The sequence below is a fragment of the Rana temporaria genome, chromosome 1 (assembly GCF_905171775.1).
Source record: "Rana temporaria chromosome 1, aRanTem1.1, whole genome shotgun sequence".
Taxonomy (NCBI): Eukaryota; Metazoa; Chordata; class Amphibia; order Anura; family Ranidae; genus Rana; species Rana temporaria.
Genome location: NC_053489.1, coordinates 225,805,893 through 225,950,071, shown reverse-complemented (window position 1 = coordinate 225,950,071; position 144,179 = coordinate 225,805,893). Strand labels below are relative to the sequence as shown.

Sequence of the window (144,179 nt, the reverse complement as noted above, 5' to 3'; positions counted from 1 at the left end):
TAATCTTGTAGATATTGCACACTGTTAGCACAGTTTTTTAGCAGGCCGGGTATACACTAGCATAGTCTTGTACACTTCTCGTCTCAGAACGGTTGGATGCCAAGAATGTCAGTTTAAGGAAACAAACGGCTAAACATGAATATGGTTTCCCCTCAATGCTGATGGGGGTAAAGTCAAGCTCACTGTTTGACGTCTTTGGGGTAGATTCAGGTATCTCCGCCTAAAGTTACGGCGGCGCAGCGTAGTGTATTTACGCTACGCCTCCGCAACTTTCAATCACGTCAGGTCATCACATAATAACATAAAACATGCCCCCCTTCCCCATTTGAATTACGCGCGCTTACGCCGGCCCCATTTACGCTATGCCGCCGCGACTTACGGAGCAAGTGCTTTGTGAATACAGCACTTGCTCCTGTGAGCAAGTGCTGTAATCACAAAGCACTTGCTCCATAAGTCGCGGCGGCGTAGCGTAAATGGGGCCGGCGTAAGCCGCGTAATTCAAATGGGGAAGGGGGGCGTGTTTTATGTCAATATGTGATGACCTGACGTGATTGACGTGATTTACGAACAACGCATGCGCCGTCCGTGTACATATCCCAGTGTGCATTGCTTCCAAGTACGGCGCAACGACGTATTGGTTTCGACGTGAACGTAATTTACGTCCAGCCCTATTCGCGAACGACTTACACAAACGACGTAAAAAATTCAAATTTTGAAGCGGGAACGACGTCCATACTTAACATTGGCTGCGCCTCCTAATAGCAGGAACAACGTTACGCCGGAAAAGACTTAACGCAAACGACGTAAAAAAACAAACGCCGGGCGCGCGTACGTTTGTGAATCGGCGTAAGTAGGCAATTTGCATACTCTACGCTGAAAACTACGGGAGCGCCACCTAGCGGCCAGCGTCAGAATGCACCCTAAGATACGACGGCGTAAGAGACTTATGCCAGTCGTATCTTAGGCTAAAGTCGGCGTATCTAGCTTTCTGAATACAGAAAGTAGATACGCGGGCGCAACTTAGCAATTACGCGGCGTATCTATGGATACGCCGGCGTAATTGCTCTCTGAATCTACCCCTTTGTTCAGTATAATCATTCAAATAGAAGGCAATTCCATACCATTCATAATAGTAAAGAGTGAGTGTCCACTGGCCGGACTGTATCAAGTGCCAATGTATGTACTGTTTGAATATAGCGGTGTCTCAGCAGGCAGACGTTCCGTAGAGATTGTGCAGCGTCTAGTGCAGCGTGGTACAGCATGGTGTAGGATGTCTTAGGGTGTCTTACTGACGCTATTGGAGAGTTGGATCAGGAGGATCATGGGATTAGTAAGGCTGAATAGGTGAAGCATCCATGCCCTCACTACAGCCAGCATAATAGTGTTATGCTGACGGTGTTTCGCTTGTTTCCAAGCTTCATCAGAGCATGTGCAGAAGCCCGGTATGTGTCCTTTAGTATCCCCAGTGTTTCACAATCAATTACCAACACCTGTAGGTTCACAAGGGCATTCATACCGGATTACACAGACTTAGCCTATAGGACAGACTTAGCAGGAGGGTGATACTGCAATGCAAGAGTGCAGCACCCGTTCCATGTTAGTCAAACAAGTCCCTATCATATAAAGATACATATTGATAAACACATGGGGTGGACTTAAAGGGAGAACAGTGAGGAATGATTTTTAGATATTCAGATCCAGATAAAAAGCAAAGGCAAAAACGGAACCAAAAGCAAAAACAGAAGCAAAACCAATCTAGACAGATACAGGGGTTGAATTAAGAGTTAAGGGGTTCAGGGACGTTATTACCCAAGATTAGTGCCTCGGACAAAATATGCCAGTGGTGGCCAAGAATATTTTAAACTTGGTCCCAATGTGTCCCATATTTAGTGATTATCCGGATTGGGGATTCTTGTTGTGTCTTTAAATGTACTGTTCCCTTGCTAACCAGGAGATCTTTCCTATTGGTTTGGAGAGCTTTTTTTTCGCCTTGCATATACATCCATCCTCTCTCGAAACCTGCCATATAGTTCTTGTGCCTCAGTCTTGAAGTCATCCTCATTCGAGCAGTTCCTACTAGTTTGGAGGAACTGCCCTACCGGGATCCCCCAGATGAGTGACCTCGGATGGTGGCTGGTGGCGAGTAGTAGGTTGTTCGCAGCAGTTTCCTTCCTAAATGTTTTTGTCAAGAGTTTATTTCTTTCACATATATCATCAAGTTGAGGAAGGAGAGGGTTTCTGAGTGGCAGGAGTAGGTAAGTTTAATGTTTCTACTTTTCTGATTGAGTTGCTCAATAAAAAGAATAAAGTCCTGGGGTGACCCCCCCCTCCCAGATCATGATCATGTCATCAATTTACCTCAGCCACAGAAGACTGTGGCTGAGGTACCGTGACAAGGTGTACACAACCTCATGCTCCCACAGCCCAAGATGTAAACAAGTGTATGAGGGAGCCCAGGGGCCACCCATTGATGTGCCCCTGATTTGTTGGTAGTTGACACCAAGGAATTGGAAACAGTTATGCTTCAACATAAATCCCAGGGTGTCCACAATGAATTCATTCTGGGCACAGAGTAAGGGAAATTTTTGAAAGAGGAAATGGTGAACAGCTTTGAGCCTCCATTCATAGGGGATCGACGTGTATAGAGATTCTACGTCGATCCCCACTAGTAGGGCTCCTGGAGGTAACAAACAGTCTCAAGTTGACGCAAAACGTCACGTGTATCCTGATTAAAGGAGGGGAGTTCGCACACCAATTCTTTTATCAGTGCATCCACAAATTTCCCCACTCTCTAGGGAACACTTTATAGCTGACACAATGTGACTGATTTACGATTTTTTTTTGCCTTTAATGGCGCATCGGCGTGCGCAACGGCCGTTCCGGTATTTACGAAATGAATGTGCCGGTAGCGCAGCGCTAATCCCTAGGTACTATTGTGCTCATAGCGCACGGGAGGAGGCGCACAGTGCGCCACTATGGACATGGCACACAGCATCTACAAATTGTAATTAAAAGAAGCTGGAAGTGAGAATATTATGGGGTGGATGTGGGATGATGTGAGGAAGTGTAGTGACAACTGTCCGTGTAACATATATGGCCTGAATAGAAAGTAAAAGTAACGTTTTTATAAACCAGCCACTGTGCCTGCAAGCACGTTTAAACCTGATTTTTTTTTTTTACGCTGATCATGAAGGGAAACTCCGTGCCAAATACAAAAAAACAGCATGGGTTCCCCTTCAGGAGCATACCAGGCCCTTAGGTCTGGTATGGATTTTAAGGGGAACACCTATGCCGAAAAAACAGCATGGGGTTCCCCCAAAATCCATACCAAACCCTTATCCGAGCATGCCGGTCAGGAATGGGGGTGGGGACGAGCGAGCGCCCTCCCTCCTGAACTGTACCAGGCCGCATGCCCTCAACATGGGGGGGGGGGGGTGGGGGCACCTTGTCCCCATGTCGATAGGGACAAGGGCCTCTTCCCGACAACCCTGGCTGTTGATTGTCGGGGTCTGCGGGCGGGGGGCTAATCAGATTCCAGGAGACACCTTTAATAAGGGGGCTCCCAGATACCGGCCCCCACCCTATTTGAATGAGTATGGGGTATAACGTACCCCTACCCCTTCACCTGGGGGAAAAATTATAATTAAAAAAAAACACACTACACAGGTTTTTAAAGTAATTTATTAGTCAGCTCCAGGGGGTCTTCTTCCGACTTCTCCGCTCTTTCGGGGGGCGTTCTGCCAGGCCCCCCGCTTTCTTCTTTAAGCTCTTTTACTAGGGGGGGCCCGGTCTTTTTTGGCATCTTCTCTGTTCTCTCTTCTGCCAGGTGGGGGCTTGGTCTTCACCGCCATCTTGTTCTGTTCTGCTGGGGCCCCCCCCCCGCTTTCTTCTTCACGTCTTCTCTGTTCTTTCTTCTGCCGGGCTCCACCATGGGGGCCCGGTCTTCTCCGCCGTCTTGTTCCCTCTCATCTTCTAGTGATGTTGACACGACGACCTCTCCCGCTGTAATGCCGTGTGCGTGTTGCGCAATGACTTATATAGGCATGGGGTGTGGTCACCTGGTGATGTCACCCGGAGACCCCGCCCCCTCATGACGTCACATTGCCATCATGACCTGGGCGTGTGATGTAATAAGGGGTGGACTCGCCGGGTGACACCACCCGGTGACCACGCCCCATGCCTATAAGTCATTGCGCAACGCGCACACGGCATTACAGCGGGAAAGGTCCTCCTGTCAACATCGCTAGAAGAGAAGAGGGAACAAGACGGCGGAGAAGACCAGGCCCCCGCGGTGGAGCACGGCAGAAGAGAGAACAGAGAAGACCGGGCCCCCCGCTTGTAAAAGAGCTTAAAGAAGAAAGCGTGGGGCGTCGGCAGAACAGAACAAGATGGTGGTGAAGACCGGGCCCCACGCCTGGCAGAAGAGAGAACAGAGAAGATGGCGAAGAAGACCGGGCCCCCGCTAGTAAAAGAGCTTAAAGAAGAAAGCGGGGGACTCCCGCAGAACAGAACAACACGGCGGTGAAGACCGGGCCCCCCACCCAGCAGAAGAGAGAACAGAGAAGACTGCGAAGAAGACCCCCCCCCCCCCCCCTAGTAAAAGAGCTTAAAGAAGAAAGTGTGAGTACTGCAACAGTATGGGAAACCCACAAGCCGTATATCAGGGGCAAGTTAATTTTCATTGGGGCGGGGAAAAAGAAGAGAAGTGAATATTAAAAATATAACAAAGGAGTTATATGAACTTGAGCAAAAACATAAAGAACAAAGAGAAAGGGATATACATCAGAAAATAGTGATAAAGAGGGCCCAGCTTAGAGACTTGATGGAATTCGAAACTAGAAACATTTTCAAGAATGTTGTAAAAGAAAGATATAAGTGGGGGAATAAACCAGGGAAATATCTGGCTAGAGTATCTAAGGAAAAAAAAAACATAAATTATGTTGACAAAATCAGGCAGGACAGATGAAGTATAAAACTTCTGAAATTGCAGAGGCCTTTCAGACTTTTTATAGCACACTATACTCTATCAGAACCAAGGAGATTCAAAAGCAGGAAGAAATTATAAAAATAAAAATTAAGGAATATCTAGAAGCAGTAAACCTACCAAAGATATCTCAAGAGAATGCTGAATTCCTAGAAGATCCAATTACTCAGGAGGAAATTTACAAAGCCTTTTAGGAAACGTCAGGGGGTAAGAGTCCAGGCCCAGATGGATTACCCATTAAATACTATAAAAAATTTAAAGAACTTTTGGTCCCAGAGCTGTGTAATTATTTTAATAGAATAGGAGAAGAGGAAGAAATAAGAAAATAATCTCTTCTTGCAAATATTACTATTATTCCTAAAACCGGAAAAGATGGAACCCTATCCTCCAATTATCGTCCAATAGCATTGCTGAATGCTGATATAAAAGTATATGCAAAAATATTGGCAACTAGGATAAAAACATTAATGCCTGATCTAATAAACATAGATCAGGCGGGATTTGTAACAGGAAGGGAAGGGAGAGATAATAGCTTAAGAAATATATTATTACTACAGCAGGACAAAAAGAAGAAACCCCCAGTCGTACTCATGTCAATAGATGCGGAAAAAGCATTTGACAGAGTCGACTGGGGGTTTATGATAGATACCTTGCGGAGCATAGGCATGGGACCCAGATTTATGAAATGGGTAAAAAACCTGTATAATCATCCGTCGGCCAGGGTGAAGGTCAATGGGAGTGTGTCGTCTGTATTTGAGATGATGAATGGAACCAGACAGGGTTGCCCGCTCTCACCCCTCCTGTATGTAATATCACTGGAACCACTACTAACTAAAATCCGAAATAACCCGGATATAGGGGGGGGGGGGTGAGAGTGGAGGGCGCAGAACATAAGGTGGCGGCATATGCACACGACATACTCCTATATTTGACCAGACCCAGACTTTCATTGCCCATCGTAATAAAATAAATAAAAGAGTACGGTGAACTATCCAATTTTAAAATAAATCCTATAAAAACAGTAATCTTAAATTTGGGTATAGATAAAAAAGAAGAAGAAGAAGCACTACAGAAAGAATTTCCATTTACTTGGGAGAAAAAAACTTTGACATATTTAGGAATAAAGATTACACCCACAGTGGAAAAACTCTATCTGGCTAACTATGTTCCTTTAATTAATGAAATTAAACAAGACATGAAAAACTTAGCAAGGAAACCTATCTCTTGGATAGGTAGGATTAACGGATTTAAAATTATGATAGTACCGAAAATAATCTATAAATTTCAAATGCTTCCCATAAGAATACCACAAAGCTTCTTTAAGATACCGTATTTATCGGGGTAAAGCGCGCACCACCGTATAGCGCGCACCCCCAACCTAGAAGGGAAATTTGAGGAAAAAATAAAATACTTTATAGTTTGAATGCCCCTCGTCGGTGTCTTGCCCGGCGTCCATCGGCGGCCTTGTCGTTCGTCTGTGGCCTCGGTGGTGTCCACCCTGCTTCTCCCGCACTGTTTCTGAGCCGATCCCCGCTTCCCGCGCTGTGTTTGAACGCTGCCGCCGACATATACCGAGCGCAGTACACTCGGCCACGCTTGTCTCCTCTCGCATAGGAGGCGGCACAGGGCGTGACCGCGAGGGAAGCTGAGCCTGGCCGAGTGTACTGCGCTCGGTATATGTCGGCGGCAAGGTTTAAACACAGCGCAGGAAGCGGGTATTGGCGTATATCGCGCATTCACGATTTTCCCCTTATTTTAAGGGGAAAAAAGTGCGCGGTATACGCCGATAAATACGGTAATTAAAACAATAATTCTGAAATATATTTGGCAGGGCAAAAAGGCCAGAGTAAATTATACACTCCTCAGTCGTAAAAAAAAAACAAGCGTGGCCGAGTGTACTGCGCTCGGTATATGTCGGCGGCAGCGTTCAAACACAGCGCGGGAAGCGGGGATCGGCTCAGAAACAGCGCGGGAGAAGCAGGGTGGACACCACCGAAATAGAGCTTTCTTTTGGTGGTATTTGATCACCTCTGCGGTTTTTATTTTTTGCGCTATAAACAAAAATAGAGCGACAATTTTGAAAAAAATTCAATATTTTTTACTTTTTTGCTATAATAAATATCCCCCAAAAACATATATAATTTTTTTTTTCTTCAGTTTAGGCCGATACGTTTTCTTCTACCTATTTTTGGTAAAAAAAAAAAATCGCAATAGGCGTTTATCGATTGGTTTGCGCAACATTTATAGCGTTTACAAAATAGGGGATAGTTTTATTGCATTTTTATTATTTTTTTTTTTTTTTACTACTAATGGCGGCGATCAGCGATTTTTTTCGTGACTGCGACATTATGGCGGACACTTCGGACAATTTTGACATATTTTTGGGACCATTGTCATTTTCACAGCAAAAAATGCATTTAAATTGCATTGTTTATTGTGAAAATGACAGTTGCAGTTTGGGAGTTAACCACAGGGGGCGCTGTAGGAGTTAGTGTTCACTTAGTGTGTGTTTACAACTGTAGGGGGGTGTGGCTGTAGGACTGACGTCATCGATCGAGTCTTCCTATATAAGGGATCACTCGATCGATGCAGCGCCATAGTGAAGCACGGGGAAGCTGTGTTTACATTCGGCTCTCCCCGTTCTTCAGCTCCGGGGTGCGATCGCGACGGAGCGGCTATAAACGAATAGCCGCGCCGTCGTCCCGGATCGCTCCCCGAGGGAATCCGACCGCCGCATGTAGCGGGGGGGGTCCCGATCGGACCCCCCACCCGCTAGAAGGCAAGGACGTACCTGTACGCCCATCTGCCTGTACGTGCCATTCTGTGGACGTACATATACATGCGGCGGTCGGGAAGTGGTTAAATAAGAATGTTTGGATACCACCGAAAGTTAGAAAATTGGGCACGGACACTCACAGTATAACGAAGAATGTATTTAAAATATGGGACACAGTATATAGGCGGGAAAAATGGGAATATAACTTCCCATTAATTCCATTAGCTGGCACAATTTTTTCCACCAGGTAATAAGACACGGATGGGAAAGCAATTTTGAGATATTGTCACACAAGGGAAAATAAGGTTAAGGCAAGATTTAAAAACAGAAGAGGGGGAGCAATATTTGAGTGAATGGGAGTATTTTCAGTAAAAGCACTTTGTGAGCACTTTACCACAGCCGATTAGGGATGATAAAACATTAAACACAATAGAAAAGCTATGTACCATTGAAAAGCCATTAAAACATGGAATATCGGTAATATACGGGATACTAACGGATTTAGAGACACAGGGAGCACTGACATGTGTAGAAAGGTGGGGACATGATATAGGTAAAAAGCTAGATGACTCACAAATAAGCAGCAGTGTTCAATTTCGCCTCTGATATTGCCACAATCAAAGCAAACTACAAGTGTATGGTACGTTGGCACCTGACCCCAGAGAGAATGAGTAAAATACATTCAAATAATTCTGAGTTGTGTTGGAGGAATTGTAAGCAAAAAGGAACGACGATGCATATCTGGTGGGATTGCCCGAGAATACTGGGAAGAAGTTTTAGAATATATAGAAGAAATAACAGGGGAGAAGATCCTGCGAAATCCCTTGACTTGTTTATTTCATGGCACAAATAAAACAAAAAAACAGTATGGAATAATGTTGGCCCCGGTGCTGCTAAATGCAGCAAAGGGCCTAATTCCAAAAAATTGGTTACACACCATCACTTTATGTGATGAAAAAAAAACGACGTTTTTAAAAACGTCAATTTAAATGACCGTGTGTGGGGGAAAACGTTGTTTTATGTCTTGTGAAAAACGAAAAAAAAAAATTGAAGCATGCTTCAATTTTTTTGTGTCGTTTTTCAAAACGTCGTTTTTTGTTTCACAAAAAATCACCGTGTGTAGCAAAAAACTACGTTTAAAACAACGTTTTTAAACCCGCGCATGCCCAGAAGCTAGTTATGAAGCGAGCTTCAATGGAAAAGAGTGGTGAACGTAACCTCGCTTTGCTAGAGCATTGTGAAAAAAACGATGGTGTGTAGGCAACGTCGTTTTTGAAAATTGAAGTTTCAAAAATGTCGTTTTTTACTTCACAGAAAATGTTGTTTTTTTCCATCACATAAAGTGATGGTGTGTACGCGGCAATAGAGTAATATGGGAGAAATGGAGAGCTTTTAAAACATCAGAAAAATTTGCGTAAGGAATGATAGAATCAGACAGGTGAAAAAATAAACAAACAAGTTAAACTGAGATTGACAGATCCGGGGGGGAATGGGGGGATGAGGGGGGAGGGGGGGGGGGATTAAGAGATGGGGCAAAATAAAATGTAAGAGGTAGGTTAACATTTTAGCCGTACTCTGCCCTGAGTGAAAGGAGGTTTTCTGTTATTGTTGGTTGTGCAATAATGAATGATTTTCTAAGAAAGAAAAAAAAAAATATATATATATATATATATATATATATATATATATATATATATATATATATATATATAAAAAAAGAGGGGGTAGCAAATGAGAAAAAAAACACACATGATGCAAAACCATACAAGAGACCTTATGGGCAAGTGAAATATGAGCAAGTCTCGTTGTCCTTTTTGGTGGAGTCTGAAGTGGAAAAAAAAAAAAAAAATTTGTCTCTGAGCCTTCACCAGAATATTTTTGTATGAGTGTGAGGCATCGCCGTGATCGAGAGTATATATTATAGGGCAGATCCTCGTACAGCGGCGCATTTATCTGCCGGGCGTACTTTTTTTTTCAAATCCACAAAGAATCCGCGCCGTAAGTTACAGCGGCGTAGTGTATCTTTGGCGGTGTAATGGCGCGCCATTCAAATCTCTATAATGGAGGCGTGTTTTATGTAAATACATTGTGACCCAACGTAAACAACGGTTTTTTTTTAAATGCGCATGCGCCGTCGGTGGGGGTATCCCAGTGCGCATGCTCGAAATTAAACCAGAACCAGCCAATGCTTACGATGGTGACGTCATTCTACGCAAATTCCTATTCGCGAACGACTTACGCAAGCAACGTAAAAAATTCAAAATTGTACGCGGGAACGACGGCCATACTTAACATTGAGTACGCCTCATAACAGTAGCTTTAACTATACGCTGGAAAGAGCCGAACGCAAACGACGTAAAAAAAAAGCGCCAGCCAGACGTACGTTCGTAGATCGCCGTAACTAGCTAATTTGCATACTCGACGCAGATTTTGACGGAAACGCCACCTAGCGGCCGCCGAAAAATTGCAGCTTAGATCCGACGGCGTACTAAGACGTACGCCTGTCGGATCTAGCCAAGATGCCGTCGTATGTTGTTTTGAAGATACAAAACAAAGATACGACGCGCAAAATTTGAAATTACGCAGCGTATCAAGAGATACGCCGGTGTAATACTTTTGTGGATCTGCCCCTATGTGTTTAGTCTGTGTTTCATGGATTATGGATGGGAGATAGTCTTACATCGAATAGTTTTGGAGTATTCACATTAGGAACATTTAAGTATGCAAGCAAATTAATCATGTGTATGCGACACAAGTCACTAGTATGAGGGATAATTTGGTTTTGATCACCGCCATGTCCCAACCAATCACACATTAGGCATAAGCCTACAATTAAAATAAGATATACAGAAGGAAAAAGTATAATGCATATCATTTACACTTTGCAAATTGGCTGGGTTTTAATCTAGCTTCTGTGTAGGACTGGAGACCATTTAAAAGATCATATATCCTTACAGTTAAAAGAGCTTATATAACATAGGACAAATACAATTGTAATGCGTTCCTCACTGTCTAAGTAGCAAGGATCCCCCAATATCGTTCAGAGGTGTCTGGGAACACCCCTGAAGAATGCTTGTGCACCAGATAGCCAAACAGTGATTATACTGCCCAAGCAAGTAGACCAGGGCCGCCATCAGGAATTTTGGGGCCCCTTACACAGCTTCAGGCATGGGCCCCCTGGAGCAGAGAACCGGGGGGGGTGCTGCCGCCTGAAATTGAGAAGCGGGGGGTTGCCACAAAATGAGAAGCGGGGCAGTCCTTTACAAAAAAAGAAGAAATAAAGAAATATATATATATATATATATATATATATATATAATATAAATTATAAAAAAGGGGGTAGCCATCCAGGGCCCTGGGGACCTCTGGGTCCTTTAAAAAAAAGAAAAAATAAACCTCTGGGCCCTTTAATAAAATATATATATATATATATATATATATATATATATATATATATATATATATATATATATATATATATATATATATATATATATATATATATATATATATATATATATATATATATATATAAATATATATAAAAAATAAACATTTATAAAAAATTCATAAAAAAGGGGGGTTGCCATCCGGGACCCTGGGGACCTCTGGGCCTTTCAATAAAAAAAATAAATAAAAAAATAAAAAATAAACATTTATAAAAAAAAAAAAAAAAAAGGGGGGTGATTGCCACATGGGGCCCTGGGGACCTCTGAGCCCTTTAATAAAATATATATAAATTACATTTTTTTTATAAAAAAGGGGGGGTTGCCATCCGGGGCCCCTGTGGACCTCTGGATCCCTAAAAAAATGTATATATATATATATCTATATATATATATATATATATATATATATATATATATATATATATATATATATATATATATATATATATATATATATATATATATATAAATAAATAAATAAATAAATAAATAAATAAATATTATTTTTTTTAATAAAAAAAAAAAAAAAGGGGGGGGGGGGGTTGCCATCCGGGCCCCTTACAGGTGTACTGCCTGCACCCCCCTGATGACGGCCCTAAAGTAGGCTATCAGGTACAAAAGGGAAGAAATAAAAAGAAAAACCGACCATAAATAAATATTCGCAGTGTAGCAAAAGATTTTAAGGGTTATCACTTTGCTTTTTGAACTTTGGGAGAAGGGGAGCACTACTTACATGCGTCTAGTCCATGACAATTTAAGTTGTCAAACCTGTATGATGGAGAATTGTCCGGTTGTTTGAAAGCTGGTCGGATAACCTTGGGGAAAGGTGATGCGACTCTCCCTGCTGAATATGCAAAATGCCGCTGCAGAAAATAAAAAAGGAGAGACAAGGGAAGAAGGATACAAAAAAACAGAAATGAGTCTGTTAGGCTACGTTATGGTCTGCGCTAGACAGGTTCCAGTCCTAAAAGTGAATTAAAGAGATTTGCACAGAGTATCTGCACAGATGCGGTGGCACTGATGATTTTAACATCCAATCATGTAGAAGATTTTTATTTATTTTTTGTTCTTTTCTTCCTTGCTTGTCCCCCTCCATCTCCAGCAATTGCACTTGTAGTGCAAAGTGGATTTGTCTTTAGTAAATGGACCCCAAAGTCCAAGATCCCTAATAATTTGGGGGTACACAGCAAAATGCTAGAGTGCAATTTACATAATGGGAAACTATTTAGATTAAGGTGACCAGATTTTTAAAATTAAATCCAGGGACATATTTTTTCTTTACTAGTAATGACAACAATTAGCAACTCTCTGCCTGTCGCCGCCCGCCTCACAGCCTCTCAAGTCTTACTCTTCGGGCCCCGGCTACTACTGGATGGGGAGCGGAGGAAGATCACTCCAATCGAAGCTGAATGGGCATGCACCCGAAACTGAAGAAATATTTCTTCCGCTCCGACCAGCACATGATCATCAGAAAGGGGCACAGATAATGGGAAAAATACAACCCCCCTATGCTAGTAGGCATTTTAATTCTGTACTGATTGTCTTTGAAATTGCCCCTACCCCCTATTAAATCCAATCTGGGGACAAAACCAGGGACAGACTTGGTCCGGGGACAGTGTCCTCAATCAGGGGACTGTCCCCTGAAACTGGGGATGTCTGGTCACCCTAATTTAGATTGATCTGTGTGTCTCCAAGAAAAGACATTAGTAGGGTTTTACCCTCACTTCCTGTTTGGCTATGTGACAGGAAGTGAATGAATTTGAAGTAGAAAGTGACAACATTTGGGAAGTGACTTCACCCTATCAGGGGTGCAGACATCCCCAAAAAATGAACAGACTTTCAATCCCTCTGCACTCTATCCCCAAGCAAAAATAAGAAAGAATTTAATTTAGTTTCAATTTGCAAAGACACATTCCTCAGATCAACTGTGATGCATGTCAATGGCCCATTTAGCCATTAATAGAAATACCAGTTGCCTTTCACTAGAAACATTTGTTAGTCCAATCCTGGAGATCTGCATCTGCTTTACTATCACTTTCCCTAAAAATTGAGTTCCTGCATGTAGATGCCCGACCACCGTGTTTTTGATATGCGCATATGTGGTTCTCGGAAAGCGGTGGCCAGCACACAGGTATGACATCACGCCCCTACAGGAAGTTGCTTGTACTGCTGCTAAGGTCTGTGAGGAAGGGATGATACTTATTTGCAAATTAAGAAAATGTTTATTTATTTAACATTGGGTGGTGTTTGTAGGGGTCCCTAACACACATTCATACATATTCGCAACACTTAGGCCAACATGGCCTTTTCAAATTTAAGATTTTCGAATCTCAAATTTTTAATTTTCAAATTTTGCAATTTTCAGAATTTCGAAATTTCAAAATTCGAAAATTCGAAATTGCAAATTTCGTTTTTTTTGTTTTTGTTTCATTCGTTTTTTGCTGTTCTCGAATTACGGAAAAAAAGCAAAAAAACAAATGAAACAAAAACATTTTTTTTTTTGAATTTCACAAATTTCCAGAATTTTCAAAAAAAACAAAATAACGTAAAAAATAAACGATTTTTTTGGCAGTGCACGTGTCTAGTTTGCACTACACTGTTAGGCAAATTAGTCTAGCGCCCCCATAAAGCTAAAGCGGACGCTCTGCTTCTGCCCGGCATTCCGCAGCTGTGTGTGTGTGTGTGGGGGTGGCTTCTAACTTTAACTGTCCTATCATCCTGGACCACAAACCTTCCTCACTGTGTTATGTTTCAGTTGCACCATTGGCATGGTTATATTTTCTTAGTCCTCTCAATAAAATTATCGGAAATTTGTGCTTAAAGTAGAACTATAATCACTTTTTTTTTTCATTTTGGATAGAGTAAGGGAGGGTTATAGCCCCTGTTAGTTTATTTTTTACCATCCCTGTCCAATTGCAGAGATTTCCCTTCATTTCCTGCCCCTTAGCCAAACAGGAAGTGAGAGAAAAACTATGCAAATTAAGAGAATCCATTGTCCACCCCCAGGGCCCTCAGAACTAGTCAGGGCGGGTTTTTAAAAAAACAGGGTGTGGCCGTGGCAGGAAGGGATAGGTCATATTTAAATTAGGAGGTGCAGAAGTTTAGTCAGGCCTAGGACAGCACAAAACCTAAATACACTACTGCATATTAGGGCTTATTTAGACAGGATCCGATATACAGCATGTTTTTAGATTGTGGGAGGAAACCCACGCAGGCATAGGTAAAACATGCAAACGCCAGGCAGATGGTGTCATGAGCGGGATTCGAACCAGCGACCCTTTTTGCTGCTAGGTGAAAGTGCTATGCACTACACCACTGTTCTGCACGAAAATGTATCTAGAGATGTAGGTTCTTGTGTCCACTTGTGAAAATACAGGTGAAACTCGAAAAATCTGAATATCGTGCAAAAGTTCATTTATTTCACTAATGCAACTTAAAAGGTGAAACTAATATATGAGAGATCAACAAAGGAAAATATACTGTGCTAAAGAAAATTAAATGATTATATAACAATTAATAAGAAATTTGATGAAATTTAAATAAATAAAGCTGCAACAACTAAAAAAAAACATGTGATATTCATGTAACAAATGTGGAAAAAATGAGGGGGAATTAGGTTGCGCTAAATAATCTACACAACATGAGAGACTGTGCATAATAGGTATAAAAATGAAATTGAAACCAATACCCCTCCTAGGGGATAAGGACAATAAACCACACCAAGTCCAAAATTATTAATGAAAAATAAGTCCAGAAATTGATGAAAAATAAGTAAGTCCAATTCACAATAATGACATCAAAAAAGCTGTAATAAAGTGAAAGGAAGATCCACCACCAAGTTGATTGAAAGTTGATTGAAAGTAATTGCTCCTCACGGTCACATCAGGAATCTCTCAGACATGCACCATGTGAATTGGAGGTTTGAGCCCGGCAATCTGAGTCTGCTTGTGGTCATTCCGACATCTCTACAAGAGAGAAGAGGAACGGTCATCAACCACAAACAGGAACAACCACAACAGCAGCTCATCGTGATTGGTTCCCTATGTGACGCTGAGTCCAGGAGTAGATTGTCTCTTTTGGAGGGCGAATTACCTACCTAAGGGTCTCATTTGGACGGGACACGTACAGCCTTGGGAACTGCTGGGAATGGAGCAACGCACAGCCCCCGTGATCTCTCATCAACCCGGAATGGGTTGTCTGCAGGCTTTCATGACCTCGTCTAACAGGGGGTCTAATTCTGGTAAGGGTACTCACTTACTTTTCTTACTGGTGTGACCATGAGGAGCAGTTACTGTCAATCAACTTTCAATCAACTTGGTGGTAGATATTACTTTCACTTTATTACAGCTTTTTTGATGTCATTATTGTGAATTGGACTTGCTTATATTTCATCAAATTCTGGATTTATTTTTTATTAATAATTTTGGACTTGGTGTGGTTTATTGTCCTTATTCCCTAGGAGGGACATTGGTTTCAATTTAATTTATTTCATTTTTATACCTATTATGTTGTGTAGATTATTTAGTGCAACCTAATTCCCCCTCTTTTTTTCCAATATATGAGAGAGACTCATTATATTCAAAGCAAGATAGTTCAAGCCGTGATTTGTCATAATTGTGATGATTATGGCTTATGCCGCGTACAGACGGTCGTTTTTTGCGATGAAAAAAAAACGACGTTTGATGTGATGAAAAAAACGACGTTTTTGAAACTTCATTTTCAAAAACGACGTAGCATACAGACCATCGTTTTTTGAAAAATCTCTAGCAATGCGCGCTGACGTCCATCACGTACGACGGGACTATAAAGGGTAATTTGCATGCGGAAGACGCCCTCTTTTGCTGATATCGTGTTGCTGCGTGTTAGTAAAAGTTTGGTGAGAGACGATTCGTGCTTTTCAGTGTTTGTGCTTAAAATTTCGTTTTCTGTCGTACAGTTTGTGTATTTGTAGTCGGATCTGTGATACAGTGCTTGTATTTAGGACGTATTTGTTTTGCAAGTGCGTTCTTGTGTGCACGTTGCTGTTTTGCAGGTCGTTCTTCAGAGGCCTTTCTGTACTTCAGGGCAGAATTTTTAGTCCGATCTGATTTGACGACCGTTTTCTAGCCATGTTGCGGGTACGTTCTCGTCGCCGAGATCGTGCTGTGCATGTTGTTATGATGTGTGCTGCATCCCGGCTCCGGTCCTTGAGGAGGAGGAGAAGGACTTTGTGGGCCAAGAACTGGTTTCTTTGCAGGGACCAGTTCTCTCATATGCCTCTGCTGCGGGAGATCCAAGAAAATAACCCTGATGATTTCAGGAATTTTCTTCGGATGTCTGACCCCGTATTCCAGCAGCTTTTGGCTTCGGTGTCGCCATATATCACCAGGCAGGACACCAATATGCGGGAAGCCATAACTGCTGAGCAGCGGCTAGTTGCTACGTTGCGATACCTTGCAACAGGGAGAAGTCTGCAGGACTTGAAGTTCTCGACGGGCATCTCCCCCCAGTCTCTGGGCGTCATAATCCCGGAGACGTGTTCTGCCATAATCCAGGTTTTGCAGGAGGACTATATTAAGGTAAGTTCTGTCCTTTAAATGCATAGACTATGTTTCTTCTTTTGTTTTTTAAACAGTCCCTAATTAACCTTTTTTTAATAATATGCTGGTAATGTTACCTTTGTCTCCATGCATGTATTATTGTATTTTTTTTTGGTCCTACATGCATTTTTTATCTAGCCCACATGTCCATTTTGGGTTATTTTGTTAGTGGCAAACCCACCTAGCTTAGTCCCTATATCCCCCTTGATTTTTTTCCTCCATTGTAGTGCACGACCAACCCCCCCCCCCCCCCCAATGTTATTTTTGTAACTGTCTATTTGTATTAATTTGATGTTAAACCATCATTTTTTGGAGGTCACAAACTGATCTTGGGGGGGGCCCCCATCACACTTTTATGTTAATTTTTCTTACCATGAGAGGGTGTGATTAATCTGCTTAGTGATCCCTTAATATTGTTGTTTTTACAATAATACCTGAACTAATATTTTTTATTTTTAGGATCCAATAATCTTTGCTGATATTCTGTTAGTAATGTACTATCTTAAAAAAAAAATTCTGCTTTATTTACAGTTCCCCACAACACCACAGGAATGGCAGACTGTGGCAGCGGACTTCTCTCAGCGATGGAATTTTCCAAACTGTGGAGGAGCTATTGATGGCAAGCACGTCCGCATCGTGCCACCACCCCATTCTGGATCCCATTATTTCAACTACAAAGGGTTCCACAGTGTCGTACTGATGGCGGTGGTGTCTGCCAATTATGACTTTCTCTATGTTGATGTGGGGAAAAATGGGCGGATGTCAGACGGCGGGGTCTTTGCCGAGACCGAGTTTGCCCAACGGCTTCAGGCGGAGGACCTTGCATTGCCACGTGCGGAGGATAATGAAGAGGGGCTGCCCTTCGTTTTTATTGGTGATGAGGCATTTGCCTTGGGTCCCCACCTCATGAGGCCATTTCCCCAACGTGCCCTCACCCATGAGAGGAGGGTCTTTAATTATAGGCTGGCCAGAGCCAGAAGAGTGGTTGAAAATGCGTTTGGCATTATGGTCAGTCGATTTCGCTTGTTTTTAACCGCCATAAACATGGCAGAATATAAGTGGAACAATATTATTTTATGTTGTTGTATATTACATAACTTTCTACGAAGACATTCTTCAAATTATTTGACATTATTGCCTGATGAGGGAGTTGATGTCCCAGAGGCGGCCCATGAGGCAGGCCATCCAGGCTTGGCCCCCCGAAACGCACGTGCAGTGCGCCAGGCATATGTTGACTATTTTATGGGTAGGGGGGCCATTCCAATGCCTGATCTTTGGTGAATGAACATAATAAATATTTTATGCAAGAAACATTGTATTTTTTGTTCTTATTGTTTTGAATGTTTGTGTATTTTCTTTGTCTCCTAGGTTATCATAGTTGCATGTGTTTTGGATGGACTAAATATCCTTCCTCGTTCTATGTTCCCAGCCTAAATTTCACTTTTTTTTAGGTTTAATGTCATCATTGATCTAAAATAACAAGCCACAAATATATTGATCTGCATAATTTTTATTTTACATATTTTGTGAAACCAATTTTTCAGTCTCACATGTGTTTTTTGGTTGGTCGAACAAGTAAAATCACATATTTTTTTTTTTTAGTTTTTTTTTATTTAACAATCAACATATAAAATCATATTTTTTCATTTTTTTGTATTTTTTTGATCAATCAACATATAAAATCTTATTTTTTCATTTTTTTGTATTTTTTTGATCAGTAAACATATAAAATCTTATTTTTTCATTTTTTTGTATTTTTTTTGATCAGTAAACATATAAAATCATCTTTTTTCATTTTTTTGTATTTTTTTGATAAATCAACATATAAAATCTTATTTTTTCATTTTTTTGTATTTTTTTGATCAGTAAACATATAAAATCTTATTTTTTCATTTTTTTGTATTTTTTTGATCAGTAAACATATAAAATCATCTTTTTTCATTTTTTTGTATTTTTTTGATCAATCAACATATAAAATCTTATTTTTTCATTTTTTTGTATTTTTTTGATCAGTAAACATATAAAATCTTTTTTTTTTTTTTTTTTTTTTTTTTTTGATCAGTAAACATATAAAATCTTTTTTTTTTTTTTTTTTTTTTTTTTTAAATTCAAGAATGAGATGAAATCATTTTTTAATTTTTTTTTTGGTTTTTTTCACACCCTACCCAAAACATCCAGTAAATTTTTCAACTGGACCTCAACACTTTTTGCATTTTTTATTATTTTCCGGGCTGCTATCTGTAGGTCTTCATTCTTTTCCCGGCAGGACCAAATTTCGGCAATGAGGAGCTGGGCAGTGTCCCTGTCAATTGAGGAGCCAGCACGAGTTGCTCCTGAAATGTGCAAGCAAACCATGTATTACAAATATGTTTCTCCTACATCTACATTACCTGGGTATCTTTTGAATATGATACTTTACCAGATGTGGTGGCAGCTTCACATTCATCAAGATCCCTCGGGGGTGTGGCTTGTGAACTTGCGTCCTGCCTTGATGCTTCCTTTCGCCCTACGAGATTGAAGAAAGGGAAAACACAATGGAAAAATTTTAGATGAAACTTTAGCTCACAATTTTCAAACAAATAAATCCCTATGTGTATAAATCCTCTGCTGAGTATACTGTCCTTTTTGTGCATATTTTATATCGAAATTATTAAGATCTAATTAGGTAAACATGTACATAAATGTTTACAAATTGATGTCACATTAAACTCAATAAATTTTTTGAAACTGGAATATTTGGGAACACAGGAAATGGTCGTATGAGTCGTCGTTCGTTATAACATAAATCAGACAAATACGTTTTTATTTGTGGCTGATACAGTGATTGCACTACAATTTGTCCATGTGAAATAGGCATGTTGCAAATTATCGGGAATCTCGTCGTTTTATATTAGTTAAATTAACGAATGAACGACAACACATACGACAATTTTTAGTGCCCACACAAATACATTTCAACCTGAATGGAAAAGCACATGGCACAAAGAACAAACACCTAAAATTAGGGAACATAAAATTCACTTACTTTTTGCTCGAATCAATCTTTTTATTGCCCGAAGTTGCTCTGGCTCTCTTTTTTTCAGGTCTGACCACCTCTTTCTTATTTGTTCTTTTGACCTGCGTTCACCAAATTTCTGCCGGAGCCTTCTGATTACTTTATCAGTAATGTCCGCCTTAACCTTATTGGGGTGCAGGTAAGGCCCGTGCTTCCCATCATAATCTTCATTAGTGAAGATGGTGACCATCTCTACCATCTCCTGGAATGCCATGTTTTTGGCCTTGTACCTCCGCCTGGATCTTCCTGTTGCCTGGGCCTGGCCTACCTCATGTCTTGAGCCTGACATTTTTTGCTGCTTGTCTTCCAACACCATAAATCACACCCACAAAAAAAGAACGAGAAAGGGGCGTGTAAAGGACGAGACGGAACGTCAGGGGCGGGGTATCGTGCGTTGCGTCACACGTGCGCAGTGTTTAAAGGGATCCGACGTCATTGAAAGCGACGTATACAGTCTGAAGAAAAAGGCGGAAGTAAACGATCGTGAAATACGACGGTACGTAACTCTATTTTTGACATTTCTATTACTGAAGAGTGGATCAGTTTGTGGGCTAGATGATATGGTGTAAAACAGGGAAATGCAATTCTCGGACCTCCAGCTGGTGCGGAACTACAAGTCCCATGATGCATAGTGAAACTCTGACAGCCACAAGCATGACACCCAGAGGCAGAGGCATGATGGGACTTGTAGTTTTGCAACAGCTGTAGGTCCACTAATTGCAGATCCCTGGGGTAAAAGCTTGTTGTAGTAGTAGTGGCTTTACTGACACTTTGTTTTTTATTTAATTTTTACATACAGAAATTATGGACCCCTTCAAGGAGCCAGAATTTTTCACGGAGTTTATACAACGCTGGAAAGAACTTCCTGTGCTCTGGCAAACAAAAAGCAAAATAAACAAAAACAAAGATGCCAGGAAGCAAGCACTGGAGACCCTGCTTGCATTTGTTAGCCCAAGGCTCCCACACGCAACTACTGACACGGTCAAAAACAAAATTAATTCGATTAGGGGCACCTACAGGACCCAACGGTCACAAGTCCTGGCCTCTATGAGATCTGGAGCTGCAGCTGACAGCATCTACAAACCCAACCTGTGGTACTATGGTCAGATGCAGTTCATTGATGACCAGCTCGAAACACGGGCATCCGTGTCTACCCTTCCCCCAAGGAATCAGTCCAGTCTTCCCGGCAGCCAAGAGCAGGCTACATCTGATGAAGATCTAGACTTCATGGAGGACACAGATTGTGACCCATCGAGCCAGGTATTGCATTTTAATACTAATTAATGAAATGCAAAGTATAATAATGATTAGAAATGTAGGTTACAAGTGGTGTAAAATTTAGCTGAGTTGTCAAAACATTGGTAAAATAGCAATAGCCAATACGGCCAAAACAGAATGGGGACAAGATACATAAATGCAGAGGTCATAATGATTGTGGGTAATTTTATGTTACGCCATTAGGGGGGTAAACGCTAGACACCTGGAAGGGGTCACAGATATCTAACAAACTTTGTGTTCATTAACATTTTTTCTACTTTTTTTAACTAAACAGACATTCCTAGCTTTGAGAAACGCACCCTACTTAGCAGGTTCAGTCAGCATCAACCCCCCCCCCCCCACACAACTCCAGGGGGCAAATATCTGAAGCTGGGTAAGGGGCAACATAATTAGGGATGGCGGGCCTCATTTAAATCTATTTCCGCATTCACTTCGCATATGTCATGATTTGTAAAATGTGTGTGATTAATGAAGCCAAAAAATTAAATAAGATCCTTTTTTTTGTAGACACACACAGAGCAAAGCCAGGAGGAGGCAGGCCCCACAGGGAGCCAGGGTGAGGCAGAGGCCACTCGGAGCCAGGAGGTGGCAGGCCCAACAAGGAGACAGGGTGAGGCAGAGGCCACTCGGAGCCAGGAGGTGGCAGGCCCCAGTGGGATACAGGAGTCACGCAGGCGGGATTGCATCTCCCAGATCCCTCCTTTTCGCGCTCCAGGAAAAAGAACAAGGAGACTGATGCAAATGGAGGAGGAGACCCAGGCCATTCTCCGTCAAGCAGCTGCGGCCATCAGAGAACAACCATCTGAGGAAGAGGGATTCGCAGCGCTCATCGCAGCCAAGCTACAAAATCTAGAGCGGGCCCAGCGTGTGCGCTGCGAATACATCATATTCAAGGCCATAAGCATGGCCTCACTGGGCAACCTACATGAAAATATAGATCTTGGGCTGATTCCCACTCCTGTGCTTTCTGCTCTTCCTGCTCCTTCTCCTGCTCCTGATCCTTCTCCTACTCCTGCTCCTTCTCCTACTCCTGCTCCTTCTCCTACTCCTGCTCCTTCTCCTGCTCCTGATCCTTCTCCTCCTCTTCCTGAGCCTGCTCTGGTTCCTGCCACAAACTTGGCTCATGAAACCCAGCCCCCGAGGAGGCAGACTGCAGGGAAGGCTGCAGGGAAGGCTGCAGGGAAGGCTGCAGGGAAGCCTCAACCAAAGAGGAAGAAGTGAGGAGATGGTGCCCCTAATCCCAAAACATTGGCATTGCCAGCCTGGATTATTTGCTTGCTGGACCCTTGCCTTGCAAAATCCAAGCAGGGTCTCCTTTACTTTATTCCGGGCTTTTTTTTTTTTTTTTTATATGTTTTGGTTTGACAGATGTGTTTAAGTTTATTTTATTTATTTTATACATGAATAAATGTATTTGTTTGTTTCTGAAAAAAGTTCACATGTGTTTTTTTTAAACATATATAGAGATCATTAGTGAGGAGGCAAACACATTTCACCAAAAAAAAAAAAAAAAAAAAAATTAACAACCTCCTTGTGGGTAATTTGCATAATAAGATATTATGTTGTTGTGGTGACTTCACACACTCCAAAATAACAAACATTAAACATGGTATTCATTTGCTCAAATACATTAAACAACCCAAAATAAAAAAGGGACATGGAGATGTGCATAAACAAAAAAAAAAGAAAATTAACAAAAATAATTCAAAAACAAAAAAGGTTGTCAGAACTATGTAACAAGATGAGCCACAACAAACTAGGGTTTTAGTGTAGCATTTAAATGCATTGTGTCAAATGCTGCGCAGTCTTTTCTTCATTACTATTAAAACGAACGAATGTGCTGAAGCCATTCTGGACAGTAGATTTACCACAACAAGCGCTCCCGTCTCAGAAATTGCTTCTGAGCAGGCGCGGGTTTAAAACGTCGTTTTCAACGTCGTTTTGCCCACACACTATCATTTTAATTGACACAGAAAACGACGTTTTGAAAAACGACACAAAAAATTCGAGCATGTTCGAATTTTTTTTTGGTCGTTTTTCTCAAGACAAAAAACGACGTTTTCCCCACACACGGTCATTTGAAATGACGTTTTTCAAAACGTCGTTTTTTTTCATCGCAAAAAACGACCGTCTGTACGCGGCATTACAGCTCATGAAAACCCCAAATTCACAATCTCCAAAAATTTTAATATTACATGCAATCAATAAAACAAGGATGGTACATAGAACAATATCGGACCTCTGAAAAGTATAAGCATGCATATGTACTCAGTACTTGGTTTGGGACCCTTTTGCACCAATTACTGTCTCAATGCAGTGGGCATGGAAGCTATCAGCCTGTGGCACTGCTGGTGTGTTGTGGAAGACCAGGATGCTTCAATAACAGCCTTCAGCTCTTCTGCATTGTTCGGTCTCAAGTCTGTCATCCTTTTTTTGGCAATGCCCCATAGATTCTCTATGGGGTTCAGGTTAGACAAGTTTGCTGGCCAATCAATCACAGTAATCCCACGGTCATTGAACCTGGTTTTGGTGCTTTTGGCAGTGTGGACAGGTGCCAAGTCCTGCTGAACCCCCATAGAGCTCGTCTGCGGAAGGAAGCACGAAGTAGAAGGCTACGGTGACCCCGGACTTAATGAAGCACAGTGGACCAACACCAGCAGATGACATGACTCCCAAAAACAACACAGACTGTGGAAACTTCACACTGAACTTCAAGCATCTTGCAGTGTGTGCCTCTCTATTCTTCCTCCATACTCTGGGTCCTTGGTTTCCAAGTGAGATGCAAAATTTGATCTCATCAGAAAAGAGGACTTTGGACCACTTTAGCCCAGGTAAGACACTGCTGATGTTGTTTGTTGTTCAGGAGTGGCTTGACAAGAGAAATATGACATTTGAAGCCCATGTCCAGGATCCGTCTGTGTGTGGTGGCTCTTGATGCACTGACTCCAGCCTTAGTCCACTCCTTGTGAAAGTCCCCAACACTTTTGAATGGCCTTTTCCTGACAATCCTCTCCAGGCTGTGGTCATCCCTGCTGCTTGTGCACCTTTTTCTTCCACACTTTTTCCTTCCACATAACTTTCTATTAATGTGCTTTGATACAGCACTTTTGGAACATCCAACTTCTTTTGCAATTACCTTTTGAGGCCTTCCCTCCTTATGGAGGGTGTCAATGATGGGTTTCTGCACAACTGTCAGGTCAGCAGTCTTTTCCATGATTGTGATTCCTACTGATCCAGACTGAGAGACCATTTAAAGGCCCAGGAACCCATCGCAGGTGTTATGGCTTAATTAGCTGATTAGAGTGGGACACTTTGAGCCTAGAATATTCCACCTTTTCACAATATTCAAATTTTCTGAGATTGTGGATTTGGGGTTTGCGCTGTAAGCCATAATCATCACAATTATGACAAATCACAGGTGGACTATCTTGCTTTGCATGTAATGAGTCTATCTCATATATTAGTTTCACCTTTTAAATTGCATTAGTGAAATAAATGAACTTTTGCACGATATTCAAATTTTTCGAGTTTCACCTGTACAAGTGGGTCATGGCTAGGGATGAGCCGAACTCCCCCAGGTAGTGATGAGCTTTATGTTCGAGTCGAACATGAGTTTGCTTCAAACATTGGCTATTCGCCTGTTCGGCGAACAATTTGGGGTGTTTGCGGCAAATTCGAAAAGCAGCAGAACACCCTTTAAAAGTCTATGGGATATAATGATTGAATGTTAATTTTAAAGGTTAATATGCAAGGTATTGTCATAAAAAGTGTTTGGTGACCCGGGTCCTGTCCCAGGGGACATGTATCAATGCAAAAAAAAAGGTTTGAAAAACGACAGTTTTTTTCAGGAGCAGTGATTTTAATAATGCTTAACCACTTCCTTACCGTAGGACTTCATATGACGTCCTGGACTTCAGTGGGGGATATCTGAATGATGCCTGCAGCTACAGGCATCATTCAGATATCCTTTTTTACAGGCAGCAATTGTGCACACCATAAGAATGATCATAGCGGTGGTTTCACTGCTTGATCGTTCTTACAGGCGGTGGGAGGGGACATCCCCCCTCCCGCCACCATCCGGTACTTCTCCGGGCTCTCCCGTGCTATCGGAGGCCCGGAGAACTAATCGGGCGCAGCCGAAGTAAAAGTATAGAGATTTAAAAACATAAACAAAGCCGCAACTGCGGCTGAAAGCATGAGATCAGTGAATTTTTTTTCCTGATGTCATGGTTTCCAGCCTGGAGGAGAGATGTGGGGTCTTATTGACCTCACCTCTCTCCATAAAGAGGACCTGTCACACACTATTCCTATTACAAGGGATGTTTACGTTCCTTGCAATAGGAATAAAAGTGATAACAAAAAAGGTAAAAAAAAAGCAAAGCTAAAAAAAATTAAGTAAAAAAAATATATATATAAAAAAAAATTAAAACGCCCCTGTCCCTAGTAGCTCGCGCTCAGAAGCGAACGCACGTGTAAGTCCCGCCCACACATGTAAACGCCTTTCAAACCACACATGTGAGGTATCAACGCATGAGTTAGAACTCCTCTGTAACTCTAAACTGGTAACCTGTAAAAAAATGTAAAGCTTCCATGGGAAGTTCCCACTGTGTGACGCTTCTATTCTTCTGACAGTTCCCGAATGGAGAAAAGAAGAAGCAGGAGCAAGATGCAGGCGAGGGAGAAGAAGCGGGGAAAGGAGAAGACATTAATAAAGAAATTGTCAAAAAACGGCTATTGTCTTTTTTAACATTTTTTACCCTTTTTTTTGTACCCCATTACCATTTCACACAGGAGGGGCGGGATCTGGGAGTCCCCTTTGTTAAAGGGGTCTTCCAGATTCCGATAAGCCCCCCGCCCGCAAACCCCCACAACCAACCACCGCAAACCGCCCTCTCGTCCCCCCTCTTTTCCTGCTGCCTTTTTTTTTTATTTGGGGTGAAGTTCCCCTTAAAATACATACCAGACCTAAAGGGCCTGGTATGGATATTTGGGGGGAACCCCATCTCATTTTTTTTAATTTGACGCTTGGTTCCACTTAATATCCTCAATATGGTAATTGAATTTGGGGTGACCCCCTCACATTTTTTTTGTTTATTTTTATTAATGACTTTTCTCTGTATTGCCAGGAGCCGACAATTCATTATAGCCGCGAGTGATTTTAAATTACCCTTTTTCCTTCAGAAATGTCATCTTGTGCAGGGACAGTTTTAAGCATGGAAAACAAGCGCTAATTTACAGGCATACTATAACACCCCCCCCCCCCCCGTACAAAATTTGAAGGAATATTTCACTTTTATTGTTTCACTTTAAGCATTATTAAATTCACTGCTCCCGAAAAAACTGATGTTTTTAAAACTTTTTTTTTTGCATTGATACATGTCCCCTGGGGCAGGACCCAGGTCCCCAAACACTATTTATGACAAAAACTTGCAGATTAACCTTTAAAATTAACACTTTTGATTTCTCCCATAGACTTCTAATGGGTGTTCCATGGCTTCTACCGTTTACATATTTTTTATTGCGTTGTGCCCATCTGCTGCGCCAGTTCACACGCTCAATTAATGATTTATCCGGCGCACCAATTAAGGACTGAACCGGCGCAGCGCATTGTTAAATATTAAATCAGCCCCAGAGGGTCTTCCCGGGGGGTTGGTAGTGGATTTATGACGTTCTGGAATCGTGAAGAGTGTTGAACTCAAGCACAATCATGTTCCTTTTTTGGTAATTAAGTGTTCCTCTAGAGCAAAGCTCAGTTTGAAATTAAGGACCTTAATCATTTCCAAAAAGGGATTGGAAGAGAGCCTCTGATATGTGTATTCATGAGTGGCGTTTTCAGCTTTCATATTTGGGGGGGGGGGGGGAGAGGGCACATGGGGGGACAGAGACAAAAGTAGGCGGCGAACTATAAAATGCAATTATATATACACATATATATCCTGGGGCCCTTTACTACGATCCCACAACAGGCCCTTTCACATGTTCTGCAGTGAGCTACCTTCCTACTATACTGGGGCCCCCCAGAGATATATGTCACCAGCACACCAAGAAAATATAAGGGTCCAAAGCAGTGGGAGAACTATCAATGTTGCAAAGGTTATCTTGCCACTGGGACCTGGTGTTCTGCCACTGTGGGGTTTCCCAGCTGTCCTGTCCCTGCTATTGACAGCACTGGTTTATTAGGACCTAGTGCTGGTGACATTATGGGTGCATGCAGGGGAAGGCTGGCACTATTGGTTATAGAGAGCCAAGCCTCCAGCTGGTCACCTAGCAGCAGTAATTCTGTATAACCTTCTCTGTTGACATGCTGATCGGGATGTGATCTAGGTGATGCCCCCAGTCAGATCTTATGAACACAATATTTATTAGCATCAAGAGTACAACCACATATATATATAATCTACCGTATGTTCAGCAGCCATATGGGCTCTATGCCTGTAAAGTGTGGGCTTTGATCAATAAAAACACTGATATTTAACACTAGGATTTGACTAGGAGCATTACCTGAATTGCATCACGATCAGCATGTCATAGAAGGCTCCACTGCTGCTTAGCAACCTGCAGGTAGCTCAACTGTCTGCAACAAATAGAGATTGGCTTGGGTGTGCTTGAAATCCCAGATGCCCAATCCCGCCAGGAAGCCGACACTCCACAGTGTTAATCACAGCCAGTGAGACATTTCCTGATCTGTGCAGCTGCGGACCGGGAAATGTCTTACTGCCTGTGATTAGCGCTGTACATTGTGGGCTTCCTGGCAGGCTCTGGCATGTGGAATTTTGAACATGCCCAGCCCATCTCTAACAACAAATTGTGCTGGCCCTCCTGTACATCAGCCCCATAATGTAACCAGCACTGAGTTCCAATGTGCTGCCTCCACTGCCATGGAGACAGAGACCAGCGCCGTGAATAGCCGGGACAGGACAGCAACTCTGGTTGTTCCAGCACTGGTCCACACTGGGAGGATTCCCCCATCCATCTATAATGTGTAGATGGGGAATTGGATCATTTTTTTTTCATTCAACCTAATAGTTGAATGAAAACAAGTGATCAATGTATGGGCTGCCTAAGAGCTAAGACCAGTCATAGACAGTTTAAATCTCAGCTGGTTAGCAGACACTGGCTGAGATTTGATCCATTCATCATGAGCAGATTCTCTTATGATTATCACTAGTGGTTGCTGTATAGCCACTAGTGATAATCACTGTTTGTCGGGAGAATACAATTGCTGGGCAGGAGGGATATCCCCTGTCAGCACTGTCTGTGTTGATGGGGGAAACATGCAAGTTTTTTTCCTGCAATCTGTGTATGCAGGGAAGAAATTTGCCTAACTGAATGCGAAAGTAAATTGTGAATGTCTTGAAAGAACAGGAGAGGGGAGGGAGACAGATGGGGGAGAGAAGGGATAGAGATAATGCAGTTCAGTGATTACAGTGTACTGCAGTCTGCAGTGCACACACTTACCCACGGTCCAGGCTAGAATCTCAGGCATCATTCACACACAGCCAGGAATGCTGCTGATTTTCATATTTCACATCCCATCTCTTCAGATACAGCATGCCGGGATAGTGTGGGTGGGACTGGAAGGAGGAGGAGCTGTATTCCTCCCTGCTCGTATGTGAGAAGAGTGAGGGGGGGTGGCTGGACTCGCTGGGCTGTGAAAGAGTGTCATAGACTGACACTTGGCTCAGCTTGCAGTCACCACTTTCGGAATTTATAGGCTGGTTCTCCTGTCCTAAGGATGGAAGAAATCAGTCTGTTTTTTCACTAACTGAGATTAAGGCTTCCCCCCCCCACATTGCTTGTGGAGTCCTTCCTGCAATTCACTCTTCTCTGTGCCAATGAGGATGCAGGGGAAGGAGCAGATTGGGTGGCTGTGGTTGTGTGAGCGCTCGCATTATGCAGTGTCAGCGAGCAGGGGGAGGGGAGAGGAATCCCCCACAGGAGCTGACTGGGGAGGCTCACCCTCTCAGGAGAGACTGTGTTACTCCAGCGGCGGCCCGAACAAAATACAAAAAATGTGAAAAAAATATATATATAAAAAAATGTTTTGGGGGGGGGGGGGGGGTGGCGCACATGGTGGGGCACAGCATAATGTTGGGTCCCCCCTAGGGACACTATTGGTATTCATCATGGAGGAGAGGCATTGTCTCTTTCTCATACATAGCTTGTGGTAGCAGAACAGTGTTTCCCCCTTTGTTGCTGCCTTTGATCACAATATCGGTGGTCGTCTCTAATTGTCTACAGGCTTCCCTTTCCTCTCTTGAAATATTATCTATCCCTCTCCACTTCCAGTTGATCTTAGAAAGATCTTTTTTAACCTCTTCCAAAAACCGATGAATCCATCTATGTTTGGACAGTGATGGCATTTTAAAAGATTTTTTTTGAAGGCTAGATGGACCGGGACATTCATAAAGTAAATTGGGGGATTCAAGGTCAGAATCAGAGTCAGAATTCTCCTGCAGCAAGGATACAAGGGCATTTAGAGCTTCTCGTTCTTCTTGATTTGATTCATTTATTTCAGTTTTTTATGACATTCGTTGTGCGAATATCTGAAGATCACTTTTTGCAGGAAGAGACTGACATCGTTGTAGACCTCAAATTCATTCATTAGTGATTTCGGTTAGAATGAAAGCCCTTTTTGAAGTAATGAGATATGATGTTTGTTGAGTGGAAAATCAGTCAGATTTACCACTCTCATATCAGGGTCGGGATTCGATTGTAAAATTTTAACTCGCAAGATGATAGATTTTACTTATGTCCTGTGGGGTCTGGACCTGAGCTCTCTGTGGTTACTGTCGTTGTCTCGTTCAATGTCGTTGTCCTAGGTCGTGGTTCTCGGTGTTTGGTCTCCCCCTCTGTGTTGGTTTGTGTTTTCCTTTTTTGGGGATGGGATTGTCTCCTGTGTCCTCACCCCTCCTCTAGAAATATAACCGATTTCTCATGGGGTTCAGATTCACTGTCTGAAGAGGAGAAAGCAGACTGAATAGTTTTAGGTTTGGGACCATGTCCCTTAAGTGATCTGCTTCTGCCTCTCTGGACAGTTGGGTCAAAGATATCGTCTCTTTTCCAGTCCAATAAATTTTGTTAGAATTTTTCCTGCTTATTGGCTTTTAAGTTCTCTCGACCTCTTTCTTAAGAAGTTTGTTACTTTTGGAAAAATTAGCCTGACTAATCACCTGACAGGCCTTCTCAGTCTTTTCCCCATGCTGTCTGTTTACTACTGCCCACTTCCACACTACCGGCCTATTACGGCTCGCCTGGTCTCTCTGACCACGCCCACCGTGCCTAGGCCTGCCCCCTTACTTCCCTATATAAACCTCTAGCCGTCCAAACAATGTCAGACATTGCTGGACGGCAGAGGTACTAGTGACATGTCTGGTGGCCACACTGAGCGCTTGTCTCTTGTAAGTACTCCCTTACTCTGGATCCTTTTATTTATCACCTTTTGCATTGGTTCCCTCCTTCCTTATCTAATGCCTGTTTCTATTGCCATCCATTGTAGCTCTGCTAGCTCTCTACTGACACCTCTGGCCAAATTTAATATGACACATTTCTGCTAACCTCAGGTATGCAGTTATTTAATTATTATTTTTTGACATATTTTTCTACATATGGTTAGGTATTTCATTACATGTATATTTATCCTGTCCCTTTTTTTTATGGACAGGTTTTTACATTATCATATGTTACTTTGTGACTATATGGGCCTGAGGTCTTGCTATATGTGATTCTGCACCGCCGGCTTCCTTCCTCTTAATTTCATCCAGAGGAGTCTTTCTGCGTCCTGATAGTGGTGTCCTTTCTCTGGGGTGTGCAGGGTTGATTAAACGCTGTGATTGGTATGTGTGTGTTTTTATCTGCACCTTTTGATGTATTTATTGCCATTTTTCTATTTTGCAACACTTGCAACATATATGCTTTCTTTGTTTTTTAGAAAAGTGGTTCTTATACTCGTTGACTACATATACTTCGGCCCCTGATGAAGGGTAATCCGAAACGCGTAGGGACGTGTATGTCTTCATGGACCTTGCTTTTCAATGACACCTAACCATGTATTGTTTTTAAATAATTCTATGTGATATATGTGTACAATTTCCATTTTTGAATATTAAATTATCTATTTTTTGGATTACTGTATACCTTTGTTGCCTTTAAAGCCCCATTTAGGGGGTCCCTCCACTTTTTCCTTTTTTTTGGAAAAATTAGGGTCCTGTTTGAATGGTTCCAGTAGCCGTACACTTTTGTCTATTTCAATCTTAATCTCCTCTAATTGTATCTGTTCCTCATTCACAATCATTTGTAAGGTCTCTAGAACACGGGTTAAACAGCTTTTCTTCCAAAGTTCAAGAAATCGTGGAGTGTGTAAGTGGCCAGCTGGGATTACCCTTTCCCTGAGACCCCTCTGTATGATTTTATGTTCAGTGTGAAGAAATGTCCCATTTTCAATTCAAGAATTTAATAGTTAGTTTCTTATGATTTTTAAATAGCTTTTTCAAAGAGTCATCACTGTCATCATACGTTAGGGGATCACAGGAAAATTCTGATTGTATCTCTAGGTCAATTCCTTCATCCAGAAGGTATGCCATATCCCGGCGGGTGAAATACACAGTAGTAAACACTAGGGATGAGCCGAACACCCCCCGTTCGGTTCGCACCAGAACCTGCGAACACACCAAACGAACCCTGTTAAAGTCTATGGGACTTGAGCGTTTGAAATCTAAAGTGCTAATTGTAAAGGCTAATATGCAAGTTATTGTCCTAAAAAGTGTTTTTTCGGGAGCAGTGAATTTAATAATGCTTAAAGTGAAACAATAAAAGTGAAATATTCCTTTAAATTTCGTACCTAGGGGGGTGTAAAGTATACCTGTGAAATAGCGCATGTTTCCCGTGCTTAGAACTGTCTCTGCACAAAGTGTAATTTCTGAAGGAAAAAAAGTAATTTAAAAATCACTTGCGGCTATAATGAATTTAATGAATTGTCGGCTCCCAGGATTTTCAGAGAGAATTCATTCATAAAAAAAAAAAAACGTGGGGGTCCCCCCAAATTCAATTACCAGGTCGTTCAGGTCTGGTATGTATATTAAGGGGATAAGGGGTCTGGTGTGGACTTTTGGGGGAACTCCACTCCATATTTTTTTTTACATTTGGGGTGGAGTTCCCTTTAAAATCCACACCAGACCTGAAGGGTCTGGAATTGATATTTGGGGGGAACCCCACGTCATTTTTTATTAATTGACGGCGGGGTTCCCCTTAATATCCATACCAGACATGAAGGGCCTGGTAATTGAATCTAGGGGGGACCCCCACGCTTGTTTTTATTTTTTATGAATTAATTCTCTCAGAATTGCCGGGAGCAGACAATTCATTATAGCCGCAAGTGATTTTTTTTTTCTGTTATAATTATTTTTATTGTTTTTCACATAATAATGTTTTTTTACAAACATTACAACATTCACTTTTCAACATTTATACAAATGCAAAAACCTTCATACATTCATAAAAACATACGATAAAACATATATACGGGTACATAGAAAGGTCCAACATCCCAGGCATACGCTTTGGGTATTCTTATCTATCCCCTAGCAGATTCTTTTTATCTTCCGAGATCTCTCGGAGGCATAGAGTTCAAAAATCCAGAGGGATGCGGGTCTCTGGTCATCCAACCACCCCCTTTCTCCCCCTTCCCTCCCCTACCTGCCCCTAACTACCCAACTAAGTGCATCCTAATTCTATACCTGTGCCCGTGTACTTATATATAAATGTTCTACATATACACCCATGTATATAACTTCAGGAGGGGGAGGAGAACTTATATTCCTCTATCCCCATTATATCCCTTCAAACTACATGTGCAGAAAAGTAAAAAAAAAAAAAAGTGGGGAGAGAGGTGAAAAAGGACGAGTGAATTTTAAATGACTTTTTTTCCTTCAGAAATGACACTTTGTGCAGAGACAGTTCTAATGCCGCGTACACACGGTCGTTTTTCAGCATGAAAAAAAATGACATTTTTCAGCATGTCCAAAAAACGAAGTTTTTCCAACTTCATCATTAAAAACGATGTTGCCCACACACCATCGTTTTTTAAAAATTATGAACAAAACGCAGTGACGTACAACACGTACGACGGCACTCTGAAGGGGAAGTTCTATTCGCCTTTGGGCTGCTTTTAGCTGATTCCGTGTTAGTAAAAGACGATTCACACTTTTTTGTCTGTTACAGCGTGATGAATGTGCTTACTCCATTAAGAATGGTAGTTTTACCAGAACGAGCGCTCCCGTCTCATAACTCGCTTCTGGGCATGCGTGGGTTTAAAACGTTGTTTTAGCCCACACACGATCATTTTTTACAACCCGAAAAACGACATTTTAAAAAACGGCATAACAAATAAAATGTTGTCGTTTTTCAGAAGCCGAAAAAATTATGTGAAGCCCACACACAATGATTTTAAATGACGTTTTTAAAAATTTCATTTTTTTCATGCCAAAAAACGACCGTGTGCACGCGGCATAAGCACGGGAAACATGCGCTATTTCACAGGCATACTTTACACCCCCCTAGGTACGAATTTAAAGGCATATTTCACTTTTATTGTTTCACTTTAAGCATTATTAAATTCACTGCTCCTGAAAAAACGGCCCTTTTTAAAACTTATTTTGCATTGATACAGGACCCAGGTCCTCAAACACTTTTTAGGACAATAACTTGCAAATTAGCCTTTAAAATTACCACTTTAGGTTTCTCCCATAGACTTTAACAGGGTGTTCCGCAGCTTTTCGAATTTGCCGCGAACACCCCAAATTGTTCGCTGTTCGCCGAACAGGCGAACAGGCAATGTTCGAGTCGAACATGAGTTCGACTCGAACTCGAAGCTCATCCCTAGTAAACACCCAATACTGATGGGCATAGCAGATTAGAACGAAACAGTTGTCACCTGGATCCCCGACGTTTGCACAAAAATCGCATCGAGGATCACCCTCTAAGAGTTAAAAGAATGTGTTGAAGGTGGTGGGTGTATGCGGATGTGTCTGACGGCCTATCCAGAAGCAAGAGAGCACCACATTGTTAGGACTGCAGCTAGCAGTCCAACCAGAAGTGACGGTTCTTACGGCCGGAGAGCCTGTCGTGGTCAGAGGTAGAGGGGAAGCTGTCACCAGTAAGGGACTATCAGCTGTATTCAGGAAAAAGAAATCTCGCGCCAAATGAATTACACTAAATTATATACTTGATAAATCAAGTGACTAACTGAGTGAAGCTGCTCCCAAATAAAATCAGGTGACTGACTTGCATATATTGTATAGTGAGGTGAGGGGCGCTATATCAAAATAGTGGATGCGTGTCACAATGTGCGTTTGAGTAGTACACAGTGTAACTGTGTACCCAAATCTATGTGAAAAACCAAACAGATTATAGTCTAAACTCTATAAGTACAATAGTGCCAAATGCTGTGGAAAATAAATAAAATAAAAAAAAAAAAAAAAAAAAAAAATTTTTTTTTTTTTTTTTTTTTAAAAGAATGTCCAGCAAATAAATAGTTAAGTGCAAAATGGATCCAGTGTTGTATCAAGTCCAGGTGCAAAATGCAAATAATCCAATCCCAAATCGCAGGGAAAAGTGCAAATGCTAAAGTGCTTGTGAATCTTCAAAATAGCCAAAGTGCGAGAAAGAAGTGATCCGCCTTCACCTATAGGTCACCAGAATAATAATGGATGGCTCCTTACCACACGGTGTTGACCAGATTACTTAAAATATGGTCGATCAGGCTTGTTTTAAATGAGGATCAGCAGGGTCTCATTGGGTTCCAATGTCAGCGATTGCAGCAAATGGTGTACCAAGAAAGGAGAAGAGATACCACCATAGTGTAAAACCATTTAATATACAAAAGTTAAAATTACAATGCCAAATGGCCTCTTACTGTTGCTGGTGCCCGTTCCCGGCACTGAGGCTGTAGGTGGTGGGGATAGTAAGACAAGATAAGAGATGGCCGCGTCCTGGTCCACTAGCGTGCGTTCCAACGCTAGTTGTCCATCAACCAGTGAGACCGGAAGTGCGTGGCTATGCGTGTGCGCTCGGATACCGCCTCGACGTCACGTTTCAGTTAAACCGTCTTCAGGAAGCGTCCTGAAGACGGTTTAACTGAAACGTGACGTCGAGGCGGTATCCGAGCGCACACGCATAGCCACGCACTTCCGGTCTCACTGGTTGATGGACAACTAGCGTTGGAACGCACGCTGTGACACGCATCCACTATTTTGATATAGCGCCCCTCACCTCACTATACAATATCAGCTGTATTACCAGGGATCACAGTGAGTAACTAAAGCAAGTATTGGAGCATAATTCTCACCGGGGACAGTGACTAAACAGCAAACTTCAGTGGGACCCAGACAGCAGAGGTGACGCTTGCAGAGCAGCCTTGTGTGTCAAGCTAGGGACTGAGCAGGTCAGCTTGGTTGAAGCTTGAGAAGTACCTTGAGTGCCAAGCTAGGGACCCAGCAGAGAAACAAAGTGACGCTTGAGGAAGATACCACCGTGAGGATTGGAAGAGCTCAAGGGATTCAGTGGCAGTGAATCAATAGGTCTAGTGAGAGACCGGGAGCTCAGTGAGCTAAAGAATTTCAAGGAGTGATTTTTAGTGAAAGAGTAAGGAACTGTTAGGTCTGTGTTAGAAATTGGTAAAGACTGTTGGCATAGGAGACAGCATTCCTGCACATGTAGATGTGGCGTCTTGCTGGATGCCTTTCCCTGCATGGCTGTCCTCCTATTGAAGTCTTGGATTCTGCCAATTAATCCTGCAACTACCTAAGAGTGTCCTGGCCCTAACCCTCTCTCCCCCCAAATGGTTGGTTAAAACCCCTGTCTTATCCAATGTCACCAGCATAGTGCCACCCAGTGACAGACGAGAAAGGGTGCAACAAGTTCAGATTTAGAGAGGAATCAATTGATCTCCTAACAATTGGCCAAGGCAACCATCGCCTGGCAACTAAATTTGATAGCATAACAATAAAAATGGGGGTGAGGGGGTGCTTTCTATGAAAATATTTTAAACTATATAAAATAGCGTGCATAAAACATCAAATAATTCAATTATAAGTGATAATTGCAGTGATAATTGCAAAACACATCCATAAATGACTCTTCATAAAGGTGAAATAATATAAAATAACTGTGAAAAATGGATTAAAAAGTGCAACAATCCAGTGCAGAAATAACCTGTGTAAAAAAAATATATATATACTCACTGGGGTAGATTCAGATTCGCTAACCTATCTGATTTACGATCCGCCGGCGCAAGTTTTTGAGGCAAGTGCTTAATTCAGAAAGCACTTACCTCAAAACTTGCGGCGGCGTATCGTAAATCCACCGGTGGAATTCAAATTCCGCGGCTAGGGGGCGTCTACAATTTAAATCAGGCGCGTCCCCGTGCCGATCTAACAGCACATGCGCCGTCCGCGATTTTTCCCAGCGTGCATTGCTCCAAATGACGTCGCTAGGACGTCATTGGTTTCGGCGTGAGCGTTAACTTGCGTCCGGCCGTATTCTGAATCGACTCACGCAAACGACATAAAAATTCAAAACTCGGCGCGGGAACGACGGCCATACTTAACATAGGATACCCCTCACATAGCAGGGGTAACTATATGCCGGAAAAAGCCGAACGCAAGCGACGTAAAAAAAAAAAAGCGATGGGCGGGCGTTCATTTCTGAATCGGCGGAAATCCTCATTTGCATATTCGTTGCGTGTAAAAATTGAAAACGCCACCTAGCGGCCAGCGGGAGATTGCAGCCTAAGATCCGACGGTGTAAGTCACTTACACCTGGCGGTTCTTAGGGAGATCTATGCGTAACTGATCCTATGAATCAGTCGCATAGATCTGACCGTCGGAACTCAGAGATATGACAGCGTATCAGGAGATACGCCGTCGTATCTCTATCTGAATCCGGCCCAGTGTATGCAAAATACATACACTAGAAAAGACTATATAAAATTGTGCAATAAACAGTCTTTAGTGCAGAACAAACAATTCCAAAAAAAACATGCCGTCTCGTCACTGGGGACCCGATGCGCGTGCCCGGCGGCCGCGATGGGCACCGGCGATTGCCCAGTAACTGAGCAGGACCGTTGATCTGTGTGTGTAAACACACAGATCCACGTCCTGTCAGGGGACCGATGGTGTGTCCTTTGTACATAGGGACAACCATCGGTCACCTTCCCCAGTCACTCCCCTCCCCCCACAGTAAGAATCACTACCCTAGGGAATACAGTAACCCCTTGATCGCCCCTTCCCTGCCAGTCACATTTATACAGTAATCAATGCAGGGATCGCTGTATAAATGGTTCCAAAAATGTGTCAAAATGTGTCTGCCACAATATTGCAGTCATGATAAAAATTGCTGATCGCCGCCATTACTAGTAAAAATAATAATACAAATGCTATAAATATATCCCCTATTTTATAGACCCTATGGCCCAGATTCTCGTAGATCGGCGCATCTTTATGCCAGCGTAGCGCATCTCAGATGCGTTACGCCGACGTAACTTAGAGAGGCAAGCTCTGTATTCTTTAATCAGAAGCGTGCATTTTTGCGCCGGCGCAGCGTAAATTTGTCGGCGTAAGACGGCGTAATTCAAAGTAGGAAGGAAGTGGGCGTGATCCATTTAAATGAACCGTGACCCCATGCAAATGAAGGGCCGAAAGACCTGCGCATGCGCCGCCACGTGATCGCATGTCCTGCGCCCCTCTGCCCATGCTCACAACTACGCCTGGCGTTAATCCTGAGTTACGCCGTTCCACTGTTTACGCCCAGGGTATAAATACGCCCAGACATGCACCCGTCGAGTGCAAAAGTACACCTGTTTGGTTTTTGGTGAGTATATTTTGTGAGATTATTGACATGTCTGCCCAGCGTTCTGGGACCAGAAAAAAAAACTTCTCTCCAGAGGAGAAAGGCATTATCCTTGCTGCCATGGAGAGGTACTATGATTACCTCCATTGGGCCCGTAGCAAGAACACCAGCAGGGACAGAAGGGACGAGATCCTTCAGAGGATCACCGACCAGGTCAATGCCGTGGGCAATGAGGTGAGGAGGCCCAAACATATTGCAAAGAAGATCAACGATCTTCGCAGGAGGGTGAAGGAGAAGATGGCTCTTATGGCGAGCCATGCCAGGGGCACTGGTGGTGGACCTGCCTCTAGGGTCCGTCTGACTCCTGAGGAGGAGGTTGTTGCACGCTGCCTTACCAGGGTGCAAGTGGAGGGAATGCTGGGCTACGACTCAGTTGAGCCACCCTTGAGGACAGGTAAGTGTGTTTTTTCTACTATCTGGTGTGTAGCATGTGAGGGGGGAAGGGAATATGTGACAAGTGTGTGGGTCCACCAACATGTGAATGTTTTGTGTCATCCGCAGATGTCCAGGAGGGAGCTGGGCCATCTGGTGCCCCTGCCCTTCCCACGCCATCATCCCCTGATGATTCTACCCCTGACCCCTAGGAAAGCCAAGAGGCATTGGTGGAGGGGAGTGGTGGCCAGACCTCCAGTGATGAGGTCATTCAGGAGGATGCTGAGCATTTGGGTGAGGAGGTGTCCCTATATCTGGAGGAGTCGTCCATCTCAACTGGTCCTTCCCGGCCGTCAAGCCTCCAATCCTCGAGTCCCTCTGGCTCCATCCCCAACACACCCACTCCCTCAAATCCCTCTGGCTCCATCCCCAACCCACCCACTCCCTCAAAACCCTCCACCTATGCCAGGCCTGAAGCCTCTCGTGGCCCCAGGAAGGCAACCAGGAAGACCAGGGGGTTCCGGAATACCTGCCAGTGACCCTGACCACTGCCCAGGACTCACAGACCCGCCATATGGGTGAGATGGCTCAGGACATGAGGCGAGTGGCTGACAGCCTGGTCTCCACGGGACACCTAAACAATGGCCTGCATGATGTGGCCAGCAATACAGCAGCTGTCATCACCTGCTTACCCTTGTGGCAGAGGTGCGGACCCTGAGTGAGGCCGTCCAGGGCCACACAGCTGCCATTGTGGAAGTGCAGACCGAGACCAACAGCCTTCTGAGGCGTATTGCTGTGGCATTAGAGGGCAGGCCTCCAGCCATGGTGGATGCTCCTCCACCTGATGTCCCCCCCCCCCCACCGTCAACAAGGCAGTTGCGGAGCCGTGGGCATGGCAGCAGCCAGGGAAACAAATTTTGTTTATTTTTTATTTTCTTGCTCTGGTGAAGAGTTTTATTTTATTTTCTTGCTCTGGTGAAGAGTTTTATTTTTTTTGGTAATAATGCACACGGTGATGCATGACTGGTGTGTGAATGTGGGGGGGGGTGACACTCCTGCCAGCAAAGGGGTGTCACCCTCGGCAGTGTGAATGTGGTATGAATAGTCAGCAACATAATTGGAGCCTTGGCGCGGCGTTGCTGCTCCCAAGTCCTGTGCGGTGTACTTGGGCTAATCCAATGTGATGAGGATGTGGGGTGTGTGTGCTAGGGACCACAGTGGTGTGCATGCGTGCATTCTCCTTGTGCCATGATAAATGTGTGTGTTTAACGTGTAAAGATACGTTCCACGAGGCATCTCCTGACTGCTGTTCCCTCAGCAGACGAGGTATCCTCGGGATGGGGGGATTGTCTGGTTGGGGGGTCAGGTCATCACGTAGGTCAATCTCCAGGCCCTTTCTCTCGGCAAACTTGTGCAGAATGCAACATGCCCCGATGATCTGGCACACAAAGTTTGGGGAATACAACAGGGTCCCCCCCGGACTTATCCAGGCATCGGAAACGGGACTTCAGGATGCCAAATGTGCGTTCCACCACTCCACGGGTACGTATGTGTGCAGCATTGTAGTTTTCCTCTCCTGGGGTTTGGGGATTCCGGAATGGAGTCATGAGATGGGGCCCAAGTGCATATGCAGAGTCACCTGGAAGGGAAAAGACAGCCTGATGTTAGCCATGCATGTGCCCCTCGTGATGTCTGCATCATGGGGGGCGGACAGTCATGCCTGACACCCATGTCACTCACCAACCAGCCAGCTGTTCCCGTACACGTTCTGTTCAAATTCTGTTGGGATGGTGCTTTGACGTTATATGTAGCTGTCGTGGCTGGACCCGGGATGTTTGGCATGGACGTGCCATATGAGGCCTTGGGCATCGACTATCACCTGTAAGTTGATGGAATGCCAGTGCTTCCGATTGCGGTATATGTGCTCTGTGTCACGGGGGGGCTGTAGTGCCACATAAAAAATTGCAACACCCACCATTTTATTCTATAGGGCCTCTGCAAATATATATATATATATATATATATATATATATATATATATATATATATATAATGTTTGGGGTTTCTTAGTAATTTTCTAGGGGCCAGATCCACAGTCAGCGGGGTAAATGTAGGCGGGCGTAGCGTATTGTAGTTACGCTACGCCGCCGCAACTTATAGAGGCAAGTGCTGTATTCACAAAGCACTTGCGTCTAAAGTTACGGCGGCGTAGCATAAATGTGCTGGCGTAAGCGCGCCTAAATCAAATGAGGACCTGGGGGGCGTGTTTTATGTAAACTAAGCATGACCCCACGTAAATTACACTTTTTTCGAACGGAGCATGCACGTGCATGCTCAGTGTAACGTTGAATTTTCAAATTAAATTACGCCCGCTCAATGCCTAGACGACGTGAACGTAACTTACGCAAAGCCCTATTCGCGAACGTTTTACGCAAACGACGGAAAATTTGACGCTGTCCCGACGTCCATACTTAACATTGGCTACGCCTCATATAGCAGGGGTAACTTTACGCCGGTCCGACGCCTTACGCAAACGACGCATATAGATACGCCGGGCGCACGTATCTACCTAATTTGCATATTCTACGTGTAAATCTACGAAAGCGCCACCTAGCGGCCAGCGTAAATATTCAACTAAGATACGACGGCGTAAGAGACTTACGTCAGTCGTTTCTAAGCAAAAAATGCTTTCTGGATACAGAAAAAAGATACGCCAGTGCATCCTAGAAGTTACGCGGCGTATCAATAGATACAAAGTGACAAGTGCTTCTGCGCTAATATAGATCCTTAATCTTCGATAACCTCAACAAAATATATACAGTGCAGCAAAACCTAGCAGTGTTTACCATACACAAAAACAGAAATCAAATAGTGAGAGTGATTCTGCGCAACGTATCTCACAACGCTGTGACACACAAAAATAAAACACAATAAAAAAGTGTGAATAAATATTGAAATGAGTAGTCCATGCAATAAAGTGATATAATGCCTCGTTTCCACTGAGCGCATCGGTTCGGTACGGTTCGGTACGGTACGCTTTTTTGGGTGTTTCCATTATGAAAGCGTGCCATAAAAGCGAACCGTACCGGACCATTCTGGGTCCTGCTTCAGATGTGGGGCCATAGAGAATGGAACGGTTCCATTAGGGCGGACCTACAAATACATCTCACTGATTGGTGGACGTGCTAGGCTTTTTCTCTAAACCTTGCATGGTCCCGGATGGTCTGATTTGCAGTGGAAATGCTCTGCAGAATAGACCGGTCCCATTCTAACTGCTCCATTCTTTCTGACCCAAACCGATCCGTGCAGTGGAAACGAGGCATAAGAGAGCTTATCACACTCATCAAAATAGAAGTGCAATAAAAAGTCCAAATTGAGAACCTAATGAATGGTTAAATGAGTGATGTGCAAAAAAGCAAAAAAGAGTCCTCAAGTTAAATATTAAAAGGATGAGAGCTGCCAGATGATATGCTAAATAATGCTGAATCCAGTATTTAGATAATGACAAGCAGGTGAATGATCGTATCCTTCACTAGGCTCACAAGCCTCTTACCTCCAGGCAGATATAAATGAGCATCCAATCTCTCACACAGTTGCAGTCCTCTATGGATAATTCCTGTCCGTCCACCCCTTGAGCTGACACTGCGTCTCTTTCACAGATCCAGAGGCGTTGCTAGGGGGGTGCGGGGGTGCGGTCCGCACCGGGTGACACCCGCTAGAGGGGTGACACCATCCCGTTTTTTTCATTTTTTTTTTTTTTATTTTTATTTTTTTTGCTGACATGCCCAGCCTGCCCTGTGCAATCCCAGCCTGCCCTGTAACACCCCAGCCTGCTCTGTGCCACCCCAGCCTGCCCTGTACCACCCCAGCCTGCCCTGTAGCACCCCAGCCTGCCCTGTAGCACCCCAAACAGCCCTGTACCATCCCAGCCTGCCCTGTACCATCCCAGCCTGCCCTGTGCCACCACAGCCTGCCCTGTACCACCCAAGCCGGCCCTGTATCACCCCAAACTTGCCCATGCCACCCCAAACTTGCCCTGTGCCACCCTAACTTGCCCTGTACCACCCCAATCTGCCCTATGCCACCATAACTTGCCCTATACCACCCCAACCTGCCCAATGCCACCCTAACTTGCCCTGTACCACCCCAACCTTTCCCATGCCATCCCAACTTGCCCTATGCCACCCTAACTTGCACTATACCACCCCAACCTGCCCTGTACCACCCTAACTTGCCCTATACCACCCCAACCTGCCCTATGCAACCCTAACTTGCCCTATACCACCCCAAACTACCCTATATCACCCAACATGCCCTATACCACCTTAACCTGTCCTATACCACCCCACTACACCAACCTGTCACTATACCACTCTATACTACCCTAACCTGCCACTATACTGCCCAATACTATCATTTACAGGGACTGGTTTGGGGTGCGCCCCGTGCCCGTGCGCTGCCTGCTTGGTGCTGGGCAGCCTACACAGAGGGGGGGGTGACACCATGTTTTACCGCACCGGGTGACACCAACCCTAGTGACGCCACTACACAGATCCATACAGTACTCCGCCCAAAATGTAAATAAGAGAGAACAGAGAGGAGCCTCCGATAGTGAAGTACAGTAAACCAGGGTAAAATTTATTAAAGGAAAAGACCTGTGCTTACATCTAAAAACTACAAACGTGCAGCAATTTTAAAACGAGCGGCGTTCACAGCGCCGGCTTACGTCACTCCAATATTTATTCACACTTTTTTATTGTGTTTTATTTTTGTGTGTCACAGCGTTGTGAGATACGTTGCGAAGAATCACTCTCACTATTTGTATCAATAGATACGCCAACGTAACTTCTTTGTGGATCTGGCCCTAGATTTTTACATGTGGGAGCGAAGTGTCAGAATTGTCCTGGATACAAAGTGGTTAACAATTAGGATGTGGGTGTGGGCTATTTCGTCTTGGCAGGTGAAGAGACATTTTTTTTTTATTGAGCTCCTTATTTATTCCTTAAACAGCTGGGAATTTTCTCATTTACTTTGTGAACAAGACAAACATCTGGAACTAAATATATGCACAGTAAAGGTATGTACAATACCTTTGCATAAAGGTAAAATAGTTTAAATAATAATTATTCAATGTTATTTTAGCATGCATTGCTTGTTTCAATGTTTGGTTTTATTTTTATTTGTTTCTATGTGTTTATTTTTACCTGCAAGAGTTAAGTGATGTATATTAAGTTTACTATTTTTTTCTAAAAAGACAAAGGACAGTGTGGTGATGTAAAAAATTGTATGACTACAAAAAGACCATATGGTTACCAAATAGGGTTGCCACCAGTCCGGTTTTTGAATGATGTGTACGGGTTTTCATTTACTCCAGACCCGGACACATCATTCATATGGACTGCTCCGGGGGTAAGATCTAATGTCTCCCCTCTCCTTTGTGACAGCCTTGATTAGCAGAGCAGAGTGTTAGCTAATCATAGCTCCCTCCTCTGCTCTGTATACACACACGAGGAGGAGGGGGGAGCAGGGACGCCGCTGATCTCAGGTCTGTAAAAAGTTTTCTATGCTGTGTAGATGGACAGGGGAAGGGGAGAGATCAGCTGGAAAGGAGGACAAGGTTGAATTATGTGTAGTGATAGAGGGATTATGAGGATATGTGCTGGAAGCTTTGGCAAGGAGAAGACAATGCTAGAAGTGTGGATTGTTTTTTAAATCTGACAACCGTTTCAAGCTCTAGCACATATCCTACCCCCTCTACACCTCACCCTTGCACTGGCCCTCTTCTCTCACAAACTGCCCCCACCACATATGGACACTGGCTGCATATGATTGGCACAGGCTGCAGATCATGGGCAGAGTGGCTGCATCTTATGGAACAAAGTCGCTGCAACTGATGGCACAGTGAGGCTGCAATATATGTTTTTTTTCCTGAATCTTTCAGTTTTATTGCACACCGCCCAACATTTTGAGCACCAGCCACCACTGCTCCCCAGCACATATCTAACTCTTCCCACCCCCTGCTAGCAATAGCTCTCTCCACAGGACATATCTGACCCCTGCATTCCATCCAGAACACTTACAATTCAGCCACGCGCACTGTTCGCTGCAGGGAACTATGCGCCACATTACTACTCTCTTTCAGGCTACCCAAAGTGTCATACATCTTTTACAATCTTATAGTGTATAACCCCCCCCCCCCCCCCCCCAAAAAAAAAATGCTGCCGCTAAAGTGTTCGGGTTTGGCTTGAAGAAAAGGTGGCAACCCTATTGCCAAACAAAGACTAAGAACATTTGTTCCTAAATCATAGCTATAACTAAAGCAAAACGTATTTTCTTTGCAAGTTTGATGTGCAGATTCTGTTTTTTTTTGTTTGTTTTTACAGATATTTTGTAACAGCTGTTAGAAAATGTCTCAAGAAAACTACCAGATCAAATCCAGTGCAAAAAATCAAAAACCCCTGCAAGATAAAGTGGCCATTGTCACTGGGTCAACATATGGGTATGTTAAAGAAATTCTAAAAATATCCAATCAATCAGTCATTACAGGAGTGGCCTCCTCTTCATGTGAGCAGTCTCCCCCCGAAACTGCTTCACTTCGCAAACCTGGCAAGTCGCAGCTCTCCAATGTACTCGCATACAATGCAGGACCAGAAGTCCTGCATTGTAAGATGGGCTGAAGAGGGTCCACCCACAAAGCCATATTGTCAGACTGCAGAGGAAAGTGCCAGCTGCTAGGGGAGTGGGAAACGAGTACTGTATTTTGTATTCGTGTTGGAAAACTCATTGCAGTTTTACATTCAAAGGCAGCCTGGAGTTGGGCTTTAAAGTGGTTCTAAAGGCTGGAGATTTTTTACCTTAATGCATTCTCTGTATTGGGATGAAAAAACCTTTGGAGTGCAACTCCCTCCGCTCTGTCCCTCCTTATTGGCTCAGAGACATCAGTGGCTCCTTCTACTGCTGTCAATCACAGCCAGTGTAGAGAAAGTTTGGGGGGGGGGGGGGAAGACAGGTCCAAGCAGCACTCTTTGTCAACGGACACACAGAAAACCGATCTGGAGCAAATTCACACAAATGCCCCATAGCAAGTGGCTTGCAGGGGGAGGAAACAGGAGTGTCAGTGTTGGACCAGAGGATGACGAGGGCTGCTCTATGCAAAGCCATTGCACAGAGCAGTAAAGTATGACATGTTTGTAATTTTTTTTTTTTTTTTTTTTTTTAACAATCAATTTAACATTCAATAACCTGCATGAAGTTATCAGTTGAATGTGAATGTAAACCTGAAAAACTTTTTTTTTTTTTTTTTTTTTTTTTTTTACACACAATGTAGAGAATTTGATTTCCTATCATCTGTGCCCAGTCTTGCCACACAGAGTTAATCCAGCTCTGAGCAATCCTATTTTATTCAGTGAAATAAAACGAACTTGCAGAGAAAACCTTGGTCCGTTCCGCCGCCATGCTTCGAATGACAGGTTATATACATATCTCACATCTCTCTGGGGAGCCACCGTTCAGTGTGATGAGGAAATGTATGCTACAGTGAACAGCTATCAGAATATACATAGACAAGTGATTAGGGGAGATGTATTTAGTCAGAGCTGGGCAGAGTAGAAGCTCCAGTGATCTTTTTATTATAGTGCAGTGTGGTGTCTGAGGTCACCTGATCAGATGCAACATTCTTTTCCATCACAAAGATGTGTTATGTGGGGGAGGGGTGGATTTCTCACTTTTTGTACTTGCACCCAGTAAGGCTGAATGAACATGGGGCCGGTTCACATTAGTGCGCTGCAGCACCGCAGCGCAAATCACATGCGATGTCCATGCAGTGCGATTTTAGCCATACAGATAGTATGGCTGATATTGCACCGCATTCGGACCAAACACGCACAGGACCCTTTTTTTTGGTCTGCACCAGAATCGCATAGGTGTTCACATCTATGCGATCCGATTCATGTCCTAGCTGTCAGTTCGCAGTGCGACATGCAAGCTGAAATGGGGGTGTCATTAACATTGTATGACACTCCCCAGCAGTTCGCATATGGCAGTGTGAACTGCCGTGCGAGTCAAGTGCAATGTGGATTCGCACCAGTGTGAATCCAGCCTCAAAGCATGAAGCCTACAAATGTCACCTGACTGCTCCCACCAAGGCTTGGTTCACACTGGTGCGATTTGGTAACACGGCGAATCCATTGCGGGTTCCCACATCGCACCCGACTCACACGGCAGTTCACACTGCCATATGCAAACTGCTGGGGAGTGTCATACAATGGTAATGACACCCCCATTTCAGCTCGCATATCGCACTGAAAACTGACAGTTTGGACATGGATCGCATAGGTGTGAACACCCATGTGATTCTGGTGCGGACCAAAAAAAGGGTCCTGTGCATATTTGGTCAGAATGTGATGCAAATTCAGCCATACAGTTTGTATGGCTGAAATCGCATCACACACAGACATCGCATGTGATCTAAACAGCAATGCGGTGTGAATCACAGGAATGCAGTGTGTACAGTGGTGGGTAGTGTGTGCAGGATGGTGTCAGGATAGTGGACAGTGTCAGATTATTATTTTTTATTTTACGATTTTTTATTTTTTCAAAAGCTTTTTTGGGACCAGTGTTTTTAATTTTTACAATTTAATTTGCAATTGTATTTGTACTATTGATGGGAAGGTGGGATTTGTGACATGTCAGGGGTCTAAACAGAGAAGGGGGGGGGGGGGCGCTGGAGGAGGCAGACACGGAGGACAGTCAGGGTTGATCAGTGCAGCAGGGACAGCTGTGAACACCGCGATTCCCCCCCCCCCACATACATGGCTTTTCAGGTGAAAGCCACGGGAGGGAGAGAAGGAGAATCGGCTGATGAAAACCATGCATGGGGATCACAGTGTTAACAGCTGTCCCTGCTGCACCAATCATCCCCGACTAGTAAATAGAAGAAGAAGCAGACTGTGCAAAGAAACGCACAAAAAACAAAGCAGCTGAACACTGAAGGTCAATAAATCCTTGAACAGAGTACATAGAAAAAAGCAGCGCAGCGCTACAAACAAAACACACAAAAAATAATAAAATAAAAATGGTAAGTCCAAAAAATGATCAATTGAAGTGAAGAAAGGGTTAAACTGACTCCTGGAACCTCACTGAAGTGTTCAGATGCAAAACTCCTTAAAACACAGCAAACAGATATCCTTAAATAGAAGTGCAAGCCGCTCACCTGAACGAATGGACCTGTGTGTGAGCAGCAGGTCAAATGCGCTGTCCCTCAAATGAGGGGGGTATAGGTATAACGGTGCCTCCTCGGATGGTCCCTTTCTCCAAACGACTCCTAAAGATGGATGGTCTGCCGATACATTCTCACGTGGAATGGTGTCATGGAAGGGTATAAAGCAGACACATAGTGCTCTCCGTATGATCACAATAACAATAAAATGTATTAAAAAGATATGGTACTCACAAATAAAGCACTATGTCCTAGTGGATGGAAAATGAGCGTACAACATTTAAAAAGACCAGGTAGGTGGCTGTCCTGACATCAAATGAAAGCCCCCCGCACGCGTATTGTCCCAAGGAACAGGACTTCTTCAGCGGATAAGGGGCTACTGTGTCAGGATTCAGTATATATGGCAGCAGAACCCAATTGGAGAAAACCCTGCCCCCAAGATAAAATACACCCATCACAGGATGTTTAAAAACATACACAGCCATCACCGCTGTAATGGAAAACTACAAGGTACAAACAAAGGATGATCAAAAGCATTTCTTAACTGTAAGCAGGAGAACAATATTCCAATGTACACAGGCAGCCCTCATGTAATTAAGCATCGCAGCAGCTCACAGCCACAGTCTCCATACAATATATACAGGAGACTGATAGAGTGGAAAAATAAACAGCGTTTAACTACTAACCTTATAGATCAATACCACACAATGAAGCTGGGACTGTAAAGCATAATCGCGATAGCCCACGGCGTCCTCCATAACGTCACATGACCATAGCAAGTCATATGACATACCGTTGCTAAGGAGCCCACGCTGAACGCAAGGGTACACAAAAAACGCTGCCCATCGTGGGCGGCAACCCATGCGGCGTGAACCGCCCCTTCTGGGCAGCAACACTACGGCGCTGAACTGAGGAAAACCCCAGTAACGAACTTTGCTGTAGGCGGCAACATGTGTAGCGGGGACCGCCCATTATGAACAGCACAGTGCCGTACTAAGGGAAACCACAATGACGTGGCGCCGCTAGACCCGCCCATCATGGGCGGCGGCCTCACATTACTGGCAGACAGGGAAATAGAAGAATAATCAGAGTCCTGACAAGCCACTCATACTTAAAGCATGGGGACTCGACGTAGATTACATCTAACATAGGAGACAGATTAAAAATAACTCAACAACACTACAAACAGAACCGAAAGCATTAAAACAGGAAGTGGATGGGGGAAGGACAGAAAGCACTAAACATTACCCAGACAAGTATCTTGTTTAAGATCACTAGTAAAGAACAATAGCATACATAACTAACGTGATGATCAGAGCATAATAAAAGACACAGCATGCAAAGACCAAAGATGCAAGTACAGTAGCTGTTCATGGATAGAAATAATAATATCATCTAATTTTTCTCCAAATATAACCCCAAACCAGAGGAGGGAGCCAAAAAGCTTCACTCAACAGTGGATAGAGAAAAGGGAGAAATATATATGAAAAAGACATATAGAAAATGATAGAATTAAAAATTAAAAACAGAGACATCAGCACAGCCACCTAACTAGTTAACAATATTCGAAAAATAATAAAAATAAAATATAAAAACTCATAATCAAGAAAACGAGATATAAACTAACGATCTGAAATAAAACAGTTAAGGTCAAATTCTACATTTAACCCCAATGGTACTCCCACTTTTAATTCATAGACCCAGAAAGATTCTCGTTGGCTGAGATGTCTAATGAAATTTCCACCTCGCCAATGATTCGCTACTTTTTCAATAGCCCAGAACTGCAACCCTGCCGGGCTGCGGCCATGGTGCAATCTAAAATGTTTAGACACATTGTGGGTGACAAGTCCCTTTTTAATATTGGTTACATGTTCACCAATCCTTGCATGTAAAGGTCTGGACGTTCTTCCCACATACTGAAGTCCGCATTCGCATAGTAGTGCATAGACTATGGTATCACAAGTAATGAGATCCTTAATTTTATAGTTTTTTTCCTGTAGCTGTTGCTGTGAATTCTTTAAGTTTCTTAACATTCTTCTTAGCCTTCCTGCAAGGTGGACATCTGCCACACGCATGGAAGCCGGTAAGAAAGTCAAAAATCCTATTCTCAGTATTAACAGGTGGATCTATAACTCCTGGGGCCAATTTGTCCCTGAGTGAAGGCGCTCTCTTATACACAAATTGAGGATGATCTGGCAACAGAGGACCCAGTAATCTATAATTTTTAAGAATAGGCCAATGCTTCAGTACAATATTTTCAAATTTACGATATTGTATATTATAGTCTAAAACCATTCGGATGCCTGAAAGATCCTTTCGATCTTTTTTAGGTTTTATTTAAGACCAAGGTGTTTCTGTCAAGATTGAGGACTGTTTCCATTTCTCTATCCAGCAAATCCCTGTCATAACCTTTCTGAAGAAAACGCTTGGATAAGGCCTGTGATTGAGAAACAAAATCACTTTCTTGGGTGCAATTACGCCTTAAGCGCACAAATTGCCCCTTGGTATATTAAATAACCATTTAGTGTGGTGACAGCTTTCTGTAGAAATGTAGGAATTACAGTCCGTTGTCTTAAAATGTGTCTTCAAAATCACCTGGTTGTCTACCTTAGTGAGATCTAGATCTAAGAAGACTAAATGGTCATGGCTAATGTTCCACGTAAGAATAATATTTTTGTCATTGGCATTTAATTTAGATGCAAACTCATCAAAACTAGTTCTATCTCCATCCCAGATCATGATCAGATCGTCTATGTATCGTTGGTAGCAGATAAGCTGCGGGGGTTTACGTTTATAGATAGCCTGTTCCTCCCAGTGTGCCATGAATAAATTGGCTACGCTTGGCGCAAAACGTGCCCCCATGGCAACTCCTCTGGTTTGGAGATAGAACTGTTTATCATACCAAAAATAGTTTTTGGACAATCAAATATCAAACTGTCAATCAAAAAATTCTGATGTCTTTTTGATAATCCAGAGGACTCAAGTGCCCACTTCACAGATGTCAGAGCATCCTCATGACTGATGATAGTATATAATGAACTGACATCTGCCGTGATTAACAAACAAGAAGATGGAATAGTCAAAGACTTTTGTGTTGGTGACCAACGGCTGCAGAAAAGAGTCTATATATTGACCTAAAAGTGAAGAGACCGAATCGATCCCATTCACTATCGGTCTACCAGGTGGGTTGGTACTATCCTTATGAATTTTAGGGAGAAAATAAATAATCGGGGTACGACAGAATAAAGGATCTAGATATAGTGCCTCCTTAGAGCCAAGTACCCCAATATGTTTACCTCTTTCCACTAAATAGTGTAATTCACTCTTATATTCAAGCATAGGGTCCCTGGACAAAGTACTATAGGTGCAAATGTCACAAAGCAGATTGGCCATTTCGTTCTTGTAATAGGTCTTACTAAGTACCACCAATCCTCCCCCCTTATCTGCAGGGCGTATTACCAGATCCTTCCTTTTGGAAAGAGATTGGATACCATTTTTAATAAAGATAGGGTCATTCACCTTACGGACCTTCAATGTGTCCAGATTCTTTGCAACCATATTACTAAAGACCTCAAGATGTTTAGCATCTGTATTCTGGGAATTGAAGACCGATTTATTATGTAAATTTGAATATTGACGTACTGGTGGGGCCGGAGTATTCACATTTATCGCGGAATGTGTATTCAAAAAATACTTTTTGATGTTCAAAGTCCGGATACATTTTTTAAGGTTAACGTAGGTTTGAAATTTATTTAAGTTACGAGTAGGGGCACATTTTAAACCCTTATCGAGTACTTTAATTTCCTCATCATTAAGGGGGGTCCCACTTAAATTATAGATTCCTGCACCTACAGGGGTTTCACTAATTTTTTGTTCTCCCGCCTCCTCTCCTCTCTCTCTTGGTCTTTGGTCTTTGCATGCTGTGTCCTTTATTATGCTCTGTTCATCGCGTTAGTTATGTATGCTATTGTTCTTTACTAGTGATCTTAAACAAGATACTTGTCTGGGTAATGTTTAGTGTTTTCTGTCCTTCCCCCCCCCCCCCCCCCCCATCCACTTCCTGTTTTAATGCTTTCGGTTTTGTTTGTAGCGTTGTTGAGTTATTTTTAATCTGTCTCCTATGTTGGATGTAATCTACGTCGAGTCCCCATGCTTTAAGTATGAGTGGCTTGTCAGGACTCTAATTATTCTTCTATTTCCCTGTCTGCCAGTAATGTGAGGCCGCCGCCCATGATGGGCGGATCTAGCGGCGCCACGTCATTGTGGTTTCCCTTAGTACGGCACTGTGCTGTTCATAATGGGCGGTCCCCGATACACATGTTGCCGCCTACAGCGACGTTCGTTACTGGGGTTTCCCTCAGTTCAGCGCCGTAGTGTTGCTGCCCAGAAGGGGCGGTTCACGCCGCATGGGTTGCCGTCCATGATGGGCGGCGTTTTTTGTGTACCCTTGCGTCCAGCGTGGGCTCCTTAGCAACGGTATGTCATGTGACGTTATGGAGGACGCCGTGGGCTATCACGATTATGCTTTACAGTCCCAGCTTCATTGTACGGTATTGATCTATAAGTTTAGTAGTTAAACGCTGTTTATTTTTCCACTCTATCAGTCTCCTGTATATATTGTATGGAGACTGTGGCTGTGAGCTGCTGCGATGTTTAATTACATGGGGGCTGCCTGTGTACATTGGAATATTGTTCTCCTGCTTACAGTTAAGAAATGCTTTTGATCATCCTGTCTGTTTGTACCTTGTAGTTTCCCATTACAGCGGTGATGGCTGTGTATGTTTTTAAACATCCTGTGATGGGTGTATTTTATCTTGGGGGCAGGGTTTTCTCTAATTGGCCTAACTGGGTTCTGCTGCCATATATACTGAATCCTGACACAGTAGCCCCTTATCTTCTGAAGTCCTGTTCCTTGGGACGATACGCGTGCGGGGGGCTTTCATTTGTTGTCAGGACAGTCACCTACCTGGTCTTTTTAAATGTTGTATGCTCATTTTCCATGCACTAGGACATAGTGCTTTATTTGTGAGTACCATATCTTTTTAATAAATGTTATTGTTATTGTGATCATACGGAGAGCACTATGTGTCTGCTTTATACCCTTCCATGACACCATTCCACGTGAGAGTGTATCGGCTGACCATCCATCTTTAGGAGTCGTTTGGAGAAAGGGACCATCCATGGAGGCACCGTTATACCTATACCCCCCTCATTTGAGGGACAGCACATTTGACCTGCTGCTCACACACAGGTCCATTCGTTCAGGTGAGCGGCTTGCACTTCTATTTAAGGATATCTGTTTGCTGTGTTTTAAGAAGTTTTGCATCTGCACACCTCAGTGAGGTTCCAGGAGTCAGTTTAACCCTTTCTTCACTTCGATTGATCATTTTTTGGACTTACCATTTTTATTTTATTATTTTTTGTGTGTTTTGTTTGTAGCGCTGCACTGCTTTTTTCTATGTAAATCATCCCCGACTGTCACTGGACATGCACATGTGTGCAGAAGTGACAGGGGTTGTAAGCGCGATCTGCTTCTTCACAGAACGCGCTCTGTCACTCCTGCACATGCACGTCAATCTCAACAGGCACGAGGCTCGTCCTCGCAACGCTGGCTGGCCGTGGGAGTGTAGTGGTGGGTGGAGGAGTCCTGTGACATCACAACTCCGCCCACCGGGGGAAAAAAGCCCACAGATTCGGCAATTTTGCGGGGCTTCTGACAGGTGAGGGGGTGACATTTTATAATATATGGGTACATTCAGGAGTGATGTCTAGCATTCTAGATTACAACAGTATTAATGATTTAAATTTAACAGTGGGGTTACATCCACTTTAATTAAAGCTGTGTTTTTTTTGTAATGTTACTTTTTTATGAGCTTTAATATACACTATAGGGGCATATTCATAAAACAAAGACTGTGATATTTACTAATCCTTCACTACAGGTGCATGTGTGGTGAATTCACCTGCAATGTCATCTTTACTATGCTTATTCACATTTAGGATCGGCTTTGCTATAGCAAGACGTTTGGCACAAGATGGGGCTCACGTGCTTTTATGTAGTCGTAAAACTGAAAATGTGGATAAAGCTGTCAAACAGCTGAAAGAAGAAGGACTCAGCATTTCTGGAATTCCATGTCATGTGGGCAATGAAAAAGATCGTGAGAAACTAGTGGCAACGGTAAGAAATGCAAGGTAGAAAAATTAATAAGGAGTGATTTACTAAAAGGAGTCATGTGTTCTGTGTTGCATAAACCTGTTTTTAGTATAGCATGTTGTCAGAAATAAAAAAATAAATAAAAAATAAAAATCTTTGCTGTATTGGCGTATAACACTCACTTTTTTTTTTACCCTGAAAATAGAGGGTAAACTGTGCCTGCGTGTTATATGCAGGGGGCTGTGAATTATTATTTTTTTTTTTCTGACACTTCCCTCTTGGACCCCTTTCACACTGGAGTGTTTTTATAGCGTTTAAAAATAGCGCTATTTAAACGCTCTAAATGCATCTCAATGGATCCTTTCACACAGAGGCGTTGCACTGCTGCGGCTTTGAGAAGTCCTGCAAGCAGCACTTTTGGGCCAGGAAAACCGCTCCAAAAACGCTCCTCTTCATTGAAAGCGCTGAAAAAAACGCCTGAATAGCGCCTATAATCCGCTCTGAGCTGTAGAAAAGTCACATGATCTCCCAAAAATGTAAACATGCAAGCAAAAAAAGAGCACCTACAACGGCAGGACTGAAATTGCCCATGCTTCAATAACACTGGAAAAACTCCTGCAGCGTTGTGTTAATTTGACCGCTAGCTCCCTAAACACACGGTAATAGCGCTAAGGGCGTTTTTTGCAGCGCCTCGGTGTAAAAGGGCTCTTGGACTCCTTTCACACTCTGCTGGGTCCCTACCAAGCTTTAACCAATCTGGCCTGCTCAGTCCCTAGCTTCACGCACAAGGCTGCTCTGCAAGTGTTGTCTCTGCTGGCTGGGTCCCACTGAAGTTTGCTTCTTGGTCACCGTCCCCGTCTGTTGCAAATTCTGCTCCAGTATTTGCTTCAGTTACTCCCTCTGTTCCCAGGTAGGGATGAGCTTCGTTTTTGAGTCAAACTCATGTTCAACTCGAACATTGTATGTTCCATAGTTTGTCAAATTGCGAACGTTATGGTCTGTTCGCTCCAAATTCGAGTGGCGCGTCGCGGCCCATAATTCACTGCGGAATCGCAGTGCATTGCTGGCTAATGATTGGCCAAACATGCACTATGACCCGCATGCTTTGCCAATCACAGTGCCGTCTGTACAGGGAGCTGTAATTGGCCAAAGCCAAGGTGGGGATTTAGTACACGCCCCACACTATATAAGGCTGCCTGGAAGTCGGCTTTATGTATTGTGTTGCGGCGTTGGTGAAAGACAGTGTCATTTCAATTGAGTTGAGCAGGCAGGCGAGTGAGTTAGCCGCAGTTAGTGTGTAGAGGATATATATGCATCCTGTGTGTGTGTGTGTGTGTGTGTGTGTGTGTTTATATATATATATATATATATATATATATATATATATACACACACTGTATTGAGTTTAGCTAGATCCATTTCTGTATTCTCTTCCTAATACACTGGCAGGCAGGTGATTGTGCTAGCTGCAGTATTTTCACTTAGTGTACTGTGTCCTTTGTACAGTGTGCAACTAAAGCTTGCATGAATACCATTGCTGGTGTTCTCATATTAATACCACAGTCAGGGATCTGCAAGTATTGTCAGTTAGTGTACTGTGTCTTTGCACAGTGTGCAACTAAAGATAACTGAAGACAATTGCTGGTGTTCTCTTACTAATACTGCAGGCAGTTGATTCTGCTAGCTTCAGTGTGTGTGTGTGATATATAATTTACACATCCCAGCGTTGTGCAGCTACATCTCCCTGCAGGCCATTAGTATGTCTGGAAGGACAACAAGGAGAGGCAGAGTCACGAGCCGATAAAAGAGGGCAAGCAGGCTCTGCGTCTAGAGGCAACGGCGCTGGTCGTGGACACTGTGCATCCTCATCGGCACATGGCCGTGGGACACGCTCATCCTTTTTCCGGCAGCTGGCCGTGTTGAGCCGCAACATGCCAAAGACTTGGTAGAATGGATGACAAAGCCATCCTCATCTTCTCTCCCAGGCTCAGGGTACTTTGTCTGGCAAAGCAGCTGCCAACGTGGCCTCTTCCCTCTGCTCAATGGCATCAGTCACTCCTTCCCTAGCCCCACCATGTCCTCCTGAGGAGTCCCCCAAACTGTTTGACCACAGTGTTGGGTACATGCTGCAGGAGGATGCGCAGTGTTTTGAAGGCTCCGATGATGGTACCCAGCTAGAGGAAGGCAGTAACGTGAGCCCAGAGTGGGGGTTCCCAAGAAGGACAGCAATCTGGCAGTCGTGTCCCCCCCCCCCAGCTACAGCTTACTGCCAGGTTTGCAGGGAAGGGAGGGGATGATGAGGTCACTGACTCCACGTGGGTGCCTAAGAGGAGGCACATCTCTGAGCCAGGGGCTAACTTAAGGGCATCACACCGCAGAGCTCTGCATATGCAGGGCGCTGTTGTCTCTCCGTGTTATTCCAAAAGTTAAGTTCTTTGGTGTGGGCTTTCTTGAGATGAGTGCATCGGATAGAACCGCTGCTATTTGCAACATATGTCGCAAGCGTATCTCAAGTGGCCAAAACATCACCCGCTTGGGCACCACATGCTTGACCAGACATATGTCGACCTGCCATGCAGTTCGTTGGCAAGCGTACCTCAAAGACCCACACCAAAGAACAAAGCGGACCTCCCCTTGCCCCTCATCAGCTGGGATCTCCAACCCCACTATACCTTCAGTCCTCTCTGAAGCCTACACTGAGAGGAATGAAGGTGTAGGATTGGGTGTGTCACAGCCAAGTACTTGTGGGCTATCTGCTATCGGTACACCGATATCAGCTTGTACCAGGCAAATTTCCCTGCCACAGCTGCTGCAGAGCCGAAAGAAGTTCGCTTCCAGCCATCCACATGCCCAGCAGTTAAATGCTAGCTTGGCTAAATTGCTAGCACTTCAACTGCTGTCTTTTCAGTTGGTAGACTCTGCCCTCTTCCGTGAGTTTGTGGAATGTGCGGTACCTCAGTGGCAGGTTCCCAAACGCCACTTTTTTTTCTCATGGAAGGCGATTCCGGCATGTGGAGGGCAGTGTCCATGCCACACTGGACAGGGCGGTCAGCGGTAAGGTGCATATTACCGCTGACTCATGGTCCAGCAGGCATGAACCGGGACATTGCCTATCTTTCACAGAGCATTGGGTGACTCTGCTGGCAGCTAGGAAGGATGCAGGACAAGGTACAGTAGTGTTGGAGGTTGTTCCACCACCACGCCTCCAAAATGTGTGAACCGTAGGAGTTCAAGGGGCTACGCAGGAAAAAAGATGCCATGCGGTGCTTGAACTGGTGTGCTTGGGGGACAGGAGCTTATATGCGAGAGAGAGAGATATAAAATCAGGGAAATCAAGTGAATAAAGGTGTTGTGTCTAAAGGTTAAAACTATCAATGGTCAAATCAATTAACATGCTGCATTTAAAGTAATACTAAAGGATTTTTTTTTTAACCACTTCAATACCAGGCACTTACACCCCCTTCCTGCCCAAGCCAATTTTCAGCTTTCAGCACTGTCGCTGTTTAAATGACAATTGCACGGTCATGCTACACTGTACCCAAACAGAATGGTGGTATTTGATCACCTCTGCAGTTTTTATTGTTTGCTAAACAATTAAAGACAGACAATTTGGAAAAAAATTAAGTTTTCTTTTGTTTCTGTTATAACATTTTGTAAATACGTTTTTCTTCTTCACTCATGGGCACTGATAAGGCGGCACCAATGAGGTGGCACTGATGTGCACCACTGAAAGGCTGATCTGATGGGTACTTATGGGTGGCACTGATAGGCAGCTCTGCCTATCAGTGCCAAGTAATCATCCGTGTCTGATCACAATGTAAACAGGAAGAGCTGTTGACTGGCTTTTCCTCACTCGCGTGAGACGCATGACAGATGCGAGTAGAGGAGAGCTGATCGGCTGCTCTCCTGACGGGGGTCTGTGCTGATTGTTTATCAGCCCAGGACCACCAGGGATTGCCACCCACACTGGACCACCAGGTATTCCACCCTAGACCACCAGGGATATGCCAAAAGGTGCCCTGGCAGCTGCCAATCTGTGCCCATCCACAGTGCCACCAGGGATGCCTATCAGTGCCCATCAGGCTGCTGAGGGGACTTAAATGAGTTGTGGGAGGTTAAATACCTGTCAAGCATGTGGTACCCAAATGGCTGGTGTTTTTGACAAGTTTGATCTGCTTGAGGCAAAGTTTGAAAATTAATAAAGAAAAGACTGTGCCAAAACATGAAAAATAGTGAAATACACCAAAAAATTAAAATTGGTAAAACACCAGTGCACTAAAATTAAGCAAAAATCACCTTCGGAAATAATTTGAAATTAAAAATTTAAGGACTTCGCCAATAAATTAAACCAGTGATTAATCAATAACGGTGCACACTCTAAATGACCATATACATACAAAAATATATTGAAAAATCTATTAGGACAACTCCAAGAAAAATAGTGAACCACAGAAAACTATTGTGTATTGATCACAAAGTCCACATTGATGGTAATAACAGGTTGCATGTGGATAGTATCAAACTTGGGTTTCTTGCATATCACGCCACGGACAGAGGTGCACACTACCACATAAGATGTCGGCTTACCAGATGGCATAGTATAAACGGCTATATCCCAGCCGCGGCCTTTAAACTTGCATGTGTACCGGGAGTACACCAGGAAACACAAAGAGCCAAGGAAAAGGTTTGATGAATACGCTCGTTATCGTCACAAAAGCCAATGCAAAGGGAAAAGAGGACACTAACCATAGCGTAATACAGTAGGATAAATTTAATAGAAAAAATAATATTGCACTTACATAGGTAGTTTAACCACTTTAGCCCCGGGCCTGTTTTTCAGAGTCGGTGTTTACGAGACAAAACCATTTTTTTTTTGCTAGAAAATTACTTAAAACCCCCAAACATTATATATTTTTTTTTTCTAACACCCTAGAGAATAAAATGGAAGTCATTGCAATACTTTTTGTCACACCGTATTTGCGCAGCGGTCTTACAAGCGCACTTTTTTTTGAAAAAATTCACTTTTTTAAATGAAAAAATAAGACAACAATAAATTTGGCCCAATTTTTTTATATATTGTGAAAGATAATGTTACGCCGAGTAAAATGATACCCAACATGTCACGCTTAAAAATTTCGCCCGCTCGTGGCATGGCGTCAAACTTTTACCCTTAAAAATCTTGATAGGCGACGTTTAAAAAATTCTACAGGTTGCATTTTTTGAGTTACAGAGTAGGCCTAGGGCTAAAATTAATGCTCTCGCTCTAACGATCACTTGTGTGGTTTGAATACCGTTTTCATATGTCGGCGCTACTCGCGTATACGTTCGCTTCTACGCGCGAGCTCGTCGGGACGGGGCGCTTTAAAAAAATTTTTTTTTGCTTTTCGCATTTATTTTTATTTATTTTACAATTTTTAACACTGAAAAAAAAAAAAAAAAAAAATTATCACTTTTATTCCTATTACAAGGAATGTAAACATCCCTTGTAATAGAAAAAAGCATGACAGGTCCTCTTAAATATGAGATCTGGGGTCAAAAAGACCTCAGATCTCATATTTAGGCTTAAATGCAAAAAAAAAAAAAAAAATTTGGAAATGTCATTTTTTCAAATGACAAAAAAAAAATGTTTCTTTAAGACGCTGGGCGGGACTGACGTTTTGACGTCCCTTCCGCCCAGCGGAGCTATGGGGACGGGCGAAGGAGATTTTTCCTTCAGTCTCGTCCCCGCTCACCATCCGGATGGTCGCGATCTCCTCCGCCGCTACCGACGGCTCCGGTAAGCGGCGGAGGGCGCGGAACAGCGGCGGGAGGGGGGGGGGCCCCTCTCCCGCCACCGATAACGGCGATCTCGCGGCGGATTCGCCGCGGAGACCGCCATTATCGTTAACACGGCCGCCCACAGAAGAGATGAATATCTCGATTGTGGCAGCAGCTGCTACCGTTACCGAGATATTCATCTCTAAAGTGATGACGTATAACGACGGTGGGCGGTCGGCAAGTAGTTAAAAACAGTTGCCGGCTGGCGCATACGGAGCCCTTCCTCCTCTGCTAAAGCGTGGTGACGTCAGCACGTCTCCCCCCAAATACACGTTTTGTCACAGCAGACGTTGTCAATGGGGATAGGGCGACGTTCTGACACCACTTAAATGGACCAAACCTCGTTGTGAAGTGCAGGGATCGGGTCACAAAAACAACATATTGGTTATGGACATAACTGCCAGTAACGACTCAAACGAGCTAGTTACGGCCAATAACAATATTTTATCATATAGAACCAATATTAAAAAGATTTATATAAAAAAAAACTACAAAACAGGAAGAACAACCCACGACCTAATACAAATTACTAACTGGAGTAATGCGGCCACAATTATGTTATCGCCGAACTTTACAAGTACCATAAGTATTGCATCTCAATCACTACTTAAAATGAATCAAATATTTATTTATACCCGTGCTAAGGTGCAAAAAGGTACCATATGCAATAATTATATTGCAAATGATAAATACTGTATACAGTAATCGGTACTGCATAAAAATCAGTGTATGGTAAATATAGCCATCCAATTGTTAACCACTAGCCGATCAGCGGTTTTTACGGCGGCAGGTCGGCTCGGCTGCGCGAAACGACGTAATATTACGTCATTTCGCATTTCAGCCATTAGGGGTGGGTGCTTGCCCCTGGTGCCGACACGCGTGCCCGGCGGGCGCGATCACCGCCGGGCATCCGCGATCGCTCATTACAGAGCGAGAACCGGGAGCTGTGTGTGTGTATAAACACACAGATCCCGGTCCTGTCAGGGGGAGAAATTACTGATCGTCTGTTCATGCAATGTATGAACGGCAATCTGTCATTTCTCCTAGTCAGTCGCACCCCCCCCAACCTTTTTAGAAAACACCTAGGAAACCTAATTAACCCCTTCCTCGCCCCTAGTGTTAACCCATTCCCTGCCAGTGATCTTTTTACAGTAATCGATGCATTTTTATAGCACTGATCGCTATAAAAATGCCAATGATCCCAAAAATGTGTTAAGTGTCCGCCATAAGGTTGCAGTACCAATAAAAATCGCTAATCGCCGCCATTGCTAGTAAAAAAAATTAATATTAATAAAAATGCCATAAAACTATCCCCTATTTTGTAGACGCTATAACTTTTGCGCAAACCAATCAATAAACGCTTATTGCAATATTTTTTGTTAAAAAAAAAAAAATTATGCACTTCAATATAATGTAATATCACTGCCCTGACACTCTAAACTGATAAACCTTGCACAATAAACTGACCTTGAAGTAAAAATGAACGGTCACACTACCATCACACTGTATATATTCACACTAAAATTATACTTGCAATATAATCACTATAGCACAATAACTAGCTAGTAGCAATAGCAATGTACAGAGCCCTGATTTTATCTTTCTCCACACCAATATCACACTGCACATGGCTTCTATGGGAAGAATATTTAATAGTGTGCATTTGGACTAAGGACAATGAGCCATGATTAGAGAGCATTATGATAGTGTCCAGTCATGTCTCTGATAGTGCAATGTGCCCTTGTTGGGCAAAGCTTTCATTGTTTCAGCCAATAAGGGTTTCCAATGCAATGGGCAGTGCTGCAGTGCGTTGTGGGGCATTTGGTGGGCCGAACAAACGGTCAAACGCCCTAACAATTTGGATGTTCATCGAATGGGCAAACAGCCAATGTTTGGTCCGGACTCATGCTCGGGCCGAACCGTTTGCCCAACAGTAGTCCCCATCAACTTGGGTTGGGGGGGGGGACAATGCAAGAGCAGAAGCTTTACCACTCCCCTTTACAAAATAGCTTCTTTATCTGGCAGGCAGCAAGCACGCAACCCCCCCAATGTCAAGCCATGTAGATCCAGCATCAATAACGATGAGTATGGACCGACCACCCACCACAACTGATACAATGGCATTGGGAAATCTAAATGCTTGAGTGATATTACAATCTCAAACTGAAGCTGGTGAGTATCTGCCATTTAGAGGCAGTAGTGATACAGCTGCTATATTAGACTTCTGGCTGCATCAACAGGAGTTTTGAACATGCAGGTGAATTGGCCAAATTTGGTAAATTTGCTGAACCGTAAATAGGCTGCATTGTGGTCAAACTGTTATTCAATCTGGACCAAAAGTTCCTTTATTTATTTTTAAATGTTGTCTCTATTGAACGGTAATGAGAAAAAAAAATATTGTTGTTGCATTGGTACACGTCCCCCATGGATGTTCCCAGCTACCCAACCATTTTTGCAAATAAAATAAGTGCTATGTTGGGGTTTATGAGATTTTTCTTATCCGTATGAACCTGCTACAAATTAATATGTGCTCATTAGTTAACCGACATGTTTTACAACATAGTATCCCTCTTTATTTAAGGCACTTGATATTTATGGGAAAATTGACATCCTTGTCTGTAATGCTGCTGTGAATCCTTTTGTTGGTCCACTTTTTGAAACTACCGAGGAATTGTGGAATAAGGTGAGTAACAAGAAAAAGAACTGGGACTATAATGCTATAATGAAGAGTAGTTCTTAAATATTTTAGCTTGAACGTCTTTCTGGTATCACATTTGATTTGTCTTCAAACACCCATTTTAATTTTAGAAACTTCTCTAGCTTGGATGTAAAACTGAACTCCAGGCTACTTATTTCTTTGCACCCAAATTTTCATATGTACAGGTGAGTAGGAGGTCCTACTATATTTATCTTCCTTGTTCCTGGGCCGATAAAATCTTATCTAAAATCGCCAGCTATCTGGAAGCCAGGAGGAGGGATTCACAGGGCATCCCTAAGTCAGAGAGTGTAACAAATCTGTGCCTTGCAGAACTATATTGATGTACAAGCAGGCACAAAACTGATCGTGTCCTCAACCCCTTGGTCACTAGAAGCTGCGGTATGCATCTGAGAGGGACAGCAGAGGGTCAGAGCTGCTAGCAGCTGTGAGTATAGTGAATAGATAAATGTAAGCTTCCCTGTCATTGCTGACAGTAGCTGTCAGGGAAGAATTCCAAGAAGACCTGGCAGTGGCAAGTATGCCAATGTAGCCGTGCTAATTAGTGAATAGCACACAGTGCCAAATCTTTGTGCACGAAAGTGCAAAGCGTGCTAATTGCCAGCATCTACTGGCCTATACAAGGACAGCAGTTCCTCTCATAAATTGCTGGATTATCATCCACCTTATATCCTGTGGATTATCGTCAACCTTATATCCTGTGCTCTGGTGCTTTGTGCTTCTGACCCGGATTACCCCTGACCTGCTCTGGCTTCTCTCCTGGCTCTGAACCTGACTTGCTCCATGGACCTGCTTCTGCCTTATTCCTGATTGATATCCTGTGTTTGACTCCGGCTTGATCTCAACCCCACTTCTGCCTCTGCTCCTGACTGACTTCCTGTGTTTGACCACCGGCTTGGCCTTTGACCATGATTCCTGCCTTACCCATCTGTCAAGATCCACCAGCACCTCCATTGAATCATCTGCTGTGACTACTTCTATGCTCTTGGGTGTCCTCACATCTGAAATCATTCAGCAGCTTCACCTTTAGGCAGACTGTGCATATGTGGGTATAGCACCCTCTGTCACCACCTTCATGGGTACTCTCCACTCAGCCACAAGGGAAGCCCCTTTGTCCCTTCAGCCTCCAGTCAGGTACATGACAGTAGCTCTATGCAACATTCATGCACTTAGCAGTGCCTGTTTAAACTATTTTGTTCTCCAGTGTCAGCTCATTTTATTTATTTTGAGACAGTACCTTAATATCCAAAGTTTAAAGTTCATCTTCTGTGCATTTCTTCATTGGGTTTTCCTTCTGCAACTAGTATTCCATCCCCTGGCAGCTCCTTTGCACTACCAAATTTTATTCTTGATATTAGACAGTCTACAAAAATGTTTTACAACTGGAGAAAGGATGAAGGATTTTTAATTTCTGCACTGCATTCTAGCACAATATGACAGGCTTACCAATGAAGTGGATCCCTCCAGTGACGGTCTTTCTTCTGGGTTCAGCACTCTGGCTGTTTGAATGGCTGGGCCACAATGACATGTTCAAGTGAGGCACGGAGCCCAACTGCAAGTCAGCGTAGGGCCGGCCATGACAGGGTTAACAGAACCCTGGTAGCTGGGGGGGGAGGAGGAGCAGGAGCGGTGGGAGGGGAGATTATATCTATCTCCCACCTTCCAGTTTCCCGGGCAGACAGGCGTGGGGGAGCAAAGTTGCATGGTCTGTACAGCCTGCAACTGGGATTTTTCTGCACAGCAAGCGTTGGGACACAGGTAGGGGCGGCGAGATGGCAGGGATTGAAGCCTTGTTTGCACAGCTTAGGGCTGAGGCGGCGGTGCGGGGGGAGGACTGGCTGCAGCGTCAGCTGGGGACACTTCTCCCTCAGAACGGGGCAGCAAGCGGCGCGGCGCCGTCGGGGCCTAACCACACGGGCCAGGACATTACTCAGAGTGGTGGGGAAGCAGCGCTATCGGGGCCCAGTCACACCGGCCGGGGGACCGCGCGGTCGCGCTCGTCGCGCCCCCCCCCGCAGATATTCACCCAGCCCATCCCCTTGTCAGCAGCGGTCGGAAGGCGGCAGGAACGGGGCCCCATCGGGCCCCCCCGCAAAGCGTGCGGCGGCGGCTACAGGGGTCATTGAGGGCCCGGCAGGGGGGACCAGAAGCACCCTAGGACAGAGGGGGGGACGGCCGGGGGGCTCAGGTGCGGCGGCCGTGCCCGCCCGACGTGTGGAGCAGGTGGAGACGGGCCCGGTGAGCAGGCCTCGGCGAGAGGGATCCCAGGTTACGGTGGCTAGCCCCTCAACTGCTACGGCTAGCCACTTGCAGGAGGCCCAGACGGCGAGGGGGAGAAGGCAAGAGGAAGACCGCAGCAGAGTTACGCCTGGCAGGAAAGCGCCGGCAAAATCCGCTAACGGGTCCAGGGCCCGCAGGGAGAGCGAATCCGGCCCTGGGCCTTCGGCCGCCGGGACCGAGCTGCCCGGGGCGTCATCATCGGGGGAAGAGGGGTTGTGCGAGGACCAGTCGGATGGGGAGCTGTCCGGTTCGGAGGAGGAGGTCGTGCCCAGGACGGTGCCTACAGCGAGGGAGTCCAGACGATCGGCTGATGGGATTGCTTCCACGCAGCCCGGTAAGTCCTTTTCCACATTTGTTTCAAATTCACGGTGTGATGATGTGATTGTTGGGGGCCGGGTGGGGGTGGCCCGGGATAGGTTGGTGGTGCCTGCGGTGTCTGGGGGCAGTGCGACATCTTCCCAGGTTACGGACGCACTGGTGGGGAATCCTGGGGTGGATGCGGGGTTGCAAAGATTTTTGTCGGGGCTAGAGGCGTTGGTTAGCCAGCTAAAAGGGGGGGACAGACCCCCCGCGGGCCCGACCGCGGCTTGGGGGCCGGGAGGGGGGGCTGCGGCGGCTGCGGCAGCTGCCCCAACGGCGGTAGTGGCGACTGAGAAGGAGGTGAACGGGGGTGGCTTGGGGTCAGGACCGGCGGCGCAGCCGGCAGGGACGGCCGAGCCGGCAGGGGCCACAGGCAAGAAGCGGGATTTGGTGCGGTTAGCGGATGAAGCAAAGGGGCAAGTGTACACTTGTTATGATGCGCCGCTGGGGGCACATTTGAAACAAGAGGTTCGGGAAAAAATCTGGAAGAGCGAATATGTGGAGATATTCGCTTTGTTACCGTTGGAGAAATTCAACTTGGACAGGGTGAAGCCAGAGGACTCCAAAAAGGAGGACGAGGAAAAGCGGAGGTATCGGCTCATACCTCGCACGTTTGCGAATTGGTCGCAGGCTTATTCTATTTTGGCCAGTGTGATTGGCGAGAAGAACCCCGAACACTGTTCGGCGCTCTTCAGCTACCAGGAGGCGATTAGCGAGGCCTATCGTTGTTATGGGGGAACGGGTTGGCTTCGTTATGACGAGCAATTTAGGCAACGCCGGGCGATTAGGCCGGACATTCGGTGGGACGCGAAGGACATTAGCCTTTGGATGCGGCTTATGACGGCTCCGAGGACAGCGGCTCCGTTTTTTCAGGGGGGGGCCGGCGGGGCCTCTTCCCTGGGACAGTCGGCCGGAAAGAAAAAGGGGGTTTGTTGGCAGTTCAATGAGGGAAACTGCAAATTCGGGGGGTCGTGCCGGTACAAGCATGAATGCTCCGGGTGTGGGGGTAATCACCCCTCTTCCCGCTGCTTCAAGCAGGGCAAGGGCCGTTCCGGCGATCCTTCAGGCAAGAGGGAGCACGCCGGTGATGGTGAAAAGGATGCTGCCGTTTCTCGGTAGGTATCCGGACAGGGCGGCTGCCCAGCTCCTGGAGGAGGGTTTTACGGTTGGTTTTCGTATCCCTGCTAATTTGACCGCGATTCCGCCAATGTCCAAAAATTTACGTTCAGCTATGCAACACTCGGAAGTGGTTTCCGAGAAGCTGCGTAAGGAGGTCGGGCTGGGCCGAATGGGTGGCCCGTTTGAGTCCCCTCCGTTAGCAGGCCTGGTGGTTTCCCCGTTGGGGGTGGTACCGAAGAAAGAACCAAACAAGTTCAGGCTCATACACCACCTCTCCTTCCCAAAAGGGGGGTCGGTGAACGATGCGATTAATGCGGAGGATTGTTCAGTGTGCTACACTTCGTTCGACGCGGCGGTGAGTTGGGTTAGGCGGTACGGCCGGGGGGCGTTGATGGCCAAGTCGGACATCGAGGCGGCTTTCCGGCTGTTGCCGGTGCACCCGGACAGCTTTCGGTTGTTGGGGTGTCACTGGGAGGGCGAATTCTATGTGGACAAGTGCCTGCCCATGGGTTGCTCAGTGTCCTGCGCATTATTCGAACAGTTCAGTTCTTTCTTGGAATGGGTGGTACGAGACGTGGCGGGGGTGGATTCGGTTATCCATTATCTGGATGACTTTCTCTGCATTGGACCGGCGGGGTCAAAGGTTTGCGCGGTTTTGTTGGCCACGCTGGAGCACATAGCGGAGCGTTTTGGGGTGCCACTGGCGCCCGACAAAACGGAGGGGCCTAGGTCAGTCATTCAGTTCTTGGGCATAGTCATCGATTCCGAGGCTAGGGAATGCAGGCTGCCGGCGGACAAGTTGGAGGGCCTCAAGGCGGAGGTCAGGGGGATGATTGGCATGCGCAAGGTACAACTGAGAGCGCTGCAGTCGCTCTTGGGGAAGCTCAACTTTGCCTGCAGGATCCTCCCGATGGGGAGAATTTTTTGTCGGCGTCTGTCTGCCAGCACGGCAGGGGTTAGTTTGCCTAACCACTATGTAAGGCTGGTGAAGGAGCACAGGGAGGACCTGCGGGTCTGGCACTCTTTTCTAGAGGCCTTTAACGGTAGGGCCTTGTGGATGTCTGGCCCGGTCAGCAATTTTGACCTAGAGCTGTACACAGACGCGGCTGGGGGATCAGGCTTTGGGGCCTTTTTTCAAGGACAGTGGAGTGCGGGCCCCTGGCCTCAGTCCTGGCTGGCTGCGGGTTTTACGAAAAATTTGGTGCTACTGGAGCTGTTTCCAGTGGTGCTGGCGGTTGAGTTGTGGGGCACGTCTTTCCGGGATCGGAAGGTGCGCTTCCATGGGGATAACCTGGGGGTCGTGCAGGTGATAAATCGCGTGACCGCGTCCTCTCCCCCAGTGATTCGGCTCTTGAGACACTTGGTACTGCGGTGTCTGCAGCTGAATGTGTTTGTTTATGCGGTGCATTTACCGGGGGTTGAAAATGTTGTGGCTGATGCTTTGTCTCGGTTCCAGTGGGACAGGTTCCGGGAGTTGGTGCCGGAAGCAGAGGAGCGAGGGGTCCCCTGTCCGGAGTGGCTGTGGCAGATTCCATTGGAATCATCTCCACCTGGATTAAAAAATCGGTGAGTGCGGGTACTTGGGCGGCCTATGAAAAAGTATGGGTAGAATGGAGTAGCTTGGTAATGGAATCTGAGGTGCACCTCTCGGGACCGGAGGTGAGAACGTTGGTGTGGTACTTTTTGTCCAGAAATATCGAGGCAAGAGTGTCTCAGTCGGTATTGGATAAGAAGTTGGCCGGTTTGGCGTTTTTATTCAAGTGGCAGGGGTTGCCAGACTTTACAAAGGATTTCTGGGTGCGCCAGGCTCTGAAAGGGTACAGGAAGCAAGGGCGGCGGCTGGACACACGCCGCCCTGTGTCTTTCGACATTTTAAAAGGGTTGATGGATAGGATGGGCACGGTGGGTTCGTCCGTTTTTGAAGTTGCATTGATTCGCGCTGGCATTTTTCGGGGCTTTTAGGATAGGCGAGCTGGTGAGCCCGTCGAAAATCGTCCAAGGGGGCATGGGGGCATCGGACGTTAGTTGGGCCCCGGAGGGGGTCACGTTGTGGCTCAGAAAGTCCAAAACGGACCAGAGTGGCAAGGGCAGAGCGGTCCAGGTGTTCCCGATCGAAGGATCGGAACTTTGCCCAGTGGGGCTGGTCCGGAAATATCTGGACATCCGCCCGGCGGTTGGGGGCACCTTTTTTGGTACACGAAACTGGGGCCCCGCTGTCGAGATATCAGTTTGTGGCGGTGTTTAGGAAGTGTCTGGGGGAATTGGGCCTGGTTGCAAGGGAGTTCTCGGCTCATTCATTTAGGATTGGGGCTGCTACGGAGGCGGCAAGGAATGGACTAGGGGAGGACGCAATAAAGAGGATAGGAAGGTGGGAATCGAGGAGGTTTCGTTCATATGTTAGGCCGCAGCTGGTGGCAAATTTGCGTTGAGGGATTGGGAGTTGTTGTTGGGATAAGGGGAAATGAGTTAGATGACTGTTTTGAAACGTGGGTGTCGCTGTATTGGGGGATGTGTTAGTTATTTGTTGTTGCTTACTGTCTTTCAGGTACTGGACCTTTGTTGGTCTGGATTTTGGGCCACTCTTACGTGGTTCGGGGGGAAAAACGGGCGGAGGCGCGCCCGACCGGTCGGCAACTGGGGATTTCGAGACAGGAGGCGAGGGTACGGTGGTTGGGGGTCCCCGGGATGTTATGGAGCAGAGTTGTGCCGGAGGTACACAAATGGGCACGTTTGGACAGACCTCCGGATGTGCTAGTGATTCATGCTGGGGGCAATGATCTTGGGGTGAGATCTATGCTGGAGATAGCGCGGGATATTAAATTCGACTTTCAGCGGCTCCGGTTGTCTTTCCCGGAGACGGTAGTGGTGTGGTCGGACATGGTGGCTAGGACATCGTGGAGGATGGCGAGGTCGGTAGACGCGGTGAATCGTGCGCGCAGGAAGCTGAACAGGAATGTGGGGCGTTTTGTGCTAAGGAACGGGGGGCTGGTGGTTCGGCACCCGGAATTGGAGGTTGACCCTTGGCGTTACCTCAGGAGTGATGGTGTTCACCTCACGGACGTGGGGATTGACATGTGGGCTTTGCGCCTAGAGGAGGGGGTACAACAAGCAATGAGGGTGTGGAGGTGCGCCCGAAGGTAAGGTGTTACCTTCGGGTGCTGGTGGCGGGTGTTTTTCGGACTTTGCAGGAGAAGATATTACCCCAAAGATGGACACCAGTACCCAGTGGTGGATGGTTTCTGAAGGGGTTTCTAGTTCCCAGTCTACTAATGTAGCTGGAAGGTTGGTGAATTGGGGGCACTGCGGTCAACGGTCGTCTTTGAGCCAGTTTCGGCTTGAGGCCTATGACCAGAGGTTAGGACACCGCAGTGCCAAATAAAGAGTTACAAGGTTAAAAAGTTAAAGTGTGAATAAGTTTAGTGGTTAGTGGGTCCTGCAAAGTCCAACACCATTTAGGAGAGGTATTATCTCAGGAATTTTACGTGTTTGTTGTTATGTTATTGGTTATTTATTATTTAAAGAGTATTTAAAATAAAGGAGGCTGCTACGGCCAGTTTTTACTCCAACATTAAGTGGTGGTCTCATTATTTATTAAGGGTTAATGTGGGGGTATTAACTGTAAAAGGGGTCTTAGCGGTCAGGGTGTATTCTGGTATACCATAGTCATGGCACAGCGCTTTAAATGGAAAGCAGTGCGCATGTGTCTTCACCGAGAGCTACAAATGTGAATATCTCCTAAACAATGCATATTTAGGAGATGTTCACTGTACCTACAAGCAAGCCTTATTAAAGGCTAACCTGTAGGTTCAAGAGAAAAAGCTAACTTTACTGCCGCTTTGAAAAAGTTCTGAGTGTGTCACATTAGAGCAGAGGTCTTCAAACTATGGCCCTCCAGTTGTTCAGGAACTACAATTCCCATCATGCCTAGTCATGTCTGTGAATGTCAGAGTTTTACAATGCCTCATGGGATGTGTAGTTTCGGAACAGCTGGAGGGCCGTAGTTTGAGGATCCCTGCATTAGAGTGATAGTGTTCTCATATTCTTGTCGCCAAGTTGCTGAGAACTCTAATGCCGCATACACACGATCGGACATTCCGACAACAAAACCGTGGATTATTTTCCGATGGATGTTGGCTCAAACTTGTCTTGCATACACACGGTCACACAAATGTCGGAAATTCCGAACGTCAAGAACGCAGTGACGAACAACACTACGACGAGCCGAGAAAAATTTAAGTTCAATGATTCCGAGCATACGTAGAGTTTTTTTGTGCGTTTTGAATTGTGTACACACGGTCGGATTTTCCGACAACAACTTTTGTTGTTGGAAAATTTGAGAACCAGCTCTCCAATCTTTGTTGATGGAAATTCCGACAGCAAATGTCCGATGGCGCATACACACGGTCGGATTTTCCGACAAGCTCACATCGAATATTTGTGTGTATGCGGCATAACACTGTTTGTTGTATTCGGAAGAGAGAAAGGGGTGGCAGAGTATATGGATAGGAGCAGCTAGGGCTGTATGCATACACCCAGAACAGATGTATCCTGACATGACACCTTGAGGCCTAGTACACACGAGAGGATTTATCCGCGGATACGGTCCAGCGGACCGTTTCCGCGGATAAATCCTCTCGAGGATTTCAGCGGATTTGGATCCGATGGAGTGTACTCACCATAAGATCGAAATCCGCGCCGAAATCCCCCCGCGATGACGTGTCGCCGCGATGACGCGGCGACGAGCGCGACACTGTCATATAAGGAATTCCACGCATGCGTCGAATCATTACGACGCATGCGGGGGATCCCTTCGGACGGATTGATCCGGTGAGTCTGTACAGACCAGCGGATCAATCCGTTGGGATGGATTCAAGCGGATAGATTTGAAAGCATGTCTTCAAATTTTTATCCGCTTGAAATCCATCCCAGGGGATAAAAATCCGCGGAAACAGATCCGCTGGATTGTACACACCATAGAATCTATCCGCTGAAACCGATCCGCTGAGATTTTTCAGCGGATGGATTCTATCGTGTGTACGGAGCCTGAGTATAACTGATAGGGAGTATTACAAAACTAGAAATGTTATACTGCATATTGCTTAACCACATACCTCCCAACTTTTCAACTTCATAATGAGGGACAAATGAGCATACCTCCCAAGACGGAGTTGTTGAGCGGGGGGGGGGGGAATCCGTGGATTGGAGTTGTTGAGCGGGGGGGGGGGGTCCGCGAATCATATTTGTTAAGCGGGGGGGTTCCGCGGATCAAAGTTGTTGAAAGAGGGGGACGTGGATCGAAGTTCTTGAGCGGGGGGGGGTTCCGCGGATCAAAGTTGTTGAGCGGAGGGGGGGGTTTACCACGATTCGCTGGATTTAAAGATTGCAGGACCGCGGGATTTGACGTGAATTCCGGGACGGTTGGGAGGTATGTAACCACTTGGCGACCGCCGCATGTATATGTACGTCCAATTTTTTGGACAACAGTATTGTTAACCACTTAACGACCACCGCATGTAAATATACGTCGGCAGAATGGCACGTACAGGCAGATGGACGTGCCTATACGTCCCTGCCTAGAGGTGGGTCAGGGGTCCGATCAGGACCCCCCCCCCCCCGGTACATGCGGTGGTCGGTAATCGTCTGGGAGCGATCTGGGATGAGGGGGCGTCTTTTCGTTTCTAGCCACCCCCTCGCGATCGCTCCCAGCGAATCAGCTTCCTCCTCTGCCCGCCCTCTGACTGAACTGTAAACACAGGCAAGGAGGAAGTGATGTAATCTCTCCTCTGGCGCTCTTTTCATCCGGACCCAGAGGAGAGAAGACATCAGTACAGTGAGTTGCACCAACAGCACACTAACAGTCACACATAGGCACATAACCCCCCCAGATCACCCCCCAGCCCCCTGTCACTGATTGCAGTGATCATTTATTTTCTGATCACTGCATTTAGTGTCATTTGTGACAGAAAAAAGTGTTAGGGCAGTTAGCTTTAGGTCCCCCCTAATAAAGGTTTAACCCCTTGATCACCGCCCTAGTTGACCCTTTCACCCCCTATTGCCAGTGTCACTAAGCGATCGGTTTTCTGATCGCTGTATTAGTGTCACTGTTGCCGCTAGGTAGCTAGTTTTTTTTAGGTTCGCCGCCAGGTTTCTATAGCGTTAGGTACCCCCATAAATAAAGGTTTTAACCCCTGATTGCCCCTAGAGTTAACCCTTTCACCAGTGATCACCGTATACGTGTCACTGGTGACGCAGGTTAGCCAGTTCGTTATTTTGTTATTTTAGGTTCACCGCCAGGTTTTTAGAAAGCGTCAGGTACCCCCATATATTACCTAATAAAGGTTTTAACCCCCTGATTGCCCCCTAGTTAACCTTTTCACCAGTGATCACCGTATATGTGTTACGGTTGACGCTAGTTAGTTAGTTTGCTGTTTATAGCATCAGGGCACCGTATATAACCCAATAAACGTTTAACCCCCTGATCGCCTGGCGGGTGATATCAATTAAATTTTAGCATCAGTCAGGGTCGGTGTCACCCCAGGCAGTGTTGGGTTAGTGCCAGTAACGCTTACACCCACTCGCAAAGCATACACCCCCCTTAGTGGTATAGTATCTGAACAGATCAATATCTGATCTGATCAGATCTATACTAGCGTACCCAGCATTTTAGGGTTCCCAAAAACGCATTGTTGGCGGGATCAGCCCAGATACCCACTAGCACCTGCGTTTTGCCCCTCCGCCCAGCCCACCCAAGTGCAGTATCGATCAATCACTGTCACTTCAAAAACACAACAGGCATACCTGCAGCATTCGCAGAGACAGGCCTGATCCCTGCGATCGCTAACAGTTTTTTTTTTTTAAGCGTTTTCTACATTTGCTTTTCTACAGTCAGGTGCTTTTTTACCTGTGAATCATCACCACTGTACCACTAAATTTAGAGCCAAAAATGGCAAAGCGAATGTACAGTGGTGGAGAGGCCTTCGGGATTCTGAGCATGACAGATGGTGAAGAGGAGGTCGCGCATCTGTCAGATTCTGGCTCAGAATACGATCCTGTTTACGACAGCGCTCCATGCCAGATAGCTCTGACGACAAAGTTGTGGTCCCTGCTAAGGCCAGGCATACCCGACCCCGTTCTGATGTTGTTGTGCAGCAAGAACCGCAGGACCCTTGTATGGAGCAGAGAAGTACTAGCACCGCTATTCCTTCTGGTGAACTGGCAAGCACCAGCGGCCTAGTACACCCTGGTCGTTCATCCAGCACTGAAGTATCACGTGGTGACGTGGCGAGTCCCATAAGTGCAGTTCAAGCTGGCGAGGTGGCAAGCACAAGTAGTGTCCCGCTGCCACCAAGAAAAAGAAGACAAAGACAGGCCCGTCGTGCCCATAGTGCCCTTCCTTCAGAATTTGCCTATCCTGATTGGGTCCCCACCACTTCTGCAGCACCCGTACTTCCCCCATTCACTGGCCAACCCGGTATTGGTCCACACATCCACTTCACCATATGCCCATATTCTCTGCTCACATGGCCAGGAATCGATACGAGGCGATCCTGCGGTTCTTGCATTTCAGTGACAATGCACTTTGTCGTCCACGTGGGGACCCTGAATTTGACCGGCTTTACAAAATTCAGCCCCTCATAAACTATTTCAACGAACGTTATGCAGCCTTGTTTAATCCCCAGCAAGTTGTATGCGTTGATGAGTCCCTGATTACATTTTCTGGTCGCTTGTCTTTCAAGCAGTACCTTCCCAGCAAGCGTGCCAGATACGGGGTCAAGCTCTATAAGCTTTGTGACAGGGCAACAGGCTACACATGGAGCTTTAGGGTTTATGAAGGCAAAGTAAGTCAGGTAGAGCCGGAGGACTGCCCAGGTTACATAGGGAGCGCTGGCAAGATTGTGTGGGACTTGGTGTCACCCTTATTCGGAAAGGGGTACCACTTGTATGTGGACAATTATTACAGCAGCGTGCCACTTTTTAGTCACTTGTTTGATCGTCAGATTGGAGCATGTGGCACCGTGCGACCTAATCGCCGGGGGGCTTTCCCCAGCGGCTTGTAGATTCCCCTCTTAGGCTGGGGGCGAGAGCCTGCTGCAGGTGTAATAATTTGCTCTCTGTGAAGTGGCGGGACAATAAGAATGTTTTCGTTCGTTCTTACCACCCTTCACGCAGACACTACAGTACAAATTTGTACGGCGACTGGTGTTGTGGAGAAACCCCTCTGTGTCCACGAATATAACAAAAATATGGGAGGGGTGGACCTCAACGACCAGTTGATGACGCCGTATCATATTGCCCCTAAGGCGAGACGCTGGTACAAAAAAGTGTCTCTATTTATTTCAATTGACTTTACTGAATGCTTTTGTCTTCTACAAAGCTTCAGGATGGAATGGATCCTTCCTTGACTTCAAAAGGTATACAATACATTATATAAAAACAAATCTCCTGCGCTCCGGTATTCTTTGGAAAGATTTTTCAAGAAAAAGGTGATACTCAATAGCAACTCAATTAAAAGGTATCTTCCAAAGTCTTGCAGCCCTCCTCTGAATCGTTGGAATTCATAAAACTAAAGGAAACAAAAGAGGAAAAACGGAGGGCGCACCGACCTAGTGTGATACTGTTTGGTGGATTTTATTAAATCAATAAAAACAAATCATAATACTCACAAAAGGAGTGTTAAAAACAGGCCTTGAATCACAATGCAGCAAAGAACCAACACCATCGGCATAGCACGATATTGTTTCGATCCGTGACCGTGGCTAGGGCTGACGCGTTTCAGGGGAGAACCCCTTTCCTCAGAGCTAAAAGGTCTGCAGTGCTTCCTCACCAAGGGACTTGTCTCAATAAATACTAGCTTTCAGTAAGTGGTAAAGACGCCCCTCCCATGAAGTAGGAGGTGCATGGCCGGACACCCACCCACATGTCTGTCACCTTTTCCTTATTCCTCTCTCCATGTCTATATCAAGCCATTCTTAGTATGAATGCACAGTCCAAATTGCACTATACCCAGCAATGTATACAAAGATGTACATACAAAATAACTACCACAATAAGGCATCAATATATATACACATACATACACACACCACAATATGGAAAGCCTTTTCAGTCAAAGCACTCAGCAGATTGCTGCCTCCAAGTGTATAGTTATAACAAATCAAATCAATAAAGTGCCAGAGTGTAATAAGGCCTCTCCTAATCACACTTCCAATAAGGGGCTGTGTAGTTGCTCATATGTGCCACACAAGCCCCACTTGCAGTGCTGTGCCTACCTTCCTTGGACGAGGAGGCTGCTGGAACGCACGCCCAACGTGGAGGAAGTTGTTTGCGCTCCAGCCGAGTCTACGTTCCACTGCGCATGCGCGTGACGTCATTGACGCCGCGCGCGGCGCATATACAGTGACGATGCGCTCCAGCTTGTAGAACCAGCAGGCTGGAGCGTCTCCTTCCCTACTAGATGGCACGTTCCCAAAGGGGAGAGTTACACCGTTGCCATCTAGTGGTGAAAGATGAATATTGCCTCTCAGTGTCGCCTCTATATAGCAGGGCAGCATCACTGAATGACAAAACACCAAAGGGAAGGAAGAATGGAGGGGAGAGGAGGAAATCTTTAGGGGGAAGTGAATTACATGGAGCGAGCCATCAACCTTGTGCAGGTGAAAGATTATTACTAATATTATTACACACCCTTTGCATAAAAGACATATATTATAAATATTTAAAAATCTAACTTTCAAAAACGGACACATATTGCATTTAAAAAGAGTATTAAAGGAGTTAATAATTAATTAATATTAATAGATTCCAGATAAAAGTGTCCCACCATTTAATCCAATTAAAAACCACATAGTTTCAAATGGTAGTAATAATATAATAAAATGAAATAATAATGACAATAATAATAATAATGTTGTCTATGGTCATATGCCCAGCTTTTATGGATGCACACTCAGAGGTCCCAGGTGATAGTATCTAGAAGGACTGCAGACCCTCCAGATATCTACATAACTAACCGTGCCTTGGAATTTGATAGATGAATGGTTTTAGATGATTTTGAGGGAGAAAGGGATAAAGGAGGGGATGCGAGCATGAAGCAGAGGGGGGGACATACTGGAACAGGACAAGAACATTATTATTTCTCTTTCTGCTCATGTTATAGTGTGCAGTTCTATCTCTTCGTTCAGTCCATTCGGCACCATTGTACCCAAAGTAAAAATCCAATATGCTTCTCTTTTACAGAGAATTTGATGTTTCTTCCCCCTATCAAGGTCATTTTGAATGGCCTCTATGCCAAAGACTTTGAGGCCCTCCACTTCACCATCATGAACTTCTCTAAAATGTTTGGGTATGGAGCCTTTATCTTTTTTTGTAGAGATGCTGCTCCTATGTTCGTTCATTCTGGTTCTTAGTTGTCGTGAAGTGCGCCCTACATAAAGCAGGCCACATGGGCACATAATGCCATAGATCACAAACTCAATTCCACAATTAATAAATTGTTTGATCTTATGGCGTCTTCCATCCACCCCAGAAACTTCTTTTTTCCTAATGATGCATGTGCATACAATTACCACATGTATTCACCCCACATTTATAGCTTCCTTTCTGGTCGAAGATCGTAGACCAGGGGCTTTCAAGTCCTTTATTTCTGCTGTTTTTCTTGACTCTGCTAGGAGCTACAATACTTCTCAGATCCTTCGGTCTTCTAAAGACCAGATTGGGATGCGATGGAATGCAAGTCTTGAGGAAAGGGTCAGCTGTCAGAATCTTCCAATTTCTTTTAAAGATTTTTTGTATAGTGGAAGCTTTACTATTGAATCTAGTACAAAAACGTGTTGTCGATATTGCACCCTCTTTAGGTTTCACGATTTTTTCGCTTGCTGACCCATCGTTCTCATAGAGTTGGAGATATTTCTGAAAGGCTTCCTCTGTGTGCTTCTCCATATCCCTTTTCTCTGAATTTTTCTCTCAGAATCAGACTCTGTGTTTCATAGTCGTTCTTCTGGGTACAGGTTCGTTTTAGGCGACAAAACTGGCCAAAGGGGATATTTCTTATCCACCTTGGGTGGTGTTGGCTTGAGGCATGTAAATAAGAGTTTCCTGCACTTAGTTTAAAGTGTGTCTTTGAAAGTATCTTACCGCTCTCATCTGCTCTCAGCTCAAGATCTAAGAAGATTAGTGATTCTTTATCCACCACATGTGTAAAAGAAATCCCAAAGGGGTTACTACCACAATGAGCCAGGAATCCTTCCAACTCTTCATCGCTGCCATCCCATATAATTAGGATGTCGTCTATATAACGTGAATATAGTATTAGATTTTTTGCGAAAGGGTTGTTGTCCCATATATATTTGGATTCCCAGTATCCCATGAAGAGATTTGCATAACTGGGGGCAAATCTAGCCCCCATGGCAGTACCCCTTATCTGTCTATAGAAACAATCTAGGAAGGAGAAGTAATTGTGTGTGAGAGTAAATTCTATACAGTCACGAATAAACTGTGCCTGTCGTGGATTGAACTTTCGTGCCTCAGCCAGGTAATATTCGATGGCTCTGAGCCCGAATTCGTGTTGTATGCACGTGTAAAGTGATGCCACATCCAGTGATAGCCACCTATATCCTTTTTCCCACTTATATGGCATCAGAATCTCCAAAGCATGTCCCGAATCCTTGATAAAGGATGGTAGACTAACCACCAGGTTTTGCAGGAAGTAGTCAAGGTAGCTCCCTAGATTGCTGGACAGACTATCAATACCCGCGACGATCGGTCGGCCCGGTGGTCTCTCTAGGCTCTTGTGGATCTTCGGAATATGATAGAAATGTGGAACTACTGGGTGCTTGGAATAAAGGAAAAGGAATTCACTTTTCGTCAAGATCTTATCTGAGACGGCCTTTTCCAACAATTTCTTTAGTTCCTTATTGTATAGTACTGTCGGGTCCCATAGTAATCTCTCGTATGTTGTGGTATCCTCGATCAGTCTAAAAGCTTCTTCCAAATATTGTTCCTTATCTTGTATCACCAGACCTCCACCTTTATCTGCCTTCCTTATTATAATGTCTGAATTGTTCTTCAGGCTATTTAGAGGCGCCTCCAGATCTATATTGGGATTTCTTCTACCTTTGTGACCTCTTTTTCCACAGATCTTTCTAAATTCTTTTAGGACTACCTCTTGGAATGTGGAAATAAATTGACCCTTATTCCAATGCGGATAGAAGCTTGACTTAGCCCTAAAAGATGTGCCAATTATTGGCTCTTCGTCTATCGAGGCTAGGGGTTCATTTAGGGTCCCCGTCCTTCCCTCATTGTAGAGTTCCTCCAGTATGTCCAAAATGTCCTCCTCCAAAGGCTCTTCTTCGCACGATGGAATTGTGTCTTCTTGGATCTCACTAAGTGTTCCATTGATTTCCTTGAGCCGAAAGAAGCGTTTCACTGTAAGATTTCGTGTGAATTTATTCAGATCGATAAAAAGTTCGAAAAGATTTGGAGCAGTGTCCATGGCAAAATTCAATCCTCTTCTCAATAATTTCAGCTCTTCTTCTTTAAAAGTGCATTTGGACAAGTTGAAGATTTTAATGGTGGAGTGATTTTCTATTTCTTCATTATTCTTCTTAGACTTCTTCCCTCCTCTCCGGCCTCTTCTCGTAGATTTCTCACTCTCCGAGTGTTTGGGGGGGATGGGATAGACCTTGCTACTAGATTTTTCTGAGCTGCGGGTCTTGTCCACCCCGCAGCTCCTTTCCCAAAAAAAGGAGAGTTTGTATCTTTTTTGGCTATTGTTGTTGTTTTGGACCTGCACCCTCCCATATCGTTCTCGCCACCGGGTACTACTTGCATTACTATCGATGTTAATTCTATTTGAGATTGTTCTGCCCCATCTTTGTTAGTCTCTTGTAATGGTTCATCATTTTCTTCTATTCGGTCATCTTTTTTGTCTATTCCTTCTTTATGGACAGTGTTCACATTGGTAACTGTTTCAGCATTTTTATGGATCAGGGGTGGAGGAAAATCATACAATACATTGTAAAATTTTAAATTTTTAAATTTTAAATTTTTATAAATAAATAATGCATAAATGTTTTTGAACCTGGAGGCTAAGAACTTGGAAAAATGTATCACACGTCAAGAATATGTATAATAAAAGAAGAGAAGACATCTTAATTATAGTTTCAGTACATATTAGGCTTTTAGTGTTGTAATGTCCCAGTGGGGCTTCTTTTAGATAAGATCCTCTTATCCCCTTTGCACCCCTATCGGGATCTGACTGTGCTAAGAAAGAGAATTGTCTCCTTTATGGCCTCAACCCGAGACCTTCTGAGCTTCTCCATTATAGTGGTTCTATTATACATTTGGTATTCCAGAGTTCCTTATCTAGCACTCTGTGTTCCCAGTTAACAAAAAATAATTAGTAAACCTTAAAGTCATCTCCAGGTATCTCATCAATCAGAGATTAATAAACAAAAATAAAGATGAGTTGAGAATAGGTAAAAAAGAGAAGGCAATTGAAAGAGAGAAGCGCCTAACAAGAGGTTAATGTAGATTTGGGAGTTGATGGAACAACTTTGTTAAGTGAAAGCCCTATAAAGTTGGCCCATGGTTTTCAGATTTTTTTTCCACTTTGGGATTGTGTTTAGAATACTGGACAATTTTTCTTGGGTCATTATCCAAGATATTTTCTGCTTGGTTTCTAAAATGAAAGGTTTAGGTTTATTCCACGCCTTGGCTATTGTTTGGCTCCTGTAAGGATAAGGTGAATTAATGTTTGTGCAGCCTTTGATATGAGGTATCTGATCATTTAGGAGGGCTACATATGGGGACATGGGAACCTGGCAATTGGTAGCCTTGTAAATTAAATTAAAAACATTTTCTCCAATAGGGGTGAATCTTAGGACATTCCCACCATATGTGGGCCATTGACCCAGAGAGTTGACAGCCTCTATAGCAGGTCAGATCCGCTGACGGATATACTGTATGGCTGCTATTTTAGTGGGGGTGAAATACCACCCAGTTAACACCTTGATATTGGCTTTCATTAGGGAAACATTTAGAATTCCCTTGAAGGGCTTTGAAGCTTTATGCCAGGTATCCAAGACCCAATTATAGTTGAAATCAGTTTCTCAGGCTTCTATATAAGAAGACTCTGCTGTAGGGTGAGTGAGGGACGAGTATATCACAGAAATGCCACCTCTCAGCTCCGTAACTTGTCCACACCAAGCCTCATATTTTGTGAATTGTGGTGGTGACGGTTTATCCGTCCAAATTTGATGTATTTTGATACAGTCCAATTTTGATACAGTGATTAAGGGTTATAGGCCCCCCCCAAGACTAAAGAATTGTCCTATGTGGTATAGTCCCTTATCCACCCACCTTTTAAAGTTTGTGTAACAGAATGACCCGTAACAACCAGAGACTTTTGAAGGATGGGGGGTACTCCTGTGCCAGTGTCACTAATGACTCTTGGGTCTAAGGTCACCCTGTGCCCCTTTTGGGCATAGGGTGACTGGGAAATATTAATTGAAGATTACATGAGATGGGACATTAATGATAATTCATATTGTAACGGAATGACCCGGGACAGAGACTTTGAGGATGGGGGATACTCCTGTGTCAGCGTCACTGATAACTCTTGGGTCGGAGTCCACCCTGTGCCCCTTTGGACATGGGGTGGCAAGTGAATTATAATTCATGTATTACATGAGATGGGACATTAATAATTCATGTTTGCAGGATGTCTTGAGATATCACAAGTTGTTGGCTTATTCAATGTGGGGACACATTCTTTTGAAAGGTGTTAATTCAGGTCTGCTCCTAGACCTTTCCATTGTGTGATAACACAGTTTAAAGCCTATTGATGCCCAGGTGTGACTACCTGTCTGTCGGAGACAGGCCGTCTGTCTAAAGATGTAGATTGAAGGGAACTCATTGTGTGGTGGTATTTTGTGTGAATGCTATTGATAAATGTGATTGAAGCCCCATGGTGTGAAGGGGGGTGGAGATTTCATTGTCCCTTTGATTACTGTCACCTGCTTGTAACTGCATAAAAAGCTGAGAAGAAACCATTAAAAGTTAGTTCATATTTTGACGCAGTAACAGAGCTTGTCAGTCTCGTTATTGAGGGAATTCATATGGAATGGTTCGAGCCTGCTGGATGGTTGGAGGGTCGGAAGCTGTCTTGGGTTGATGGAATGGGAGATCGTGAACGGTGTTAACCCCTGACCGTTACACATATATTGCAGGATATCTTGAGATATTACAAGTTGTTAAAGTCTGACTCCAAATGGAGTGTTTTCATTCAATGGGGGGACACATGCCTTTGAGGTGTTAATTGGGTCTGCTCCAAGACCTTTTTTTTTTAAACAAGGGAGATCTACAGAGATAAAGATAATGGAACATACAGAATCCAATGACAATACAAACATTACATGTATACTTTACATCTTCCTCTTCAACTATATTGCCTTTCATATATTAATTCAGAGGGAAATATGAATGTATCTTAACAACTTTATATATATATATATATATATATATATATATATATATATATATATATATATATATATATATATATATATATATATATATATATAAATCTCCTTCCGCTAGTTCCCTCTCCATCTCCGCAACTCTTCCTTCCCCATTTCTTTCCCCTCCTCAAGACCCCTATCTTCCCCTCTCCGCCTTGCTTAAACTAAACTGTGCAGAGAGAGAGAAAAAAAGGGAAGAAAACAAACCTCTCCCTTCCCCCGCCGACCCCCCTCATTATAGTTTCCAGTCAAACTTCCGATTTTTTCGATCCCCCTATCTTCCTCATTTTTATTCCTACTCCCCTAATAGAATTTTACCTTCCTCTGATTGTATAAATGACTCCCAAGGTGCCCATATACTTTTTATTTGTTCTTTCTTGTCTATCATCATTGGCAAAAGTTTCTCCATTATTCCTATTTTCCTTACTTTTTTAAGCCACATTGAAATTGAAGGTACTTTAGGATCTTTCCAGTTTATTGCAATACAGCTTTTGGCTGCGTTCATCGAATGACATATTACAGACTTCATATATCTTTTTGGTGAAATTTGTATATGATGTAATAAACAGAAAGCCGAATCATCTGGGATCTTATATTCCGTGAATAGAGTTGAGCGGACACCTGGATGTTTGGGTTCGGACCCGAACCTTGAAAAAAATGTTCGGGACCGAACCCAGACTTTGACCCGGATCCGAACCCCATTGAAGTCATTCTGCTCAGACAATACGGTGCACACTGCGTAATTAAGGCCTCCATGCCAGAACTCCCAGGCGCACCCCCTTGCTGTCTCCAAAGAATAAGAAGAGTCGACTGCAGTATGCCAAAAGTCATGTGGGCAAACCACACACGTTTTGGGATTGTGTTCTGTGGACTGATGAAACAAAATTACAACTGTTTGGGCCCATGGATCAACGCTATGTTTGGAGGAGGAAGAACAAGGCCTATGATGAAAAGAACACCTTGCCTACTGTGAAGCATGGCGGGGGTCAATCATGCTTTGGGGCTGTTTTGCTTCTGCAGGTAAAGGGAAGCTTCAGCGTGTGCAAGGTACCATGAATTCTCTTCAGTACCAGGAGATATTGGATGACAATGTTATGCAGTCCGTCACAAACCTGAGGCTTGGGAGACGTTGGACCTTTCAACAGGACAATGATCCCAAGCATACCTCCAAGTCCACTAGAGCATGGTTGCAGATTAAAGACTGGAACATTTTGGAGTGGCCATCGCAGTCACCAGACTTGAATCCGATTGAGAACCTCTGGTGAGACTTAAAGAAAGCAGTTGCAGTGCGCAAGCCTAAGAATGTGACTGAAGGTGGAAGCGGCGGTGGAGGAGGAGGTAGCCAACACAGCAGGTTTTGGTTTTTAATTGATTTATTTTTTAAATTAGGGTAAACCCCAAAATAGTGAGGTAGATCTAGGGTTGCTACCTCATCCCTTTAAACCTGAACACAGAGTTACACAGGTTCTGGGGCTAATTTAATGTCGATAAGGCACCAAGTGAGTTTAATTAGCAGCACCTTAATCAGCCAGAGAACCTGTGTAATTAATATGTTTTTGCTTTGAAAGGGATGAGATGGCAACCCTAGAAAGCTCCGAAAAAAACAATGGCTGGGTAAGGGCGGCCCGGTGTCTATTCTGCACAAGGTACGGACAAGTCCTGTGGGATCCATGCCTGGTTCATTTTAATGAACGTGAGCTTGTCCACATTGGCTCTGGACAGGCGGCTGCGCTTGTCTGTGATAACGCCCCCTGCCGTGCTAAATACACGTTCAGACAATACACTGGCCGCAGGGCAGGCCAGCACCTCCAAGGCGTAAAGGGCAAGCTCAGGCTATGTGCCCAATTTGGAGACCCAGAAGTTTAAGGGGGCATAGCCGTCATTCAGTACGTGTAGGCGTGTGCACACATACTGCTCCACCATGTTGCTGAAATGCTGCCTCCTGCTAAAACGTTCCATATCAGCTAGTGGTGCTGTTTGTTGTGGCATGCTGACAAAGCATTTCAGCCATGCTAACCCTGCCTTCTGAGGTGCTGGCGGTGCCCCTGCTGCGTTGGCGACCTCTTCCTCCTCCTCTGCCTTCGCCTTCTGCTTCCACTGTGCCCCCGCTGCCAGGTGGGAATTGCACCAGCAGCGCGTCTACCAGCGTTCACCTGTACCTGCGCATCTTGCGTTCACGCTCCAGTGAGGGCATTAAAGACGGTACATTGTCCTTGTAACGGGGATCCAGCAGGATGGCCACCCAGTAATCAGCACCTGTCATAATGTGCGAAACACGACGGTCGTTGCGGAGACACTGCAGCATGTAATTGCTCATGTGTGCCAGGCTGCCCAGAGGCAACGAAAAGCTGTCCGCTGTGGGAGGTGTATCATCTGTGTCCTCTGTATCCCCCCAGCCACACACCAGTAATGGCCATGATCTGGTCTGGATGCAATCCTGCTGTGAACATGGTTCCTCCTCCTCCATGTCTTCCTCCTCCTCATCCTCCACCGCGTCATCCTCCGGAACTGTGCCCTTGCTGGACAATTGTGTACCTGGCCTTTGGTGCACAAACCCAACCTCGGAGCCACTTGTGAATGACTGCCCTGAAAGCCTTGCAAATGATCCAGATTCCTCCTCCTCCTGTGCCACATCCTCTTCCATCATCGCCCGTATCGTTTTTTCAAGGAGACATAGAACTGGGATAGTCACGCTGAGAGCGGCGTCATTGGCACTGGCCATGTTGGTGGAGTACTCAAAACAAGGCACACAGGTCTCGCATGGAGGCCCAGTTATTGGTGGTAAAGTGGTTCTGTTCCTGCAGCTGGAACTCCACTATCGCCTGCTGTTGCTCGCACAGTCTGGCCAGCATGTGCAAGGTGGAGTTCCACCTTGTGGGCACATCACATATGAGGCGGTGAGTGGGAAGGCCGAAGTTGCGCTGGCCAGGCGAGCAGCAGCAGGGTGAGAACGCCGAAAGTGCGCACAGACGGCCCGCACTGTCTGCAGCAGCTGTGGCATATCGGGGTAAGTTCTCAGGAAACTTTGCACCACCAAATTCAGCACATGCGCCAGGCAAGGGATGTGCGTCAAACTGGCTAGGCCCAGAGCTGTTACGAGATTTCGCCCGTTATCGCACATCACCAGGCCCGGCTTGAGGCTCACTGACGCCAACCACTCATCGGTCTGTTGTTCCATGTCCCTCCACAACTCCTGCGCGGTGTGTGGTTTTTCCCCCCAAACAGGAAAGTTTTAAAACTGCCTGCTGGCGTTTACCCATGGCTGTGCTGAAGTTGGTGGTGAATTTGTTACGCTGACTGGATGAGGAGGTGGTAGAGGATGAGGAAGCGGAGTAGAAGGAGTTAGGAACAGGAGGCAAACTGAAGCGCCCTGCAATCCTCGGTGGTGGAAGGACATGCGCCAAACTGCTATCCGCCTCAGGCCCAGCCGCCACTACATTTACCCAGTGCGCTGTTAGGGAGATATAACATCCCTGACCGTGCTTACTGGTCCATGTATCCGTAGTTAGGTGGACCTTGGCACAGATGGCGTTGTGCAGTGCACACCTGATTTTGTCCTCCACTTGGTTGTGCAGAGAAGGGATGGCTCGCCTGGAAAAGTAGTGGCGGCTGGGCACGACATACTGTGGGACAGCCAATTATATCAGGCTTTTAAAACTCTGCGTCTCCACCAGACGGAATGACAGCATTTCAAAGGCCAGTCATTTTGAAATGCTGGCATTCAGGGCCAGGGATCGCGGGTGGGTAGAGGGGTACTTCCTCTTACGCTCCAGTGTTTGGGAGATGGAGAGCTGAATGCTTCCTTGGGACATTGTGGAGATGTTTGGTGACCCAGGTGGTAGTGTTGCTTGCCGGTCCTCTAATTGAGGGGTGGCAGGTGGCACTGTCACTACAGAGGTGGATGAAGAGGCAGAGAGGCCCGAGACTGATGCAGAAGAGGAAGCAGGAGGAGCCAGAGACCTTTCTTGGTTTTTGAGGTGTCTACTCCACTGCAGCTCGTGCTTTGCACTTAGATGCCTGGTCATGCAGGTTGTGCTCAGGTTGAGAACGTTTATGCCTCGCTTCAGGCTCTGATTGCACAACGTGCAAACCACGCGTGTCTTGTCATCAGCACATTGTGTGAAGAACTGCCACGCTAGGGAACTCCTTGGACCTGGCTTTGGTGTGCTCGGTCCCTTGCTGCGTTGGGCAGTAGCAGGCGTACTGTCTAGGCGACGGACGCTCTGCTTTGGCACCCTGCTCCCTCTTCTGCTGTGCTGGTGGCTCTGTGCGACCACCGCCTCTTCCTCCGAACTACACGGGTCACCTGCATGAGGTTGATTCCATGTCGGGTCGAGGACCTCATCGTCCTGCACATCATCTTCCACCCAGTCTTCACCACTGCCCTCCTTGTCGGTCTACACAATTGCAAAAGCACCAGCAGTTGGCAACTGTTTCATCATCATGCAAGACGTTCTGTGATGGTCCCCCCATGAACTCATCCTGAAATATAAGTGGTTGGGCATCGGTGCACTCAATCTCTTCCCCCTTCTGGGGCTAGGCTAGGTGGATGGCCCTGGGAACACATACTAAAAGACTCATCAAAAAGAAGAGACTGCTGCATGCTTTGGGGCTCAGACTGCTTGGCTGATTTGCAAGGGGGTGAGGTGAAAGACTGATGGTGGACATCGGCTGCAGGCGCCAATTCTGAACTTTCAGAACAAGACTTGTTGGAAAACAATGTGAAGGAACTGGAGGCACTGTCAGCAACCCAATCTACTACCGTGTCAGGGGATGCCCACGCAGGCATCCGAGTACTGAGTAACAGGTCAATGGGCTGCACTAACAGAAACAGGCACCAAAATAGTGAAAAATATATGTTTTATTAAAGTAAAAGCACACGTGAAAAACAAACAGAAAACCCCCAAGATAAGCAATAATGACACATCAAACCAAAACCCACCAAGCAGGTAATGCAGGGATAAGACACAAGCAAGTCCAAGGTTAAGCCAGAGGTCAAGGATTGGAGAGAGCAGCAAAGTCCAAAAATACAAGCCGGGGTCAATAAGCGATAGAGTCCAGGGCAGGGAGGCGAAGCAGGGACAGGTTGGCAACAGCTAACAGATCAGGCAGGGAACAGGCTGACAAGCAAAATACTGAAGCACTGAACTGTAGTGAAGGGCGGGATTATATACCTGTAGCAGTTCACCTTAATTGAGAGGAGTCATCCCATGGGAGACACCCGCTGGTGGACACCAGAACTGCACCCCTGTTACTGGGAGAAACCGTGCCACCAGCAGGTGACCAAAGCCATAACACAGATCATGACAGTTCCCCCCCCCCCCCCCAAGGAGTGGCCTCTGGACACTCCATTCTGCCCTTGCCCTGGTAGTGCATGTAGATGCGGAAAGGTCCCAAAAAGTCTTCCGGTCAAAGTCTCTTAACCCATTGGGAGACAAGCCCCCCGAGTCCGAAAACATAGCATGCATCCTACCACCACCAGGGTCTGGAAGTTTTGGATCTAGAGGTGAAAACAGGCAGGGCAACATGTATAAACCTCTCGGGGGCCGACAACACGAGAGCATCATAATCAGGCTGAAGATAGGACAGGGAAGAATCGGCGGCAAGCTGAGCATCCGGAACTGGTTTAACAGGTACCAAGACATCAGGCTGGGCGGAGGGCACCGGATCATAAGGCTGGGTAGCGAGGCTGGGAAGGTGACACATCGAACTGGAAGGCAGGCACCGGGACATCAGACTGGAAGCTGGGCACGTCAGACTGGAAGCTGGGCACGTCAGACTGGAAGCTGGGCACGTCAGACTGGAAGCTGGGCACGTCAGACTGGAAGCTGGGCACGTCAGACTGGAAGCTGGGCACGTCAGACTGGAAGCTGGGCACGTCAGACTGGAAGCTGGGCACGTCAGACTGGAAGCCGGGCACGTCAGACTGGAAGCCGGGCACGTCAGACTGGAAGCCGGGCACGTCAGACTGGAAGGTGGGCACACTAGGCTGGAAAGCAGGAACCAGGACACCAGGCTGGAAAGCAGGAACCAGGACACCAGGCTGGAAAGCAGGAACCAGGACATCAGGCTGAAAAGCAGGTACATCAGGCTGGAAGGCAGGAACCGGGCAGATCAGGCTGGGCAGCAGACGGCGGCAGATCAGGCTGGGCAGCAGACGACGGCAGATCAGACAGAACAGCAGGTGCTGGCACAACAGGAAGAACAGCAGGTGTATCAGACTGGATAACAGGTACTGGAACTTTAAACTGGGCAGCAGGTACAACAAGCTGAGCGGCTGGCACTGGAACAGGCTGAAGCAGGTTGGCTGAAGTGGATGCACTTTGGTTTCACCACTGAGGATTTGTATATGGGTATAGGGTTGGAGGTAATGGATACAGCTGGTAGGGGTGAAGAGCGGAGGGGTGGTGAAACAGAGGGTCCCGACCTTGAAGAGGATTTTGGTGGAACAAACGGAGGCAGTTGAGAAGCAGCAAAAGGGTTAAAGGCAGGGTAAGTGCAGCAGGAGGAAACAGAGGACTGGTACTTTGTTGTTAGCAGGGTGTATTGTTCAGCAAAAGTGGGAATTGGGGGTAAAGAAAAAGACATCCCAGCAGGTTGGTAACTAGAAATGGATGGTTGGGAGCTGACAGGGGCTGAGTACAACAAACTAGACCAAGCTTGTAATAATGGTTGCACAAAATCAGGTTTGCACACAGCTTGTCTGACCAGAGACTGCACAGAATCAATGCATGCTGCAATGACCTGTTGAGGACAAGCCGAGTACTGCTCATGAAAAAAGGCTGAATCATCTTCCAACAGCCACACCAAAGACTCTACCTGAGCTGCACTAAAAGGAGGTGTGTAATCATCACGTCCACTAGCAGCATCAGACTGAGCCAACTCTGTGCAGACCCGAATCAATGGCTGCACATCCTCAAACAAAAAACTGCCCTGATCAACAAAAACATGAGCCATACGGATACATTCCAATAACTCCTCTCTAGTGTATTCACTTAATTCCTGATAGCAGAAATCTCTGTCATCTGTTGCCAGGAGTGACAGGTACAAAATATCTTCCAGATGCATTTTATAATAGCAAATGCCCAGAGCCAATTTCCCAAGTGCAGCCGACCTGTTTATAGGGCTTCAGTATTATGTCAGGGGATGCCCACGCAGGCATCCGAGTACTGAGTAACAGTTCGGGTTCGCTCAACCCTATCCGTGAATAGTCGGGTAATTCTATGAACTGTTTGCCAAAATTGTCTTATTAATGGACAGCCCCAGAATATGTGTAACATTGTCCCTTTCTCCCCACAACCTCTCCAGCATCTATCTGAGACTTCTGAAAAAAATGTATTTAAATGTGCTGGCGTATAATACCACTGTGTTAATATTTTATAATTTAATTCTTGTATTTTCGTACACCTTGAGGATTTTAACGTCAAGTCTATAATATTCTGGCATTGTACTGGGGAAAATGTTTGTCCTAAGTCTCTTTCCCATTTGGCCAGGCATGTCATTTTAAAGTCTTCTGGGGGTGCAGTCATCAATATATACATTTTAGAAACCATATGGTGGAGTGGTTCATCCCCCCCTCCACAATATTCCTTGAACTTTGTTAGTATCCGGTTATAGTTTTCTGCATCCCCCAGAGTTTCCAAAAATTTTCGAACCTGCCGCGCTTGCCATATCAGTATTTCCCAACGCCCCCTTTTGTATTAATTCCCCTGTTAGCCACCCCCTTTCTCCCATAAAGTGTGAGGCTTGAAATATACCTTTCTCTCTTAATTTTTTAAATATCTGAGATTCCATGCCTGGTTTAAACTCTAGATTTCCTATAATCAGGTAGAGGGGATAACTTTTAGTAGAGAATTTCGGGTTCTGACAAACTTTATTGCCTGTCCAAAGAGTTGGATCTATTGTGGGGTGGGTTTTAACTATATGAGGTAGTGCCGCATAACACCATATTGCCCTATTTAAAGGTATGGGGCACATTTGTTTCTCCATAACAATCCACAATTTATGATCCCCATGTCTACTCCAATCTACTATCCTCTCCAATTGGGTGGCCTGATAATATTTTAGCACATCAGGTGCTGATATTCCCCACGCCCCCTTGGGTAGGGTCAATAGTTTCCTGCCAATCCTTGGCCGTTTACATGCCCATATGAATTTTGTAAATATCATACAGACTTGATTGAAGTATGACATGGGGATCTGAACTGGTAGAGCTTGAAAAAGATATAAAAATGTCAGTACTACACTCATTTTTAAAATGTTACACCTCCCGAACCATGAGTGCATCCATCTACTCCAGCCTTCTAACAGTATTCTCAATGTGCCCAGTATTGGTTAAAAATTTAAATCAAAGATGTCCTTTAGATCTGGGGGCATTTGTGTTCCTAGATAGTTCAATGCTCTGGTCGTCCATTTAAACTTAAAGCTATCTTCCAAGCTGCTTTTAATGAACTCCGGGAGTGCTACCCCCATCGCCTCCGATTTACTATAGTTAATTTTTAAGTTCGACATCTTCCCATAAAGTTATACTTCTTTCATTAAATTTGGTAACGAAATTTGTGATGTTGCATCTGCATATGCCGATACTTTATATTCCCTTCCCCCGAGTTCGATACCAACGATATCTTTATTCTGTCGAACCTTATTTAGTAATGGTTCTAATGTTAATGCAAATAACAGAGGCGACAGGGGGCAGCCCTGCCTAGTACCATTTGTGATTACAAAGGGCGTAGAATATACCCAGTTTACTTTGACCAAGGCACTGGGCCCCTCATACACCCTGGCTATCCACTGTACCATCCGCTCTCCTAGTCCCATTTGTTTTAAGGTCTCCAGCATAAATTTCCAATTTACTCTGTCAAATGCTTTCTCTGCGTCCGTATTTAGGAAAACACTCTATTTTTTTTATTTACTTGATATATCAAATTTAGGACTTTAATAGTGCTATTGCTCGCTTCTCTAGTCGGTATAAACCCCACTTGATCTAAGTGGACAATTTTTAGAAAGCAGGGGCTGTATGCGGGATGCCAGAATCTTTGTCCTTATTTTAAGGTCAACATTCAGTAAAGATATTGGTCTGTAACTGCTACAAACCCCTGGGTCCTTCCCTTCTTTCGGAATGACCGTAATATGCGCCATCACCGCCTCCGATGGTAGTATCCCTGTTTGACCTACTGTATTAAATACCTTAATTATATGTGTTCCCAGTTGCATACTGAAACATTTATAATATTGTATAGTGAACCCATCTGGACCTGGCGCCTTACCATGTTTTATTGTTTTCATTATTGTTTGCACTTCTTCCACAGTAATTGGTTTTTCTAAATTTCTTCTTTCTTTCCATTCAATAAGTTTTTATTGGAAATTATACAGTTTCACAGATATACATACTTTGAACATCATATGCTGTGAACAACATCAAACAATGAATAAGGATAACAAGAGAAAAGAGAAAAAGAGGTGGAATCCTCAACATCTCATCTGTGCATGGTCGCTGGTGTATCCACATCACAAGACACCAGAATGCCACATACATGCCTCATATGGGCCCAATATACCCCCAAGTCAATGCCGCCACAGGGCCGAGCGGAAAAGGACGGAGAGAGGCACCCCCAGCACCCCCATGGGATCAAACTGTGCTCTTCCGGAGAGGACCCCCCCGCCCCATCCCGCCCAGCCCCGAACCAGCACGCCCGAGGGCCCCCAGCATCTACCATTTTCGAAGGTACCAAGGCTACCCAGTGGACAGACGAAGGAAGTTGTTAGCTAGAGAAGATGGGAGGGAAGGAGGGGGAAAGAAAGATAAAAAGAAAGATAAAAAGAAAAGAGAAAGGAGACAACAAAACAAAAAAGAAAAAGAGAACAGAATCAGATCATAAGTGATTAAAGATATAACCTGGATCCACAAATATTTAGTTTATCATGTCTTCAGTTTACTTTAAGTATTGGGCCTCAACGGCCATACCGCCCTTTGTACCACTCAGTCCACGACCTCCATCGTTCACAGGCCGAAAGGAATCTACCCTGTGAAGCTGCGAACATCCGTTCGTATTCAATGTGTGTGTTGATTATTGCAATTATCTCTTGTAATGTGGGAGCTTTTTGGTCTCTCCAGTGGCGAGCAACAGCTAGTCTAGTGCCCAGTAAGATATGGGAAACAACTGCTCTATTATTTTTCGGGATAGAGTCCATTCCTAATGAGAGGACCGCCAGTCCCGGGGATAAAGGTACTCCTACATTCACCACTTGGGCGATCAAGACAGAGATCTCCCTCCATACCGAACGCATAGCAGGACATTCCCATATTATATGGAACAGAGTTCCCACAAGACCACATCCCCTCCAGCAAAGCGGGGAGACCTGAGAGCTAAACTTCGCGATTCTGAACGGGGTTAAGTACCACCGCAGTAATATCTTTTGGTAGAGTTCCCAGAGATTAATACTCCTGGTAGAGGTATATGTGGTACGTAGAGTTTGCTGCCATTGGTCTGAGGAATATGTTATTCCTAGATCCCTCTCCCATGCCACTATATTGTTGGATTTCACAAATACTAGTTTGTTGTTCATAGTACTATAAAATAGGGATATACCTCTAATATTGGTAGACTGCTTGGTAAGATACAGCGCAATTCTCCATGGGAGCTGGATCGAGAGAGTCGGACTAGTCTGAAGAAAGTGATTTATTCTTAGGAAAGTAAAGTAGTCGGACTCCTCCAAGCCATACTCCACCTGGAGTGATCTGAACGTCTTCCCACTCGGGCCTATCATCAAATCAGAGATGTGAGCTATTCCCCTTTTAGTCCAGTGAGCAACATTTAAGTCTGGAATAACGCCATTGAGACATGTCATTGGCATTGGGAGGTATGTCTCGGGATGCTGTCCCTGGGATGTCTTTAGGAGTACATCCCAGGCTTTCAAAGAAGCCACCATCGTAGGAGATAGTCCCCCAGGGGGCTTAGCTGAGAGTGTAGATGCCATCAATAGGTCGTGCAAGCTGCCTTGTGTAAGTTGGGTTTCCTCTAGCTCCCGCCATCTCGTAGAAGGCGGATCAGGGAACCAAGTCCTTAGTTGCGCCAAAACGGCTGCCACATGGTAATCCCTCACCACTACATTGCCGACTCCTCCTGCTCCTCTAGATGCTATAGAATTCCTAAATGCCCATCTTGCTTTTTTGCCCTTCCATAGAAATTGATTGATTAGGGCCTGGGTTTTAGTAAAGAAGGAATTAGGGGCTGGAATGGGAAGGGTCCTAAATAGGTATATGAGTTGTGGAAGGACCATCATCTTGAAGGCCGCTAATCTGCCTGACCACAGTAATTCAGACTTAGCCAATTCTTGTAGTTTTGTTGGTAGGGAGGCCAGAAATGGGGTGTAGTTATACGCAAATAGGTTCCCTGACGTAGATGACAGGGTAATGCCAAGGTATTTAATGCCCTCTTTGCTCCATGTGTATGGAAATCGTGAACTGAGTGTACTCCTCACAGTGGTGCTAATCCCCATCCCCAAGACAAAAGACTTATTCTCATTGACTTTATAGTATGACGTTTTCCCAAACATTTGAAGTGCCTCATGTACCGAAGCCAGGGAAGTGATAGGGTCTGATAGCATTAGGATAATGTCGTCGGCGAAAAGACTGATAGTGTGTACTTTTTTGGAGGAGGGGAAGCCGCTGATATCCTTATGTGCTCGTATGTACGAAGCTAGGGGTTCTAGGATCAAGTTAAAAATTAACGGTGATAGGGGACACCCCTGTCGGGTGCCATTAGTAATGGCGAAAGGTCTGGAGAGCGTCCCCGAAGTGAACACTCTAGCTGACGGTGTTGAGTAAAGTGCCATAATTGCCGTGTATATGTGTCCCACGAATCCAAATTTCTTAAGGACCATCTCCAAATAGCCCCAATGGACTCTATCAAAGGCCTTCTCTGCATCCAGGGCAAGGAGCAGAGAAGGCCTTCGCTGAACCTCCGCAAGATGTATAATATTGACCAGCCGTCTCGTAGCGTCGGAAGCTTGGCGCCCTTTTGTAAAGCCCACTTGATCCGGGTGGATCAATGTTGGCATTATGTCTACCAGACGTCTGGCAATAAGTTTGGCGTACAGTTTGAGGTCATTATTCAATAAGGAAATGGGCCTGAAGTTGGCCGGTGTATCGGGAGTCTTCCCTGGCTTAGGCAAGGTTACAATTAATGCTTCCAGCATTTCTGGTGGGAAGGACGAAGAGGCGGCGGCTTTATTAAATACTTTTTCGAGGTAAGGTGACAGAGTGGACCTAAACATCTGGTAATATTCACTCACAAAGCCATCAGGGCCTGGAGATTTGTTGGGTGGTAGGGAGTCTATGGTTTTTTGTATCTCGTCCACCGTAAAGGGGGAGTTTAGATATTCTATTTGTGTTGAGGAGAGTTGGGGCAAGGAAACTTTGCTCAAGAAATCGTTTATCAATGAAGTAGTGGGTTGGGGTGTATCTTTATCGTCTTTTAGATTGTACAGGGAGCCATAGTAATGGCTGAAGGCGTCAGCCATATCTTGAGGGTGGAACATTTTCGTTTTATGTGTGGGATGTAAAATGTGGGGAATTTTGGTCTTAATCCTACGTCCCTTAAGCCTATTCGCTAACATTTTACCGGCTTTATTTCCCTGTGCATAATAATTCATTTTTAATCGTTTGGACAGCCTCTCAAAATCCTCCAGTAGGAGACGTCTGAGATCGGCTCTTAGTTGCATGAGTTTGGTGGTGAGTGACTGTGAGGGCAACCTTTTGTTCTCGCTTTCCAATTTTGCAATTTCATCTGTAATATCTTTGATATTTTTGTGCCGCTGCCTCTTTGCCCTAGCCCCTAACTGGATAAGAATACCTCTTATATACGCTTTATGTGTAGACCACAATGAAAATGGATCCTGACCAGGTATGTCATTTATATGGAAAAATTCCGTTAAGTGCTTTTCAACAGTTAGTTTAGTAGTATGTTGTTGTAGCAAAAAAGTGTTGGCCCTCCACACCGGAGACGGGTTGGTGGTAACAGCGTCCCCGATGGTCAGGGAGATCGAAGCGTGGTCTGACCATGTTATATCATTGATAGCTGCTGTTACAGATCTGGTCAGGATGTTGTAATCAGTCAAGAACAAGTCTATCCTCGTGTATGTGCGGTGTGGGGCTGAAAAAAAGGTAAAATCCTTCTCGTCTGAATGGAGGCATCTCCATACATCGAATAGATCTGCGGTATGAATAGCTCCTTGTAATGACACTCCTGCTCTAAGTGCTTTGGATGTTGTGTCCATGGTTACATCAGGCACAGCGTTAAAATCCCCACACAGTATAAGGAAACCCTTTTTGATAGGTTGTATTTTCCTCATAAGCTTTTTAAAGAAGCGCATCTGGTGAGCATTTGGGGCGTACACATTCGCAATGGTGTAGGTCACTGAATTGATGTCACACACCAAGATCAAGTACCTGCCGCCAGGGTCGGCTAGTTCCGTGTGTAGGGAGAAGGTGACCGTATCTCGTATGGCCGTTAATACTCCTTTGGTCTTGGTATTGGCATTTGCAGTGAATACTTTGGGGAAATTCCTATGAGAGCATTGAGGTGGTGAGTCTTTGCTGAAGTGTGTTTCTTGAGCACAAATGATGTCGCTCTTGTGTATTATAGCTTCTTTCCACAGGGATTTCCTCTTGACAGGATGGTTCATACCCCTTGTATTAATAGATAGGAACTTGATCGCCATTTATGTTAAAAAGAAGTGACGTGGAGCATGGTAGTGACATTTTGGAGGGTTCAAGGGCTCTCTCAGTGAGCTGAGTGGCGATGTTTGTATGTAGCTGTAGCCAAATGTACTCACTGTGATCCCGAGTCGGTGCGTCTCCATGAAGCAAGTTGAAATCTTCCTAATCCCGTGGGGTGGATATCGAGTAGAGTCTTTAGGTGAGTCCCAGTTTGAGGTTATAGGTGTGTCTGAGTGGATCCAAAAACAAGAAAAAAAAGAGAGGAGCGAGAAAACATAACAAAAAGTTAAGTGAAACGTCAGTAAACAACCAGCCATGTCTATGGCAACAGAAGATAGTACGGAAGGGCCATGCCCGGGTGCAGCTAAACGCTGCTCAGGTTGTATCGGGGATAAGTTCATGCCCAAGAACCGTTTTGTTTCCCACGTAACATTTTACGGGTCCTGGTGCAGGACAACAAAATGGAGAAGAAAAGTTACTTGTGCGATCTTGCATTCTTTTGAGTGACTTGTTTCCAGTCAGGGGTGACATTGGTTTTCCGTGCTGTTGGCCTGTCACTTTCGGTAGGAGCAGGTAGAATTTCCCATTCTTTCAGTAATCCTATTCCCCGTTCAACTGAGTCTACGTTGAATGATTTATCACCGTAGGTGATAATGATTTTAGTGGGGAAGCCCCACTTGTAGGGGATGTCGTGGTTCCTCAAAGCTTTAGTGATAGTGCCTAGATTCCGTCTTTTTTGTAGGGTATGCTGGGAGAGATCAGGGTAAAACTGTAGGTTTTGAAACCTGGGTGGGATGTTGTTATTCTTACGCATCGTCTGCATGAGCTGATCTTTCACATGGAAAAAAGTCATACGTAGGATCACATCCCTGGGGACAGCTGCAGGGAGAAAGGCAGGCTTCGGAAGCCTATGGATCCTATCAATGGTGAGGTCTATGCTGGTGAGATCTGGAAGGAGAGATGAAAATAAGTCGATCGCATACGATCGCAGATCCATGGGTTGCACAGATTCAGGGATGCCTCTTATTTTCATATTATTCCTCCTGGATCTGTCTTCGAGGTCTGCTAATTTATTCTTAATCCATTCGCTACTCTCCTCCTGCACTTCACTTGCATCCACCAGGTTGTTAATTGTAGAGGCATATTCCCCCATTTTGGATTCTATGTGCTCCACTCTGCCCTCCACCTCTCTAAGTTCCCCACTCACCCTGTGCATACAGTTCATCATATCTGCCTGTAGCGAGCTACGCAGTGTCACTAGCATGTCCCTGAGAACAGTGTCCATCACAGGTTGGTTACTAGTAGGGAAAGTTGCAATGGAGTCTGGTAACTCACGTGTGTCATCTCCGGAATCCGTGACAGGGCTCACTGCAGGGCCGCATCCCGCTCCATCTAGTCTCATCCGGGTCTTTACCGGGCTGTCGGACGGTGAAGGGGTGGATAGATGTGTGTTAGGAGGGGATGTCTGCGCTGTACGAGGGGAGCGCTCTCCCCCCATGTTCTTGGTCTGGTGTGGAGGCCTGGGTGTCGAGGCCGCGTCGGCGCCATCTTGCCTACCTCCCTCTCTCGGCACTGTGAACATGTCCATCAGTCGCTGAGGCTTTGCGGACCCCTTCCGCTTGTTGGTCATCCTCCCTGCCGTTGCCCGGATCGGATCGCTCGGTCGTGGGATCAATTTTGTGCCTGTATCCAGCTGTTTAGTGCCGTTTTAGTCTCGTGGGTGACGGAGCTCTCTCACCAAGCTTCCATCCGGCTCCGCTGCAGGCCACGCCCCCAAATTTCTTCTTTCTAAAGATGTTAATCTAGTTAAGCATGAAGAAGATATATATTCCTCGACAGTCCCAGGTGGGTTCACTATTTCTTGAAGATTATATAAAGAGGCATAGTATTTCTTAAATTCTTGCGCTATTTCTTTTGGAAGATTAACGTTTTTGATCCGTTTTTGTTTTACTAAATGGGACATATGACCGTGTCTGTAGTTTTTTTAATTTCCTTGCCAGTAACTTCCCACATTTATCTCCTGAATTATACGACGTTTTTTCTGCATATTGTAAAACTGCTTCAGCCTTATATCGAAGGAGATCTGCTACTTGACTTCTTAGATGTGTTAATTCAATTCCCAGACCTACTTCTGTATTTTTGTTTATGCTGTATCTCTAATCTCTGTATTTTTTCTAAGAGTTATTTTATTTGTTCTTCTCTTGCCTTTTTAACTCTGGAACCATGTTTAATTAGGACCCCTCGGATTACAGATTTATGGGCTTCCCATAATATTCCTGGGTCACATTCTCCATTGTCATTTGTCTGGAAGTACCATGTTTGTTTTTTTACATCTTCCATTATTTGGGGGTTCTGCAGTAAGCTCTCATTTAGCCTCCATTTCCACTCTGACTTCTGAGTCCCTCCACCTAAAGTGACCTCCATTGTAACTGGTGCATGGTCTGTCCATGTTCTGTTTCCTATTGAGATTTCTTGTACCAAATGTAGCATCTGATGGGGTATCAAAAAAAAAGATCTATTCTTGAATATATTTGATGTGGGTTTGAATAATAAGTATAATCCTTTTCTCCTGCGTGTAGAATACGCCAGCCATCCACTAGCTGTAATTCATGTAATTTCCGAATAATACGTTTTCTAATTCCGATGATGCCCCACCAGAGGTATCTACCTTTGGATCCAAGGGGATATTTAAATCTCCTCCACATATCAATTTTCCTTCTCTAAAGTTCATCAATTTAGAAAGCACCTTATCTAGGAAACCATCTTGACGTACATTTGGTGCATTGATAGTAGCTAATGTTACCTTCTCTCTACCTATTGCCCCTTTAAAAAAAAAGAAATCTCCCTCCCGGGTCAGCAATGTTATCCGTTAGAGATCAAGGAACTCTATTTGATATTAAAATAGCCACTCCTTTACTTTTAGCTTCCTGATTTGAGGCCTGAAATACATTTGGAAAGTGCCTATTTTGAAGATAAGGATACACCCCTTCTTTAAAATGTGTTTCTTGAATGAATCCTATATACAGTATGTGTTAAGGGATTTTAACTTATTTAATAGTATCTTAAGTTTTTCAGGGATATTAAGCCCTCTCGCATTTAAGGAGGTAACCCATATTTTATCCATCTATCTTGTCACGGTAGGTCAACAGAGGGGGGGGAGAGAGAGAGAGGAAAACACAAGAAAACAAAAGAAAACAGAACAAAAAACAAAACAAAAAATTGAGGAGCCCAAATCTCCTCTTTAGGGGTCTGAGGGAGTTATATATTACGACTCCTACTTGGGACTTCTATTTTCCCGTAGGTGCCGAAAATTGGGGTACTGGCCTCCAATAGCAGGGGTGGCTGAGCTCCCATTTCCTCCCCTCTCCTCTTTTATTTTTTTATTTTTTTTACCCTTTTATCCATTAAAGGTATGTTATTATTCTACACTCTCTTTTCCCCTCCACCCCCCCTTCCTCCCTACCCCCCCTTTTTCTTCTCCACCACCCCTCTAAATCTCCTCCTTTTAAGGGCTATTCATTCATTAATAAAAATGTATACATATTTATATTCATTAATTCACTTAAATAATTATTTCATATAGCCCGTATACATTTTATTCCAGATTAGTTCTTATCCTGTCCCGCTTCCCACCTCTCCCCCTCCCTTCCATATATTCTCTCTATATTTCACATGTTCCTTGTTCTTCTACAGGTATTGCATTTGGGCCTTCTGAACCACCTTATAACCTCAAAAGTGTTACCTTCATTTCCATATGTGTATAAATGTGATTATTTATTTGTTCCTCTCCTCAAACCCCCTCCCCCAACCCCAAAATGTATCATTTATTTCTGGTGAATCTCGTGTGAAGTGTGTATTCTATTTCTATATTTTATGTGATGTTATGTAGAGTGTGGGTTATCAAATTATGGTGTATATGTGTATGTAATGATTATTCCCACATGTTAACCCTCCCTCCCCTTACCCTCTTAATTCCTACTACCCCCCCCCCTCCCCCCATGATCCAAGTAAAACCCAAGGGAAAAAAAACACAAGACCCCGTGATCATGTTGTGATTACTATCTAATGACACACCACTCATTACAAAGAATAAAGAGAGGAGAAAAAAGAAAAAAAAAATTATTAGCCCTTATGCATACTCCTGTCTTAATTATATTAGATTATATTATTTTACATATTACATTCCTTCAAAACTAGACAATCCCTAAAATGAATGACTCCAATGTTTTAAACACTTAAATAAAAAAAAAGGAAGGAGGGAGGGAGAGGGGAGAGAGAGGAAACGGCAAAAAAAATTATATCTCCTTCTCTCTTTTATCCTCTCTCCTCTACCCTTAAAAAATACATCTCAATCTACCCAAAAAAGAATAGGAGACCTGGGGAAACAGGACCGGACTGGACTGGACTTAATTGTCAAAAAAATATATATATATTTTTTTCTTTCTTTTCCCCTTCCTTTGGAGCTAACAGAAAAAATAAAAATAAAAAAAAAGATGGGGGGATGGTGGATTCCATCCATATCTTCCACTCCACTCCTCCCCTTAACTCCTTGTATCAAACCTAAAAAAAAGTCGAATACAGGAGGAGCGAGAGAGAGGGAAAAAAAAATGTAGAGAAAAAAAAAGGATGGAGGGCAGGGTAGAGGTAACAGCCCAACAAACATCCCTTGGGTTGATTATATATATATATATATATATATATATATATATATATATATATATATATATATATATATATATATATATATATATATATATATATATATATATATATATATTCTCTCTCTAATCATATAACCATAGTTTCCCTTTTTATTTTATACTTTCTTAGTCTCTTCAGTTCATTTTTTCTTTCCCGCCGGAGTTTTATAATTTTATAATATAATATAATTCTCAGTCTTTCACTCTTTCGTTGTTTGTGGGCCACTTTTTCGGTGTGTTCCCACAATAGGCTGAAGCCAGTCTGGTACCTCAAACTGTTCTATTCCAACAAATTTAAATAATTCTGGAAGCTCTGACGGTTCTGATAATCGGAATGAGAGTGATCCTTTCTTCACTGAAAGTGCAATCGCATATCCCCAACTGTAAGTTCCGCCTGCAGATTACATTTTTTCCAGAAGTGGTCTTAATTGTGCCCTCTGTTGTAACGTTGCCCATGAGATATCTGGTAGTATTTTTATCACCATTTCTTGAAATCTTATTGACTTTACTTCCCATGCCTTACGGCTAATCATTTCTTTATGGGCATAATGATGGAAACGCCCGATAACGTCTCTAGGCTTTGCAGGATCTGTGGGCCGTGGCCCCAAAGCCCTATGTAATCTGTCAAATTCAATCTGCTTCTGTATCGATTCACCTCCGAGCTGCTGGCATATTGTATTTTATAGCTATATGTAGGGGTTCACCCTCAATTTCTTCCGAGATCCTTTTGAACCTAAGATTTAACCTCCGACTAAGGTCTTCGATCTCTTTAAATTTCAAGTGTATCACTGAATTATATGAACCGTGCTGGGATTGTTTTTTTTTTTTTCCAAGCCCACCAGCCTAGACACCCGGTCTTCCAAATCTAACATTCGCATCCCTTCTAACGAGATTTTATCTGACAAGGCTTGAACCTCTGATCTAATTAACTGTAATTCCTTTCGATGGCCTTCCTCCAGCCTAGATACTAGCGTTTCCATCTCATCACGTGTTGGAAGCGCCTGTAGTATCGCCATCAGATCTAGCTCAGATTAAATTTTTTCAGCCATACTTTTATATTCCTTGGTACTTATTTCTTTTTTTCCACAAAAGGTTTTTATTAAGGCAAAATCAAGGATACAATACAAACGTTTGTCAAGTTGCATAGTTCCAAAACCGATATATAGAGGGCTTCATTGACAAACCCGTAACAATATATGCATCAGACATAACATTGAAGCATAAAATAAACAGAAAAGAACATTAGGAAGCAAAAGGGGCCTAGAAAACAAAACATGGAGTACATCTGACATATAGTTTACGTAGGGCAGAGCTGCCCCGGATGTTGCAAAAGTTGTCCCATTGTAGGAGAAGAAGGTTAGTCTACCCATATCTGACTTAGAGATGCAGCAGGGATGGATAGGGGTAGGTAAACGTGCAAGTCCTGAATGAACGGGTGGTCAGAGTGGGACAGCAAGTTGGACACGAGTCCACTGCCAGACTGGGAACGAATTCCAGGGATGGGGTGGTGGACTAGAAAAGAAAGGAGAGGACAGGGACTAGAGCAGAAAGGAGAGGACAGGGAGAGAGAAAGAGGGAGAGGGGAAAGAGGGGAGAAGAGAAGGAAGAAAAAAAAAAAAAAGGGGATGTGTGGATGGGAAAGAGCAAAGGAGGGGGGGAAAAGAACGGAATGGGAGGGGGCCACTCCTCCATCGCAGCATTTCCAGACATAGTAGCCTGGGAGAGGGGTATATAACGTAAAGTGATTTCACAAAGCCGTGGGGTGAGTCACGTTTTAGGTGGGGAAATGGGATTTATAGCGGTCAGAGAATGTGAAATGGGTCCAACAAGCCCAGGTTTGTGTGAAAGTTTGTAGCCGTTCCTGAGAGATAGCGATTAACTCCTCTAATTCAGCTATTTTTGCTACTCTGGACAGCCATTCCCTAATGGTGGGTGTGGCCGATGAGCGCCAATGTGTTGGTATGCAGAGCCTAGCCGCGTTAACCATGTGCATGGCTAAAGATTTGTGATATTCACGTTTAGAGAGGGTTGTGTGATGGAGGAGGAACTGTGCCGGGCTGTAGTCCAACTCATACGTGGTAACGCTTTTAATGATGGAGTGTACCTCGGCCCAGAAAGGCTGGACGGACCTACACTCCCACCAGATGTGAATCATCGATCCCACATCATCATTGCATCTCCAGCAAATATTCGGGATGTCAGGCGAAAATTTGTGTAAGCGTGAGGGGGTCCTGTACCATTTGGTCACAATTTTGTATCCATTCTCTTGGATCGCCACATTCATGGAACCTTTATGAGCAAGAGTATAGATGTTTCCCCAGTCTTCATCATCAAAAGTTAGTTTTAGGTCCCTCTCCCAGGACTCGTGCAGTCGTTTAGACACCAGGGGAAGGGATCTACCTGGAGGAGAGCGTAGAGGAGAGAAATGAGATGTCTTTGTGGTGGAGGGCGTGAGCACAAGGCTTCAAACGGGGTAGGTTGCCTAGACCACGTCGTGGTCGGGGTTTTGGTCGTAAGGTAGTGTCTCAGTTGTCTGTAAGACCAAAAGGGAAAGGTCTGAGTACGTGAATCGGCCACCAAGTCCTCGTAAGAACGGATGTTGCCTTTTTGGAAGAAGTGTTTCGCTAGAATGTCTGCGTGTTGCCATTCCTCTCGGAGGAATGTAGAGTCTCCTGGAGAGAAGTCCGGATTCCCTCTCAAGGGCGTCAATGGACTTAAGTGTGAGGAGATCTTATACTGAGCGACTGCTTTATTGAAGGCTGCAAGGGAGGGGTATATCAGCGGGTGGGCTTTAAGTGACTGGGGCCAGTGACGGGTTGGTAACCAAGGGAGTACGTGTGTGGGTGTATGAACAAAGTGTCTCTCTAAGGTGACCCAAGCTTTCTCCAAATGGTGTATCTTCCAGTCCACAATTCTTGTCAAGTGGCATGCGAGGTAATATCTGTGGAGATCTGGTAGGCCAATTCCACCCAGATCTTTGGGGAGAGTGAGACGTGAGTATTTGATGCGTGGAGGTTTGTCGTTCCACAGGAAAGCTGTGCATGCTCTCCTATAAGACGCAAAGAAGGAGGGAGGGAGATGGATAGGGATTGACTGCATCAGATATAGTAATCGGGGAAGCACTATCATTTTGATCAAAGCCGCCCGGCCAAACCAAGAAATATTCAGGTTGGCCCAGTCTTTCAGGTCTTTCTGAGCCCTAGAGAGCGCCGCCAAGAAGTTCAAGTTATAAAGGTCTTCCATTTTTCTGGCGATTCGAATTCCAAGGTAAGTGATTGCAGTCTCCTTCCACTGAAACGGGAAAGATTCCTGGCAGTGAGTAACTTCCTGTGGGGGCAGAGAGACATTTAAAGCGTGCGACTTAGAGTAATTTATTTTTAGGTTCGAGAGTTCTCCAAATTGGTGTATGTCTTTTAATAGATTGGGCAGGGAGATTCTGGGGGCCTGTAGGGATAGCAGAATGTCATCCGCGAAAGCGGCTACCTTGAATTCTTTGCCTGCAATGGGCACACCCCTAATGTCCGGGTTGCTACGCAGTCTGTTCAAGAGGGGTTCCAGCGTCAAAACAAATATCAGGGGGGATAAGGGGCAGCCCTGCCGTGTTCCATTACCGATAGAGAAGGCGTTTGACAGGAGGCCGTTGGTCTTCACCCTTGCCGAGGGATTGGAATATAGGGCGTTGATATACGTAGCCATGCGGGGCATGAGACCAATACCTTTTAATACCTCCCGCATATAGTCCCAGGCCACCCTGTCAAACGCCTTCTCAGCATCCAGGGATAGGAAAAATCCCTTGGAGCCCGAGGCACGTAGCCAGTGCTGTATGTTCAGAGCGCGTATGGAGTTGTCCCTAGCTTCTCTGCCAGGAACAAAGCCTACTTGGTCCAAAGTTACTAAGCCAGGAATGAGGGGGAGCAGCCTATTGGCCAAAATTTTCGCAAATAATTTAATGTCTACGTTGAGTAGAGAGATTGGCCTGTAGCTAGAGGCCGATAGAGGATCTTTGCCCTCCTTAGGGATAACTGTCACGTGTGCTTCTAAAAGCCTGCCTGGATGGGCGTTCGGGTTTGACAACGAGTTAAACATGTTAAGCATCTCAGGGGATAAAGTATCTCGGAAAGACTTGTAGTATATTAAAGGGAGACCGTCTGGGCCCGGGCACTTACCCACTTTCATTTGCTTTATGGCTAGATGCAATTCTGCTTTGGACAAGGGGATTTCCAAGGCCTCAGCTTGTTGAGAAGAAATGGGTTTGGGACAGTACTCAGCTAGGAATTCACGCATCCGGGCTGTTCGTCCGGTCACCCCCATGTTTTCCGAGTCATCACGGGGTAAATTATAGAGGGTCGAGTAAAATTCCTCGAAGTGTCCCGCTATTTCTTCATTTCTAGAGAGGAGTGCACCATGTTTGTCTCGGATTTGGTGAATCCTGGAAGCGAGTTTAGCGTTCTGTATCGTGCGTGCCAGCATTCTGCCGCTTTTGTTGCCGTGTTCGTAGAACACTTTTTGCTGCAAGACGTAACGTCTTCTTGTGCGTTTCCCTAGTTCATCTAGTTGAGAACATCTAGCTTGTGTCAAGTCCTGCAACACAGTTTGCGAGGTTGACTGTTTGTGCGAGGCTTCCAATTTGTTAATAGTATGAACCAGTGTCCTGATAAGTTCCTGACTCTGTTTCTTGGCGGCTGACGCTAGGGCAATAAGTTTACCCCGGAGAACGCATTTATGCGCTTCCCAGAGTGTAACTGGCGTGATCTCCGGGTTGGAGTTTTCCTGGAAGTAGAGTTGGATATGGGATCTGATCTGCTCAATCGTTGCTGGGTCTTTCAACAGGGAGGGATTTAGGCGCCACGATTTAGTAGATTTGTTCACCTCAGGGAAAACAAGTGTTACGGTTATGGGATGGTGGTCGGATAAGTACATTGGTTCAATAGTGGCCTGAGATAAGAACGAGAGGTCGGTTTGAGAGACAAAGAAGTAATCGATCCTCGAGTACTTCTGATGTGGGGGGGAAAAGAAGGTATAATCCTTGTCTTGCGGAAACAAGGTACGCCAGGTGTCGTGAAGTGTCAAGGCCTGTAGTTGCAGTTTGATCTGCCGGATCGCACGGTATGGGAGTGCAGAAATTCCGGAAGAGGTATCCAGGGTCGGGTTCAGTGGGGTGTTAAAGTCCCCACCCAGGAGTAACAGACCTTCCTGAAAGGTAGAGAGGAGGTCACTCATTTTCCTGAAGAAGGTAACTTGGTGTTCATTCGGGCAATAGATATTGGCCAGGGTGATTGGCTTGGATGCGTACGTGCCTTTAAGGAAAATGTATCTGCCGTCAGGGTCGATCAAAGTGTCACGTAGTTGGAAATCAGCATGCTTAGAGATAAGGATGGAGACGCCCTTGGTTTTGGAGACTGGGTTCGTGGAATGTAGTGCTTGCTTATAAACGTGGTTCGCCAGTTTAGGAATGGCGTCCGATCTAAAGTGAGTTTCCTGGAGTAGCAGGAAGTGCGCCCCATGCTTAGTCAACGCGGCTAAAACCTGAGATCTTTTTTCTGGAACGTTTAGGCCCTTAACGTTTAGCGAGAGGCATTTGAGATAGAGATGTTTTGATTTGTCCATTCGACTGGTTCGGGTGATAGGACACTAGGGTCTAGACGTTTTGGGTGAAGTAAGGGAGTAAACCCTCTCTGGGGTCAATGAGGCGATCGACGAGCGAGCCTGAGTGCGAGGAGGAGTGGCCTCCAGAGAGAGAAAAAGGGAAAAGGAGGAGAAAAGAAAAAAAAAAAAAGGGGGGGGGGGGGGAGTAAGCAAGGGAGGAGTGGAGGAGTAAGGAAGGGGGGGGGGAGTGGTGAGAGGAAAATAGGACGAAGGGAAGGCAAGTGTATCGGGGGAAGAGAAGGGGGTGTAAAGTTTGAGGTACGAGGATGTGTAAAGGAAGTGCGGATCAAGGATTGGGGATCTAAGGGGGTTAGATCACGGAGGGGGAGGCCACTCGGCCAATGGAAAAGAAAAAGTACCGGAGGTAATTGCACGGATAACCGAGATACCTAGAGGGTGACTAAACAATGGACGTGAGGGGAAAGTCCGGAGTGTCAGCTGCAGTCCTGCTGAACAGCTGTGTGGGGTTTGTAAACCTGGAGGGGGAACATACGGGTCGGCACAAATGAGGACATAACGAGAATGAAGAGTTGCAACAATCGAGCAGTATGCTATGGAGCACACATCAGGAAGAGTCCTGGTTGTATTGGGGGGGATTTCAGTAACTTAAGATGGGCGAAGCGGTCAGCAAAGATATGTTGCATACAAGGGCGGGGGATTAGAGGGACGGCCCAAAACGGAATGACAGTGATCAATATTCTATGGAGATCATAGATCAGTTAACAAAACATAGAAATAAACAGGTAAGGCATAATTATCCTAACACGACATCAAATCATATCCTACATCACATGAATAAACAGTGAGTAATAATTTTTTTCCCAGTGTACTCGAACCAAGCTTAAACAAAAGTGTTTGAAGAGGGGGAGGGAAGAGGGGGGGTGGAGGGGATGGGAGGGGGAGACACAAGGGGGCGTAACTGTGCATTCCTGACAAGGAGGCCCAGACTAACATTTTCGGTATTGTGACAACAAGACCCGGAGGGGTCATGGCTAGATACACACCCCATATGATGTCATGGTTCCCGTCCAGTGTCTGCGTAGAAGCTAGGTTAATGCAAGAGGCAAAGGATAACTTGGAAGCATTAAGGCTGCAAGGCCGACGCCCAACACTTCTCTGACCCCCTGCCGTATTGGACATTCTAAGTGTTCCGATGCTCCGAACCTGGGGCCAACGCCGGGCGAGTCAGCAGAGTTTCATATCAGCAGCCCGACAAAGGGGACATTGTGTTAGCTGTTGCCTATGCCTTAGAGCAACAGAACAAGACACGTGTTAATCAAGCCCGCATAATCGAGGGTCAAAAAGGGTCAGCATCATCCTAGCTTAGGCCCAGGTCAGAGCATCAGAAGTATGTAGAGGGTACATGTAAGTTGGCAGGTTGGTCACAAGGTCTATCAAGTAACCCATGAACATCCTCCCCCTCCCCCCTAAAAAAAAAAAAAAAAAAAAAGGGGGGGGGGGGTGTGGGGAAGGGTGGGAGAGCATCATTCCACACTGCAAGACAGTAAATCATTTAGGCTGATCAAAACTTTAAACAACAGGGCGATGGGCCCGAACTTTGTAGGAGACACAGTCCTAAGAATATTAGCCAATTTAAAATAAAAATAAATAAAATTAGGAGCATGGTGGAGGGCTGGAATACTGTCAGTGCGTCATAAGAACGTACTTAGCCAACATGGCGGGATGCAGGCGGGGACATGAACTCAAGTGGGGAAGAGGAAAGAGAGGAAAAAGAAAAAAAAAAAAAAAAAAGGGGGGGATTTCTCTCCCCTTCCCCCATTCCCCTCAGAGCAGGTGGATGTCGAGGAGGAGATGTCTTAACTTAACTTACTGATCCATGAATCTCCGAACATCTGTAAGGGCACTCACATGTCCCGGTCCCCTCTGCGGGGAGTATCAGCATGGCCCAGCGGATGTAAGGGTTGATCTCGACGAGAAGGGCGGTCACCTGGGGAGGTGGGATCAAGTCTGCGGCGTCTGGATCTTTGTCGTTGCGCTTTAGGTGACGACGCATGCGAGGTCGGCTTCCATGGTTCCGTTGGGAAGTAGAACGAGTACCAGTCCGGTATGTCAACAGGCGGGATGTCAAGTTGTTCACAGAAGTTTGCCAGATCTTCCGGCGTGCGAAGTAGAGCGGTGCGCCCTCTAGCGGTGGCTGATAGGCAAAACGGGAACTTCCATCTGTAGGGAATGTTGCGTGCTCGCAACACGTCCAGCAGAGGGCGCAAGGTGCGTCTGGTTTGCAGGGTTATCTGTGATAAGTCCTGGAACAGCTTTATGTCAGCGCCATTGTACAGGATCCGTCCCCTGACCCTGGCCTTTCTGAGAATTTCCTCTTTCAGGGGAAAGTTTACAATGCAGCACACTATGTCTCTGGGAGGTTCAGTGTCCCTAGGAGGGGGTCGCAGAGCACGATGAATTCTCTCCATCTCAATCGGTGTCTCTGCAGGCCTTTCAAGCAGGTCATTAAAAATGGCGCAAACTGTCTGTGTTAGGGAAGCCTGTTCAATTCCTTCGGGGAGACCCCTTAGTCTTATATTGTGTCTGCGGCCCCAATTGTCCAAATCTTCTACATGTCTATGTAGTTCAAACATATGGGGAAGGTGCATGTCATATGTCTTTTGGACTTGCCTGATCGCCGCAGCTTGGAGATGTGTGTCTTCTTCCACATCTTTCAGACGGACGTTTATCGTCTGCAGGTCGGTCTTCAAGTCGGCTATCGCGGTCGTCAGGGTGTGTTTGATATCCAGGGCCACCGATTGCAGGTCTCTTTGTAAATCAAGCAGGCTTGGAGCTGCCGCTCTTCCGCCCTCTACAATCGATCCAGCAGACGATGACGGGGTTAGGGTGTGCGGATTGTGTGAAGCCTGGGAGGCCAGTGATTCTGCATTGTGTGTCGATGACCGGGTCCGGAACATCTCCGGAATGTTGGAGCCAAGCTGGGTTCCGGGATCAGTCACGGATCGAGGGGTTGAGGTACTTCTGTGTGTTCTGCCCATTTTCGAGTCAAAAGGCCCCAAAAAACTAGCTTAGTGTCCTCAGTGTGCCAGAATTTTCAAATCATGCGGTCATCTCGGGTACTCGAGCACCGTTTTATACAAGTCTCAGTAATGGGGTCCCCGGGCCGAATCAGGCAAGTCTCTATGCCCTGGGGAGCTAATATGTCAGGGGTCAAGAGGTATTCTGACTGCGCCGAGAGCTGCAGTGGATAGTGGTTGCGGGCGTGTATGCAGCCAGCCGTGGAAGGGATCGGGGGAAGGCAGGTGTACCTGATTATCAGAAGTCCTGGAGTGTCCCGGGTGTATCAGGAGGCAGGTAGTCCAGCTTAGGCCTCAAGATGGCGGCTGGTTTGTGTGAAGGGGAGCCAATCGGGAGCTAGCTGGGAGCTGGTCAGGATCCTGGATGCGTCTGGGATAGATCGGCCAGAGTTCTGGTAAAGGCTGGGCAGGTTTCAGCGCAATCCGGAGGCGGGGGAGGCAGCAGGAAACCGCGGAGAATCCGTAGGCCGCAAGATGGCGGCCGTCCAACTGAGAACGGGGCCTATCGGGAGCAGGCAGGAGGCTAGATAGGAGCCCGATCGCGTCTACGATCGATCGGTCAGGGATCCGATGTGGGCCGGGGGCTTTCCGGGGCAATCCGAAGGTGCGGGGCTTAGCAGCAAGTCGCGGTAGGTCCGTAGGCCTCAAATTGGCGGCTGCTCGGTGGAGGAAAAGGCCGGCCGGGAGCCAGCCGGACGGAGGCCAGGAAGTGTCCGCAGTCGATCGGTTAGGACTCTAGAACCGGTCGGGCATCACAGCGGGAGGTCCGGTGGCAGGGGGATGCGGCTGTAGGCCGCGACAGGTCCGTGTGCCGTGTAGGCCTCAAGATGGCGGCCGGGCTGCGGTGGATGGAGCCGGCGAGGAGCTGAATCCGCCCGATCAGGGAGTCAGAATCGGCCAGTTGGTGGTCCGGGGGGACCTGGAGGTAGGTGCAAGCCCTTTGCAGGGTTCGATTTTAAATTTAGGAGTCCGATGGGTGCGGATTTAGGCTGGGTTCGTGGAGCTCGCCCAGAGTATGTCCTTCTCCCTCGGCAGTTAGACACGCCCCCTCGGTACTTATTTCTACCTGCTCTTGCCCCTCTTTTATTTCCACTGACGAGGTAAGGCTCATACGGGGTGCTGCTCTTGGTTTCTCTGAGTACTCTGTCCCCCTTGTTTCAATCACTGAAGCCCTTGCTACAGCCGTAGCAGCCCGTGTACATAGTCTTTTATCTCTGGCTGTCAGTGATGCCAGCGGTATCTTTATATGTGTTTTTGGATGTTTTTGTTGTGGGTTCACTTGTGAATGTACTTCTGTTTTTTTCCTGACATTCATTCTGCAATATCCCCCACAGTGTACACTGACCGGCTGCCAAAATTCAATTTTTTTCCATTTAATATAATTAACGTTCATGTACCGTATATCTCTTGTGTACAGCCCCAGCATACTCATATATGACCTATATAGCATACACCCCTTCCATACAGGTCACATAGGGCACACCTCTCTCCTCCTTTTACTGGTCCTTTAAGAGCTATTCAAGAGCGTTCGAGAAGCTTTTGAGAAGCTATTCAGAAATTTTTAGGCACCAAATTCTTCCAGCATCTCGCTAGCAATACATTCTAGTATTTTAGCATAATTAACAGCCTAGTTAACAGACCTCCATCTGATCCATACACATCAATATATACTTAGCTCCTTAATGAAAACTGTCAGGACTCGCCAGTTCTCCGGAGCTGTACTGAAGTGTCCGTATCTGGCCGGGACTGTGCACGATCATCCAATGCTATGCAGGGGTGTGCAGGGCTTTCTAAAGCTATGCGGGGCTGTCTGAGTCTGACCAGCGGTGTCCGAGTCCGGCGGGCTGTCTGAATCTGACCGACGGTGGCCGAGTCTGATGGGCTGTCTGAATCTGACCGGCGGTGTCCGGGGCTATGCAGGGCTGTTTGATCTGCTTTATCTGTTTGATCCATTTTCAATTTGGCGCGTTTCTCGACTGTCGGCGTTGCTGTCCCATGCTCACATGTCTTCCATGGCTGTTCAGGGTCTGTTCGGCGGAAAAAAAAAACTTTTTGGTATCCGATTTACCGCAGCATTTCTGGGTATTCCTCATCCCTAAAGCCGAAGTTGATGGTGTGGAGTTCCAGGGAGCCGGAGCAGTTGGCCCATCTCTCCAGCAACAAGCTGAGGTGGTAAAGCTTTTACTCCCAGCTGAATCACTGGCAGCCGGGCAGGATGCTACTGACCGCTGCACACAACTACAGCTTGAGCTGATATCGGGGGGATGGGACTGTGGTCTCCCCTCACAGCAACCCAGCAGAAGAGCTGGCAACAGAGCAGAGTGCCACAAGCCTCTGCTCTCAACTAACGGAAGAGGGAGTTCCTGGGGTAGTGGATGGGACTTCAGTCTTCACTGACACAACCCCAGAAAATGGTGCGGCACTGAGATAGGATGTCAGCTTTGCAAGCAACAGGGGATTTTCACCTACCACCAGTGGATGGGACTTCAGTCTCCACTGGTATACCCCAGGGATGGGGGCCAGTTGGCCCAGATCCCCAACAGCATGATGGACTGAGCCCAGTCACCCTGTCTTTTCTCCAGCGGCTGAAAGGACTCCAGGGAGAAGGGCCAGGCCAGGCCTCTCCCCAGCAGCAGGCATGTTCTCTGAGAGGGGCAGAAGTTGGCTGGGTGAGTAATGCCCTGTTTGGAGCAATTTATTTGGGGTATAATATGGATACCAGCATTGGAGGACTGGAACTACTGACTAACTTCGGAGTCAACCCGTTTGGGGTTCCCTCCTGTGTCAGTCTCCCACCGAAAGGGGAGAGATGTAACAGAATGACCCGTGACAACCAGAGACTTTTGAAGGATGGGGGGTACTCCTGTGCCAGCGTTACTAATGACTCTTGGGTCTAAGGTCACCCTGTGCCCCTTTTGGTCATAGGGTGACTGGGAAATATTAATTATAGATTACATGAGATGGGACATTAATGATAATTCATATATTGCAGGATATCTTTGATTACAAGTTGTTAAAGTCTGACTCCAAATGGAGTGTTTTCATTCAATGGGGGGACACATGTCTTTGAGGTGTTAATTGGGTCTGCTCCAAGACCTTTCATTATGTATGCTAATAACACTGTTTGTGTGAAGATGCTATTCATGATAGATATGTGTTGTGAGTTAGCAGTCTAAAGGTCAGATGTCTTCTTTCAGGGGTAGGGAATTAGCATGTCAATTATGTTTAGTAAAGGAATGTGTTTGTGTGAAAAGTCTATTGATGATACTATGTGATGGGGAAAAAAAAGTTAAGATGTCCAACATTAATCTGGAAATTTGAAATTCTGCAATAGATGGGGATGTTAGGCACATTGTTGAAATCAAAAGAACATAAAAAGGAATGAAGGACAGAAAAGAAGAATAATTAGAAAGTCTCCTAACATGTATTACCGAGGTTCGGAAGTGGAGACACCCCCTGAAACCCTACAATAAATAGAATAAATGTCTAACCCTTGGGTTTAGACAACCTAGCCCTTAGAGACCTACTGGTTTCCCAGGGACAGGTGGAGGCACATGTGGTCCACCCCTGTACAAGACGCCCTTAACAAATATGAACTTTTAATGAACCTTTTATGAGCAGCACGGCAATATATTTGATGCCTAGTTCTCCCAAAGATCTAGCAAAATCTACTTTGCCAATCCCCTCACAGAAAATAAATTAAAAATTTAAAGGGGGGGGGGGACTAGGTTTTTAAAAAAAAAAAAAAGGGGGAGAGGAATCCCCCCCACCCATCAATGGTTACCAATGGGTTTGTGTTTGGATTCTTATTTCCGAAATAGGAACATGACAAAAAAAATGTTAGTCCTTATTCAGGTGGGACCATTGTCTTTGATTTTCTTTGCCTTTTCTTTTTTCCCACATTGGGTATTGTGGGCTTGTCGGAGTGGGTCTTTTAGTTGAAACAGTATTGACTGGGGCAGTGTCCATGTCCGCTTCGTGGGAGATGAGTTTTAGTTGTAGCGGTAGACAAATATATGTATTTACACTTTGTCTAGTGGAAATGTTGGCAGCTTACTAGATTTATGCACAATTGTTCTATTCTTGTATGTTAAATGTATCATTTAAACACTCCTAAATAGGACGACCTGCAAAATATCAAGGAGGTATTCGTTTGTATTGTTTGAGTGGAAAAAGGTTTAAACCCCTTTTGAGTTGTACTGCCAACTCAGACCCATTAGAGATAATTGTGTCTTACTATCACAGTGACAATGGTTTAACAGACAGGAAGTATTGGAAAATCTGCAACTCTAAGGCCCCTTTCACACTGAGGAGTTTTTCAGGCGGTATAGCCCTAAAAATTCCGCCTGGAAAAACTCCTGCCCAGCGCTCTCAATGTGAAAGCCTGAAGTCTTTCACACTGAGGCGATGCGCTGGTAGGAGAGAAAAAAAATCTTTGGGGCGGTGAGAGGAGCAGTGTGTATACCGCTCCTTCACCGCTCCTTCCTATTTAAAACAATGGGAAACAGTGGTAATACCACCAGCAATGCGCCTCTGCAGAGGTGCATTGCGGGTGGTATTAACCCTTTTTTGGCCGCTAGCGGGGGTTAAGACCGCTAGCGGCCGAATCCCGCGGCAATTCCGACGGTATATTGCCTCCACTGCCCCGTGTGAAAGGGGCCTAACTTAGAAATAAAAATGTTTCCATAATTGGGTATCAGAAGAAAGGAAACCCTATTAGCTTTGTACTGTTGTCTGTGTTCCTGTTGCAGATTTTGTTGTCACTATGACAGTTACTAAGGGGAAATCTTTTCTAGCGGGTCCATGATAACAGTGAGGCTCCCCTTTTCCCCTTTCTATCTAAAACTGGGGCTTCACTTGAAATCGCACAATTTCGCATTACAAATCGCTCCAGTGTGAACTGGGACTTAATAAAATTGCAGGTGGTGGTGGTAGTGGACAGTAAATCCTAGGGGGTAGATTCACAAAGAAATAGATCGGCGCAGCGTATGTGAGATGCGCTACGCCGCTGTAACTTACTTTTGGCTGCTTTGAATCCTCAAAGAATTTTTGCGCCGTAAGTTACAGCGGCGTAGCGTATCTCTGGCGGCGGAATTCAAATCGGCGATTAGGGGGCGTGTTTCATTTAAATGAAGTGCGTCCCTGCGCCGAATGAACTGCGCATGCGTCGCCCCGAAATTTCCAGCCGTGCATTGCGCTAAATGACGTCGCTAGGACGTCATTTTTTTAACTTAGACGTGAGTTACGTACATTCCGATTCACGGATGACTTGCGCCAAAAAAAAAGAATAAAAAAAAATTCAAATTAAACGCGGGAACGACGGCCATACTTAACATGGCAAGTCTAACTATACGCTGCAAAATACCAGCTTTAACTATACGCCGGAAAAAGCCGACTACAGACGACGTAAGAAAATGCGACGGCCGCGTGTACGTTCGTGGATTGTCGGAAATGGCTAATTTGCATACCCGACGCGGAAAACGACGAGAACTCCACCCAGCGGGCGCCGAAGTATTGCATCTACGATCCGAAGGCGTGCGAAGCCGTACGCCTGTCGGATCTAACCCAGATGCCGTTGTATCTTGGTTTGAGGATTCGATGCGGGAAATTTGAAAGTACGCCGGCGTATCAGTAGATACAACGGCGTACTCTCTCTGTGGATCTGCCCCTAGATTTCTACTTTAATATTGGGGCTATAGGAATAATTAGTATTAGTAAAGATTTAAAGATTGCTGAATTTGAACATAATTCATGAAATCAAAATTTGTACTGATAATTACTCTATCATTTGCTAGGTTTTCCATGTCAATGTAATATCAACTTTCCTTTTGATAAAACTTGTTGTACCTCACATCCAGAAACAAGGGTAACCATTTTTCATTATTTTCTTTTATTTAATAATTCCACATATTTTTTAGTATTATTATTATTATTATTATTATTATTATTATATATGCATAGTAACTATTTTCATATGATTATACTGTAATTCTCCAGTAATATCATCCTCTCCCTTTTATAATGTTAACTATATTATTCCAAATAAACTGTTTAAAAGAAATTAGCTTGTTATATTTCATTAAGCCCTTGATCACACTGGTGCGATTTGACATGTCAAATCGGCAGGATTTGCCCGCAATGGCACCATCCTAATTGGTGCGACCTTGCATCTGTGGCGCTGCACCGATTTCAAAAAGTAGTTTCTGTACTACTTTTTGCGATTTCAGCCTGCAATTTACATTGACATTTGTGCAGAAACCTGCACAGATGTCTCTAATTGCGGCTTCACTCCCGCAGCCCAGTGTGAACCTGGGCTCAGTGCACGATTGCTTGGTCTGTCATTTTAATTTCTTTTGTAATATGAGGTAGACATTGAAGTCTAAAAAAGTGCCAATTTTCAAGGCTTGTATGCAAGTAATTGGCCATAAAAGGGGTATGGGGGTCCGGGTACTGCCCTGGGGGGACATGTATCAATAAAACCTTCTCTTTTTTTTTTTTTTTTTTTTTTTCAGGAGCAGTGATTTTAATTATGCCTAAAGTGCAACAATAAAAATTTAAAAATTCCTTTAAATATAGCGCCTGAGGGGTCCCCTTAACTAGTTACCAACCACCCACCGTCGTTATACGTCGGCACTTTAAAGATGGATATCTCGGTAACGGCAGCAGCTGCTGCCACAACCGAGATATTCATCTCTTCAGTGGGCGGTCCTGTCAGCGATAACGGCGGTCTCCACGGCGGATTCACCACGAGATCGCCGTTATCGGTGGCGGGAGAGGGCCCTCCCCCTCCCGCCGCTCTCCTGCGCCCTCTGTCGCTTACCGTAGCTGTCGGTAGCGGCGGAGGAGATCGGGTGCGCTCGGCTGCTGACTGGGGACGCGAGTGAAGGAAAAATGTCCTTCACCCGTCCCCATAGCTCTGCTGGGCGGAAGTGACGTCAAAACGTCAGTTCCGCCCAGCGTCTTAAAGGCACATTTTTCAAATGACAAATAAAAAAAAAAAAAAGTACAGTTTTTTTTTTTTTTTTTTTTTTTTTCATTTAAGTCTAAATATGAGATCTGAGGTCTTTTTGACCCCAGATCTCATATTTAAGAGGACCTGTCATGCTTTTTTCTATTACAAGGGATGTTTACATTCCTTTTATTGGAATAAAAGTGATGATTTTTTTATTTTTATTTCAGTGTTAAAAATTGTAAAATAAATAAAAATAAATACGAAAACAAAAAAAAATGTTTTAAAGCGCCCCGCCCAGAAGAGCTCGCGCGCAGAAGCGAACGCATACGCGAGTAGCGCCCGCATATGAAAACGGTGTTCAAACCACACAAGTGAGGTATCGCCACGATCGTTAGAGGGATAGCAATAATTCTAGCCCTAGACCTACTCTGTAACTCAAAAAATGCAACCTGTAGAATTTTTTAAACGTTGCCTATCGAGATTTTTAAGAGTAAAAGTTTGACGCCATGCCACGAGCGGGCGCAATTTTTAAGCGTGACATGTTGGGTATCATTTTACTCGGCGTAACATTATCTTTCACAATATGTAAAAAAATTGGGCCAAATTTATTGTTGTCTTATTTTTTTATTTAAAAAGGTGAATTTTTTCCAAAAAAAGTGCGCTTGTAAGACCGCTGCGCAAATACGGTGTGACAAAGTATTGCAAGGACTTCCATTTTATTCTCTAGGGTGTTAGAAAAAATATATATAATGTTTGGGGGTTTTAAGGAATTTTATAGCAAAAAAAAAAGTTTTAGTCTCGTAAACACCGAATCTGAAAAACAGGCTTGGGGCTTAAGTGGTTAATGTTCCTGTGAAGTGGCACATCTGTAGGATGCATAAATCATGCTGCAGCAAAAATGTAATGTGACTCGCGGTCGCAATTGCCGCCACCTGGCTATTAAACTAGAGAACAAAATGGTGTGGGGTCACCCTGGTTTCGGGGATGAAGCCCTTGTCCCTGACTTGCCAGGCTACATGCCCGGATAAGGGTCTGGTACGGATTTTACACCCTTTTTTTGGCATCTGGTTCCTCTCCAGATGCAGCGCTTTACAGTAACTGTTTGGACCCCACGCAGTTTCTTTTTTTTTTTTTTTTTTTTTTTTACTGGCACTTTTTTTTATTGTTTAGCGGTCAGCAGGAAAACCCATTGACAGCTGATGACTCATTAGTTAAGGATGCCGCAACAACCAGCTTACACTGCGCCTTGATTGGGCAAAGCTTTGCCCAATCAGGGAGCCGAATGCACTGTGCAGCGCTCAGTGTATTGCAGGGTATTCGTCAGGGCGAACACCCTGCAAATTCGCTGTTCAGCAAATGGCCAAAGTTTGGGACGAACTGTTCATCCATCCCTAAATATGAGTTATTTTATTTAACCAATTGCAAATATTTTTAACCAGTAACAAGGATTTATACATTTCTTAATGATCATACAATTGTAAGCAGTGTTGCACATAATACTCTGTTTTATATTAATTAGGAGTGGATCAATAATAATCTGTTCTTCATTCGCTGGATACATACCGCAATCAGTAAGTTATTTAAATAATGTGATAAAAATTTGGTGTATTTCGCTGTAATTGTACTTGGCAGGGAATGATTTATAACTTTTTAAAACCAAATATACAGGTGAAACTCAAATTTGAATCTCAAGCAAAAGTTCATTTATTTCACTAATGCAACTTAAAAGGTGAAACTAATATATGAGAGACTCATTACATGCAAAGAAAGATAGTGCAAGCCGTGATTTGTCATAATTGTGACAAATATGGCTTACAGCTCATGAAAACCCCAAATCCACAATCTCAGAAAATTTGAATATTACATGCAATCAATAAAACAAGGATTGTACATAGATCAATATCGGACCTCTGAAAAGTATAAGCATGCATATGTACTCAGTACTTGGTATGGGCCCCTTTTGCAGCAATTACTGCCTCAATGCGGCGTGGCATGGAAGTGATCAGCCTGTGGCACTGCTGAGGTGTTATGGAAGACCAGAATGCTTCAATAGCGGCCTTCAGCTCTTCTGCATTGTTCGGTCTCATGTCTCTCATCTTTCTCTTGGCAATGCCCCATAGATTCTCTATGGGGTTCAGGTTAGACGAGTTTGCTGGCCAATCAAGCACCATAATCCCACGGTCATTGGACCAGGTTTTGGTGCTTTTGGCAGTGTGGGCAGGTGCCAAGTTCTGCTGTAAAATGAAGTCGGCATCGTCTGCGGAAGGAACATGAAGTGCTCCAAAATCTCCTGGTAAGACCCTGGACTTAATGAAGCACAGTGGACCAACACCAGCAGATGACATGTCTCCCCAAATGCGTTTAAGTTCGCATTTGTTTGCGCTATATAAGTTTCTCACTCACTCACTCACTAACACAGAATGTGGAAAGTTCACACTGTGCCTCTCCATTCTTCCTCCATACTCTCGGTCCTTGGTTTCCAAATCAGATGCAAAATTTGTTATCAGAAAAGAGGACTTTGGACCGCTGAGCAACAGACCAGGTGTGTTTTTCTTTAGCCCGGGTAAGAGGCTTCTAATGTTTGTTGTTCAGGAGTGGCTTGACAAGAGGAATACGACATTTGAAGCCCGGATACGTCTGTTAGTGGTGGCTCTCTATGCACTGACTCCAGCCTCAGTCCACTCCTTGTGAAAGTCCCAAACACTTTTGAATGGCCTTTTCCTGACAATCCTCTCCAGGCTGCGGTCATCCCTGCTGCTTGTGCACCTTTTTCTTCCACATTTTTCCCTTCCACATACCGTATTTTTTGCTCTATAAAGAGACACACCTGACCATAAGACGCACCTAGGTTTTAGAGGAGGAAAACAAGAAACAAAATATTCTGAACCAAATGGTGTATTAAAATATTTGCTATGGACATGGACAGGGGCTGCGGACATAGTCGGCATCCTTCTTCTAATACATTTGCCGGTTATTGCTTACATGTTACATCACTGTGCTGAGTCAAGACCGACTGCCCGAGCATAGCCGAGAACAGCCAAAGTGAGCTGAGCAGGGACCACCCTCTCCCATCCGAGCACAGCTGAGCCCAGCTGAGCAGGGACCGCCCCTCTTCCCGAGCCCAGCTGAGCAGGGACCGCCCCCTCCCGCCCGACTATAGCCGAGCCCAGGTGAGTGGGGACCACCCCAGGACATTCACTTTATCCTGCTTTATGGGGAACTCTGTGCGGGCGTCAAACTCGTGGGGGGATTTTTTAGTTTGGGGCGGCTTTCTTGCAGTGGCGGGGGGGGGGTTACCAGCGGCGGTGGGGGGTGGTGCTGACGGTGGCAGGGGGCGTTGCCAGCGGGGGGGCGGTGCCAAATGTACATTAGGACCATAAGACGCAGAGACACTTTCCCCATATTGTTTGGGGGGAAAAATGCATCTTATGGTCCGAAAAATACGGTAATTTTCTATTAATGTGCTTTGATACAGCACTTTGGGAACATCCAACTTCTTTTGCAATTATCTTTTGAGGCTTTCCCTCCTTATGGAGGGTGTCAATGATGGTGTTCTGCACAACTGTCAGGTCAGCAGTCTTTCTCATGATTGTGATTCCTACTGAACCAGACAGAGACCATTTAAAGGCTCGGGAACCCTCTGCAGGTGTTCTCTCTTGGCTGATTAGAGTGGGACACTTTGAGCCAAGAGTATTGCACCTTTTCACAATATTCAAATTTTCTGGGATTGTGGATTTGGGGTTTTCATGAGCTGTAAGCCATAATCATCACAATTATGACAAACCACGGCTTGGACTATCTTGCTTTGCATGTAATGAGTCTATCGCATATATTAGTTTCACCTTTTTAAGTTGCATCAGTGAAATTAACTTTTGCACAAAATTAAAAATTTTCGAGTTTCACCTGTATGCAAGGGAGTGCATGCACAAGGAGAACGCAAACAAAAATAGGATTTATTTCTTGCATATGACTGAATGATCAACTTTAAAAGCAGAACTTTACCCATAACAACTTGATAACAAATAATGTTCTTTAGCAAGGAACGCACAATAATATATTAATTATGCTACCAAAACTAGTGTGTGCTGTATATTGCCTCCAGCATTGCTCCTGTTTCTTCTTGCCAGAGGCTACCATTTTGCTGAAGCCCAGAGCCCCTAAATAGCAGTAAATCGTTAGGCTGTCAGCAGATTGGCCTCTAGTGGTTTTGATTTTTAGCACAATGCCAAAAATGGAGATCAACTAAGCAGGGTTAGGCTGGGTTCACATATATTATTATTTCAGGTACTTGTATAGTGCTGTAAATTTACGCAGTATTTTACATATACAGTAGGTGACCGCAATATTGTGTCAATATCGCTCCCTTTCTCGGCGAGATTGACCACCTACGAGCCCCGTTGCGGGAGCCAGCTCGCCGCGATGGGAAAAAGCCGTCATAAAAGCAACGGGGATCCGACTTGGATTCCCGCCAATTCTAGCCGCGGCATTTGGTATGAACCATGCCAAATTTTAAATGAAAAAACGGCATGGGTTCCCCCCCAGGGGCATACCAGTCCCTTTGGTCTGGTATGGATTGTAAGGAGAACCCCCCTACGCCAAAAAAAACGGTGTGGGGGTTCCCCCACAATCCATACCAGACCCGTATCCAAGCATGCCGCCTGGCCGGTCAGGAAAGGAGTGGGGACAAGCGAGCGCCCCCCCCTTCTGAGCTGTACCAGGCCGCATGCCCTCAACATGGGGCGGTTGGGTTCTCTGGGGCAGGGGGACGCCCTGCGGCCCCCCCACCCCAAAGTACCCTTTCCCCATGTTAAGGACAGGGCCTCTTCCCGACAACCCTGGCTGTTGGTTGTCGGGGTCTGTGGGCGGGGGGGCTTATCGGAATCTGGGAACCCCTCTTTAATAAGGGGGCCCCCATATACCGGCCCCCCACCCTAGGTGAATGAATTTGGGGTACATCGTACCCCTACCTATTCACCCGGAGGCAGTGTCAATAAAATAAACACACAAAACAGGGTTTTAAAATTATTAGTCAGCTCCAGGGGGTCTTCTTCCATCATCTCCGCTGTTGTCTCGGCGCTCCCCGGTTCTTCTCCAGCTCGCTCTCCGGTGCCTTCTTCAGGGCTGGCGGCCGCTATTTTCTTTGTAGCTCTCTTACTAGCTGCGGCGCAGCCCGCTCTTTGCCGTCTTCTGCATAATGCCCTGTACACACGATCACTTTTTGTGATGAAATAAAATGACATTTTTAAAAATGTCATTTAAAATGATCGTATGTGGGCAAAATGTAATTTTATGTCTTCTGAAAAATGACAAAAAAAAAAATCGAACATGCTTCAATTTTTTATGTCATTTTTTTAAAATGTAATTTTTTGTGTCATAAAAAATTATAGTGTGTGGGCAAAAATGACGTTTTAAACCCGCACATGCCCAGAAGCAAGTTATGAGACGGGAGGTAAAATTACCATTCATAATGGAGTAAGCACATTCATCACGCTGTAACAGACAAAAAAGCGCGAATCGTCTTTTACTAACAAGTAACCAGCTAAAAGCAGCCTCAAGGCAAATAGAACTTCCCCTTTTAGAGTGCCGTCACTTTGTTCATCATTTTTTAAAAACGATGGTGTGTGGGCAACATAATTTTATATGATGAAGTTGGAAAAATGTCATTTTTTTCATGATAAAAATTACATTTTTTTTCATCACAAAAAGTGATTGTGTGTATGGGGCATAAGAGTTCCCTTCACTGGAACTAAGAGGCCGAGCCCAACACCTGCAAAAACAACCCCACACCATAATCTCCCCTCCCCCCACACCATAATCCCCCCTCTACCAAATGATTTGGACCAGTGCACAAAGCAAGGTCAATAAAGACATGGATGAGCGAGTTTGGGGTGGAGGAACTTGACCGGCCTTCACATTAAAGTGGAGACTGTGAGCCAGGCATTCTCATCCAACATCAGTGCCTGACCTCACAAATGAACTTCTGGAAGAATGGTCAAACATTCCCACGGACACCATCCTAAACCTTGTGGACAGCCTTCCCAGAAGAGTTGAAGCTGCAAAGGGTGGGCCAACTCAATATTGAACCCTACAGACTAATGCCGCATACACACCATCACTTTGTGATGAAAAAAAACGACATTTTCTGTGAAGTAAAAAACAACGTTTTTGAAACTTAAATTTTCAAAGACGAAGTTGCCTACACACCATCGTTTTTCTCACAATGTTCTAGCAAAGCGAGGTTACGTTCACCACATTTTTCCATTGAAGCTCGCTTCATAACTAGCTTCTGGGCATGCGCGGGTGTAAAAACGTTGTTTTAAACGTCGCTTTTTGCTACACACGGTCAATTTCTGTGAAGTAAAAAACAACGTTTTGAAAAACGACACATAAAATTGAAGCTTGCTTCAATTTTTTTTTTGTTGTTTTTCAGAAGACATAAAACAACGTTTTCCCCCACACACGGTCATTTAAAGTGACGTTTTTAAAAACGTTTTTTTTTTTTATCACATAAAGTGATGGTGTGTACGCGGCATTAGACTGGGATGTCATTAAAGTTTGTGGGCCGGATTCAGAAACTAGATACGACGGCGTATCTCCTGATACGCCGTTGTATCTGAGTCCGGCCGGTCGTATCTATGCGCCTGATTCAGAGAATCTGTTACGCATAGATATCCCTAAGATCCGACTGGTGTAAGTGTCTTAGGCTGCATATTTACGCTGGCCGCTAGGTGGCGCTTCCGTATAGTTACGCAATGAATATGCAAATTAGGTATTAATGCCGATTCAGAAACAAACGACCGCCCGACGCTCGGCTTTTTCCGGTGTAAAGTTACCCCTGCTATGAGGGGTAAGTGCGGCGTATCCTATGTTAAGTATGGCCGTCGTTCACGCGTCGAATTTTGAAAAATTTACGTTGTTTGCGTAAGTCGTTCGCGAATAGGGCTTTGCGGCGGATTTTCGAGCATGCGCACTGGGATTGTCTCACGAACGGCGCATGCACGTTAAAAAAAAAAACTTCAAAAACGCGGGGTCAAGTAAAATTTAAATACTACACGCCCCCAACATCCCCATTTGAATTAGGCGGCCTTACGCGGCAACGCATACGTTACGCCACCGTAACTAAGGGCGCAAGTTCTTTCTGAATACAGAACTTGCGCCCAAAGTTACAGCGGCTTAACGTATCGGAGATACATTACGCCGGAAGAAAGATACGCTCAGGTATCTGAATCCGGCCCCATGTGTATAGGCAGGCGTCCCAATACTTCTGGTAATTTAGTGTAAATGTATATATGTGTAGCGCTTGTTTACTTTACAGTAACGTTGCTAGTTAAATTTAGAGGTAGATCAGAGTGTAGTTTAAACTCTGATCCAGATTTTTTAAGTGCAAAACAGGGTCTCTGTCTCAGCTGGGCTGTGCTGTGGGCTATTCTGTTGCGCTGGGGTGTTCTTCCAACCCTGGTGCTGCAGGTGGCAGCAGTGGAGTCGAGGTTTGGGTACTTTTTCCCAGCAGCCAATCAGGAGGATCTGGCCTCGCTGTGCATGCTGGGGAGGGGTATTTATGAGTCAGACGCCATTGGTTCTGGATTGTGGCACCCACATCACGGCGCCCCAGCGTTATGGCCTACCTAGCCTGGGCATGCGGTGTTCCTGGTTCTGGGACCATGTTGGCCCGGAGCATCTAAACAGAGATGGGGACCCAGTGAGTGACTGGGTTCCCACCTTTTGAGGATCCCAAGCTGTACTGCTGTTCGGTGTGGAGTCCCTCTGAGGAGCGCCATTGAGAGGCTGGCGGTCCAAAAGGGCCTCGACAAACCACCGGGGATCAAGGTAGCCGGACACTGAAGGATTGATCACCTGTCAGTCGGTACCTGGGCGACAAGTTGAAGGAGATCCAGGCGTACTTCACCTAAGGAGGATTACCTCCGTAACTACAAATCAGAGGGGGCCTGTGGAAGGGGTGTCTCTCTGAGATTCAACAAGGAGGGTCTGTGGCAGAGACACTTCCTACAATTGTTTAAGTGAATACTCCGGCTGCCAGGTCAGTGAAAGAGGCCTGTCCGGGTATGCTAGACCCACTCATATAGGAGTGGTGCAAAGAAAGTGTTAGGCTTGGGAACAGGACTGTTTCCCTATCATCACGCCTGAACCTGCTGTTCTTCTTTCTTCTTCAACTTTACTTTCCTCACCACAAGTTCATTGTTTTTACCCGGCTGGGTAATAAAGAGCACAGCAAAGAGCACCTGTTGCGGACATTCCTTTGCTTCTACCAAATGCAATACGCATCATCCACCCCCAGGAATTCGGGGGAGCCATGAGGTAAATGTGCCACCCAAAACAACCAGCAGCTCCTCCGGGGGTAGTGATATATATATATAGATTATATATATATATATATATATATATATATATATATATATATATATATATATATATATATATATATATATACATACATACATACAGTGCTTTAAGTGGGCCAAAAGAGGTGCCGGTACTCTATTAGGCGCCGGTGCTCCCCCCCCCACCCCCAATACTGAACATGAAAATACCCTTAGAAAGTACCCTGAAAAAGAGCTACTGTAGAAAGAGTGACATACGTGAGTGTGTGTCAGTACACACACACACTGAGCAGTGACCTGTCTACACTGACTAGTGACCTGGCTACACTGACCAGTGACCTGGCTACACAATCACTGACCCTGACCTACATACACAATCACTGACCTACATACACAATCACTGACCCTGACCTACATACACAATCACTGACCTACATACACAATCACTGACCCTGACCTACATACACAATCACTGACCCTGACCTACATTGTAGACTCATTCATCTCATTAGTTTCTTCATTTTACATTGATCCTGGAACAAATGAAAACATTTAAGTGTCATTCTGCACACTCTAACACACTGGCTCAGCTTTATATAATATTTGATGGATAGCACACTGGCACAGCTTTAATTTAGGATGCACACTGGCACAGCTTTAATTTAGGATGCACACTGGCACAGCTTTAAATATAAGAATAGCAGCCCACTGGCACAGCTTTATATACCATTAGTATGGATCACACACTGGCAGTGTGTGATCCATACTAATGGTATTTAAAGCTGTGCCAGTGGGCTGCTATTCCTATATTTAAAGCTGTGCCAGTGTGCATCCTAAATTAAAGCTGTGCCAGTGTGTTAGAGTGTGCAGAATGACACTTAAATGTTTTCATTGCAGTGTCAGTGTGCATGCTAGTTACGCTATAATATGGAGTTGTACCAGCGTGTTATCAATTCTATTATTTATATTGTATAAAGCTGTGCCAGTGTGTGATCCATACTAATGGTATATAAAGCTGTGCCAGTGTGACACTGGCACAGCTTTATATACCATTAGTATGGATCACACACTGGCACAGCTTTATATACCATTAGTATGGATCACACACTGGCACAGCTTTATACAATATAAATAATAGAATTGATAACACGCTGGTACAACTCCATATTATAGCGTAACTAGCATGCACACTGACACTGCAATGAAAACATTTAAGTGTCATTCTGCACACTCTAACACACTGGCACAACTATAGATCAGAAATTGGGTAAAAAAAATGGTACACTGAGTGACCTACCTTAGCCCGTGGTGGTAGAGATGCAGCCAGAGGAGAGGACTCGAGGAGGCTCAGAGGAAAGGAGAGCTGATGAAGCAAACTGGGATGTGGGGTGCAGCGCTGTCACACCGAATGTGCCTGGCCCGGGCGACCGTGACCCTGGAGCCGAGGAGGAGAGCCGCATCATGGCGCGCTCGGTGGCAGTGTAAATTTGTAATTCCCGCCTTCTGAGCTTACCCCGCCTATGATGGACGTCACGTGTCACGCGTCCCGCGGTCCCGGATTGGACAGTGGCTGGCAGTGACGTCCATCCATCATAGGCGGGACCTGGTGTGTCTCTTCCGACAAATTGCTCAGCGGCGCTCGGACACTCGGGGCAATTCCAGCCTTCTTAGCCCGGGCCTAACGATGCACCTGGTTCCGGTACGGGAAACCCATGTACTGGGCGCACGGAGAGGTGCTGGTACTCTCCAGGGCCATTTTTGGAAGTGGCGGTACTGAGTACCGCCGCGTTCCGGCCCAGTTAAAGCACTATATATATATATAATATGCATGTGTGTTTGAGGTGGCTGTGCACGCCTATGCAGTGCATATATATTTTATGCACTGCAGCTCACTGAGTCGCCTGCCTGAAAGTGTCTTTGAACACGTACTCCAGGAATGGTCTACAGTCAGATATATATTAGAAACAGTACACCAGGAACGGTCTGCAGTGAGATCTAGCTGCACAGGATACAGTGTGTGTGTATATATATGTAGCACTACCCCCGAAGGAGCTGCTGGTTTGTTTTGGGTGGCATTTTACCTCATGGCTCCTCTGCCATCTAAGGGTGTATGGTCAATGTAGTAGTAACGGAATGTACTCGACAGGTGTCTTTTCTGTGCTCTTTATTACCCACCCAGGTAAAAACAGTAAAACTGGTGGTGAAAGGTAGAGTTGAAAGTAGAACAGCAGATTCAGGCGTAATAATAGGGAAACAGTCCTACTCCCACATGTAACTCTTCTTGCGCCACTCCTGCCTGAGTGGATTTGGCGTACCTGGACAGGCCTCTCTCACTTACCTGGCAGCCAGAGTATCACTCGGAATTTAGCGGGAAAGTCTCTGCCACAGACCCTCCTTAGGATTGAGATAACGGAGGTGATTCTCCTTAATGGAATTAGCCTGGATCTCCTTCAAATAGCTTACAGGTTACCGACTGATAGGTGACCAACCTCTCAGTGTCCGGTTATCTTGATCCCTGGTGGTTTGTCGAGACCCTATTGGATTGCCAGCCTCTCATTGGCTCTCCTCAGATGGACTCCCCACTGAACAGCTTCTTCGCTTAGGATCTTCAGAATTGGGAACTCAGTCGACTACCAGGCTTCCTGCCACAGCTCAAATGTTCCGGGCCAACATGGTCCCAGAACCAGGAACACCGCTTGGCGCGCGCACCCTGGCCTGGAAGGCCATTTCGCCGGGGAGCCGTGATGCAGTCGCCCTAAAGGTGGGTGCCGTACTCGAAGAAGAAGACCCAGACCAAATGGCGTCTGTCCCATAAATACCCTCTCCCAGCATGCCCAGCGAGGAAAATCCCTCCCGATTGGCCGCTGGGAAAGAGCACCCAAAACTCGACTCCACTGCTGCCACCTATCGTCCTGGGGTGGGAACAGCACCCCAGAAGCAACAGAATGAGCCCACAGCAAAGCCAAGCTGAGACGGAGACCCAAATTTGAACATAACAATTGGATCAGAGTCAGTTAACACTCTGATCCCTCTCTAAATTTAACTAGCACCGGTACTTAGAAGTAACCAGGCGCTATATATATATATATATATATCTCACACACACATACATACACACACAGCTGGGATGTGTATAAATTGAATACACTGATGTCGCGTACACGCGGTCGGTCCAAACCGATGAAAACGGCCTGAAGTCCAGTTTCATCGGTCCAAACCGACCGTGTGTACGGCCTAACGGTCTGTTGTCCTTCGGAAAAAAATTAGAGAACTTGCTTTAAAATCGAACCGATGGACAGCTGACCATCGGTCAAAACCGATGGTTAGTACACAAAAGCATCGGTTCAAAACCTGCGCATGCTCAGAATCAAATCTACGCATTCTTGGAAGCATTGAACTTCGTTTTTTTCAGCACGTCGTGTGTTTTACGTCACCGCGTTCTGACCCGATTGGTTTTTGAACTGATGGAGTGCACGCACATCAGACCATCGGTCTGCTTCAGTGGTGAACCGATGAAAACGGTCCGTCCGACCATTCTCATCGGATGGATCGACCGTGTGAACGCGACCTCAGGCTAACTGAATCAACTGCCTGCTCAAAGTAAATTAAATATCTCTCTTTTGCTGTTGGAATTTCCACCAACAAAAGATTGAGAGCCGGTTCTCAAATTTTCAGACGGAAAAAATTCCTATCGGAAAATCCGATCGTCTGTAGCAATTCCGACGCGCAAAAATTCAACGCATGCTCAGAACCATTGAAGTTCCTTTTCACGGCTCGTCGTTGTGTTGTATGTCACTGTGTTCTTGACGGACAAAAGTTCAGAGAACTTTTGTGTGACCGTGGGTATGCAAGCCAAGCTTGAGCAGAATTCCGTCTGAAAAACCATCCAAGGTTTTTCCGACGTAAAATCAGATTGTGTGTATGTGACATAAGAGCTCTTAAAGCTGCCGACTTACAATGATGGCGATTTGCACAGGAGAGACAATCTGCCACAATACAACTGTGGCGGCTGGTCTTTAAGCGGTTAAAATCCATGCGTCCTGGCGCCCTGCAAGTAGATTAGGGGCCAGGCGCATGAATTAGGGGCACGGCGTCATCAGGAAAGCTTTCCTGATGACGCAAAAACTGTGAAACGCGTAGAAGCTGTCTGGACACACACGGAGGAGTAGGCATACCAACGCGCTGGGACCATTTGTAGCAACACACGAGGTCAGGAGCGGGGCTTGTACACCTTCCGAGATACCACACAAACGCTGGTCAGCGGCTAAAACGGTTGACACTGCCAAAGATACTCAGTGCCAGTCAGAGGCACTCTTTTCTGTAAGTGCATTTGTTTTTAATATTTTAATGAAATTTACATACTACACCATGATGAGCCCCTTGTCTTTGAGGAAATAAGGACATCTTGTAAGAGGGAGAAGGAGGAACACCAGTGACGGAATAAGAAAGATACCATTGTGGGGCTTTTTTTTATTATCCGGGGTCTGGTGAGTGTTGAGTTCAACAATTGGGGATGGTGGCACATCTTTGTCGGGTGGAAGAGATAGTTGCACCTTTCCATATGTAATCGGCTCTACCAGAATTTTTTTTTTTTTTCATTCAAAAGTTTTGTTTATTGAAGACAATAGAAAACAAGAGAAATACAAAGGATGACTCAACACAGACGCAGCTGTGTGCATATCACGTCTGATACAAGTACCGATAAGCAACTCCACAGTGTGAGGCAGAAAGTGAAAAACAGGTGGTAATACAAGAGAATACCTGGAGTCATTAACATTGCATAAGTAGTAGTTATACTAAAGGAATTAATCATTCATATTCATGTCAAAAACGTATCAGGACGTAGGGGTTACACTTAAGTTTAGAGAGCCAAAAGTAATGAGAGATATCAAAGGTGATATCGTAGGCGAGATGAGGTGTGAAAGAGCAAGAGAGGAAAAGGGAGGGGAAGGATAATGGGGAAGGGTAGGGGAGGGGTTGGTGGGGTGTGGCGGTGACACTACCTGTAACCGTGTCATCGACTCAATCATCAGTGTGGGGGCAAATATCATCACTGCGGGCCTACCAAGGCTCGATAAAATCTCCAATGTGGATTCATTGCATTATAGATTCAAATTCTTTCGAAAACCTAAAAGCCGACCACGGCCGCCAGGTGTCCAGAAACTTCTCGGCCGTCCCCCTATCTTGAGCCAACGTATCCTCCATCTCGCGAACCTCCGCCACTTTGCGGAGCCACTCCCTGACCGTAGGCACCCTGGTGGATAGCCAGTAAAGGGGGATGAGAGATTTAGCCGCGTTTAACAAGTGTTTAGTCAGTGAAGTCTTGTAGCGGGCAAGCGAGAAGGAGGACAGGTGTAGCAGGCAGCACGCGGCCGACAGTTCCATGGACGTCTCAGTAATCTGTTTGATAACATCGCATATCTCCTGCCAAAAGGCAGAAATCATGGGGCATGACCACCAAATGTGGAGCAGTGATCCCACTGCATCTTTACATCTCCAACATGTATCTGGTTTTGAAGGGTCCCACTTATGAAGCCTTACCGGAGTATTGTACCATCTGGTAAGCAACTTGTAACTTGTCTCCTGCAGTTTTGTGCTGATAGAGCACTTGTGTGCCAATGTGCACACTGTTTGCCACTGTGTGTCTGTAATATCTAGGTTTAGATCTTCCGACCATTCTTGCTTTTGTTTGTCTAAATTTTCTTTATTTGTGCTTTTCAGCCACGCATAGGCCACCGACGTGGCTTTAGCCACTGGTTCCTGTTTGTGACATGTTGATTCTAGAGTAGTTTGTGGTCTAGACAGATTAGCCGAACTCCCAAATCCATTTAAGTAGCTTCGTAGTTGGAAATATGCCCATTGTTTCATGTTAGGGAGGTCATTGTCTAACTTGAGTGAGGGCCAAGTTTTGAGTGTATTCCCTACAAAACAGTCTCCAGCTAGTAGAGGACCATTGGTGCGAGGCAATTTAAAAGTTGGGGTGTCGACCCCTGGTGTGAATTCAGGGTTGTCAGATAAAGGGGTAAGTGGGCTAGGAAAGGTAGAGAGTTTTCCCTTTCTGGCGAGTGAGTGAAAAATCCCCAAAGTGGTTCCTGTGAGTGGGTTTTTACGAAGGTGAGGTGGACACTTGGGCCACGCCAACCACGGTGAGTACAACAGGGTCACGGGACTAAGTTCATTCTCTAGAGCTATCCAGTCTTTTGAGTGGCCATGGCAGTGCCAGTCTATGATCCTTGCTAAGTGGGAGGCTTGGTAGTACTGTTTGAAATCAGGGAAGCCAATCCCTCCCAGATCTTTAGATTGTGTCAAACTAAGTAGCTTGATTCTGGGTTTCTTCCCGGCCCACAGGAATCTCAGCAGTACTGAGTTCAGGGTAGCGAAAAAACGACGCGGGATCGCGATTGGAAGCGTGCGTGTCAAGTACAAGAATCTGGGTAGTATAACCATTTTGACTATGGCCGCGCGACCGAACCAGGAAAAATGTTTCAGGTCCCATCCACTGAGAGCCTTCTCACATTCCTTAAGTAGCGGCGAAAAATTCCGCTCGAACGTGTCTTTGAGATGCTGGGTTAGCCAAACCCCTAAGTATCTGAGAGCGTTTCCTTCCCAACGGAACTGCGAGTTTGCCTTAGTCTGGGATAATAATCTGTCTGGTAGCGAAACGTTGAGAGCTTCCGATTTCGTGTAGTTTATTTTTAGGTTTGACATGTAGCCATACTGGGTGAATTCTATCATTAGATTAGGGAGCGAGATGTGGGGGGATGACAAGAAAAAGAGGAGGTCATCGGCGTATGCTGCAACCTTGAACTCACTGTCCCCTATACGAAACCCAACCACATCTGGGTTTAGTTTGACTAGTCTGATAAAGGGTTCGAGCGTAAGGATGAAAAGCAGGGGTGACAACGGGCATCCCTGCCTTGTCCCGTTGGCAATCTCCACTTTTTCGGAGAGACTACCATTGATTTTTAGACGCGCCGAAGGTTGTTGATATAGCGACGCCACCCATGTCATCATACAGGGGCCAAAACCTATCCTGCTGCACACCGCCGTCATGAAGTCCCACGCCACCCGATCGAAGGCCTTCTCCGCATCGGTAGAAAGGAGAAGGCCCTCGATCTTCCGCACCCTCGCCGCATGAATCAGCAGCAGGGTTTTAGTGACATTGTCTTTAGCTTCACGGTTCGGCATGAACCCTGCCTGTTCAAGACCGATCAACCCGGGGAGCAGTGGGCCAAGTCTAGTGGCAAGTATTTTGGCGAATAACTTCACGTCTAGGTTGAGGAGTGAAATGGGACGATAACTCGAGCATAACGTGGGATCCTTACCTGGTTTTGGGATGACAGCCACATGGGCCGAGAGAAAATCTGGGGTTACCTTTCTGGGTGTAGACAGTGAGTTCAAGGCATTTTTAAGGGGGGCCACAAGGCTTTCGGTAAAAGTCTTGTAGTAGATAGCTGAATATCCGTCCGGTCCCGGACTTTTATTGTTTTTCAGCTGTCCTATCGCTACTCCTATCTCTTCCGCTGTGATAGGTTTTTCTAGGCTTGCAACGTCATTGTCTGTGAGTGATGGGATGCCACTCCTGGCTAGGTATTCCCTTATGAGCTGAGGTCTATCGCCTATCATGTGAGGTTGTCTATGCTGGGGTGGGAGGTTATAGAGCCTCATGTAGAAGTTGTGGAAATGGCGCGCGATTTTTTCAGTCGTCACGTCCAATCCCCCATCCTCTCTTTGTATGGCAGCAATATTGTTGGCGGAGGAGCACTCACGGAGCGCTCTCGCCAGGAATTTACCAGACTTGTCACCCGCTTCGTAATAGAGTCGTTTTTTGAAGAACAACATACGCTTGGCTGAAAAGTCCAGGATCTGTTGTAATTCGCATCTCAATTCAAGTAGCTGTTTGGCTGAATCAATGGAGAGTGACTGTTTGTGGAGAGCCTCCAGGTTGTTAATTTGAGTGGACAATTTATGCAGTAAGGCCTCTCTCTCTCTTTTACGTTTTGCCCCAATACTAATCAAAATTCCTCTAGCCGTGCATTTGTGCGCTTCCCATACTGTAAGTGGATCTGATCCCGGGGTGGCATTAAGTACGAAAAATTCTTTCAGGGATTTGGTCAATAAGGCAAGTGTAGTCTGATCAGTCAGCAAGGATGCGTTAAGCCTCCATGTGGGTGAGCGTCCAGTGGGGTGTGTCGCATCCAGAGAGAGCGACACCGGGGCATGGTCAGAAAAAGTTTGAATGCCTATGTGCGCACCCGTCAGTCTCGTGAGGTCACGTTGAGTGATGAAGAGATAGTCTAATCTGGCGTATCTCGCATGAGGGACCGAGAAATGGGTAAAATCACGTCCTCCCGGATGCGAGAAACGCCAAGTGTCAACCAGATTTAGAGACTGTAGCATCACCTTGAGTCGTTTCAGGAGTCGATAGGTGATGCATGATTTCCCATTAGAGGTGTCCTCCAGGGGATTCAGGGGCACGTTAAAGTCCCCTCCTAGGATGATACAGCCATTGGCAAACCCGGCGAGTTCCCGGACAAGTTTCTGGCAGAAGGTGCCATGCGCTCTGTTCGGGAAATAGACGTTTGCAAGGGTCATTGGTGAGCCTCTATATGTGCCCTTAACAAAGATGAACCTACCCCCTGGGTCGCTCAACTGGTTTGTGAGTTGAAAGGGTGCATTCTTGCTAATCAGTATCGTCACGCCTTTTGATTTTGACTCACTGTTGGTTGAGTGGAACACATTTGGGAAGTGGGCATCAAAGAGTCTGGGAATTTGGTTGGTTCTAAAATGGGTCTCCTGAAGGAACACAAAGTGAGGCCTACCTTTTTTTAGCTCCTTTAGTAAGGTTGAGCGACGTTCCGGCATATTCAGCCCCCTGACGTTATGCGATATCACCAGTGGGCTGGTCCCCAATGAGGAGTAGGCCATATCGCACTTCTCCGGTAGCGTGATCTGCCAGCAAGGCAACCTGGTAGGATAGAACTGCAGGAGACAAGTCAGCAACAACACCCCAGAGATTATCAGTTTCACTATGCAACAGGTAGATTAATATACTTTAGGGTTGTGGGTGGGATGGGGAGAGTGGGATGGGAGGTGGGGTGTAAGATAGGATAGGGAGTAGTGCAGAGGTAAGAGAGGAAGGTAGTAAGAAATGAAATAGCAATAGAGTCAAAGGAAGAAGATCACCTGACAGAGGCTCTCCCCTACGGACCCGAAATCGGTTCCGCTGGGGCGAGTCCGTTTGCAGTGAATGTTGTGTCCCGCAACTCCAAGAGGACGGCAGGACACTTTGTGGGGTAATAGGGAGGCAACGACAACGGTATGTCAGTACCTCAGGCAAGTGGCTGTCTGAACCCACAGGCTCAACAAAGTAAAAAAAAAAAGAAAAGTAGAACCAGAGTGTAAAATTTCAGACAGACATTGCCAGGCAACGGGCGGCACACACAGCCCTGTAACATATGATCGGTCAAGATCAAACTTGCAGGTTATTCAACAAATACCCAACTTGAGTGTGGACAGATCTGCCAGAACGTTAACAAAGAGTTCTTGAGAGAAACCTCATCATACCCCCCAGAGCAGCACAATCGATATTAGAACTTGAAAACAGTCTCTTTCCCATCCACTAGCACAACAATGGTAGCTTGTCTTAAGTTAAAGAGGGAGAAATAATAAAAAACAAAACAAAGATAAACCTTAAACGAACCCAGGCCTTAAACATTTTTGATGATTCCATGGATCAGCTAACAAAAAGGATATAGGATATCCAGGCTCCCTGATCTCCCAACCCCGTCTGTAGAGCATCGTGTTGTGCACACGGGATCCCTCTCATGTAGTCCAGTGTCGCATAGAACCCAACATGGAGGTGTGATTTCGTACCTATAAGAGAGCTACGTCCAGGGCAGGGTACTAGGCCGAGCAGCCGCATGAGCGGTAATGGTAACCTTGTCAGTTCTCAGGCAATCAGCAGGCCGCTCAAAATTGCTGTAAAGATACAGGCACACAGGGTTGTAGTCAGGGGGGGGATGTTCGCTCAGGCAGCAAAAGATTAATGGCTGGGAGTGATCGCTGTGATCGGTGGTGAGCAGTGGGGTGAGGTATAGAGGCACATCGATTGCGTGGAGTAGTCCTCTGGGGGGTAATGGTTCCGGCATATGAGGCAAAAAGCAACGTATCGAAAAAATAAAAAAAAGGCAAAAATAATTGCAACAGGAACAGTGTAGGAACACAGGTAGCGATCAGACAAAACTCACGGTTAGTCCTCGGGTCGTCTCCCCGGAGCATCAGCAGAGCGATTCGGAGTATCATTTCTTGGGCCTCCATTGCGCGCCTGTTTGGACCGCTTCATCGGTCTCTTGTCTGGGGTGGAGAACGGCGAGTCCGGTGGGCTGCGTGTTGCTGGCGGAAGCAAGAAATCCGCGTACCAGTCGGGTAGGTTAATCTGACCAAGGTCGAGGGCCTCGCAGAACTCGGGAAGCTCGTCTGGGGTGCGTAGCGTGTACTGTCTTCCATTGTGGGAGATATTCAAGGCAAAAGGGAAGCGCCATGTGTATCTAAGATCTCTCTCCCTCAACTTTTCCAGCAGGGGGCGTAGGGCTCTCCTGTTGCGCAGTGTTATTTGTGAAAGATCTTGGAACAACATGATGGCAGCGCCATTAAAGATAATGTTGTCGTTTCTTCTGGCTTTGCGCATAATGTCCTCTTTAAGGGCATAGTTCTCCAGGCAGCAAATTATATCTCTCGGCGGTGCTGTATCAGGGCCTTTAGGCCGCAGCGCTCTGTGTGCCCTTACGAAGCCTATCTCAGCGTCTTCTTGCCTTTCTAGTAGACTATTGAAAACACTCCTCAAAGTGACAATAATTTGGTCTGGGTCTACTGATTCTGGGATGCCCCGTACACGTACATTACATCTTCGTCCTCTATTATCGAGGTCCTCGATGTGACGGTTCATGTCTATCAGGTGTTGGGCATGAATCATAGTGACCCTCTCTATTTTTTGTATCGCCCTATCTCTGCGTTTCCCTGCTGATTCTGTGGCCACCATTTTCTCATTGAGCACTATCATGCTCGTTTTTAGATCGGTAAGGGCCGCAGAGAAAGTGGCTTTAATGTCTGCAGCAATCACTGACATGTCAGCCAAGGTTAGCGGGTGGTCAGGTGAGGACTTACTGTGTACGGAGCCCTCAGTAGCAGACTGCGAGTCGTCACTGTAGTCTTCTTCATGGCGTGTCGGCGCCATCTTGGAGCTGGCGGCGATACCACGGCCTGTTGTTTTCGGCTTGAAGAGCTCTGCAATGTTTTTGGCCGATGAAGGCGCCGGATTCCGCTTCGGGCGGGATGAGGGCGTAGAATGGAGCTTCTTACCGGGCATTTGGGAGCCTGTGGTCGGGTATAGTTTGCTAACGGGCCGTGTGTGCCTGGGAGCCGTCTCAACAAGCTGCCATCCTCGTCGCGCGCCAAGCCACGCCCCATCGGCTCTACCAGAATTTGAACCCACATATCCCATTGGATCACATTGGGCAATATAAATATTGACTGTTGTTTAAGTGTTGGATTTTCCAGCGCAGTTGGCGTATTTTATATTTTGGGACTGTTTCACTTCTGTTTTTATATATTTTTTTCTTTTTTGTTTATTTTTGTTTGCTCTGCTTCTCACTTGGGCCAGCCTTGAGCCTCATTAATGGCCACTTTTCCCATGTAGGAACATTATGGTACATTGAAACTTAAGCTGACATCAAATTTTGGGGTACACTTTAAGTATTGTGCTCACTGCACTATTTATGCTATATACATATATATCAAATTTTATATTTATATAATTTGTATATGTATATGTATATTTTTTATTTGTATTTATATATTATGGTATAAGATTGATTCACACAAGTTTACTCACATAGTATATTGGGTATATGGTTGTACCTGATATAAAATATTCTCTCACATATGGTTGTTTGTGCACTAAAACAGTTCACAGTATATAACACATCCCCAGAGATTGTATTCTTTGGAGAGCTAGATCAGCACAGTAACACTTTTCTTTTTATGCACATTTAATCCCTCCATTGAGGGCCTATACAGTATTGCAGCAGATCACGTACAGTTTTAATATATTTCTTTTGCGCCAGTGGCACTTATAATAATTATAATGGAAGCTTAATGATTGATGATAGGCAGGGAATCCATAAATTTCAGACTTGTTAAAGCAAGTTTCTAGATAGGATAAATTACCTTTCCATGTCAGGGTAGACTGTTAGAATTGGAATGTAACAATTGGTGTCAGTTCATACAGGGGTGACCTGTCAGTCGACCTAGTTGCCTGACAAGTCAAGCTCCAAGCATTGCGATGGAACCGTTCTAATAGGATGACTCAAGTTGCTCAGAGTCGGAGGCTTCAGAGTCGGATGAGAGATGGGGGACTTTGAAGCCACCCCTGTGAGAACCGGCACTTAAGGTTACTCATCATCTAGATCCATCCAGTATCTAAGTCAGTAATACTATATTGCAGTGGCGGCTGGTGCTTAAAAATTTTGGGGGGATGCAAAAAAAAAAAAACATCAATTGCCGCCACTGTGCCCATCAATTGCCGCCACTGTGCCCATCAATTGCCGCCACTGTGCCCATCAATTGCCGCCACTGTGCCCATCAATTGCCGCCACTGTGCCCATCAATTGCCGCCACTGTGCCCATCAATTGCCGCCACTGTGCCCATCAATTGCCGCCACTGTGCCCATCAATTGCCGCCACTGTGCCCTATCAATTGCCGCCACTGTGCCCTATCAATTGTTGCCAGTGTGCCCTATCAATTGTTGCCAGTGTGCCCATCAATTGCCGCTACTTTGCCACATCAAATGTTGCCAGTATGCCCATCAATTGTTGCCAGTGTGCCCATCAAATGTCGCTACTGTTTCCCATCAAATGTTGCATCAAACTTACCTGTCTCGCAGCGGGTCAGCGGCAGTGTCCTCCATGTCTTCTTCTGTCCTCTCTCAGGTGTCCAATCACAGCACCTACTTTTCAGACAATCAGGTGACAGGTAACAGACCCATCAACCTGACTGTCTGAGAGGCGGTTCAGTGTTAGCAAAGTGAAGGAATTCGCTTTGCCAACACACAGCTAAGTGAACAGCGAACGCACAGCATTGTGTCCACTGTAGTCAGTCAGTAGTCAGTAGTCAGTCAGTCAGTCAGTCAGTCAGTCAGTGTCAGAGGTGGAGTAGGGTGCTTCGGACCTTCCGCTTACGAGCCTGCTTCCACCCAGACCTGGCAGTCAGAAACTAGGCAGACTTCCATTACCTGTGCTGCACAAGAAACAGCTCCTAGGAACCAGGAATCCAGCTCTCTCCTCTCCTCGTGGACTCCTTCTTTCTCCGCAGGTAAGACCCTGTCTCTCAGGGCCTACCATCCTGGGGAACCACTGACGGCCGTCCTTCTCAGGGCAGCCGTCACTCAGACCCCACACTGCGGCTCTCTATTTTCCTTCTTTTGCTCGGCATCCCCACTCGCACGGCCACCCACGATTGTGGTGGCCCCCAGACACCCCCCCTGGGTGTATTTTCGGCGCTTTTTGGCGTTTTTTACTCGCCCGCGCCAGCCTGCTACTTTTCGCGGCCGCCGCGCCTCAGGAAAGTCCGCGGCTTCAGCCGCGGCCTACCGGCGCTCCGACCGTTTCTCCCTGCACCTACCACCAACAGTGCAGTTCTCTTTGATTATCGCCCCTGCACCCCTAGAGGTCCCCTCCACCCCCCTGTTTAGCAACCAGATCGGTGGAATCATTTTCTTACCAACCTGATTGCCCCCCCTGCCTGGGTCCTGTGTCTTTGCCTGGCGGCCATCTTGGTGCACCCCAGCAACAGTGACACCCAGCATCCCCCCCCCCCCCCCTTTTCCCCTCATTAAGTCATCAGTCTTTGATCCAGGGCTTGAGCCGATCGCCTTTAGGGATCAGGAAGGAATTTTTTTTCCCTGCCGCAGCACATTGGCTAAGCTTGCCCAGGGTTTTTTTTGCCTTCCTCTGGACCAAGGATTGCTGAGAGCGAGGATTCTCCGAATCCTCTCTCACCAAACACCCGCACCCCCCCCCCCACGGTGACTGGCAACAATGGTTAAATTGCGATACTCTGCGGAAACCATTTGGGGTCTGAGACAATTCGCAACAATATTACCTGCCGTCACCACAAAAGCCTTAAAATCAGATCAACTTTTGAGAATCGATCGACGATCGATCATCAAAAATTTCAACCATTCAACTCAGCTCAAGCACATATCATGTGCGTTGCTTAACACTAGATCGGCAGTTAAACACCGTTCAGAAATCCATGATTTCTTACTACAAAACGATCTAGACTGCCTCTTTATTACAGAAAGTTGGCTGTCAGACGACTGCAACACCATTCTCGGAGAATTGGTGCCAGAAAATGATCGCATCCTAACGGAAAATAGAATAGGGCAAAGAGGAGGAGGCCTGGTGGTGATTCATAAGTCGCATATTGCAATCACTAAACCGGTCCTTCAAAATCCTCTACCTTTTATGGAAACCCTTACGCTTCAACTTCAAGCTCACTCTCAGGAGACCGTTCACATTCTCCTCTGCTATAGGCCCCCTGGGCCCAAATCGCAGTTGATTTCAGCATTAACGGAGTTCATTTCCACTTACTCCCTTAACAGCAATCATCTTTTGCTGCTCGGGGATTTCAATCTGTGGGCAAACTCCTCACAGGATCCCATCGCGGAGGCCTGCATCGACCACCTGGAAGGATTAGGACTTCAGCAACTTATACGTGGACCAACGCATGCTTCAGGTCACACACTCGACCTAATTTTCAGACAAAATCTGAAAATAAACATTTTGGGAAATGAACCTTTGCCATGGACAGACCACCATGCAATTAGCTTCATAATTCCCAGAACTCCACTAGTCATGAAAGTACCCAAGCCGGTGACAATACACTGGGCTAGATCTCAGAAGAAGCTCCACTCGGAACTCTTCAGATCTACCCTGGGAAACCGAATTGGGGCTATTCCTCCTCAGCTAGCAGCCTCAGATACTTTGGATGCCATAAATGCAGCTCTGCTACAGTCAGCCGACTTAGCAGCACCAAAGCGCAAACTCCGCAGCCGGGCAAAAAATGTCCAGCTGGTTCAATAACCAGCTGTCGCTATTGAAGCAAGAGCGCAGAAGGGCGGAAGCCGCCTGGAAAAGAAGTCCTTCAGAAGACCGCCTCAACTTCTACAAAGCAGTAACAACACGATATCACAAGGAAATTTCAAAGCCAAAAAACTTCACTTCTCCATGGTGATTAACAGCGCAATGAATCGCCCACGCGAACTCTTCAGGATGGTCACCCAGACCATGAATCCGGGATGTCTAGAAGTCCCCACTTCAGACACCCAAGAGTTCTGCAATGAACTATCGGATTTCTTCATCAACAAAATTGAAAAAATTCGGGTAAGTATTCGGCAAAACAATACTCCACTCAGCCCCTTCTTCAATCAAAACAACGACGGAACGCCTCTACAATCAACTAAGTTCACTTTGGAACCCATCTCCATCGATACCACAAAAAAATTCATTGGTGCGCTGCGCAACAGCACAGCACCCAATGACATCATTCCCACCAAGCTACTGAAGGAATGTGCCGACATCCTGGCGCCTCCGATCACGCAGCTTATAAATCAGTCATTTAAGGAAGGCATAGTGCCTTCCCTGCTGAAAGAGGGCACAATCCTGCCGATCTTGAAAAAACCTAATTTGGATCCTATGGACCCAACTCACCGCCGTCCCATAACAGGTCTAAATGCTCTGTCCAAGATAATGGAGAAAGTGGTGGTAAATCAGCTGCAACAGCATCTGGACACCCACAACCTACTCGATCCATTTCAATCCGGGTTCCGTCCCGGACACGGGACAGAAACGGCCTTACTGAAAATATGGGACGATGCGCTCGAGGCCGCAGACGAAGGAGAATCGTGTCTCCTGGTTCTGCTGGACCTAAGCGCAGCTTTTGACACAGTAGACCATAAATTGCTACTGAGACGACTAACAGAAGTCGCCGGAGTCTCAGAAGATGCCTTACCATGGTTCTCCTCTTTTCTCGGAAACCGATCACAAACAGTGAAACTGGGATCCTTCACGTCAGAAAAACGCACGGTGCCATGTGGGGTCCCCCAAGGATCCCCCCTATCACCAGTGCTGTTTAATATCTATCTTCGTCCTCTCTTTGATATTATCAGTAGCCAAGAACTACTCTATCACTCTTATGCAGACGACACGCAGTTGTATTTTCGCATCTGCCATAAAAAGGATCATCATCTCAGATTAGAGAAATGTCTCTCTTCAATAGAAAACTGGATGACTAAGAGTTATCTCAAACTCAATAGTGCTAAAACAGAACTCTTTATCTTCGATGCCAGTCGGAAGAAACAACCGACAACAAACTGGACACCATCTCCCATCCTGGGACAAATCATCTCCCCTAGCTCCAAAGTCAAAAGTCTGGGAGTCACGTTTGACACCTTCATGACAATGGACGCACAAATAGGGTCAGTAGTCAGCGGGGCGCACCATTTGATGCGCCTACTACGCAGACTGATTCCATTTATCCCCAAAGAAGACGTAGCAGTCGTGGTGGGAACTATCGTGAATTCCAGACTGGACTATGCAAATGCCCTTTACCTCGGGCTACCCAAGTACCAAATCGCTCGTCTTCAAGTCGTACAGAATACGGCCGCTAGACTGGTGACTGGGAAAAAATCTTGGGAATCAATCTCACCTTCACTGAGATCCCTTCACTGGTTGCCAGTGAAAGACAGAATTGCATTCAAAGCACTCTGCCTGACACATAAGTGCATCCATGGGAAGGCTCCTAGATATCTATGCGACAAGATCAAACCGCACAATTGCAACCGCATTCTGCGATCCACCGACCAAAATCTGGTCAAGGTTCCTAAAACCAAATACAAGTCCAAAGGAGAAAGAAGGTTTGCTTTCCAGGGCCCCAGGCTTTGGAATGCTTTACCAACCAGCATTCGGTTGGAGCAAAACCACCTGTCTTTCAGAAGGCAGATCAAAACCCTGCTTTTCTGAAAGGCATGAGACACAAACAACAAGCGCCCAGAGGCGATTCAGTTCGCATGTGCCGCGCTATATACATTTTTCATTCATTCATTCATTCACTGTTCACCTTTTTGGGCGCCGATTAGAGCCTATGGCTCTAATCGAGTGCTTCCAAAAACTCCCCTGCCACTGTAATTCAGGTGCCTGGCGCCCGAAAAGGGGCCGGGCACCTGAATAGGGGATGTCAGCGACGACCATAGATAGATTCATGCAATGCATGAATCATCTATGGTGATAGAACTGTGCCAGTAGAGAGGGGCGGTACTCATGTGCCCTTTATGGAAGCACCACCACTGCTATATTTTGGTTTTGAGCAGATTGGAAACAGTGAGTTGCAATTAATGTTTCCACCAAGATAGCCTTGTTCAGAGATCTAAAGCCATTTCAATTGTGCCATTTGGGTATAATTGTTGCAACAGCGTGAGTATGTGCATCAGTCACTCACCCATACATATAGCAATCTGGTTGTGTGGCCTCCCTGTCACATCAGGTTTTTTGCCGCTGTTCCCGTGTGTGGGTGGCGGGGTTACTTGAGGGGCCGGTACGTGAGGAATAATATGTGACAGACCACTTCCCTTTCCCTCAGGAGTCAGGTGGGACTGGGCCGCTGAATTGAATGGGCGGGCCATATGCTCTCCATTCTCTTCCACAGAACTTTACATCCTGGTGTTCTGTTGAGAAATGCCCCCTATCGGCCGGAACTGCGCATGAGCAGAACAGAGCCTCAGAACAGCTGAGTTTACAATCAGCTGTTGTCTAGCGTTGCCGAGGCACGTTCATGTAGGTGAGAGGTGGATATTTACATGAAGGGGGTGAATATTTCAATGATGGGCAGAGCAGAGATCCCCGGCTCAGCGGGGATCAACGGACCGATCCCAGTTGAGCAAGCGGGTGTTAAAGGTACGGATCCGTACATGTGAAAGGGCCCTAAAGTCCAGGACACTGACGTGGCTGGGGGCTTCTATACATTGAGGGGGACTGATGCCGCGTGCACACGATAAATTTTCGGGTTGTAAAAATTACTTTTTTTTTTAATGTCATTAAAAAAGATCATGTGTGGGCTTCAGAGCATTTTTCGGGTTCTGAAAAACTGCCCAAAAAAAATTCGAACATGATCTATTTTTTCACGACGTTTTTAACATTGTCGTTTTTCGGGTTGTAAAAAATAGTCGTGTGTGGGCTTTAACGACGTGAAAAATCCGCGCATGCTCAGAAGCAAGTTATGAGATGGGAGCGCTTGTTCTGGAAAAACTAGCTTCGTTGTGGAGTAAGCACATTCATTACGCTGTAACAGACAGAAAAGCATGAATCGTCTTTTTTACTAACACGAAAACAGCTAAAGCAGCCCAAAGGGTGGGGTCATCCGCATGGAACTTCCCCTTTATAGTGCTGTTGTACGTCACCGCGCTTTGCATTTTTTTTTCACGATCGTATGTAGGCAAGTCTGTTTTAATGATCGAGTTCATCGAGTTGAAAAAAACGTCCGTTTTTTTCTAGACCCTTAAACGTCATTTTTAACAACCCGAAAAATGATCGTGTGTACACGGCATGAGAGTGCCCTGGACTCCCCCTGTACTGGGAACATCCCATATGTGAGGAAGTGACAGGAACCCAGCATGGGGGAGGGGTGAGTCCTGGACATGCTGGGACTTGTAGTGAATGTGTGGCTATGCCTAATTCAGTGTTGCAAGAGGTTCAGATGAATATACAAATAATAAGCAAATAACATAAGGAACATCAATAACAGAGATCATTAATACCCTACTGGATATTACAACTAAATATATCAGTGCTGCACATAATTAAAAATTCGCAAACAAAGCAGAATTAATAGATAACAAGGAAACATTCCATATATACAAATTAAATTCATCAATAAAGGGGGGGCCTGGCTACCACGCAACTGAATGGACGGCTGATCTAAGAGCGCCGCTCCAGCGACGGGAAACCGAATGTCCCGAGGCATTGCAGGCTGCTTCTAACGGCACCACCACCTTGCTACCATCCCGCACAACCCCCAGAGATGGCTAAAAAAAAAGGAAGCCCGCCGTCCAGCTGACGAAATTGGAGACTTTCTTCTCCCCTAAGAGCAGCGGCGCTTTCCAAGATGGCGCCGGCGGCTGCTCTCCGGTCTCGACAGGCGGCTCCTCTGTCACCACGCCGATCCCTGGATCCAGAGACGGCTCCCACCGCCATTCTCCTGCCGCATCAACCCCTCTCTCGTGCAGCCCTGTGAAATCAAAGCCCCGTCTGGCTGATGATCCTCTCAGCTCTAAGGTTAGTGCACACCAGGGCTCTATGGATGATACAAGGGAGCTGGCAGACACCATCAACGCCTTCCCAACAGCTAATCTGCCTCTGTCTAATACCATTCTGAAGGACATGTTGGTCTCCCTGCGCAGTTCTCTGCACTCAGACATGATGGAGTGCATGAGGAATTTTAAGACTGGAGTGGGGGAATTGGGGGGCAGGATTGACCATGTAGAGAAAAAAATGGGGGAATACGCATCCTCATACAACTCCCTGGTTGACTCCCATAATGATCAATCTGATGAAGTCGCATGGCTCAGAGCTAAGGTCGCAGATCTCGAGGACAGATCACGCAGGAATAACGTCAAACTACGTGGCATCCCTGAATCGGTCCTCCCTGCCCAGCTTCCCCAATATGCCCGTGAGCTTATGGGAACTTTCCTTCCCTCAACGCCTGAATCAGAGCTAGTGATCGACAGAATACATCGGCTTCCTAAACCGGCGCATCTCCCGGAAAATATCCCCAGAGATGTGCTGATGCGGGTCCACTTCTATCACGTTAAGGATCAGTTCACTTTGGCCTTTCGTAAAAACTCGCAGCCACCTGAAAGTTACTCTGCTCTCCAAGTGTTTGCGGATCTCTCTCAGTATACTATGCAGAAACGCAGAGCTCTTCTGCCGAATACTAAAGCGTTCTGCAATCACAGCATAGTTTATAGGTGGGGGTACCCGGCCAAGCTCACAATCACAAAGGAAGGGGTGACTTCTGTAATTTCAGGCCTGGAGGAGGGTTTGGCGCTTTTGCGTAAATGGGACATTTTACCGGAACAACCTGAGGACAGG

At 45.4% G+C, this 144,179-nt stretch overlaps 1 protein-coding gene and 1 long non-coding RNA gene across 2 annotated transcripts; both read left to right on the top strand.

Moving 5' to 3' along the window:
* The first annotated feature begins 30,619 nt into the window (after positions 1–30,619).
* On the top strand, positions 30,620–31,250 carry LOC120924855. Its single transcript, XR_005746453.1, has 3 exons — positions 30,620–30,684; positions 30,786–30,957; positions 31,053–31,250. It is a non-coding gene; the product is annotated as an uncharacterized LOC120924855 (long non-coding RNA).
* A 12,648-nt stretch (positions 31,251–43,898) lies between these two features.
* LOC120943359 (dehydrogenase/reductase SDR family member 4-like) lies at positions 43,899–117,254 on the top strand. The gene is made up of 6 exons (XM_040356646.1): positions 43,899–43,943; positions 44,782–44,897; positions 53,616–53,793; positions 62,168–62,269; positions 114,479–114,549; positions 117,155–117,254. The coding sequence occupies exons 2-6, from the start codon at positions 44,806–44,808 to the stop codon at positions 117,252–117,254; spliced, it is 543 nt and encodes a 180-aa protein (XP_040212580.1). The 5' UTR covers positions 43,899–43,943; positions 44,782–44,805.
* Positions 117,255–144,179: the final 26,925 nt, after the last annotated feature.

What these genes read in the sequence shown, in the direction of transcription:
- LOC120943359 (XM_040356646.1), top strand. Translation starts at nt 44,806, where the DNA reads ATGTCTCAAGAAAACTACCAGATCAAATCCAGTGCAAAAAATCAAAAA. An exon ending in GTCACTGGGTCAACATATGG is followed by an intron (nt 44,898 to 53,615) that starts GTATGTTAAAGA and finishes ATTCACATTTAG; the next exon opens with GATCGGCTTTGCTATAGCAA. An exon ending in CCGAGGAATTGTGGAATAAG is followed by an intron (nt 62,270 to 114,478) that starts GTGAGTAACAAG and finishes ATCATTTGCTAG; the next exon opens with GTTTTCCATGTCAATGTAAT.